The sequence below is a fragment of the Megascapheus bottae genome, unplaced genomic scaffold (genome assembly GCF_031878675.1).
Source record: "Megascapheus bottae isolate mThoBot1 unplaced genomic scaffold, mThoBot2.hap1 HAP1_SCAFFOLD_322, whole genome shotgun sequence".
In the NCBI taxonomy this organism is placed as follows: domain Eukaryota; kingdom Metazoa; phylum Chordata; class Mammalia; order Rodentia; family Geomyidae; genus Megascapheus; species Megascapheus bottae.
In genome coordinates this window covers 1-107,321 of record NW_028327358.1, presented here as the reverse complement: position 1 = coordinate 107,321, position 107,321 = coordinate 1, and the positions used below count along the sequence as shown (strand labels likewise).

The following is a 107,321-nucleotide window of genomic DNA, read 5'->3' as shown; positions in this document are numbered from 1 at the left end:
TCACTATTGCTTGGCAGCTCATAGAGGCTCTGGTACTAAGGTTGTTCCCAACTGTCTCTTCTTAGGAGCACATTACCACTTTCCTGAATCCTGAAGCCATTCACTGGACCACAGCTAGCAAAGCCAGCTGGTTCTGAGAGGGCAGGTGTACCTCACCTGTCCTTGTCATCTGTTGCAATCTACTGCTTTTCCCATCAAAAGAATACACTCTCATTATGCTCTCCCAGAATATTCTGGAATTTGAGTTCAATAAGATGGTGCTGATAACATGGTTCTGAATGAATTGCCTGGATACCCTGACATTCATTCAAGTATGGTTGAGCATCTACTTAAGTCGACACTGTGCTGAGCACATATTGGGGATTGGTGGAACATAGACTGGGAAGTATCTCCATCGGGGAAATGAGAGATGCAGCCATGCCAGCGGAGAAGCACAGAGCTGTGTGTCAGATATATTGCAGCATGGAAGAATACTTGATCTCAGCCGAGGTAGCAAGACAGAAACTGGCCATGATGGGGAAAGGAATGAGGTTTGGAGACAGTCTAACAAACGCCTGAGTTCCTGCCCTGGAAACAAATAAACATGAGGCAATGAACATTTCCAAAGCTATTTCTTTCCTTTTCTAGAAACAAAATGAAAACTGCTAAGATAGACTTCATAAGGCTTATTTTGATTAGGGGAGAAAAAAAATCTGACCCATTTATAAGTATTGGATCTGTTTTTACTGTCCCTTCGGAAGTACTTTCCAGTCTACTCAGAGTTGCTTTCTTTTCTTTTTTTTGTTGTTTATGGGCACAGATGAAGAATGGAGCTCATAGGAAGTACAAGGGAATGAATTTGGCCTTGAGCTTTTAGGTCAAGTCATGGAGGATCTTCAGTACAAAGTCAAGGATATCTACACGGAATGACAGAGAAAGAGAGTTTTGCTCAGCCATCAGCCACTAGCACATTTTGAAGGAGTTGTGTGAGCAGGCTGGTGAGGGAAGCTATGGTCTCCTGGACTGAGTGTTGAATGACAGTACCATCCCCACGAGAATCTCAAGCAGATGTAACACAGAGGCCCAGGAAGTCTACCTTTTGATTGAGTATGATCTGAAAGGAAAAGACTGAAGAGTGATAGACAAAGACTATTGGTTATTTCTTTCCTTGCTAATTTTGACACTCTTCCCCACTCCATGAACATTTGCTTTATTTTATTCATCCATTTTGTTAAGAGCTGGAGGACAGACTGGAGCATCAGAGAGAGAACAGCTGGGTGGTGTAGGCCTGTCTAAATCCTGTGGGGGCCAAGGTTATGGTGTTTGCAGTGAAGCCTAGGTGCTCCATCTGGGAGCTGAAAACACCCTCTCTAATTACCCAGGTTGAGTAGGCCCCACCACAGACACACCCTATCCTATCACCATCTCACCTCACTCATCTTTACAGTTAAGAGAACTGCCTCCATGACAGAGCCTAGGGACTGTTAATGATGCCACAGCCACTCTTCCGGGTGGCTTTCCATATTTAAGTTATGTCACTGGAACTTTTTATTTCGTTGTAACTTCTAGGGTGGTGTTATTTTTTTTTCTGTAAAGATTCTTGTTCCATCCACTTGTAAGGGCCTATGAATAATGAATTTTTCCACAAAGAGTTCAGGAGCTTCCCTTTTGAGGACCTTTGCTTTTTCTGTCTGGAAGACCCTTCTTTTTTGCCTCTCTAGTCCCTTAAGATTCATTCAATTGCTTTATAAATGGCTTTCCAAGATCTTCTGAGGTTGAATTGAGAAGCAGCTAAAAACATCCATATACCTGTTGGTCTAGAAGAAGCTTGATTGCTAAACTCAGAGCCTTCAAAATCTCCTGCAAAGAAACACACTTGATGGAAGACAAAAGGGATTCCAGTTGAAGATACTATGTCTTGTCCGCCCAAAAGTCGCAGATAAAACTTTGAGTAGGAATCACAATTCGGGTGTTAAAGAAAAGGGGGGTATATAATTATGGATGACACGGAGAGCCTGAGAAAGCTTGGGTGACCTGATGTTCTTGTAAGCCAGTATGAGCACATGGTTAGAGCAGAGGAGTCAGACTTCATCTCAGAATGGGGGGGGAAGGATTTTGGAACAATGTCTCTTACCACTTCTGAATAATCACTGACATGTTGCTTACAATGGGGGAGGATTTCCTGTCCCTAGACATGCTTGGATAAACAAGAGTAGAAAGAATACAAAACTAAATAACAAATTAAGTTACCAGTGTTCTTTCAGATCCTTCTTTCATCCTATAGCAGGGATAGATTATCTACAGTAATGCTTATTAACTAGCAGTGTAGGATTTGGCTGAATGTAGCTTTCTCCTTTATCCAGTGAGAAAGAAATTTAGTTGCATACAATTTGGTATAATTTCAATTTCATGGAATATAAACCAGAGTTGAAGTAGGGAAGATTTAGTGTAATTGAAACTTTCATGGCGAGAGGAAAGGGAGAGAAAACCAGAACTTTCAAGGGTGCTGAAAACAGGGCTGACTTAGAGAAGGGTATGCGGGGAGATTCGGATACTGCTGTTATTGTTTCGGAATGGGGTAGAGATCTGATCAAGACTCTAGACTGAGAGAGAGGGTCCAGAGTCGAGACAAAGTGTGGCTGATGATTGAGGCAAAGATAGGCAGCTAGAGAAAATATAAAGGTTGGGTCACAGGTGGAGAAGGAAAACAGACAATAAATACAGAGACTGAAGCTATTTGAGGTGATGAGATCTCTCCACAGGCCACCAACTGCAGGAACCAAGAACAGACCCTCCTTCCAGGAATGGGATTTTCTAGAAGTCTACTTTGTTCAGATTAAAATGTTTGTACCTGCTCAGATAAATAGGGCAAAAGAATCTGAAGCCTGGAGCTCTAATTCTCTGTGAATGTATCTGGAGGTGGGAGAGAAATGACTACCTTCTGCCTTTTCCTTTAGGACATTAATAAAGAAGAACATCCCTTCAACACTGTCCCCATTTGAGTTTCATCTTGGAGCTTCTTGGCTAGCAGCAGGATGGTCATTTTTTTCTTTGTAATCAGTAGGACTGTGAGCTTTTTCTCCTATGGAGACATCAAGAGGCTTATGATGATTTGACTATAATTATAAATCATAATCAATTATATATTAAGATGATTATGATGTAATATATCATCTATAATGTAACAATTATTATTATTATTGGCCAGTCTTGGGGCTTGAACTCAGGGCCTGGGCGCTGTCCTTGGGCTTTTTCAAGGCTAGTACTCTGCCACCTGAGCCACAGCACCAATTATGGCTTTATTTGTGTATGTGGTAGCCAGGAATTAAATCCAGGGCTTCATGCCTATTAGGCAAGCACTCTACCACTAGGCCTTGCTCCTGGACCCAACAATTATGAATTATATGTAAGTATTATAATCCAAAGGCTTATTGTAATCAGTTCTTTCAAGGAGCCCACTCCAGGACTTGCCTCAGTTCTGGCCAAGGTGGAGTTTGCATTTGGCTAGGATAGGAATCACCAGTAGTAGAATACTAGGACTCTTGGCCTTTGAGTGCAACATGACAAACGAATGGAAAACAGCATCCATTCTGTGCTTGGCTGAGTTAAGTCTTCTGTAGACTGCTTTCTTGGCATCTGGGAAGGCTCAGCACTAGCATTGTTTGCTGCCTCTTGTTTGTTTCCATCTTAGGGTATAACTCTATCAAATTATTTCTCACACATCTCACCATGAAGTGGATCCTGTTCTTCTTTCTCCCATCATTGTTTATGCCATCCCTACCCCTTCTGCCATCCATTTCTCCCCAACCTTCTAGTCTCCATTTGTATCTCTAGGATACCATCTGTCTAGAGAAATGGATCCATTTCTTTCTCCCAGTAAAGAATTAAAAGGCAGGAAAAGGTTTCCAGTAAACTGTTTACAGTAAACAAAATTAATGTATCAAAGGAAAGCCATGAAAATATCTGGAGAAGAGCCCAAAGAGGAGTCTAATGGAGTCCTCTTGGAGTGTGGTTGTTATAGTCTGAAGTTTCTGGCCTATCTCCTGCCTGGGTTTTACACTGATCACTTGATGGCTTGTGCACAACTTGCCCCAGAATTTTCCATCAATTGACCCAGGACATTATGGGAAGTGGGAACTCACTACAGCATTAGGGGAAGAAGAAACCCTTGAGTAGGAGCCTAAGGTATTATGAGAACAAGTAATGCCATGATGGAGCACATGTTATGAGCCACATGTTATATCTTCCACTTTTTACCCTTCTCTACCTAACTATTCCACTGTTTTTGTCTCAGCTCCGCTCCTGCTGACAATACCTCCTCTAGGAGGCTCAGGGCCAGCCCCCAGACTATGCTTTCCAGGGCAGCAAAGATCACAGGCCTATCTTAAGTACCAGCTCATGGCGAGGAAGCCAGCCAGTTGGCTCTCATCCAACTGAGATCCGTTAAAGGGTTGAGAATAAAACTTTGATGAAGTAAGCAAAATGATATCTCCTATTAATCATGCCAATTTCTTCACAGAGCCATAAAAGTTAGAAAATATCAAAAGATACCACCATGTGGTTACAATCTGCATATGATTTGTCCTTGGTTAAAATTATTGCCCCTCCCTGATTTCCTTCTCATTCATTCACAACTTTTGATCTCCATCCCTCATGACTTGAATCAGAAGTATCAGTTGTATCAGCCTCTCTTCATATTGCTATGTGGCCACTTTATCCTGGGCATCCTGCCCATGTGGGCACTCTGAGTCTACTTATAGGCTTCACCCTTAGGCCCTGACCTTTATTAAGACTGACCTACGATGATCTAATTTGTTTTAGATGCAGTTATCAGGCTTAGCATTCAGGAATCCTAGCTGACTTGGGGAGCAGGTTGCCCAAGCTTGTATGTATCCATGGAGATCTGTCACTCAGCCCAACACGATCAAAATGGCTACAGCTTAGAACATGCAACTCAGATACCAGAGATGATGAATTCATTCTGCAATTAGCACCCAGAATAAGACTTTATTTATTTTATTCCTTCTCCAAATAGGAAAGTGATTGTTTGCATAATTCTGCCTTGCCATTAACGAATGACAAATGCAGTATCTAATTGTGCTTGCATTTGGTGAACAAGTGAAATTAATTGTCCTTGCAAAGACTGTCTCCTGAGGAGTTGGAGAAGAGCAGGAATGCGTGCATGCCTAGGTAAACCCCCTGACAATGTAGAACTCTATACTCACATCGCCCCCAAGCTTGAATGGGTGATTATGACATGTTTAGTCAACCTAGAATTGGGAGAGATTCATTGGAAGCCACATTTCTATTGGCCTTTGCCGCCAGAGCTCTAGACCTTTTGTCTGGAGATAGGATCCCTATAGGCATGGCCTGAGTCAAGGGCTTTTGCACAAATGGTTTATTGAACAGATGGGGAAATTTCTAGAGAAGCAGAATGAGGAAAATAGGTGACAGGGGAAAAGTATCAAGCAAGAAGGTGATCTCAGTCTGAAACTAGCTCTAGGCCAATCCCAGGAGAGTTTGCAGTGAAATCAGCCCCGCCTCCTGCTAATCCTGTGCTTAGGTGGGACCCAGCCCTCAGCACTCCATTGAGCTTCAATTGCCTACTAGACCACTGGTTACTTTTTGTGGAAGAGATGCAGGTGACATTTCTAAGGGTAATCGCTCCCCTCTTCTCTACCTTAGCAGCCAATATTCTGAAAAGGAGGAGGAATAAACAGTCCCACCTCTGGCTTTTTTTTTATTTTTTTGGTGATTAATTGGAGCTACGAGTCTTACAAGCTTTCTCGCCTGGGCTGGCTTTGAACTGTAACAGGATTATAGGTGTGAGCCACCAGTACCTGACTTATGAAACATATTTTAATTTTCTTGCTTGGCTATTTTCTTAGATATCTCCCATCACCACTAGGAGCAAGGAGTTCTCCAGAGTGACACAGACAATGAGTGTCATTGTTGCCAGTGTCCTTCTGTAACAACCTTCCTGCATCCAGCCCTTCCTGCAAAGGGCTGTCTCAGGTTGAAGTTGTCATTGCTCATGATTTTGGAAAAACAAGTGAGAACATGGGGAGGGTGGAAAGAAGAAAATAACATGTAGATATTAAATACAGGGTCAATTGAAAGCCCTAATGCATTTTATCACTGGCTTGTAGCCACAGCTCTCATGTGTGTCTTGCCCAGGGGTAAATACCAGCATTAGCTCTCCCAAATTCATAAAACTTTTACTGGGAGTACATTTCTTCCCTCTCCCCTCTCCCTGTCTTCTGAGCAATTTCCTAATATGCAGTAATGCAAACCAGCAGCATTGAGGCTGATGGGCGCTCTCTTATCTCTTGTGAAACAGCTGTAAAGCCATTGATAGTGCAATGAACACGAACCTAGAAACGAGCTCTAAAAAATAATTTTCAATAAACGCCGATGGAATATATTAGCATGTTAGGCAGAATGAGTCTCTGAATGTCTATGTCTCATGCCCAGGGTTTGTCCTACATTTATCTCCTCCTGGGAAAAAGGATCTAGTGTGTCTTTGATTACAATTTTCATTAATAATGAATGAACCTCCCAGTGCCATACAATGGGTGTGTAACAGGCAAGTAATCCATTTGTCTCTGCTATGGATGCACTTATGTAGCACTTTAAAAAAAAGTCGACAGTATTCACTCTTGACTTGCCTTTCAGTGTATGGGACAGATTATATGACTCCACAAAATGTTGCTTCTGTGATCTGGAATAATCCTTAACTCCTGAGAGCCCTTTTTCTCATCTTTAAAATGAGGCTAATGAATTACAACTGATTTTGTAAAATGTCTTCTTGGTCAATCTGTGAAATCTGTGTAATGGTTTCTGGAATATTCTCAGGTGTCCCATGAGATACAACCTATAATCTCTTATAATCCATCACTCTCTATAATAGGACCTCATCATTTGTCTTTCTTCCACTTATAAGCCGTATTTCTCATTGTTTGATCTCTAACATACATTTCCTGAGTACCTAGTTGGAGGTTGGGTTTCTAGTTAAGAAAGATGCAGTCTGCATCCTGGATACAGGGAAGAACAAACTAACTTATGAATCAGGAAAGAGATACAGGGAGATCATCACATTCACATGTCCTACAGGAAATATGATAGAATAAACATGAAGGATGTGGCAACTGAACTGAGAAAAGTAAGATTAGAATGAGAAGAAAGTCAATGGTGGAAAGAGAAAAAAATACGTTTTAATATAAATGACATTTTACAAATGGATTTATCAACTAGGATAAGAGTGATCAGGATCAAATTTGTAGTGCTAAAAATTTCTAATTATCTCTGTTGGACGAAAGTATGGATTGAAATATTGGCGGCCAAGATGGAATAGTCAAAGGATAGGTAAAGAAGCTGAACTACAGGGTGAAATTCAAAATGAAGAATGAAGAAATAGAAGCAGAATTCTGTTGAATAAATGTTACAGAGGCAGAGGAAGAAGGGGTTAGGAACAATTTTAGTGCTTTATGTTTAGAAATGTGAGAAGATACTATTGTCTTCCCAGGATATGGGAAGAAGAGGGCTTGCTGTTGGCAATCTAAGTATAAACAATCTGCCTGTTGGCATCTTGAAGGTTCTTTGCTGTAAGCCTGTGAGAGAAAGAAGGCCTGATGGTGATGAGGCAGCTCCATCTCATCTCTAAGTGGATGAAATGAGATACAGGAGATGGAGAAGATTACAGAATTTGTAAGTAGGGATCAAAGATTAAAGGTAAATAAAACAGAATAGTATCAAACGGGCATCCGTGGGCAAAGCATTTTCCAGGAGATGGTGGTCTGAGGATTGGAGGTATCTAGCAAGATGGTAGACCATATTGACTCCTCACTGGCTAAGTTTTATTGAGAGGAGGGGCCAGCTAACTGTGAGCAGAAGAGCTTCAAAGAATTTGTGTGCCTCTCAGATTTCCCCAGATTGATGTTTCTAGACCCAAGAGACTATGTCCTAATGTTCTTTTGTACATCCCCCCCCATTTTAAATTTCTGATACTACAGTTTCTGGCTCTTCTTCTGAAGTATCTCCCTTTTTGAGGAGCAGTATTCTTTTAGTAAATTATTCCAGATGGAAATATAATAGGCTTAAAAAAGGAGGGGCTTGGTAATATCTTCAGCAATAGGGGCAAAATCATCATTGCTTTGTTTCTAATGAAAGTCTCTCTCACACACACACTCTTTTTCTTTTTCTTATTTGGCATCTGAGGCTCATTTTGTTGCCTTCTAGTCCTTGACTTGTCTGTATTCCATTTCCTCACAGTACCCTTGTATCTCTGAAATGGTAAAGATGGGATAAACCAAGTTAAAAAGTTTTCAGAGACTTTTTTAATATTGTTATTCATCCTAAGTTTCTAAGATGGGGCTATAGAGTTCATTCTTTCCTAAATATATTTTAAAATCTCAAAGTACTTACTAAAAAAAAGATGAGAGGGGCATTGAGAGTGGCCTAGTGGTAGAGTGCCTGCCTAGCATGCATGAAATCTTGGGGTTCCATTCTTCAGTACCACATACACAAAGCCAGAAGTGGTATGTGACTTAAGTGGTAGAGGGTTAGCCTTGAGAAGGCCCAGGAACAGTGCTCAGGCCCTGAGTTCAAACCCCAGGACCGACAAAGAAAAAAAGATTAGAAAACCAATTTAATAAAGTAATTTGAAAAATCTTATTTTCCTTACACTTTTAAGGGAAACAAAGTCTCTATTCCTTATGATACAACTTTGACAGTATTCCTCACTGTAAGCCAAAACAGTAGATTGTATTGTTTGCATGAAAAACAAAAAGCCAAAATGTTCCTGTGTGTGTGTGTATGTGTGTGTGTGAGTGTGTTAGTGTGAGAATGTGAGTGTGTGAATGTGAGTGTGAGAGTGTGTGAATGTGAGTGTGTGAATGTGAGTGTGTATATGTGTGTGAGTGCGTTTGAGTGTGTGTATGTGTGTGAGAGTGTGAATGTGTGTGAGTGTGTATGTGTGTGAGTGTGAGTGTGTATGTGTGTGAGTGAGTGTGTGTATGTGTGTGAGTGTGTGTGTGTGTGAGTGTGAGTTTGTGTGTGTATGTGTGAGTGTGAGTATGTGTGTGAGTGTGTCTGTGTGTGTGAGTGTGTGTATGTGTGTGTGAATGTGAGTGTGTGTGTGAGTTTGAGTGTGTGTGTGTGCTGGTGCTAGGCTTGAACTCAAGGACTCAGGACCTTGTTCTCTTGTTTGTCTTTTTTACTCAAATGTGAAACTCTTTCATTTCTTTGGTCTCAGCTTTTGAGTCATTTATTGGAGGTAAGAGACTCTCTGCTTTGTCTGCCTGGGCTAACTTCAAACCGGGATCCTCAGATGCCAGCCTCCTAAGTAGCTAGGATTACAGGCATGAGCTAATATCTTTGAAGGCTTCAGGAGTAAACTAGGATAAGAGATCTTCTCTTTTAGCAGTCTGTTACTACATGAAGCAGATGTATTTTGTCTGGTGTGGGATACAGAACATGCCCCAGAGTCTCATCAGATCAGTGTGGGAGATAGGAACCAAAGCCCTCGTCCTTGACAGTCTAACCCAGTCATTGACACAGCTAAAATCCTACGTCCTCTGACTCCACACAGGACTCCAATGCCACAGGGTAGGGTCCTGAATCAAAATGAAGTTTCAGGAGGCCTCTATGAATGTGAGTCAGGGCTGTGGTGGGGAGGGCAGAGGGGATGAGTGTGGAGGATGAGGGCAGGGACTTAAGAAAGTGTGGACATTGCTTCTTTGGATACGTTTGTGTCTTACCTTATCTAGTCTGCTCATCCATTTCAGGAACCATTTGTCTTTTGGGCCTGTCCCTGTGACCCCAGAGGGGTTCTTTGAGCCTGTCCAGATTCCAGGTTTCTCCTCACACATGTGCCCTGGGCTTTGTGATGGCTAGTGACTAAGCAAAGCAATGCTGTCTGTAAAAACATCTGCATGGGGCTTGACACCCAGGAATCTTTAAACACACAAAAAAGCATCTGTATTTCACTATGCATCTTCTCAATTGCTACTGGACATGTTCAGCTTGGTGAGGGCCACGTGCTTGCTTGATGCTGGGGCAGAGGAGTCTTGTAAACAACCATGTTTCACCTCCTGGTGATGCCAACAGATTCTAATTTGCTCCTGGTGATGCCAACAGATTCTAACTTGAGCCATGTTTTCCAGACACTCAACTCAGCTAGTGCAAGTCCACCATTACTCACTGTTGACTCTTCTGTGTGCTGAGATCTAGATCTTTCAGATCACAGTCCCTTATCACAACTTAGATTCTGGACTTACTGCAATGTTCACGAACTAGTGAGGGCTATCAATGCCACTTTTGCTTGTCATCATGTAGAGTCTGAAAATTAGTGTCATTCTCAAAGAAGGATGAATGGCTTGACTATCCTGGCTGAAGTTTCGAATGCCATCTGCCCAGAAGCAGTGGCAAGTTTTGTAGCCATCCCTGAGGCCTTTGTCAACATTTGCAGACTTGGCTGTGCGTCTTTGGGGATTGACTATCCTTTCCGGGCTTCCTTGTCATGATTTCTGAAATCAGAGGATTTTATAGCATTTCCAGTCTTATTTTTAAGTCTAACATCTTGTGAACTTACATGAGCAACCTGGCTGTAACATTGGGCCTACCTAGTACTTTGTGTAACACATCTCAGAAATGATCTCTTGACTCAGCCAACCAAGAAAAGAAGTCTTTGGTACTGGAAAATTAAAATAAAATACATGCCCATAGAGCCTCACTCAGGGGTAGAAACCACACACACGCAGACACACACACACACACACACACACACACACACACACACACACACACACACACACACACACATGGCCTCCTCCTATTGCTTACATGCAGATAGAGTCTGCCTTTTTTTTGTGGATCAATTGTTAGCTTGGTCTCCACTTCAGGCCAGGAAGTGCTCCGCTGAAGCTGCTTTGCCCACCTTGGGATCCAACGGTGAGCCTGACAGGCTGTGGGATGTGTGAACTTGATGCCCTCACACGGCTGGTGCAGGTTAGCAGGCATGTTTCCCTTGGAGATGGGGCGGACTCAGCTGGTACAGCAATGTGTGGGCTCTGCATGGTTGTTTTTGCCTGGGACTTAGGAAAGTGTGGAAGGATGCTCGCTCACCTGCTGAGAGTCCAGGATCCGAGTGTCATAGAAAAGTAGTGGGATGGTGAGGTGCATTTCCTAGAGAACAGAGACAGGAACAGAACTTACCTGAACCATTCCTCAGAGTCACATCTATAGCCATGCCGTTCAGACAGGCTGAACTCATCAGTTTATCCACTCACAATATCTTTTGTGGATCAAATACTCTAGACCAAGAATTGGATGGTTCTTCAGAAGCAGGGAGACCTATTGAGTGTCTTGAGTCTCCAATGCTAAAACACTGTGAACAGTGCATGCTGGGAGTCATTTTGCCTGAGCTCGCATCCTAAGATCCAAAACTGAATCGTTATGTGACTTTGGGCAAATTAATTAGTCTTCTAGCTCTAGATTGCTTTTCTGTAGATTAAAAATAATAGGCCCTACTTATAACCTTTGTTGTGTGAGTACTTAGAGCAATGCTCTATTAGAAAAAAAGCAAGCCAAAGAAGTGTGTGTGTGTGTGTGTGTGTGTGTGTGTGTGTGTGTGACTCTGGTAAAAGAAATACATGTTATATGTTAGATGATATCACTGACTTACTTATCAGCCATGGGAAAATGCTGGGGAAGAAGTCCAGAAGTACAGCCCATAAAATATAGTCAGGCTTCCCAGTGCCAAGTGTGGGTACTGATTTACATCTGAGACCTTTGAAGTGATAGGAGTAGGACATGAAAATCAAGTCTACTTTTCTGCTACTGAAGACACTCTACTCCTCACTGTTTTGGTCTTTTTGTCTGTTCATTTCTCTTTAGAGCCTTTTCTGCATTTTCCCAAGGTAAACCAGTAATATTGACATTGGTGGAGTTGGGATACCTGAGAAATACTGTGTGATCATTGCTGTTTGGATATGAAATGTTGAAATAAGAGTCAGAAGAGCCATGTCCTAGTGGCTTACTTTTGTAATCCTAACTATTCAGGAGGTTGAGACCTGAAGATCACAGTTCAAAGCCATCCCAGGCAGGAAAGCCCATGAGACTCTTAATTAACCATCAAAAAAACCAAAGTGGAGCTGTGGATCAAGTGGTAGACTGCCAGCCTTGTGCAAAAAAGCTCAGGGATAAGGCCCAGGCCCCGAGTTCAAGCCCCAGGACCAGCACATACTCAACACACACACACACACACACACACACACACACACACACACACACACACACACACACACACACAAGAAAAGTCTAATCCTTGGTTCTAGGCTGTAGCAGAATATTGATGCCCACATCCAAGGTAAAATTTACAGAAAAGGAGCCAGCTTTGATAGGCAAAATAAAATCCCATGGGACCAAGTAGTGTTGGATGCCATTAGGTATCTAGGTAAATTCCTAACATGTTAAGGTGCTTAGGTGAATGTGGTCAGAGTAACCTGAGGCCATACCCATTTGTACTATTTGAAATCAGGACACATTCTTGGAACAGCAAAGGATGGACTCTTGAATCATGGATCTTGAATACTGGATCTGGGTTTCTTCACCTATAAAATAATATATGTCTTTCTTGGCATGTAGATATTCCTTGATATATGATAGAATCATATCATACTCACTCATCATAGGATTAAAAATATTCTGAGTTTTAATATGTAAACATATTGCTGGGAGCTGGTGTCTCATGCTTATAATCCTAGAATGTCAGGAGACTAAGATCTGAGGATGGTGATTTGAAGTCTGCTTGGACAAGAAAGTCCATAATACTTATTTCTAACTGACCACCAGAAAGTTGGATGTGAGGTTATACTTTAAATGTTAGAGTGCTAGCCTTGAATGAAAAAGCTAACAGTCATTGCCTGAGGACCCGAGTTCAAGCCCTAGTATCAGCAAATACACACACATACCCAACACACACACACACACACAAACACATACACTCACTCACTCACATACATCCTTAGCCTGGATTAAGAACAAAATTTAAATTTCAATGGACTACATATCTTCCCCCATCATTGTAAAGTCAACAGATTGCAAGTTGAACTATAGTAAGTCAGGGACCATCTGTATTCTGAAATTTTACTGCAGAATAAATACCTATTAAATATTAGCTACTCCCCAGGCTGTATCATGGGAATATTTAGAAGAGTGATGTTCTAATTATTTACAAAATAAGTAGGTTATCAGGCAATTTGTTTATGTAATTTCTGTACTGAGGATTGGAAGGTCTTTGCCAAGATCAGAGCTCTGACCTCCAAGGGTGAGCTGAGCTCTCTCTCAGAGCCCACCACCAGCAGAGATTCTGATTTTGCCTGACAATGCCCCTCCCTTCCTGAGATAGCATGGAGATACATGTTTATGTATTTCCAGCCATTACCCCCAGAGCTCAGATTTTCCTGTCCTTGGTGTCACTTTAATTAATACACTCCTGTGTGCTGGGTGACAAAATTAGGTTGCAGGGGTGGCAGGCATTTATATCATGAAGGAAGAGAAAAAGGTGTTTTGCACCATTTTCCTTTTTGAGCTCTGCTATTAATCTTTGAAATCAATACTCCTTTATTTTTGGCTCAAGAAGATGGAGTTGGGGTGGAATCAGACTGTCAAGCAATCTGAGGCCACATCTGCATAAGTAATAGAGATGGTTGGTTCTGTTCACTCTAGGTGAAAATAGGCGTCCCTGGCCAGATGTGGTAGGACCGGCCTTTGTGATTCTCATGCCAACTTTCTGATATGTTTGATTTAGGTAAAGTGCCTGGAACCTGCTGGGACTAAGTTGTTATTCAATACCATCTGCACTTTCACTATAATTAATATCACAAGAATTAAGATCCCGTGCTTTCATTGCTGTGTTAACCCCTTAGGAGCCTGGGGGAAAGTAGAAGTGTAGACCAGGCTTCTTAGAGGACTTTGACTTTCTCCGCTGATGTCCTTTCTGGAATCTCTCCACGGTTGGCACCTGTCCACACGTACCCCTGGGGCTGTTGGACAGGAAACTGGACATTGTTGACCCCAAAGATAATTTGCTAAAATATCAGTCACTTCCACTTTCCTGATTCTTTAAACTGCCTCAAAACCCCCAATAACAGCACAAATAATAGCTGTGATGATGTTGATAATAGTGGTAAGTGTTGTTGGTTGAGAGATTACTACTCTTGTATTATATTGTACAATATCATGTGTCATGTATGTGTGTGTGTGTATGTGTATATGTGTTTATATCATCTGTCAGTATTTGTAAGGAAGTAGATCCAAGACTCTTGTCTTCAGTGAGTGTGAAAATCTAAAGATGCACATAACCTACCTTCATCCCCAGTACATTTTAAATCATCTCCACATGACTTATAACACCTAATGCACATGTCAGTACCATGTAGTTATTGTCTTATATTGTTTAGCAAATACTGACAGGAAAACTAAAGTAAGTACCATGCATGATCATTATAGCTACAGAGGATTTTTCCCTCAAATCTTTCTAACCTACAGTCGGTTGAACTCTTAGATGTGAAACTCATGGATTTGGAGTATCAACAATGTATGAGTATGAAAACATACACACTACCCTGTGTGCTGTGAGTGCTTTGCCTCTCATCTCTTCTCACTTCACATTCACAACAGCAAGAAGGAATAATTGTATGCAATTTTAATTAAATGACACTATAAAATGTTCTTATAGTTCACATAATGCTTTTGGTATTGTTGATCTTTAAAAATTAAATGGTCTTTTGTAATGGAAAAAAATGAGAATGCACAAACCATAATAAATAAACCACATCAGATAATTTTTATTCACTGAGCCATTGTTAATGATGAGGACTCTGAGGCAGAGAATCAGTTCCCATGGTTGGCATGTGGCTGGGCGCTGACTCAAATGTATGCGTGCTGGAGCAAAGTCATTGGCTTTTATTGACATATATCACTACATAACATAATTAGGTAGAAGTAGAAAGTCTTCAAGCAGATGAAAGACCTGTTGTGGCCTCCTGAGTTTCATTCCTTTGTAGAAAAATGAAATCTCAGATTCTACAATCATAGCCCCTGACATCTTTTTTTTTTTCTTTTAATCAGTTGTGGGGATTGAACTTTGTGCCTGGGCTCTATCCCTGAGTGCTTCAGCTCAAGGTTTAGTGCTCTACCATTGACACACAGTGCCACTTCCAGTTTTCTGCTGGTTAATTGGAGATAAGAGTCTTTAGTTCCCAGACTGGCTTTGAACCAAGATCCACAGAAGTCAGTGTCCCAGGTAGCTAGGATTACAGGAATGAGCCACTGCACTTGGCTCCTCTATGGTTCTTATGGCTGTGGTTTAGCTAAATCCTCAGTCAAGTTGGAGCTCTAACTTGGGCTCCCCTGCCCAGCTTAAGCTGGCTGGGACTGTGAAAATGATATATCACACAAGACATGAACATATTCAGATACCACAAAAGGTTATAAAAAGAACCAGAAACGTCAACTGTGAAGTCTGAATGGCAAGATTAGTGTTAAAGCTATATTCTATTTTTGAGGGAAGAGCTCTTAGGCAGACCTTGTTGTCTAGTCTCTGGTCTGGCTGTCATAAGCTATGAACAGGTCACTTCTTCCATATGACTACATTTGCTTCTCTTGGAGTGCATGGGACTCTTGACACACAGTAGCATGCTTTTCAATAGCATGCCTCCCTCAGCTGGAGGGCCTGAAGCGTGGAAACCAAGCCATCTCCTAAGGGGTAGTAGCCATGCGATTCTCAGGAGGTCCCTTTTGTCCTCCACTCTGCCTGCTGATGTGGCAGCATGTAAGGACTGAGCTGCTATTCTTTACCCCAAATTAACTGTTGAGGAGCGAGGAAGAAGTGAACCTGAGTTGGAGGAGAGTTTCTCCCTATTAGTCATAGGAGTGTCTCTTGACAATAAATTGGCTCACGTGTGCACTTATTTACTGGACACATTGGTTATTGGTATGGGTTAGTCATTGGGTATTTGAGTAACAATGCCCTAGGAGTGACATGATAACTATACTGGGAGTCATTCCACTCATTTATTTCATCATTCACACAGCTCTACATCATTAGAGATCATTGTCTCCTGTGCATTTGGCATTGTGTTAGATCTTGGAAATTGAAAGATGAACCAGGACCCATGGCCTTTACCTTCACAGATTAGCAGTTTGAAATTCAGAGCAGTATGAGAGTCAGTTTGTACTGTTCAGAAAGATAGTGGGTGCTGTGACTGAGAACTGAAGGACATAGGATGGCTGGAACAGTAGAAATGGATTTTCCCATAGCTCTAGATGCTGAAAGTCTGACATCAAAGATATTGTCTGGTTCCTTCTGAAGGCTGTTTGGGAAAATCTGTCCTCTGCTTCTCCTTGTCCATGTTTGGCATTTCTTGCCTTATACATTTATTACCCTGAGCTGGCCCTTCAACTTCACATTATGCTCATATAGCATTCTAAGTATCTGCATCCCAATTGTATTGTTTTCATTTAAAACAAGTACATCAGTTGTATTGAAATCAGGGCCACCCTGATGAATGTGGACTTTTGAAGACCCTGTCTGCAAAATAACATCACAGTCTTCACAGGTGCCAGGGATTAGAACTCCAGCCTATGGATTTTGTGGAAGAAGTAGTTCAATCCCCAAATGAGGATGGGTGTGCATTTAGTGGCAGCTTGCACATAGTGATCTGTAGCCAGTCTCTCAAGTATAAGGAGTGACGGTATCATTCATATGTGTTTCCCTGTGGCAGATGGGAGGGGCCAGCCATGAGGGCCATGGCCTTGGGAAAGCCTTTGTTTGGCCAGAGTATTAAGTAGAGGGGAGATGCCAGAAGAGTAAGGTAAAGGTCTTGTATGGCCCAGGGAGCTGTGTTTGGAGTGGTCACATTCTCCTGTTGGGAGTAGACAGCCGTGGAAAGTTTATTCAAAAGCAGCGTAGTCAGAATTCCTCAGCACCTCCCATAGAGCCCTGGTCACACTGGTGTTGCAGGCCACAGTGACACATCCCATGTGGAGAGAGTCTGTACTTCTCTTGAAAAGAAACTTCCACTCCACCACAAGTTCACTGCCAGCTCTCCCTGCTCAAAGCCTTTGAACCTTGGGCTCACTCTGGGTTTGCGGTTTTTATATGTTCATTATTTCTCATCCAAGCACTGTAGGGCAATGTTATGTCACTATGAGGAGGCACTGTATTATGTCCCTGTCACAGTCACCTGAAATGATGCCTCTGGAGATGGTGGATATTTTTTCTCTTTTCTCCTTTCCTTTGTTTCCCTTTCCATTTCCCTTCCCTTTCCTCTTGCGCCTTTTCCTTTTCCTTTCCTTTCTATCTCTTCCCTTCTCTTTTAGTGCCACTACTGGTGTGCTTGAATTCAGGGTCTGGGCACTGTCCCTTAGCTTTTTCACTCAAGGCTTGTGCTCTACTATTTAAGCAACAGCTCTACTTGTAACTTCTTGTGGTGAATGGAAAAGAAAAGTCTCACAGGCTTTCTGCTTTGCTTGGCTTTGAACCTTGGACCTCAGTTTTCTGAGTAGCTAAGATTACAGGCAGGAAACACCCCTGGCCAGCATAGAGATAGTGAATTTTCTTCACTCGTGTGTGTGTGTGTGTGTGTGTGTGTGTGTGTTGTGTGTGTGGCTGTGACCTTGGTGTGACTTGGAGATGAGCTTCCAAGCTCCTCAGTTGTGAGGAAGCAGCTGGCAGTGCTCTAACAGGGCAACGTTCTTGGTGTCTGGATAAACTGTTTATTGTTTAATTATCCGAAGGCTGGATGTTTTGGTTTTTGTTGTTGTTGCTGTTTGAGATCCTCCCCCTGGTAACTGATTCCCAATAGGCTACAAAATGAGATTTCAGTTTTCAGAGAAAAAAAGCTCATGATGTTTCTTGTTAGAAGACAGAATCCTAAACAAGATCCTGCCAGCTCAGACCACAGAACACTGAAATATCACAGCAGGAAAGAGATGATGGATCGTCAGATCCAGGGTTTGCCATTGCACATGGTGGCAGAGCCAGACAGGGAATCTATGGCTCCATGGTAGTGTGGTCTCATTCTCTCATTCTGTCATTGGGAAACCTGCAGATTAGCACCATAGTTATCACTCACAATATGTTTCTTACTGGCACAATTCGCCGTGCCTTGTCTAAACTCATGAATGATCCCTGAATCCTCCAATAACCCCTGTGGCACATATGAGGACACTAATACATTGGGAGGTAGCTTCCACAAGGCTGCAGAGCTAGCAAGTGCCAGACTGAGGTCCCAAACCACAGAAGGACTTCTATGCGAAAGTCTGTACCTCTGTGACACTCCCCCAAATATCTGGGGCTCTTTCAGGCTAGCTGCATGGAGCGACGTCTGTCAGGATGGGGCCATATTAGTCCCTACTTTCCTTCTGTTTCTCAACAAGCTCAAAGAGAAAACCAGGTTTCATAGCCAACAAGACTGGTTTCTTTTCTCTTTCTTCCCCTTCCTTCCTTCCTTCCTTCCTTCCTTCCTTCCTTCCTTCCTATCTTCTTTCTTTTGCTGTAATTGGAGATAAGTGCCTCACAGACTTCCCTATCCAAGCCAGCTTCAAACTGCAATTTTCAGATCTCAGCCTCTTGAGTGACTAGTATAATAGGCTTGAGCCAGTGGCACCCTGCAAGCTAGTTTCTTTTTAAATTTAAATTTAAGACTTACTGGTACCTTTAAGTAGTTGTACAAAGGAGTGTCCTTAAACAAGCCAGTTTCTGAGTACAATGCATCTTTATCAATGTCACCCCTTCCTACCCTTAAACTCTGTGGTTCTATTTATACATATGTATATCGAATATAATGGCTTCCTTCCTTCATTTGTTCCTCCTTCTCTTTAGCCTCTCTGCCCCTCAACAAAGCTTTACAGCTTCTTGGTATGTATTTTGTTAAACTGATTTTTAGTTGTTAATCTTTATACTGTTGGAATCCTTCCGCATGTATATTATGCTTTGTAGTCTCAGGTACTCAAACTTTCAAGTTGAACAGATTCTTGGTGACTTGACTTAAGCTTTTATATCATGAGGAAAGTTGGGTCCTGGGACTGAAGACAGATAACCACCTGTGGGGTAGCTGCGGGAATGCGGAAAAGTGGAGCTATTCCCAGCTCTGGGTAGGATTGATGATGCCTAAATATCAGGGCTTCCCAGTGTATGTTGTCAATAATCTTTCCATGGTGGTTTATCTAGGTCCAGAGATGGGTAGGATTTGTTTTTCTAGTATTGGGACTTGAAATCAGGGTCTGTGCACTGTCCCTTGGCTTTTTCCCACCAAGACTGATGCTCTACCACTTGAGCCACAGCTCTACTTTCATCTTTTTGGTGGCTGTCTGGAGATAAGGATCTCACAGACTTGATCCTTAGAGCTTGGCCTTCTGAGTAGCTAGGATTACTAGTGTCTTATTTTCCTGGGTGTTCTATTTCTACTGGACACTGGCAGAGTTATCCTCAGTGGCTTTCCTAAACCCTAAGAAGTTAATGGGATGAATAATTATCCCAGAAAATGAGAAACAGGCCCATGCTCCATCCTGCCAGTATATGGCTGCAGCTGTAGACTGTGCTGTTCTAACAGGCGCTGGCAGATGCCAGTGAGGCCTGCCTAAGATATTCAGACAGCCCATGGTATTGGCTGGATACAGTGCCAGGAGAGGGCTGACTGGCTTGTAGGGCTCCTGATGGTGGTCTGGTTGGCACCTGGCATTGCTCATGTTGCCCAAAGACATTTTGTCTGAGAGAAAATGGGCTGAAAGTCCCATAAAATGGACATCATCCCTCTTTGGAGCTGGTTTGAGATAATCTTTGACATAGCTCAGAGATACAGGTCTGAAAATGCTGGGTATTATATGAATAAGCCATGTCAACCTTTTTTTTTTCTCCTATGGGCCAGTTCCCAAATCTCCAAACTTCATGATCTATAAGGTAGAAATATTATCTTACCAGAGATCCCATCTATGGTGTAGCACTTTGCCCAAAGTTGGATTCCTTCTATCCTCTGGTTTCAAATGACACCTGTCAACAATAAACATACCTTCTTTTCCCAACTTTCTTTCCTAACCTTTCTATCATAGTTTTTGTTCTTGCTAAAGAGATTCAGAATGGCTAGCAATGCAGAGTTTCATATGTAATTAGCTAGTTGCTCATTGTTCAATAATAGGTTCTTGTATGCTAGAATCCCCTTCTCGCTGGCTTTGCCACAAGGGAAGGGACTCTGTGTGTTTTCTTGCACAGACAGTTTTATCAACCCAGAGTTGTGTAAAAACCTGAGCAGTTGGTTGTCTCTCAAGCTGTGAACCCTATTCCAGCTGCCTTGGCTTGTTTATCTGTCATAGGAATCGGCCTATACTTGGTTTCCCATCTCACACTAGGGAATCCCAAGCTGCTCCTGTATTCTAGAGTTTGTCATAGTGAATGACATCACTTAGTCTGGGTATCTGGACACTCCCCAGGCCATCAGGGCACACGCAGACATGCATATACCCAGGCTTAAACCTGTGCATGTGCACATAGCTAGATATGAATTTGTGCATGTGCATGTGTATACACACATATGCACTAAAGTATATGTTGGTTGGGTGCTGGTGGCTCACACCTATAATCCTAGCTACTCAGGAGGCTGAGATCTGAGGATTGTTATTTGAAGCCAGCCTGGGTGGTAAAGTCTGTGAGACTTGTTTTTGTTTTTGTTTTTTATGTGACAGTCCATAAGTCAGATAATGAATACATTTCTTGTTGAACAGTGTTAACCTCTCTCTCAATTTCTCCCAGTTGTTTTCCATCCCTCCCCATCCCTAAGTCAGATAAACTTACAAGACAGACTCTTATCTCACCCAAATAACTGGAAATGGAGTATGTGTGATTCAAGTGGTATAGCATCAACCATAAATAAAAAGGCTAATGGACGGCATCCAGGCCTTGAGCTCCAACAGACAGACAGGCAGACAGACAGACAAAAAACCCCATATGATTTGTTTTTTGTAGTGATCTCCCCACTTTCCAATGTGTAGGACAAGCCACTTGATCACCTCTAAGTTTTCTGACCCCTGATGGTTTAGAGAACACTGATGGTTTATCATAGTTTCAACATCACTGTGCTTTCATAGTTCCAGTATGACTATCCTCTAAGTGGTTATGGATAATTGTTTTATCGTGGTCTTATCCATTATTCTTATTTGCCTATCCTAACAAACCAACAGTAGTCCCAGAAGGTCTCACTGCCTCCCTCATGCACCTGTCTTTTGAAAATACTGTTACTCTGGTCCAGAATGTCTTTACTTTTTCTGCTATATGCATTCATTTTTGTACTGCATCCTCAGCTTTGACCTCATTTTTCTTATGTACCTTCTCTTTTCTCCTTTTGAGTCTACCCATAATGTATGTCCAAGCTGGGAAGTGTTCTATATCATGACCCTATGTCACTGTTTATAATTGTAGCAATGCCTTTTGTTGTGTGTACCAGCACTGGAGCTTGAGCTCAAGGCCTCGGCTCTGTCCCTTAGTTTTTTTCCACTCAAGGATAGCTCTCTACCATTTAAGTCACTGATCCACTCTTAGTTCTTTTCTGAGTAATTGGAAATAAGAATATCAGGGTTATCTTGCCCGGGATGGCTACCATCCTGAGTCTTGTATTTCAGGCTCCTGAGTGGTTAAGATTATAGGCATGAGCCTATAGGTGTCTGGGTTCATACAGCACATTTTGCATGATTTTTTAATTATCTATGTACTTATTAATCCTTCCCATATAACTTAGCTTCTTCCTGTAACTCTGGGATGAGCTAACATGTCTAACATGTCTATGTTTTTGTTTCAATCCTTCCTGGGCATGAAGACATCTTCTTAACTTGAGTCTCCTGTAACTGTCTATTTCTTAATCTCTCCAAGCCTCTGATCTGTGAAATGGGATGGGGAAGGTAATAATTTTTTGAAAGGCTTATTGCCAAGGTTAAATGAAGCAATGCAAATGAAGTGTAAGCATAGTCTGAGAGTTAGTAGTATTGTATCATTTTTTTTTCTGACATGTTAAATGACTGACAGGGAAGCAGACATAGTAGAGGGGCCCAGAAGGAAAATAGAGAAGGGACCTAATGGGGAGAAAAGAGCCTTGGACTCCTGGTGTTGCTCTGGAGTATGAAGGGAAGCAGGCTATGCCTAGGTGGAAAGAAGGCACCTTCACAGCCTCCAAGAGGGTAGCCACTCTGATTTGCATTTCAGCCACATTTATGACACTATCATAATGGATTAAGAGCCCCAGCACTGATATATTAAAGGTTAATGGTGCATCCTGCTTTTGTATTGATTTGTAGCAGCAAATATTTGTGGGTGTAGAGAGCTGAGAGCCAGCATGTTCTTGGCATGGAGGAACTGGTGGCTGGCAGGGCTGCTTGTGGAACACTCTCACTGAATGTCAGGGATGCAAGAGCCAAGGAAGCCAACAGCAGCTGCATCCTGGTGGGATGCTGTCAGCCAGTGGAGGCACATTTCCAAAAGTAAGCTGGATCTTGAAACTTCATCCCCCTGAAGGTGGATCCCATAAAGAAGCAGGCTAGATTCCCAGACTCCTTAGAGATCTCTTGTGTTCTCAGCTGTGACCTACAGCACTGTGTTCCTCCTCCTGGCCCAGAACCACAACTCTTGTATTCAAGCATTGCTATGACTGCGTGTCTCAGATTCTCTATCCATCCATGGTCCTGAAAGGAGACTGGACATCCCTAGAGGTATGCTTTTCCCAGTAGAATCCAAGCTTAGATGCTGAAAGGCAAGAAAAGGTTAATTTATTTACATTGAATGTTTGATGCATAGCACCCATGTTTATGACAATGTCATGTAGGGAACAAAATGTTTTGGTTTGGCTGGAACACTCCTATAGTGCCCCCAGATCCCTCATTCCTGATGAGAGTTGGGCAAAGTTGCAGACACTGGTGCTGTAACTACAAGAGGAGAAGTTACAGAGCACAGTCATGTGTCAGATTGGTTTATATTTATTTGATCAGCTACTTCAAAGAGAGTAGGAGGGGTTTATATCATAACAAAGGCCTCCCAGAGACTGTGACATTGGATCAGTCAAGATACAAGAGAGGGAGGCAATTGGAGATCTGAAGGAAGGGTAGACCAAGTAGACCAGAAGATGCCGCTATGAATATCTCAAATGAGGAAGATGTGGAGATGGGTGTGTGAGAGTAGAGGCACTAACACACTAGCATTCAGACCATTGAGACTTTCAAGGCCATGTAGGGAATTTTTTTATATTCCTTTGAGAGAGAAATTGTCTTGGGAGTATTTTAAACAGTGAGGTGGCCGAGTCAGGGGTTACATTCTAAAAGGATTGTTTGCTTGTTCCCCAGAGAATAGATTATATAAGAATTAAAAGTGGGGGCCGGGAGTTTGGCCTAGTGGTTAAAGTGCTTGCCTCGCATGCATGAAGACCCGGGTTCGATTCCTCGGTACCACATACCTTGAAAAAAGCCGGAAGTGGTGCTGAAGCTCAAGTGGTAGAGCTCTAGCCTTGAGAAAGTCCAAGGACAGTGCTCAGGCCCTGAGCTCAAGCCCAGGACTGGCAAAAAAAAAGAATTAAAAGTGGAAGCAAACTGTGTGCCTACAATCCTAATTACTAGGGAGGCTGCAATCTGAGAATCACAGTTCAAGGCCAACCTGGGTAGAAAGTCCATGAGACTCCAAACTAACCACGAAAAATAGTTGGAATTGGAGCGGTGGCTTAAAATGGTAGAGACCCACCCCTGTTCCTCCTCTAATTCTCCCAACTCAGTCAAACACTATTCTGTTCTTTGAGTTTCTGTGGCCAAAAACTTTAGAACTTCTGCCAATTCCCCTCTTTTTGCATGTCTCACAAAATTTTCATTGTATCTGATCTGTTGTACATCAGTCAAGAACCTAAGGGCTTCCTCTCTCCTTTACTGCTAATCATTCAGTTTCTCTCTGGATATTGAGAACACTTTCTCTAAAGATCTTCCTCTTTCCATTTCCTTTTGTCTTTGTACCAGGCTTGAGGCTTGAACTCAGGGCCAGGTGATATTTTTGAGCATTTTTGGTTAGCACCAGCACCTTTTATTTTTAAGGCAGAAGATGTATATGTTTTCAATCTGATGGAAATGATCTATAAAGAGAAGTCATTTCATTATATAGGAAATAGAAGTGACAACTAGAAGAGAAGTGTACTTTGCAAGAAATAGAGTTAGACATAAATAGGACCAGCAGCAGAACCTGTAGTTTAAAAGAAGGCTGGGTAGCTGGGTGCTTTTGGCTCATGCCTGTAATCCTAGCTACTCAAGAAGCTGAGGTCTGAGGATCACAGTTAGATGCCTGCTAGGGCAGGAAAGTCTGTGAGACTCTTATCTTCAATTGCCCACCAAAAAGCCAGTAGTGGTTCAATGGCTCAAGTGATAAAGTGCTAATTTTGAGTAAAAAGAAGCTCAGGGACAGTGCCCATGCTAAGAGTTCAAGTCTCAGGACAGGCAAATAAAATAACAAATAAAAATGAAGGCCAGGGCAGGTATACAATGGTTTTAGAATAACAAATTTACTTAAAAGGTACAGTTCTTTACTGATGACTTCTCCCTACTTGGGAAACAATAAGCAGAGTTAGAAGTTCATGAATTGCACAGTGAAATTTAGATTTCTAGTCAGTATCAAGAGTCCACTTGAAGCCAGTGAAGTTAGTGAGTCTAATATTAGAGCCATCAACAGCCTGACTCCATTTCCTGTCTCAGCCATATTCAGCTAGTCAGCTACAAAGACAGTGTTCATGTAAACCAGAGTTGATTGTGACAGAAAACATGAACTGAGCACCTGCTGCCTATCTGTCACACCATTTATAGGCGTACTGATCTGTTATGCCCTGAGGAGGTTATGTCTAAGTTGGGAATCTTGCTCTCTCTCCTCCCTTTCCTTGGCTCCCTCTTTCCCCTTTTCTTTTTCCTCTCTCTCTCTCTCTCTCTCTCTCTCTCTCTCTCTCTCTCTCTCTCTCTCTCCTCCTTTAGTATTTTTCTTCCTTTCTCTCTTATTCCTCTTTCACTTCTTTCTGTCTTCCTTTCCTTCCTGGGCATGGATCTAGTGGGCATAAATTCATTTCATCTCTAAGACCTTAGTGCTGAGCTGAGTCCTTGTAATGGGAAGATACTGAGCCTGAATGGAGATGGGAGGTAGGGGTTGTTGACAAAACAGGAGATCCTCAGGCTGGTAGTACCCCATGAGCAGAGCAGGCTATGAAAATGCAGGAGAAGGCAATAGGAGAGAACAGAAGTAATCATGTAGAGCCTCCTTTATAAGGGTAGTAGAGTCACCCGCATTGGACACCATTAATAGTGTAGATGTTGAGCTTCTGCTATATTCCAGGACCTTCACTGTGTACTTGGGCCACAGCTACCACACTTCCTTTAAGTGCTCTTCACAATATCCCTTACTAAGCTGTTCTCACTTCCAAGATGCAAGTGGAGTCCTCTCACAAAAAGAAAACACAGGAATCAGTTGCCCACTATGTAATGACTCATCTACCCTAGTCTGTCTTGAGGGCAATATACCAGGCTTGGTTGAATCCAGGAGGAAGAATCAGAAGCCAGGGAGCATTTGGTCTGCCCAGTGTAATAATTCCCAGAACGGATTTCTGGATGCTGGGGATGGTCTTGTAGCCTTTTGAGTCAGTCTGGGTGTGTCAGTCTGGTCACTGAAGATACAATTATCCCAGGTCCTGGCTTGCTCATTATATTTCCAGCTGGCAGGGCAGGTGGTTGAAGGTGCAAGGAAGGCAGGGGTCTTATTTTCCAGACAGATCTCAGCACACTGAATGACTGACCCAGATGCAGGTGAACACAGGGGAGAGAAGAGAACATGCTAAGTTCTCCAGACTCAGAATTGATACTTGGATGTCAAAGGAATTGTTAAAAATCACTCTGGGACCGGGAGTTTGGCCTGGTGATAGAGTGCTTGCCTAGCATGCACAAAGATCTGGGTTCGATTTCTTGGTACAACATACGTAGAAAAGCTGGATGTGGTGCTTTGTCTCAAGTGGTAGAGCTCTAGCCTTGAGGAAAGCCCAAGGACAGTGCTCAGGCCCTGAGTTCAAGGCCCAGGACTGGCAAAAAAAAATCATTCCACTCATTTGTGTTTACAGTAGCATAAAATGCAAATTGGGGAGCAACACATTTCTGAGAAGTAGGAGATTTGTAACTGTTGCCTGCTTCTTTGCCCTATTTTTTGCTTTTATATTTTATTTATATTATCCAGGGCTGTTTCTTGTAAAAATGGAAATAGATATGTACAAATGCTTTTAGATCTTTTCTTTTTTAAATTTCCATTTGCATTTTATTTAGGACATATTTTCATCTTGATAATACAATAGTACTCTCTAACATGAGAAAGAAAGCTTCTAAAACTCAGTGTATGCCTGAAATCCATATTTATCAAATGCTATATACCACTTTCCCGATGTATACCTACCTACATGTGATAAAGCCTCACTCATCAATTAGTCACAGTAAGAGATTTAAAATGATAATAGATACCAGGAGCCAGTGACTCACACTTATAATCCTTGGACAGGGTTCCCGAGGTGGTTTGTCCCTAAGTACAATTCAGGTCTGCAGTCACTCTGCTGACTTCAAGAATTCCCACCGACTCAGCTGTGGATACCAGGAGCTTAGTGCTTCAACTTCCTCCAGGCATTCTGGGAGGTTCTGAGGAAAGATTCTAGGACAGAAGCTGACAAGCAACTCCCCAGTAGCTTCCCACTGCCTTTTCTCCTGGGCTATTCTCAGGATTGTCCCTTAGGAGCTGAGCCTCTCATCTCCTTTTTGCCTAGAGGAAGAAAATGCACTGGAGCCAGAGGCCCTAGATGTGACTTTTAATGCCTGAAGCATTCATCTTAGCTGTAAAACAAAATCTCTTCCTCCATTTTCAATAATTCTTATCCTGCTCTGTTAATCTCCCTAGCATTTTCCTCACTTTATACGTGACATCCGAGGTTAGCAAGCCGTGTCCTCACAGGCCACTTACAACCGACCACCTGTTTTCCTGAAAGCTAAGACTGCATGCACCTCTTTGAACATTTTTTGCAGTGCTGAAAATCAGAAACAAAAATGAAAGACATATGACTGAGTGGCCGGTGGCCATCAGAGCCCACCTAAGCCCTGGGAAGTTCCTTTCCAGAAGGGTTGCTAACCCTCACATAACATATTATTGCTTTGCTGTGGGTGATGCTACCAGTCTCTCTCTCCACCTCTACTAAGTGAATGCTACATATGGTTCCTGCTCTCCTTCCCCTAGACCCAGAGCAGGGCTCAATACAAGCAGACATTCTAGAAATGATGGGTGTCCAACGATGAATGGATGAAAGGTAGAAGATACTAAGGAAGGCTTGTACTGCCTGGGAAAAGGTTCGGAGGTGGTATATATGGGAGAGCCATGGGGATGATGCCCAGAAGGGGTGGGACAGCGGGCAAGGAAGGAGTATATCCTGGTACTGAAGATTCTGGGCATCAGTAGAATCCTGGTCAGGCATCCTTGCTCAGCACCATCTCTCACTGATTCAAATGTGAGCCAGAATAGCAATACATTTGGAATGATAGCAGATACATCTGTGCATTGTCACAGATGGGGACAGTGTCCCCATATTTCCGGGTCTATGGGCTACTCCACTCATTTCCTTTCTTCTTCGAGGAGAATAACAGGACTTCGGGATTTAGATTTATCAGGCAGGGTATGACATCCTCACTGTGGTTGAAATCTGCTTTGCATATCCTGTATATTGATTCTTCTCTTGTTGCAAGTGTATTTATCTCCATTGCCAATGTAAATATTTCTGTTAACATGCAAAGATGGATTTATAAGGTCTGTATTCTTGATTTTTCTCATGCCACAAACACATTTATCTCTTTGTTAATGAAAATGAATCTAAGAAGTAGTGAGATTGATTTGGGGGGTAAAGGTGTGGGGAGGAAGGGGGTGAAGCCACACTGGGGTGATTGCCCTTGGTTAAGTCTGAAGGACACATTGTGAGACTCTGAACGGGGTGTGTGTGTGTGTGTGTGTGTGTGTGTGTGTGTGTGTGTGTGTGTGCGTGTGTTTGTATGTAGGGAGGAAACTGCTCTCAAGACTGTACAAAGTCCTTGTTCTTTTGTTTGCCAATCCTGGGTGTTGAACTCAAGGCCTGAGCACTGGCTTTGGGCTTTCTCAAGGCTAGAGCTCTAACAGTTGAGCCACAGTACCATTTCTGGCTTTTTTCTATGTATGTGGTACAGAGGAATCGAACCAGGGTCTTTCATGCATGCTAGGCCAACACTCTCTCATTAGGCTGAACTCCCGGCCCACAAAGTCCTTTTTCAAGACAGTGTTTTAGGCTCATAGAAAACCATGGAAGAAGAGATTGTGAAAGCTAGAGAAGGTCCTACCTGAGGTAGGAGACACAGGAAAGTAGTTCTCACTGTTCTAATCTCTGGATCAGCCAAGCACAGATGAATGGAAGAGAGGGATTCAACAAAAAGCTTGGAGGGGAGCATGGCCTTTGATATGGAAAGAGCTCCAAACAGAACACAATGCAGAAGTAATGTAAGAAGATACATAGTGAACTGAAATGGCAGAAAGCCACAAGGCACCCATGCTTACGCTAACACATGTTCCTGGCCAGTTCAAAACAGGTAGGCAGCCTAGGAATGATGCTGTGTGTGTGTGTGTGTGTGTGTGTGTGTGTGTGTGTGTGTGTGTGTGTGTGTGTTTGTACATGCACACTGGTCTTGGGGCTTTAATTCAGGGCCCAAGCACTGTCCCTGAGTTGTTTTTTTTTTTTTTTTGCTCAGGGCTAATGTTCTACCATGTTAGGTACAGCTCCACTTCTCTTTTGTTGTTGTTGTTTTGTTTGGGTGCTTAATTGGAGATAAGAGTCTTGTGAACTTTCCTGCCTAACCTGACTCCAAACTGTGGTCCTTGATTTTCAGCTTCCTGAGTCACTGGGATTACAGACATAAGCTGCTGATACCTGGCTAGAGAATTGTTTCTGCTGCCTCTTGGAGGCAGTTTCTTGGGTGTTTGGGTGTCTGTATGCTCACCCTTGGTCATTACATTAGATACCAGTGCTGTTGGTAAGACCATAGACAAGTTGTTGGTAAGAAACATTTGCCCAGATCCAGCCAGGGAGACAGATTGGTTCTGATCATACAATCCTGGAAGCTGAAACACAATATTTACCCACATCTTTCTCCACTCAGGTTTTTACCACCCCAGTGTCTAGCCTTTAATACCTTCTTGTGGACTCATTCAACCTCCTTCACATGCTGATTGGAAGTCTAATAGGAGAGCTGGCTCTCCTTAAAATCTGACTGTGGGCTAGGTATATATATTTGATCTCAATCTTCCCCAGTTCTATGAGAACAATGAATTATAAGGCCTTGGAGATGATCAAGACTGCAGCTCCAAGGGCCATTGTGAGAGATACTGGGCTACTCAAGCAAGTTAAAGCATTCAAAGGAAGGAGCCACGTCTAGGGCTCCCATGTCTTTTTAACAGGTAACCATAGCCCTGCACGGGCATCCCAGAGGATCATATCTCACATAGCAGGACCTTCTCAGGTAAACAGTGCTCTCCCTGAATACCCTACCTCTTGGTTCTCTAAATACCTGCTTTCACCCATCCTACAGATTTGATATATTCATGGCTTTCTTATTCAGAAGACTTTCATCAGCCCTCGCCCATGTGATTCTGGGCTCCCTCATATGGACCTGTCTTTCTATCCCATTCACATTGTTTGGTCACTGTGGGTTTACTTCTCCACTCACCTATTCCCTGTTGCAAACCCCTGGAGGATGCTCACGATTCATCTTGTGCTCTGTGTGACACGAGCCTTATATACTAGACATTCAGGAGTTGTAAGGGAAAGGAACCGTTCCTGTGTCTATGGAGGTGCATGGTGCATGGTAGTTTGACAGAGACCCTGTCTTTGAAGGGTGGGCCTACCTTTTCTTCTCTGTTGTTGTCAATGCCTGAACAACTGTATGTAGTTATTGCTGGAGAAAATGGCTTCAGAAGAATACTACATTTCCTGTGCTGCCAGGACAATTCATTCCTGGACAAGCTTTCTTGACTTTTCTCAGATGAACACCTTATCTGGCTTCAACATCTGTTGTCCACTGACTGCCAATGTTGGCTTGGCAGCCTGGCTGGCTAGCTGTCCTTGCTCTCCTTTCTCTTTCCCTGAGTGACTCTTCCAGAATGGTGTGCTTTACCAGGAGGTGGCTTTGGGGTGCCACTATTTAGGCTCTTTGGGTCAGGCCCTCTTAAGTTTGAATTACCTTGGGAAAATGGCAGTGGTGACTACAATGTGCCTAGCCTTGTAGTGAGGCTGAAAATCTTTGTTGGAAGAGGCAGTGCATATCCTTCTGCGACAGGGAAATCTCCATGTTGATTCATGGTTAGGGGGGAGGCTGGGTCAAGCCGTGGCATGTAATGTTGAAGGTGATGTTCTGAAGACAAGACAAGTAGCTATGCTGGAACAGAAAGGGAAACAGAATCATAAACATCTGGGCTGCCTGCTTGTCATCAGAGATGTTCCCTGATCCTTTGACTGTGGGTATGGTTGTGAATAAATACCAGGACCAGAGAGGGTAATCTCCATTTCAAATGTGGGGAAGAAACAGGAGAGCCACACTCCCTGGCTTTTATGCATTCATTCTGCACTCAAGGAAACAGCAGTAATTTAGAGTAGTTCAGTATTTAGACTCAACTGTGTAATTCATCCTGATGTTTCCCATTCATCAAAGCCTTGTGTTTGTTTGTAGTACCATGAGAAAAATAAAAAAATGTGGAAAAAAATTCCTCTTTCCTTTCATTACAGGCAAATTATGACAAAGTTACAACCCTTGGGGCCCTTCAAGCAAAGGAACATCTTGCTTCAATTAGATATAAATAATGAACAATAATTAGGAAGATTTCTTCATCGAATTTGTTATTTCATGTTTCCTTTCATCTGCAGTGTACTGAAATCAATCCTGAACTCTGTTTGTGGGCTATGTAGCAGAAGCCAGAGGAATGCTGGGAGGTTTGTCTTTCTAGCTAGAAAGGAGACAGATACTGCTGGACCTCCGTGAGGACATTGCTAGCCCTGAGTACAGAGTCACCCTGTGATGATCCAGCTTCCCCTACACCAGGCCCCCAACACTTTACAGTCTGTGGAGAAAAGATCTATTACAGCAGCTCACTGCCTCCAGTTCCTGAGCATGGACCATATCAGATGCCGCTATATGATCTGAGCATACCCAGCTTCTTCCTCTTGTCAACTCTCTGCTACAGGCTCTGCTGTAGCCCTGGGTTTAAAGATTTGGAAACTGCTGGAGCCTGTGGTTCATGACTATAAGCCTAACTATTCAAGAGGCTAAGATCTAGAAGACTGTGGTTTTAAAGAGCCAGCCTAGGCAGAAAAAAAACATCTGCCAGACTCGATTTTCAGAGTCAACTAGTAAAATGCAAAGGGTAAAACCTTGGCTGAGCAAGCAAAGTGAACAAGGGTAAAGCCGTGAATTCAAACTCCAGTATTTATAGGCTGCAGTCTGAGTGATGGTAAGCCCTGGAAACAAGGTGGAGTTCCTGTTTGTCCTTGCTCTGGCATGCATACTGTTGAAGTGCAAGCCTGCTGCCAGGGAAGCCTGCAAAATGTGGAGATGTCACGGAGAGGCAAGGAATGGAGTGGCTTCTCACAAGGAAAGACAACAGGTGGATTTTAAAGTGGCTTGTGAAAGTGTACAGGTGTGTAGTTGAGAAGGAGGGATTCCAGGAAAAGGCAGTAACATGGCCTGGTGCCATAGATGAATTTTGGTGGCATTTTTCATTTTAAGATTGGCGATTGTGAAGTGTGGGAGTGGAGACAACTGACAGACATTGGAAGAAGGAGGCACTGTAAATTAAGATGGGAAGATTGGCTTTTACTGTGGGAATAGTGACTCAGAAAAAGGTATGGGTAGGGAAGTGGGTGGATAAAAATGAGACACGGAGATTTCTAGGAGAGAAATAAATAGTCATCAGATTACAGCCTGGCTAGATAGATTGGATGGCCACCATGATTTTTGCTTTTATAAATAAGAACTGTAACATTCTCTCAACAGGCTAAGCCATGCTCCCAGTATGAGTTTATTTTATTTTATTTTATTTTTGTCTTATTTTATTTTTGCTCTAATTACTTTTAAGACCACCTTCTTGTAGGAGGATCCTGCATAGCTGGAATTACAGTCTTGTACCACCACATATAGCTTATTGGTTGCCTCACCTGGCCTTGAAACATGATCCTTCCATGTTAGTGACCCTCTTAGTAGCTATATTATATTTCCAAATTCAGCCTGCCTGCCTGCCTTGCCTGCCTGCCTGCCTGCCTTCCTGCCTTGGCTCCTTCAGGCTCTTTTCCTTTCTTTTGTTTTCTGATAGTATGCTAGCACAAAACATTCAGTAGAAACTTCCATTCCTCTTGTATAATGCTCCTCAGTCAGTCATGTGATCGTGAGAGAGAATAGCCCTCATTCTTCAGTGTGTGGTGCTATCAATTTTGTAAAATTTAATTTTATTGTCAGGGAGATATACAGAGGAGTTATAGTTACATACATAATAAGGTAGACAGTACATTTCTTGTGGGATATTGTTACCCCCTCCCATGTTTTTCTCCCACTTTCCCTCCTCCAGCCCCCAAGTTGTAGAGTTCATTTCCAACATATTCTCTTATGTGTATTGCCATTACATTGGTTCACCCTTTCTTCTTTGTCTTACCATTTCATTGATCCCTTTCCTTTCCCTAATTCAAATAAATCAGTTACAGTGACAACAGGGAATAAAACATAGGGGGAAAAAAGAAAAAAAAGAAATAACTTCACATAGTACATTAACAACACTCACAAAGAAAAACCCTTGTTTCCATATCCCGGAGTTTGTTTCGCTTAGCATCATCATATACGGTCATATGTACATAGCTATTGAGCAATATACTAATTATTACAAATGAGGGAATCCATGGAGTCTGTGTTTCTTTGGTTCTGGCTGACTGCACTTATTATGATTTAATACAAGTAATCAATAAGTTGCACAATATATTTAACCCTTTGTTAAAAAGAAGGCTTCAGGGAGGATTTCATCCAATCACAGGTTAGTGTCTGCATATATTGGGTAGATTAATGCTAAGGTATGATGTTCGTATTCTCCAGTTCATGATAGTTTCAATAAAAGATGGGTATGCTGGGACATAAGTACATCATAAGTCAAGGAGCATCTGCATGTCTCCTTCTGAAAAGAAGGTTCTCCAGCTCCGATGTCTGTCCTCAGGCTGCTGATAGTCCTTCCGGAGGCACTCTACCCAACATGCACCTGGCTGGGAGCTACCTGAGCCTCCTCCTTATACAAGCCAGTGCTTTCAAAAGTGCTTTATTTTCCTTTCCCTATCCTTTAAATATCCATCAAAATTTGGACAGATGAATGGAGAGAGGAAAGGCAGAAAATCAGTCATTATATTCAATATACATGTATAAAACTGAAGCTACCGTGACATGAAGGTATGGGTGAGATTATGAAAGATGGGGGAGAATGAGGGAAAGGGATGATATTGGCGATGCATTGTACTCAAAAACTGACTTGTTGAACGGAAAACCCTTTGTACAATTATTTAAGTTTTTTAAAAAATCTTAAGGATCATGAAATTTCAAATAAAACTCCAGGTTTCTTAGTTTATAATTAAAGAAAAATAAGCCCTGTCCAAGTAACTCATGTCTGTAATCCTTGCTACTCACATAGCTGAGATCTGAAGATAATAGTTCAAAGCTGGCCATGGCAGGGAAGTCTGTGAGACTCTTTTCTCCAAGTAAACACCCAAAAAGTTAGAAGGAGAGCTAGAGTGCTAGCCTTGAGCACAAAAACTCAGAGGTAATATCCAGGCCCCGAGTTCAAGGTCTAGTATGGGTATATGCACACAAGAAAAATAAAAATAAGTTGCTTGATGGTTGGTACTCAAAAGCAGTAACTGACTGGAGCTCTAAAACATCTGAAATCTTTTCAGGAATGCCATTCCATTGATCTAGCCTCCTAGTGTGAGTTTATCTTGTACTGGTGCCACATGTCAGTGGCCCGTATCTGCCATTTATCATTGTCATCATCATCATTAATCTCGCCAACATGACTATTTCCTTCTCCATTCTCTTTGAATGTTCAGGTCAGAAACATTCAATAATTAATATTATATTCTCAGTATTTATCTAGATAAAACAGGAATCCTGTCTACTTTTTCCTTATATACCTCAAGCTCAGTGGAAAGACTGGTTCTTTAAGTTCAGCATCTTTGAGGGAACCTAGCTACAGTAGAAGGCAGAGGCATGACAAAACCCTTCTCTGGGCTGAGCTACTTATGCTGTTAGGCAATGGTTGTGAGTGGGTCTGGGTGGGCCTTGGATCTTAGGAAGAAATCACAGACCATTCCCATCTTTGCAGTGTATGATATGCAGTATATACTCATGCTTTGTTGCTTGTTTTCCTTTTTCTTTTTCTGGCATTTCAGGACATTCCAGGATTTGTCCAAGCAAGTAGAGATGCCTTACGGCACTGTGCGAGACTCTGTTGTCTATGAATACTTCCGAGCTAAAGGCACCAACCCCCTGGAGCAGGACAGTACATTTGCTGAGCTCTGGAGGGCTATCAGCAAGAATGGAGGGGCTGACAATTGTGTGTCCAACCCTTCAGAGGGCATCAGAAAGGTAGGGAGGAATTGGTGCTTGAGCACATGTGCTGAGCCAAGGCTGTGAATGGGCTAATCCTTAAGGTGTGAGACACACTCCCAAGTCTTTGAAATAGGTCTGTACCTGCAAGGTAACCTCTTCTCATATCTTTTTCCATTTTACTTTCTTTGTATTGTAAAGTTGATATGCAGAGGGTTACAGTTACATAAGTAAGGGAATGAGCACATTTCTTCTTGAGCAGTGTTATCCCTCCCTCATTTTCTATCACTTCTCCCATCTCTTGGCACAAATTGTAAAGTTCATTTCCAACATAGTGTCTAGTGAGTATTTCTGTTGCATTATTTTGTCCTTTGTCCCACCATTTCTGTGATTGCCCTTCTCTTTCCCAAGTCAGATAAATTTATATACAAGGCAAAGAATACCAAAATTAAAAACAGTGACAACAGGGGATAAGCCAAAGGGAATGGGGATGAAGGAAAAAAGAAATAACTGCAAATAGAATGCACACACACGCACACACACACACACACACACACACACACACACCCTCTTGTTTCCATATCTTGGAGTTCATTTTAATTCATATGATCATATATGCATAGCTACTTAGTTATTTTGTTCTGCTAGGATAATCCTAGACATATACTCATTGTTAGAAATGAGGGAAACCATGGAGCCTATGTTCTTTTGGGTCTGGCTTATTTCACTTAATATGATTTTTTTTCAGTCTTTCCATTTCCTAATCAATGAAGTGATGACATTCTTCTGATGGAAGCATAGAATTACATTGTGTAAGCTAGGCATGGTGGCTTGTGCCTGAAATCCTAGCTATTCAGGAGACCAAGATCTGAGGATTGTGGTTCAAAGCCAGCCTGGGCACTAAAGTCCCTGAGACACTTATCTCCAATTAACCACCAGAAAACCAGAACTGGGGCTGTGGCTCCAGGGGTAGAGTGGTAGCCTTGAACTGAAGAGATCAGGGACAGCATCCAGGCCCTGAGTTTAAGCACCATGGCCAGCAAAAAGAAAGAAAGAAAGAAAGAAAGAAAGAAAGAAAGAAAGAAAGAAAGAAAGAAAGAAAGGGAGAAAGAAAGAAAGGGAGAAGAGAAAGGGAGAAGAGAAAGAGAGAAGAGAAAGGGAGAAGAGAAAGAGAGAGAGAGAGAGAAAGAAAGAAAGAAAGAAAGAAAGAAAGAAAGAAAGAATTCCATTGTGTATATATACTACATTTTTTGATTCTTTCATCCACTGAGGGACGTCTGGGTTGGTTACATAACTTAGCTATAGTAAAGTGAATATGCTGCAGTGAATATGATTCATTTGGATAAATGGCCAGGAGTGGGATTTCTGGGGAGCTCTGTATTTATTCTTTTGAGGAACCTACATATTTCTTTCCAGAGTGGTTGAACATGTTTAAATTGGCACCAACAGTGTAGCATTCTCTCTTGGCTACATTCACACCAGGATCTGTTAAATTTTTTTTCCTAATAATGGCCATTTTTAACTGGGGTGAAGTGGAATCTCAACGTCGTTTTGATTTGCATTTCTTTTATTGCCAAAGATGTTTAACATTTCTTCATGTGCCATTCTTATTTCTTCTTCAGAGAAGTCTCTAAGTGTTTAGCCCACTTATTAATGGTGTGGTTGCTTCTTTGAGGATTTTTTTACCAGTCCCAGGGCTTGAATTCAGTGACTAAACACTGTCCTTGGGCTTTCTCAAGGGTAGCACTCTACCACTTGAGCCACAGCATCATTTTTAGCTTTTTCTATATATGTGTAGCAAGGAATCAGACCCAGGTCTTCGTGCAAGCTAGGGAAGCACTTTACCACTAGGCCACACTCCTGGTCCCTCGGGATTTGTTTTGTGGGGAGGTTAATCTCTCCCAAGTTACTCGAGCTAATCTTAAACTTTGGCAAAGTAGCAGGGTATAAAATTAATCCACAAAAACCAACAGCTTTTCTGTAGGCCAACAATGAGAAAAACAAGGGTGAAATCAAGAAAGTAACTCCTTTTGTAATAGTCTCAAAAAATACCTAGGAATTAACTTAACCAAAGATGTGAAGGACTTATATAATGAAAAATTTTAAAATCTGAGAAAGGAAGTTAAAACAGAATTTAAAACCTGAGAGAGGAAACTTAAAAAAAAAGCCAAGAAAGGAAATTAAAACAGGAAAAACCTCTCATGCTCGCAAATTGGTACGATTAACATCATGAAATGACAATATTACCAAAAGCTATATACGAATTCAATGCAATACCTACCAACATCTCAACAACATTCTTCAATACAATAAAAGAGCAATCTAAAAATTTATATGGAATAATGAAAGACCCTGAAGAGCAAAAATATCCTTAGTAGGAAGAACAGTGCTGGAGGAATATCAATAGCAAACTTCAAACTCTATTATGAAGACAGTTATTAAAAAAAGAAAACAGCTTGATATTGGCACATGAACAGACCTGAGGACCAATGAAATAGAATTGGAGACCCAGAAATGAGCTCACATATCTATGGCTACCTAATGTTTGATAAGGGAGCCAAAAAATGCTAGATGGAAGAAAGACAGCCTCTTCAACAAATGGTGTTTGCAGAATTGGCTATACACATGTAGAAAACTACAGTTAGATCATTATAACTCACGCTGCACCGAATCAATACCAAATGGACCACAGACCTCCATATAAGATCAGATACCTTGAAAATATTACAAGAAGGGATAGAGGATACACTAGGGCTCCTTGGCACAGGCTGACACTGAGTAAAGAGCCAGAATCACAACAAATCAAAGAAAGGCTGGATAAATGGAATTACATTAAACTGCAGAGCTTCTGCATGGCAAAGAAAATAGCTAGCAAAGTAAATAGAAAGACCACAGGTTGGGAAAAGAGCTTCACTAGATATAAAACAGACGATAGCCTATCCTCATATCTTTTTATTTTTCTTTTCTGTTTTTTTCCAGTTCTGGATCTTGAACACAGGGCCTTAGCACTGTCTTTGGACTTTCCTTCAGGCTAGAGCTCTATCACTTGAGTGGCAGCCTGACTTCCAGCTTTTTCTGTTATGTGGTATGGAAGAATTGAAACTGGTTTTTCATGCATGCTAGGCAAGCACTCTACCACTAGGCCAATCTCCCGGCCCTATCCTCATATCTTTAGTCTCCAGTTTGTTAATTCAGAAACAGAGAGGTTAGGTACCTTGTGACTTTCAAAGGGATGCTATCCAGGGAAGAGCAGGCAGATTAAGCTAAAGCCTTGGCTCTCTGTCTTTATGGGCTTATATAACCGTTGCCTGGGGGTCTGCCTGGTGAAGGTGAAAACATTTGGCAAAAGCAGAAGCAGAGTTATCAGACTTCCAGGGAGTCTGGAAGAAGCTTTAGGAGATTGTGTATGTGGTATGTTAACCAGGAGACTGAGATGGGGAAGACTGTAAACAGGACATGGGGCTACCTAGATAGGCTGTATTGTGAAGAGGCATGCTTTAATGATGACAGGAAAGGTGACAAACCTGAGATAGAGAATATACAGGAGGTCATGAGAGGAAGCCATAGCCAAAACAAAACAAAACAAAACAAAAACAAAAACAAACAAATAAAGGGTCAGGCACACACCAGCACCCTCTTCAGTAGCTATTAGACTTTGCTTGTTTGTTTTCACTTGATTTCTCACAATGAGCACTGAGGATTGCTATCTCATTTTAGAGATGATTACCAGAGACAGCTTCACACTCTGACTCCTGACTGAGGTTTTGCTGCGTCAGAGCCATGAAAATCCATATGGCGAAATCCACTGAGTTAGATGCAGCTTCCAGGATGCTTCAGCTGGTGGGCACCATTCTGCCTGAGGTGTGGGAATACTACAGGTGCTGCCAACTGTCCCCCAGCTCATTTATGAGTGGTTTGTGAAAGATAAACTGGCCTTGGGGCCAGGACTATGCCTTACTTCACCCAGGGTTCTCTCTCATCCTTCCCCTTTCACATTGTCCCACCAGCCTTGCAGAACTGTTCTCTCTCTCTGTCTCTCTGTCTCTCTCTCTGTCTCTCTCTCTGTCTCTCTCTTTCACACACACACACACACACACACACACACACACACACACACACACCAGAATAAACTAAAGCAAACCCAAACCAAAACACACCCTCTGTATGTTCCCTTCTCTCTCTGACTGGTCAGGGTGTCTCGCTGTTCTTCACAGAGCAATGGATGTCCTGGTGGCACGATGAAAGTCGTGGGGCACCAGTGCTCACTGCTCTGCAGAAGGAGAGGGTCCCCCAAACCTACAAGCTTCTCCATCCCCTGAAGATTCACTACTATCCAGGAAGAGAACCCTGAGTTTGTCCACGCCTGGAAAGCCAATCACAGCTTCAGCCCTGTGGGTCCTAGTTACTATGTGAGAACACATAGTTATGTGCTGGTGAGACATTTTGTTGTCATCTAGCTCAATAGCAGGAGGTGTCTCTCTCTGGAGCCTGACATGAGTCAGTATGAATTCCCATTCTGCATGAATGGGTCACTCTCTCTGGAACCTCAGAGCTGAGAGAGACCTAGATCAGTTCTTATGGTAGAATTTCCTTAAAGACTTACGATACCTAAAAACACATAAAGTAGATTTTGACCACTGACATTTAACTAAAGTAGTTCCATTCTTACAAGATTTATTAGACCTCCTTAATGCCTAGTGCACTCCACTCCAGCCTTGAGCTTAAGGACCTCCTTTCATCCCCAGAGAGTGAATCTTTGTGGTTGAGAGTCACCTCATTTGGAGATAATGAAGTCAAAGCTGAGCTAGGGCCTTTTATGAGTGCAAGGCAGGGGTGGTGTGGCCTTCGAGTTCCCTCTCCCAGATTTCTTTTTCTCACACAGTAAACAAATGCTCTATCTACAATAGATTTTTATGAAAATCCACTGTAACAATTATCCACAAATCATTTCTTATGAACAAAAGACCCCATAAAGAATGGATAGTTACAGCACATACAAACACTATCCAATTAATATCAAGAAGATACCATGAGCATTTACAAATCAGTAAGAAAAGCTCAAACAATTTAATAGGGAAAAATGGGCAAAAGGCTCACACAGATTTTATAGAAGAAGCAACACATGTGGCCAATAATCATAGGAAGAGATGCTCAAAATCATTAGTGATCTGTGAAATGCAAATCAAGACCATAAAGATATATCATTTTCCACCAATTAGACTGGCATCGTGAGAGGTGGTAGAGAGGATTTGACAGAACAGGTGTTTAATTGCTGCTGGGAGTGTACTCAGTACAACCACTTTGGAAAAGAGTTTGTCATTCTCTTATAAAATGGGACATTGCATAGCTAGATTCTACCAATTCCACTCCTGAGCATATACCTCAAGTACATGTCTCTCAGCACTCCTGGAGATAAGAAAAGCCACAGTAATATTGCCTGTAGAGTCAAAACTCTGGAAACAATCCCCATGACCATTAACAGAGTACAAAAAAACAAAGGTATCTGCAAGGAAATGCATGAACTGTCTTGAATAGTGTATATGAATCTTAGCAGAATGGTATTGAGCAAAATAGAAGTATTAAAGGCAACTAATCGAAGATAATGTGCAGTATCATATCCTTTAAAAAACATAAAATATCCTCATATTCACATCCAAAGTCAGGATAAAATGCAAAAATCATCAGTATTTGCTGCAGATGGGAGGCATGGAGCCACAGGAAGAAGGGAAGCATATTGTTGGATGAAAATCAGAGTCAATGCTAAGGTTTAGATAAGCCATTTCATTGTTTATTTCTAATGATAGCACCTAGTAAGTGGTTTGATTATAAATGAGAGTTATACCCAAATAAATGACCTAAAGCAAGGGTTGCAACTGTTATATCCCTCCCTCCCTCCTTTCTCCCTTCCTTCCTCCCTTTCTTCTTTCCTTTTGATTATCTTTAAGTAGATCCACAAAGGAGTTGTCATTTAACAAAGCAGTTTATGAGTACCATATATCTTGATTGATAGTGCTCACTTTGACATTCTCACCCATCCCTCTCCCACATACCCCTTCCCTCACTCATCTTAGTTTTGTAGAATGTGGTCTACATGCCTGCTCTGATATGCCTCAAGATAACTAAAACTTTCCTCTAGAGAGTTGTGGCTTGGCCATTGTGAAGATGTCTTCTCACTCTGGATGCAACACATTGGCAGCCCATCAGAAAGTGTTTATTGGATGTATTGATACTTTTGAGTAAGAGCAAAATCATAAGTAAAACCATCAATGAAAAGTTCAAATAAAGCATTCCTTATCAAATCATACAACTTCTCTGGAACAGAATCTAACCTTTTTATAGTATACAAGATTTGTTACTTTCCTGAAATGATTAATGTATAAACTCCCGAGCCACTTTTGGGTAGAGAGGATCGCACATTTACCTTTTACATTTGAATCTGCAATAAAAATGGAGGGCAGTGCTAGAAAAGTGTGGAAAGGTTTTATAATAGTGTCATAAACACAAGTTTACATTTTTTGGAAAGAGAAAAGCTCAGATTCACCTTCCAATTTTCCTTCTTGTATCTGTTTGAGTGGTTAAGAGATGGAAATAGAACCCCCCATCTCTCTTTCTGGATTTATTCCTCCCCACATCCCCCCAGCACAGATTTGGTAATGTGGAGTCCAGGATGCGCAGGTTATATATTCTCATTTCTCAAGTGAAGACCATGCCTTAAATCTGGAACGCGTAAGGGAAAAAATGAGCAAGTAGGGAAATAGGCATTGATGCTACAGTCAAATGAGGGTAACTGCTTCCATTCTCAAATACAACCTGCTTCTTTGCAGTTCAGACAGTCTGGCAAAGATAAGAATGCCCAGTATGTGACTCGTAGGGACAATTACACTTGTAATTTCCAGTTGCTCTTTGATGATACCAGTTCCATTTCCAGAAAGTGCATGGTAGTGGAACAATGGTTAATTGCTATTAAAGTCAAGGAGTTGGGTATCTGCATAACCTTGGAAAGCTGCTATTATTTTTAATTCACCAGTACTGTGGTTTTTAATGACTTGAAACCAATTTAAGTGGGATATGGCTTAGGGAGTGGCAATCACTTTTGTACAGTAGCAGAGGAGGAAAAAAGGTTGTATCATGCTTGTTCAGACTCCATTGGTTCCTGGCAGCATTGCTGAAACAGGGAGGAAGGTAGAGCTTTGGTCCTGATGATGAAACATTTCAAGATGGGACCTGGGAGGAGAGAGAGTTTTTATATCCTAAGAGACTGCAACAAATACTTTTTAATGCAACTGTCTATCTCCAGGGGAGAAAACCCTTCTACTCCTAAGTGACCTGTGGACAGGTCTCCATTCTACACAGCCATATGGACCTAACTGACACACGAAAGAGGAACCAAGAATGTGGCCAACTAGATCCATGACTCAAATTTGATTTTGTAAAATATGCATGTATTTATTTATTTATCTGTCCACTATATAGAATTTTTATTTCTGCTTTCCCACAGCAGAGTTGTGGGACAGCAACCATATGGTCACATTTTTGTCATCTATACTTTTAGAGAAAAAAATTTAAAGAAAGTGTGTCTAACGCAGAGTTCTGCCCCACCTAATAGCCCACAGACATCTCCAGCAGCTCATCTTCCAGTTCTGCACAGCTGGTAACCTTTAAGTACCTGTAGTAACTCGTTCTCTTGTTCTGCACCCTCACTGGTTCCTTCAATAGTTCATCCTCCAGCTTGGTACAGTCTAGTGGTCTGTAAGCCTCACTAGTCACTTGTTTCCCTGCTCTGTGCCATCTAGTATTGCATGTATCTCTGTAATCAGTGGTCTTCTGGTTTTGTATTATTTGGTTGAAAGGTACCTCTAATGATATGTTTTGTTGTTATGGATCATCTAGTAGCCCTACTAGCTCATCTTCTAGTTCTGCACCATCTAGTAGCCCATAAACCACTACAATCATTTGTCTTCTTTCTTCATAGCATCTAATAGCCCAAAGGTATTTGTAGAAGCTCATCCTTTAGCTCTGTGCTACTTAGTGACTCATGTTCCTGCAGTAACTCCTGAATTGGTACTAACTAATAATCCATAGGCATTTCCAATCACTTGTCATCTTGCTCTGGACCATGTCCTAGCTCCAAGGCACCTCTGGTAGCCTTTCTTTTAGCCATGCATCATTTAATGCCTTGTATTGTCCTTTCTAGGTTTGATGCTGGCCACCTAGGACTATACTGGGATAGCTTTTGTCCTGGCCTGGTCTAGTTTTCCCTTTGGGTCCAAGGCACTGTGCCAAACTACTTACATGCATTACTGCTTTCTTCATAAACAAATTTCTCCATGATTATATCTCCATAATGTAGAAAATGAACTTGAGCCTCAGAGAGTCTGACTTGCTCAAGGTCATAGAGACCAGTGGTCTAGCCATCCAAACCTCACACCTTCATTGCCTCTGGTGGAAGCTAATGTTGCCATTTCTTTCTTTTTTTTGCAGATAATGATAAATTCTTATTTATTGAAAGACATTCAGTTGAGAAGTAGAGAAATAATTGTTAGGTAAGCTTAAATGGCACATGATTATGATTAAGTTCCACTAATTTTGTATTTCTGAATTTGCTTTCTATGCAGAGCATTATATTCATATAGCAGTAGCAGGAAGAACTGTGTTTTTTCTTTGTCCATCTTCTTGATAAAGTAACATTGCCATTTCTGTTCTTCAATTCCTTTCTACCTGTGTGCATACTTTTTACTTCTGTTTTTCATTAATCTAATACTTTCACACCCACATTGTAAAATGTATGCCTGACCTCAGTTATTAAAAGACTTTTCCCATCTTCCATGTGTCATAGCAAAGATTATTTAGGTATGTGATTTTTATTTATTTTTTATTTCCATATTATTAAAATTATCAATTGGAGAAAACTTTGAGACATAGAGCTACAGAGCTGAGCTGGAAAGTGGTTCAAATTTATATGATAATAACTATGTGGGATTATTTTTTCTTTTCTTAAGCTGATGAACTCCACCAAGGAACAGCTCACATAAGCCAATTTCTGTGCAGTGCCACGACTGACCTGGACTGCAAAATGATTAAACCTTTCCATAAATCAGACCTAATATTTAATAACATTGTCAACTAGAATATAGTGTTAATAGTTAAGTGTCAATCTTTACAGCTTGTTGAGCTCTTTGAACAAATAGATGAGTAACTTGTCTCAGACCTTGTGGCTAGAAATAGTATTTTTTTTCCCTAGAGGGAGGTAGCTTCAGAGGCCAATAGTCTTCCCAGAAGTTGTTTTATTTTTCCACTCCGTGAATTTCACTGGGATTATAAAATGTGGATGCAAATGCAGAAATAAACTAGGCCTACAAATCTTATTTATTTCCATCATTGATCCAATGCTTTGGCCTCTTCTCTCAGCACCTGCGTTTGTACCTCCCCTCTTCCTTTCTGCTCTGGGTTGAGGGCTGCTGGAGTCAGAGACTAGTCTGTGACACATAAGATGATATTCGATGGAAGGACTGTGGACAGATGAGGAACTTTTCTAGTATCTTTCTTTGGAATGATTAATGTAAGGAGGCGTTATACATGAGGCACCACTTTAGCTCTACAAAATGCTAAGGAGGTGAAGTTGCAGATGGCATGAGTTGGTAATTTTGAGGTGCTGGATTAAAATGCCAGAAGGCCTCAAGTGCCAGTGGTTAAGGCCTCTAATCCTCGCTACTCAGGAGGCTGAGATCTCATGATCACAGTTCAAAGTCAGCTCGGGCAGGAAAGTCCACGAGACTCTTATCTTCAATTTTTAAAAGAAAAGTCAGAAGTAGAGCAGTAGTTCAAGTGGTAGAACATTCGCCTTGAGCCAAAAAGATCAAGGACAGTGCGCAAGCCCCAAGTTCAAGCCCCAAGATAGGCACAGAAACAACAACAAAATAACACCCAAATCACTACCACCACCAAAAACTCAGAAGGCTCTGACCCTGATAATGGGAAAGATAAAGTTCTGATTTCCATCAGAAAATGAGCAGGAAGGAAGTAGGAAACTCCCTATGGAGGAACAAAATGGGTTTGTTGGAATGCATTTAGATAACCACTTCATTTCTACACTTTTTGTATCTGCTTAATAGCACTCTATCTATTTACAGGTTGGATGCTCTCCTCTCTTGATTCATTCATTTATTCACTTACTCATCCATTCAAGAAATGCAGTTCAAGCCATTTCTGCTTAGGAGTTAGGAAATATGTGTTTAAATTCCATTTTAGCCTAATTTAATCCATGGTTTTGAGCTAGTGAAGTCACCTTTCTGAACTATCTGAGAAACTTCAGAAAAGTTTGGCATGATTAGATGTGAGCTTACCAATGTGTCGAATCTAAAGCATCCAATGTGGATTGTAGCCCAAAGCACACACTCTGGTGGATGCCAGCACACTGTTGTAGTATCTTCTATATGTTAGGAAGAAAGATGCCAGAATATGAACACAAACACCATTGGTATGCATAAAATAAAATGGCATACATAAAAATTGACATTCATAAAATAAAATGCTTATATATTGTGTTCATTTCCTGAGCTTAACTTATAGTTGTACAGTCAGCACCCAACCCAAGATACAGAACACTGACAACACCCACAAGAGTTTTTCTGGATACTTCTCCCCATCATCAAAGACAGACACAATTTGTTTCTTGCATGACAAATTAAATTTACTTTTAATTTGGTTTGTATAAGCAGATTCTAAACACTATAAAATTCTGTATGTGCCCTATTTGACCCCCCAAAAGCCTCAGATTTATCCATGATGAAATGGACATCAGTATTCTGTTTTCCTTTTTTTTCCCTTTCTTTGAATTTTTGAATGGAATTCCTTTGTAATTAAAAATTTCACCCTTGCTTATCCATTTGTGGTGGTTCATATTTCCACTGTAACAACTGAGGACTCCTGAGCATGATATGAGTATTCCTAAATAAGTCCAGTCAAGGGAAGCTTCCATTTTATATGAAAATAATAGGAGGACATAATCAAAGGTCATGGTATACATCTGTGTTTACTGCTGTATGAAAGTGAGAAATCAATCCCAATATGGCTCCACCATTTCACACTCCCAGTAGTAATACAACCCTTGATAACTATAATGCTAGACATGCCAATCAATGCTAGCATTGTCACCCCCTGTGACTGCCTTACTTGTAGCCAATTATTTTTTCTTTTAGATTAACTTAGAGTCACTGCAGTGGATGTGAGTAGATATCTCATTGTTTCAGTGTAATGGCTTTGGATATTGAACTCGTTTTCATGTCCTTCTTGGTCACCTATATATTTTCTTTTGGGAGTGTGGGCTCAAGCCTTTTGTTAATTTTTATTGGGCTCTTCATCTTTTCATTGTTAATTTATATGGGCTTTTAATATATCCCCTGATTTAAGTCCTTGATAAAATGCATGTGCTACGAATATAATTCCCAATCTGTAAGTCATCCATTCATTTTCTTAATGGTGTCTTTTGAGAAGTAGAAAATTTTAATTTTGATAAAATATCATATGTCAATTTCTTTCTTTTCCTCTATAGTTAATGCTTTTGGGTTCTGCCTGCAAATTTTACCTACTCCAAAGCGGCATAGATTTCTTTTAGATTTTTTGATGTTCTACGCTGCACCTAAAAGTAATTTTCCTGTGTGGAATGAGAAAGTGATGAGTTCATTTGTTTTGTATATTTGTACGTAATTGATCTCGTCTCATCTCTTAAAATATCCTATATTTACTCAAGAACAGGTGAGAGACCTTGATTGAAAAGCAACAGGACAATATGTGTTGGTCAATGTCTACATTCTCTACTCATTTCATTGATCTACCTTTCTATTCTTATGTGGATACAAAAATGATCACAGTAGTTTATAGTAATTCAGAGTTAGATGGTTTAAGTCTTCTAATTTTGTTATTCTTATATAAGCTTGATCCAACAATTCTGGATCATTTATCTTTACTTAAATTATAGAACCATCTGTTAACTTCTTCAAAAAAGCATGATAAGATTTTGATAGACATTGAGTCTTCTGATCCATGAATGTGAGATTTTTTTTTCATTAAGAAATGTTAAATTTGACTTGTAATTTTCAGTTTTTTTGTTTTATCTAGTTCAACTTTTTGCAGCAATGTTTTCTCTTTTACTTTGATTATTTTCTCTTTTACCTTCTAGTAACTTAATACTAAGCGTTAAACCATTAATTTTAGACTTGTTTCCTTTCCTAATATAAACATAAGAGCTATACATTTCCTTCTAAGTTCTGTTTTAGCTCTATCGTTGAATTTTTTACATAGTATGTTTTCATCCTCATTCAGTTCAAAATATAAATTCTCTATAAATAACGATGTTCTATTGTACATTAAAAATAGAAGAAATGATTTAGCAAGCCCTCATTGTAGAAAAAGTGAATGTTTGAGGAGATAGATGTATTTAAACTAATTTAAACATTTACTTAAGTTATACAGGAATCAAACATTACCTAGTAACTTCATTTAACATGTATGGGTTTATATACCAGTTAGAAACATAAAAGAAGCTGGGCTCTGGTGGCTCATGCCTGTAATACTACTAATCTCCAGTTAACCATTCAAAAACTGGAAGTGTTTCTGTGGCTCAAGTGGCAGAGCTCTGGGCTTGGTGAAAGAGCTCAGGACCGTGCCCAGGCCCTGAGTTGAAGCCCCATTACTGACAAAACAAACAAACAAACAAACAAAAAACCTGCAAAAAGAGTCAAAACAACAAAAGAAAGTCTCACAGTTAATCTTTTCAACAGTATCTCAATGGAGTTCTGGTGGACAGAAAAAGACTGATTTAATATAGAAAAAAACCTTTGGGATACAGAGCAGAAATTTACTTGCTTATTGAGGCTGGAGGCTTCCTCTGATAGTTCATTGTTCCACATAATTTATAATTCATGTGTCTTGGTGCCTTTTCTGTTTTGAAGATAATAGTATCAGAATGCAAGAGGGAAATATCAGGCAGGAAATGAAATATATTTAAAAATGGAAATGCAAGAAGAAAAAATACTTGGTGAACTCCATGTGAACAAAACCAACTTGCAAAAACAACTTGTTTACTAAATGAATAGTTTTTTTTTTTTGTGGGATCGTAAACTTAACAGTTGCTGTCATCATAACTCCTCCTCTAGATCTTCAGTTTCAGGTGAGTTTTAGATACCTTGGCAAGGAAATGTACCTGCTCATTCTTCTCATGCATTACTCTGTTCCAAATCGGCTACACATGTAATCCATATCACCTGTTAAAGCTATTAGCAGTTTTGAGTGGGAAAATCTGTTTCTAACTTGAATACCTTATGTAACCATTAAGAAAACTTTATAGCTTCTCAGGTGGCTGAGATCTGAGGATCATGGTTCAAAACCAACCCAAGAAAGAAAGTCCTTAAGACTCTTACCTCCAATGAAACTAGAAACTCAGAAAACACCAGAAATGGTGCTGTGGGCTTGAGTGGGGGAAATGCTAGCCTTGAGCACAAAGAGGCTCAGGAATGGTGCCCAAGCCCAGAGTTCAAGTCCCAGGACTGACAAAAAAAAGAAAGAAAAACAAAATTTTGAAATAACTTAAAATAAAAATTACTAAAATATATGTAAAGAGGAAAAGTCCAATTCAAAAATTTTCACCAACTAACTGATTCTAGGAAATCTCTGGCATTTTTCTATCTAGACAGTTTTGAATTATAACCAGTTTTATGTAATTATAATGTGAGATAAATAGATTTTATGTTTATTTTTGTTCTGGTTTTGTTTTGAGATAGAGTCTTAATATGTAATCCAAGTGGATTTGAACTCTCAGTCTTCCTAGTTTAGCCCTTTTGGTGAGTAAAGGATAGGTGTATGTTATGTTATTATAACTGGATATCCTGCATTTTTATAACATTGTTGTAAAACTTAATTAGCGACTAAAATGCCTTTGATTGTCATAAATCAATTTATCTAAACATTCCCTTCTTGATAGTCATTTTTCCTTTCCAATGTGTCACAAATATAAATAGCAACTCAATGAACATCTTCCTGCCTAATGTTTCTTTTTATCCAATTTCTACATTTATTTCTGTAAGTGTAATTCTCAAAAATAGAATTATGGTGTCAAAAAGATGCCAATGTTTAAAGCTCTTGACAAAATATTACTGCATTTTGTCAAAAGCAAGACTGAATGGATTATAGTCTTATTTGTGGAATCCAAAAATATTCAACTTTCACTGCCCCCCACTATGTCTTAATCATTTCTCTTTAGGTGGAGTAATTGTTTTATAAATTGATGTTTTCCAATTTTTCTTATATCCTCTCTTGTACTTCTGTCTTCCTCTTTGCCCATATATAAATGTTCTTTTTATCTGCAAAATTTGCTTTATTTCCCTTTATTAGACTGGGGAATTATTATTTTATCTTCAGTCCTTCTTTCCTTTGGTCTCTAACAAGGCACTGGAATCATAAATTGTAACATATCAATTGTGAGTCCAGAGAAGTTGAATGAGACCGTGACTAAAGGTCACAGTCCTTCATAGATGAGAAGTGATACACATACAAACCCACCCTCAAATATGTGTTTCTATGGTGATTTATGACATGGTTATTTTTCCATTTATGAATTCATTGATTTATCAACACATTTTCTAAGACTGAGCTCAATATGTAAAAGTACACCTGACATTTTTAGTCCCAAACAGCATTAGAAGTGGTGTGATCACTGTCAAAGAGAGCACACAGGCTCACTTATGTCATGCATTCTCATTTCCTTCCATTAATTTTACTGTCTTCTTTCCTTTCCTTGGGTCCTTTGTCTGTGTGTAGACTATCCGGCCATCCATTTAATCTTACAGATTTTCATGAGAGACACTGAGGATGCATCTGAGGTGGCCAGAGTTTCTCATGTCCAGTTGTACTTCATCAGCGCTGTTTGTGGGTGAGGAAACTTATGTCCAAGGGAGACAAGTTACTTCCTGAGAATCAGGCTCGAGTCAGAATTAGGTCCAGCATTTGATCTCAGGACTCCAGGGGAATGCTTAGAATGATGCCTCAGCTTCTATCTGCCAATTGCATGAGCCTTGGTCACTAGAGCCTGTATGGTCTCCTCCTTCGGCTCACCTTTGTGCACTGTGGTGTATGTTGCTTGAAGCATGGTCCTAATTTTGTCATCCAAACTGGCTGAGGGCTGTTCCCTTCAATCTGGATGGAAGGATATACTCCTCCAAGCCTTCCTGGGACCTAAATGTTTAAAGAGTAGGAAGTGCAAAAGTAGTTGGAAGTGCCATCCTGTCTGTCCTCAGTATGAATGAACAGAACTGCTAGAAATGCATGCCAAGAACTGCAAGGGGGATAAGGAGACAGTAGAGAGGGGAAATGATGTCCTAGTAGGGGCTTCCTTAGTCTCTCTGAAGCTCCTTACCTTACAATCAACTGACTTGGTCCCTGAATAACTCCTTGCTGCTTAATTCTGTTGGACGGTGATTGGTTTGGGATAATAGAGTCCAAAGATCAAAGAAAGCCCCCCTGAGCCTCCCTTATTAAAGTATTTGGCTTTGGATTTTGAGCATTGCCAAGCAAATCTCATTCGGAATTCTTCAATTACTTTCATTTGTGATTTTTATAATTTGGTAGGGTAAGCTCTGGAATCAAACCAATATCCATGCCATCATGCTAACTTTGATTATTTGAGACTCATCACTGGAGGGAGTGGGAGGATGTTGATTTTCTTAAATCTGATTTTATATTTCGGATTTCTTCTGCCCTGTAATTTGGCTTTGTACCCAGGCCTGAAATACTTTACCTTAGCACTGGCTGTAATAAGGGCAGATTCCATTCTATTTGTTCCATTGAATATTATTGGCTTGAATTTTATGATTTAAGATTTTACATTTTGAAGGGAATTGTTTTGTTATTTGATTACACTAACATCAAGAAGTGAGGGCTGATGAAAACAATTTTAATTTATTGCATATTCCAATTTGTTGGCCACATTTGCTTAGCTTATTGTTCTTTCCATTTTGTTGGCAAAATGTTGTTTATCCAAAACCCAGAAGATTTTAAGGGAGAAATCACAATAACATTCTTAAAGAAATAGGTATGTATGACATTATGAGAATGCACTCAATCTCCACACAGAGGATGCTCTATGATATTTTCACTTTGCAAATAAGGAATGTGAAACTCAAAATAATTGAGCCCCTTGCCCACAGATTACTTAACTCTACCCTCCTGGTGTCTGATTGCCAACATCATCATGCCACCATTAAGACTAGAAAATGTAACTAAGTAGGTGTAGATTTTTCCAATTCCAGGGGGATACTATTGAAATAGTATTTAGAGTTAATCTGAACCCTGTAATTTAAATTTAAGAGTGATGTGTGTGTGTGTGTGTGTGTGTGTGTGTGTGTGTGTTAGAGAAAGAGAGAGAGAGAGCAGAGAGAGAGAGGAGAAGTCAATAAAGTTAAAAAAAAAAGGCAAACGGTAGGATCAGTAAGAGCTCTGAAAAGCTCTCCTTATGAAGGTCTCCTCCCCAAAAAGAGCAGAAAAGGTTGTCCTGGTAACAGACATCTTTAGAAGTAGACTTTTGTTGTTTCTAATATCTGAAGGGTTTCCACGTGGACCAGGACTTGAACTTCAGCCATACTGCCCATGAATCCAACCTCAGTTCATCACAAGGGAATATGGTAAGATTTTCTAGAAGGGGAAGAGATGTGGAATCCGTAAGCTGTGCAGTGGGGTCTTCATTAGGGTGGCACCAGATTTGAATTGGTGACCCATCAAGATCCTCTAAGGATTCCACCACTTGACAAAGCTGTAAGTCAGGCAGAGCCCGAGCTTGTTCATCCGTACAAGATGGGAGTTTTTTCTTTAATCTTCTAGGTCAGGATGATGAGACCTCTTTTGCAGCTCATCAATGTGCCTGCCCTAAGGCACAACCTTTGCCTCTCAAGGTTGATGCTTCAGGAATGATATAAAGGAATATGAATGCACAAGTAAAATGAGAGAATGCCACTCTTCAACCTAAACTCCCAGGGTGGCCTCCCAGTCTATTAAGGCATAGTTTATGATAGCAGTTGTGATCGCATGACATCGACCGCTTCTCTTTCCTTCCGGAATCAAGGGCTGCCTGGAGTTAGCTAAAGAAATATGAAGAGTAGGTTGTGTGAGAGTCCATTGCATATATCTTGAATTGTAAAATTCCATAGTGTGTACCACATTCTGGATCCAGTTATCTGTTGTTGAGCATCTGGCTATTCCCCATAAGTTGGCTGTTATGAGCAATGCAGCAATAAACATGGGTGTGTAGGTACTTTGGTTGTAGCCTATCATGCATATTTTAGGTAAATGTTCAAGAGTTCAAGTGTTGAGTGGTTTTGTTTTGTTTGTTTTTAAGTAATGTCCATACTGATTTCCACAATACTTGCACTAAGTTCCTTTCCCAAGAATAACGTACAGGGTTCTTTTGCTCCTACATCTTTGTCAGCATTTGTTGCTAGTCATATTTTTAATTATGGCCATTCTAACTGAAGTGAAGTAGAATCAGCATGAAAGTTCCTGGATCAAACCTTTCAAAAAATAAACATTTTAATGGAATGAAAATCAGGGAACTGAAATAAGTCTGAGTATGGGAGTCAGAGGGACACAGGCGAATGATTGAAAAAATTGAAGTGTATAAATATAGTCAGAATACTCAGTGTATCTCTGTGTTCAAGGAAGAGGCAGGTGAGACAGAGAGAATGATGGAAATAGGCATTCTGACCAAAAAACACTAGACATAGATATGGGTGTGTTAAATGGCAAATCTCTTCTATGAGCATTTGATGTTTAGAAATTTTAAAAGTCTTAAATTTGCTTCACAGGGCAAAACCACTGTGGCAGCTGGATATAATTTCATATGTTTTTCTTGACCCTTGACTTGACAAAGTCAAGTGCTTAGTTTAAAGTCTGCAGTGTGGCCAAATAAGTTACGGGATTTGAGTCACTGAGAACTGGATTAGTTTCTCTATCTTGCTTTTGCCAGCTACAAAATCATAGGCAGGTTAATTAATTCTTGAAAAAAGAAGAATAATATGATTGGTTCTTCCAGAACAATGAAGACTGGCAGTGATAGGAAGGGTTTGGCAGAGAGTACATTTTAGCCAGTCTTCAAAATGTGGGGCCTGCAGTCCCTGGGTGCTTGTGAGATACGCATATTCTTGGGTTCTAATTCAGGACTATCAGATCAGAAGCTGGAATGGGGAAAGTTAGCAATCTATGTTTGAATGAGTCCCCACCCCTTTCTTCCATTTGCTAGGATCTGTTTGATCTGACGGCACTGACACTTAGAATGGTTGCTGCATTTGTATTTGATTTTACTTTTGAAGTTTAGAAAGTGACTCTGAGCTAGTGGTCAGCCCAGCCTCTTCTATTTTCTGTGTGGATCAGCCTCTAGGTGGGATACAGAGAAGAGAAGGATGGCAGGTGAGCTGGAGGGAAGAGAAGGTCCCTGTCTTCGCTGACCTAGGTTACTCATTTTTCTAGCTCCAACAGTATGTTAAACAGCAGACTGGATTATTATACAGGATGCGCAGAGGAGGAGCTTAGATTCTTCTCTATGTATATGTATATGCTTGAGGCACAATATCCACATGGCCTTATGATGTGTTTGACTACAAGAAAGCCCATTCGCTATACTTGCTGATTTTTTTTTTTGCCAGTCCTGGGCTTGAGCTCAGGGCCTGAGCACTGTCCTTTGACTTTCTCAAGGCTAGAGCTCTACCACTTGAGCCTCAGCACCACTTCTGGCTTTTTTTTTCTATGTATGTGGTACCGAGGAATCGAACCTGGGTCTTCATGCATGCTAGGCAAGCACTTTAACCACTAGGCCAAACTCCCGGCCTACTTGCTGATTTTTGTATTCATTTCCCTTCGTGGTTCCATTTATATCTAGGCAAACTCATTTACTGTTTCTCTTCAATCATTCTTAATTTTTCCCATAAAATACTCAGATGGGATTGTTGTCCATCATTGTCTCTGGATAATTAAAAATTTTTGACAAATCCTTGAAAAATCAATGTGCCCCTTTGCTCTGTTGAGAAGCTTGTAGATGGCTCCAATTTTGCTGATGGTGTACAATTTCACATTTAGAGAAAGTAGTCATTGTTTCTCCGAAGTTTTCCTTTCCTTTCCTTTCCTTTCCTTTCCTTTCCTTTCCTACCCTTTTCTGTTCTTTTCCCCCTCCTTTGTACCACATCAATTCCCTGTCCAGTGGAGTTAAGATGAAACTTTTCCAGTAGGAAAATTCTTGGTTTACTAAATAAGGCTACTTCTCTCCAGAGAACCAAAGGCTCCAAACAGAACAAGGCTATAGTGCCTTCATGGGTGAAATGTTAAAGACAGACATCATTAGTACAAACTTGGGACAAACATTATCAGAGCATAACCAATGGCTTAGGGGTTCTAGGTGGCTCTTGAGGGCTACTGAAGTAGAATTTTTCACATGATAGTGGAAAATACCACTCACTTAAGGACAGCTGGTGAAATTTAAGCTCTGCCAATGACTAAATTTTCTGGCTAAGGAAAGCATTATTTTTTATTACTTTTTTCAGTGGTAGTCCCGGGCCTTGAATTCAAGGCCTGGTCACAGTTCCTTAGCTTTTTGTTAGTTTGTTTGCTCAAGGCTGGTGCTCTACCACTTGAGCCACTGTTCCAGTTGTAGCTTTTTGTTGGATACTTGGAAATAAGAGTCTCACAGACTTTCCTGCCTAGGCTGACTTCAAACCACCATCCTCAGCTCTCAGCCTTCTGATCAAGAATTACAGCAGGCATCAGCACCTGGTGACCACAGTTATTTCTAAATCTCAACTTCCTTTGTATGGGAAATGGACAGTGTGGAACATGAAAGTTTACCCGGGAAACTTAGAAGATACCCATTGAGACAGCATGGAGGTACAGTAACTTGATCAAGGAAAATATCTGGTGTGACTTCCCTTGAAAGTGTGTGTTCGGCACTCTTGCTATGCTCCATAATTTTCCCTCAGAGCCAATGCTCCGTGTACAAATCCATAATACTCTCTGCACTTGACCTCGCTTTTATGCAATGGGCCTGGTATGCAGCCTGAAAACCGACACTTCTTCCACATCGATGCTGCTGCTGCTGCCTCTCCAAGGGACACACTTTGGGACCCATGAGTCTTTCCCACAGACGTGGAGGAGGTTAAATCTGGAGAAGATCCTTAAGGACCATCTGGGCTTCTCTTACATTTTTTTTTTATAAATTGATAACAAGTCAGTAATTAAGCCAAGAGTGTAACCCAATCTAACCATCTTTCTAATCTGCCAGGCTGATGATGGAGGACAATTTCAAGTGTCATTTATCTCAAGGCAATTGCGTTTTAATCAGGATCCCAACTTTATGCCATGCTGCTGGTGATTTGATTACCGCAATGCTGAAGCCATGTGCTAACACTCGTTTGAGTTCTTGTAATGCGGCAGGCACTTTTGATGCCGTCTCTTTCTCTTGGAGGAGTAGGAGGGCGGGAGTGTATTTGTTCCCTCTAGGAACTCAACTCTGAGGGCTCATGAGGACTGCTCGTACTCCTTTGGGACTAGAGTCAATGACTCTAGAAAGTGAAAGGGGAGAAAAGAGATCAACACATGCGCAGTAGAAGGCCAAAAGTTAAGATACAAAATTACTCACCATTCTTTACCATCTTGTGCCCCTCCTGATAGATTATATAACCCCAGGACATTGGAGTGTCAGGATGGGGCAGGCTATCATTGGCAGAATTCTTAGAACTTAGGGCCATTTTCCTACTATAAACTTAGTAGAAAGTACCTTCCTTCTACAAGGACCTCCCTGGTGGAACCAGGGCCAACCTGTGATCCAGCCTCATGCCTACAGTATGACTGAGCCCACTAAGGACGTCCTCTGGCTTAGCCTATCTTCAGTTATGACACCACACTGTCCAGCTTCACCTTGTTCACTGTGGCTTGAAAGTCAGAGCCCAGTGGACTTGGCACCCCATAGAGGCTTCAGAAGAGTAGCTTGTATGGTGATGGTGGCGAGTCCAGCTTTGATATCCCTCCCTCTCACTGTGCCTGTTCTATTCTGCCTCCTTTGGCTGCTCCAGGGCCTACTCCAAATGGAAAGTCATCTTGAAGGTATCCTTCAGTCCCCAGATGCCTTTCATCGTCCTGGCATTTTGGATAATGTCTTCTCATTGGAGATAGCTCCAAATATCCAGTGGAACCTTCCTGAACCTTGTGTTGATACCTTAGGGTTCCTTTCCCAGGGAGTGTTATGCTCTTGATATGTGGCATGTAGGCCCTACACATATGCCCATAAGCATACACATATCCACACCTATGAATACACAATTGACATCCATACACATAATCATTTGGCTCATATACACATGTGCACTCACGCAACTATACACACTCAAGTGGTTCACACACATAGATACCCACACACAGTCATGCATGCATGCATGCACACCTACACACAGATGTCAACCTGCATGTTCACTTAGACATGTATCAACATGTATACATTACCCCACACTCACAATTCTTACAATAGACATTGATACACATGCTGCCACATATTCTCACATGCACACACACAGGTATACACTTATCCTCACAGATGTCCACTTCTGTTCACACACACACACTCCCCGCATTGACACACCTGCATTCCACCATTTCCATGTGCTCCCCTAGAGTTCTGCACACCCATGCACATGGCGTATGAAAGTGGAGGAATGACTGGCAGTCAGGTCAAGGGGGTGGAAAGGCATCACAGTGGATAGGTTGATCTGCATCCAGCTGGAGACTTCTGCAGCTGGAGGCACAGCAGGGGTTGAACCCCCCACCGTGTGGGGTTCTGGCACGGAGCTGTGCACTGGAATTTCACATTATGGTATTTCTTGCAGGAAGCTATTCTCATTGCCTGAGAATGCAGATCTGCTGGAGAGCTGGGTGTGGTCATGTGGCCTTCCTGCTGCCCACCTCTCTTCTCATTATACAGTGCTCAAGGGAGAAGGCTGATTCTCTACAATTTCCCTCTTAGACATCTGCAAGCATAGAAGAAAGGCATGCTGTACTGCAGAAGCATTGGGCACCACAGAGGTTGTAAAAAGCCAACCAAACTCATCCATTTCACTCACCAAAGTTGATCATTTGCTACTTGATTTTTGATTCTTGTGTTTATTTTCTAATGAACATGGTCCTTTGACACAAAATTGAAAAAAGAGCTAGTATTACCAAATATCACAGGCTTTTTCTCATTAAATGGTGTAAGTATTAGCATTCATTTCACAAAACCTTCAGTATGTCAAATGTATGTAATGTATATGTGATCTTCAGCTGAACTCTGCCCATTTGCTATCCAGTGGAACACAGGCCTGTATGTGTTAAATCACTCACACTGTTGACAAACAATGCAGCTGAGATTTGGATCCATATAGTTAGACTCCAGCAACTTAGACTGACTTATGCCCAGAGCTGTCTTCCATTTATCAGAGACATTTTCCTCAGCAACAAATATGCTGAAAACACCATTTTAGTGAAAAGAAAATAGTCCCTCATTTAAGGCTACCATTTACCTACTCAATTCTCACTAGTTGGACATTGAGATTATTTCCAATTTCCTACTAGTTTAGCAAGTGCTGTTCTGGGAAAAAAAATCTTCACACACATATCTTTTTAGAAATGGAACAATTCTATAAGATAAATCCCACAGGGGTAGAGTTGCTATATAGGTCGATTTTTTAAAAAGAAGCATTTGATTCTCCTCACCAAACTGCCATTCCAGCAATATGCCAACCAACTGTCTTACTAGCAAGCTGTAAAATTGGCCTTTTCTCTGCAGAAGGTCTGGGGTTTTACTGCTGCATTCTGGGATTTGGCATAGTGCACAATACAGGTATCAGTGTAGCCAGGGTTCAGGCTGTGTCTGGCAACATGTTGCCATTGTATGAAGGTGATTATAGGAGTTAAGACTTGAGAGCATGAAAGGCTGAGCTCTGTTTTGTTGGAGTGAATGAAAGGTATAAAGGAAGACAATAAATGTGCCACCTAGATGGTTAATGCATCAGGTGTGTAAAGAATCCTTGGAGAAGGTACACAACCATATCCCCTCTTCTCCCACACTGTCATCTTAATGGATGACACTGGTGGGAAAATAAGCATTGCCATTCAGTGTGGTGTAGCAGAATCTCCTGGGAAACTGTCCAAGAACAAAGATACCCCAGAAACCCCTTTTTTCTTAGTACCCTCCTCACATCCCAGCAGAATGGAGAGTAAGTACAGGCCTCTTTGCCATCAGATGAAGCCCTGAGGATGACCTAGAAATCCTGCTCAAAAGCTGAGCTTGTTTATAATGAATCACTCCCATTCTCCCAGTCTCAGTTTCTTCATCTATTAAAGAGGATAACTGTACTTGAGAAAAAGATGTCTCGTTTCTGGAGACTCTGCCACCAGGGGATGCTTCACACCCACTCAGGACCTGGCATTATACATGCCTAGCTAACATGCACACTTTGTGATAGCAGCATTGGCACTGGGGTTGGCTGCATTACATTTCTCATCTGGGGAGACCAAACAGTTAGGATGGATTAGAAATGAGTGTGTCAGGGTTCGTTGTTTTAAAGGGTATTATCTCTGGAAGTGTGTGTTCCAAACCAGCTCTGGGAAGGATGGAAGCAGTGGGAGAAATGAAAGACTGTGCAATCTCTTTTTATAACCAGAGAGAAGCACTGGAGAGCCAATGAGTCCATCCAGTGTCATAGGTCACCTGTGGCTGTGGCGTCCAACCTTCCTGCAGCAATGTAGTCCACTCATAACCTGCCAAGCATGGGGCCTCTTGTGGTGTCTATGTGTTTCAGTTTGCAGGCATCCGCTGTGCAGGTGGACATCATAGGTTTGGATTCCATTTGCTGCAATGTTTGCTGGGAGATCAGCCAGGGGTAGTCCATCTCCCTGCTGCTATCCTGGCACCCAGGCGATGAAAACCCAGATGCCCTTGACTGTCTCTAATGCCAGAGATATTCTTTCATTCTCCCTTACCTTCTCACATCTACTTTTTAAAAAAAATTCTTGTACCAACTGTTTTTGGTTTGCTGATTCATTATTTTTATTTTTGGGAAATGGGTTGGGAGAGGAAAGAAGCTAACTATTTAGAAGCAGGCCAAAGAATATTAGGGAGATTTTCTCAAGTGTTTTAGGGTCAAGGATAGAATTTCCTTTATTTATTTATTCATGTACTTATAGTTCAATATTTATTTGTAGTTTATTTATATATTTATTGCCAGTACTAGGACTTTAACTCAGAGTCTGGACACTATATCTACTCTACCACTTGAGCCACATCTCCATTTTAACCTCTTTGATAGTTAATTGGAGATAAAAGTCTCATTGACTTTTCTGCTCTGGCTGAGTTAGAACCATGATCTGTAAAGCTCAGCCTACTGAGTAGTTAGAATTACAGGCGTGAACTCCTATAATTACAGGCTTATTCATATAGTTTTAATGCAGTCTTTATAATGAGACTATGTTGCACAAGATCTCATTCTACTCTTTAAATTTTTTTATCCCATTCTACTCTTGATCATAATTTCATAGATTATTTCCTGAACATTGACCATTTAAACGATTCCCCCTTTACTTTAGAGTCAACACTAGATTTGTAATATTTCGAATATTTGCTGTCTTTTAGATACTTTGTGTTATTTTTTTAAGTTAAGTTTCAATTTGCCAGTGTAAAAACTATAGTAACTTCCTGGGTTCACATTATGTTTTGCTTCATTAATTTTTTCACAGGATTGTATGTGATGGTCATTACCTCTAAGAATAATCTCATTTATTTTCTTACAAATTTTCCCTCACTAGATATTAATTAGAATACACTATAGGGCAGGGTGTTTGGCTTAGTGGTAGAGTGCTTACCCAGCATGCACTAAGACCCACCCCCCCACCCTGCCGAATTTGATTCCGCAGTACCACATACATAGAAAAAAAAGCCGGAAGTGGTGCTGAGGCTCAAGTGGTAGAGCTCAAGCCTTGAGAAAGCCCAAGGACAGTGCTCAGGCCCTGAGCTTAAGCCCAGAACTGGCAAAAAAAATAATACACTATAAGCAGGGCACTGGTAGCTCATGTCTGTAATCCTAGCTATCCAGGAGGCTGAGATCTGAAAACTGTGGTTTTAAACAAGATAGGCAGAAAAGTCTATGAGACTCTTATCCCCAATGAAACCACAGAAACCTGAAAGTAAAGCTGTGGGCCTAGTGAGAAGAGAAGTAGGCATGAGCAAAAAACTCAGAAACTGAGTTCAAGCCCTAAGACTGGCTGAAAATAAATGAGAGGACAAGTTTGTGATAGGTAGGACAGGAAATATGGTAATTCTTGGCTCTCAAGGCAGAGCCTTGGTACTTCAGTTGTCTTAAGACCAACCAGCAAAATAATAAGATTTCAGAATTGTTAACATCCATAAAAAATTGATTCAGATTCTCCAGTTATCAAATTTGTCATAGTGTTTTTTTTTAAATGTAGAAAGGTCTGAAGCTCATTCTACAAGGAAACATGGAATGAATCCATATACAGACAATACACCTGTGGTGGGTATAGGTGTTTGACTTGGAAAAGCTGGATCTGAGATGTTTCTGATGACACAGCCTGAGCTAGCAAGGCTTTTGTCTCACACAGAAAGACCAGGAGATATTTGCAAGGTCCAGAATATTCTTCTGGAAATTGATCTTTGTGAACTCCCCTGAAAAAAAAATTTGAGTGTTACACACTGCTAATTGCAGGACTGAGAGGTGGAGTTATTCTAGAGATTTTGAGGCTGTTGAGGAAATTAAGAAGGGATATTTGCAATCCTAATTCCTCAAAGCCAGCCCAAGCAGGAAAATTCATAAGACCTTTATTTCCAATTAACTTTCAGTTGTTCGAAGTAAAGCTTTTGTTCAAGTTGTAGAGTGTTAACCTTGAGGAAAAAAGTAAAAACAAAAGTAGCTCAAAGATAGTGCCCAGGCCCTGAGTTCAAGCCCCAGGACAGGAAAAAGAGAAAAGAGAAATAAAAAAAAATGTTAGTGATAAAGATGGAGCTATAATCTGCTTCATTTTACTGCTGTTGGTGCCTTTTTCATTGTTGATTTGGCCCTATGACAAAACATGGCAAATATCTCTAAGTCATCCTATTTTGGCACTGTTGAGTAGATCAGAAACTTAGCCACAAGAAAACACAAGAAAGACCCCCATTTGTGTGCCAGTGGCTCCTGCCTATAGTCCTAGCTACACAAGAGGCTGAGAGCTGAGGATCATAGTTTGAAGCCAGTCTGGGCAGGAAAGTCCATGAGACTCTTATCTCCAGTTAATCACCGGAAAACTGGAAGTAGTGCTGTGACTTAAAGTGGTAGAACACTAGCATTGAGTGAAAAACTTAGGGACAGCATCTAGGCTTTGAGTTCAAGCCCCAGGCCAGGCAAAAACAGAACCCAAACCAAAACAGCAAAATGAGACTCCTACTTTCTCCTCTCTTTCGGAACTGCCTCCCGGTTGAGCAGGGAGTAAAAGTTGGTACATAGTATAGCTTTTCAATATTTCACAGCTGTGTCCATAAATATAGAAGTAGTGGTCTTCCTAAACTGTGTTCACTGTCTGAGCCCTTTCAGTAACCACACATGAATGTAGAATGCAGTTGTCCCATTATAGTGACACTGGTACGCTTTGCTCTGAATCTGCTTCCACTTGACTTAACCCAGCTTATTTCTTTTCCTTCTTGGAACCTCACTTGAAAGGTAAAGTGAAGCTGATCTTAATTCTTCCCTCAACATGACATGCCCTTTTGAAATCGTACAAATAACAGTGTCTGATTGTCATGTTGAATTGGGGGTATGAAAGTAAAATGTTCCCAGGTCTGGCTGAAGCCAAATATTAGGTCATAAGTCAACAGTTTTGCTGAGAAACTTGGTTACTAAGAAGTTGAAAATGTATATCTTTTCATGAGAAAACTTGTTTGCCAGTAGGAAAGAAAGTCCAAAGACTGTTATCTTCCTACATGGAGGAAGAGAGATGTGTATAATTTGGCAACCTAGGTTAAAGTCCTTTTGGATGTTTGAAATTGGCTTGGTTGAGGAATGAGGGTTTGGTGTGATATTTGAAGTGTTCCCTGATGTGAAAGTTAGTGGGTGACATGGGTGTGTGTTGTTTCCGACAAGGTAGTAGGCAAAATTGTGAGAAACACTAGGAGCAGGTCATTGCCTCTGTAGATCATATTCTGTCCACAAATCCTTCTGATGGATGGAATCTGACAAGAAAAGGAGACATCTTGGATTATATGCATTTATGGTACTAAAAGAAATAAACTCTCACGGAGTGTAATTGCACATACCTGTAATCCCAGCACTCAGGAAGCTGAGGAAGGAGGAGTTGAGAATTATATGGAACCCTGAGCTTTCATATAATTAACTTTAATAAGAGAGAGAGTGAGAGTGAGAGCAGGTGAGAGAGAGAGAGAGAGAGAGAGAGAGAGAGAGAGAGAGAGAGAGAGAGAGAGAGTAGTAGAATGTGGTAGTCAGGTGTGGCTGAGTACCCAAAACAGTGCACTGGATGGGAATATTGATACATGAGTCTGTGTGTCCCCCAACGTCATTCCATGTGTACTGTACATATGCATCAACACATATCCCTTGTGTGTGTGTGTGTGTGTGTGTGTGTGTATGTGTGTGTGTGTGTGTGTGTGTGTGTGTGTGCATGCTCATCCTCACAAATGAGCAGTGAAAGGCAGAGCCTGACCTGCTGGCAGCTAAACAATTAGGGCCTTGTTCCCAGTGGATTCATCTCCAACTTCTGGACAACTACATGTACTTGACATTTAGTCGTGGCTACTTACTGCGCTGAACACAAAGCCATCATCTCCTGTGCTCACAGCCATCTCCTAGTGCTTTCCACTGTCTCCATTGCTCACAAGTAGCAGCATTTAAATTCCAAGTAGAAATATAAAGAGAATAGTATTTACCTCTGCCACTAAGGCCTATGTTTTTCAGGGTGGGTCTTTCCCATCATTGGCAAGTTATCACATTCCCTGTACATCTCTGACCTGAAGAATCTTAATTTACTTTCTAGATTCTTATCTGAGAGGCCAAAAATAGTGGGAGAGTTTTCTGGTGAGCAAGAGAACCTTATAGAGAAATTCCACACGTCCACCATTGAGGTGTCTCACTAGGTAAGACATCACGGTTGATGGCCCACAATCTGACTTAGTGGTGATTTGTGTCTTCCAGGCAAAGAAAGGCAACTATGCCTTTTTGTGGGACGTGGCCGTGGTGGAATATGCAGCCCTGACGGATGACGACTGCTCGGTAACCGTCATCAGCAACAGCATCAGCAGCAAGGGCTATGGCATCGCCCTGCAGCCTGGCAGCCCCTACAGGGACCTCTTCTCCCAGAGGTAGGCTCTCCTGGCCAGCCATCCCGGCAACATCAGGACTTAGGCAGCTTTCTACCAATACAACTTCCACCCCAGCTCCATCTTGGCTCTCTCTGTCAGTGCTGCGATGAAAATTGTAAGGGCATGGTCTCTGCTCATGACAGTTCCTGGTACATGTAGCATGGCACTGTGAGTCATGAGTGCCAGCCTAGGGCATGAGCAAACTGGCAATAATATTCTCCAGAGACTAGAGGAAGTAGTAGAAGGGGAAGAGAGGACACTTGGCTAGATCCAGGAGGACTTCCCAGAGGTGGTGACACCAAGCCCTGTAGGAGTTAGGCTGACAAATAAATAATGAATATCAAATAATGGCTGGGAAGGCCCTAATGATAAGACTTAATGATAAATGTATTGTCAAAGCCAGATGCCAGTGGCTTGCATCTGTAATTCTACCTACTCAGGAGGCTAAGATTTGAGGATCAAGGTTAGATGCCAGGCTGGGCAGAATCTCCAATTAACCACAAAAATGTCAGAAATGGAAGCATAGTCCAAGTGTTAGAGACTCAACCTAGAATGAAAAAGGTTAAGGGACCATGCCTACACATGAGTTAAAGCCCCAGTACTGCCACCAAAAAAATGTATATCAGTAAGCATTCATGTACACTAGAGTCAAATGCAATGAGTCCAGCTTGTGCTTGACCATGTAAGACTCTCCTATGATTGGTTGGTGTGAATCCATTCCTTGAAGCCTCACCAGCTCTGGACTCTCAGACAAGATCAAGTTTCACAGTTCTTGATGCAGGCATTTAGATTACTTCCTTGAGAAAACAGTCTCTCTGTAACCCACTCCTTTACTCTACTGTAGCAGCTTATCTTGACCTTGGACTAGCTGGCCTGGCCTCAGTCTAGGAACATGGGTAATGTCAGGGGCCTCTTCCTAGCAGCTAGCCTCTCAGCAGTGGTTCTTGTTCCCAAGGAGTGCTACGCTGTAGACCCTCCACTTGCATAGAACTGTGAGGTAGCATTGTGCTGAAGGAAGGACAGGAATGACAAAGCCAGCGAGAAGGCCCCAACTCAGACTTTGTCTGTATCTATCAAAATTCAAGCTGTGGCAGGAATATCTGAAAGGCAGCAAAAGTCTAGGCTTAGAAGCAATCCTCAGTTGCTTAAATGCAATCCTCAGTTGCATGAATTTCAGTACTAAAAGGTCTGTGACCTTTTTATGTGTCAGTCATGAGACTTGAACTCAGGACCTGGGAACTATCCATGAACTGATTTTGCTCAATACTAGTGCTCTACCACTTTGAGCTATAGTAGCACTTCCTGTGTGTGTGTATGTGTGTGTTTAATTGCAGATCAGAGTTGCATGGGGACTTCCCTGCCTAGGCTGGCTTTGAACTGTGATCCTTAGATCTTAACCTCCTGAGTTTCTAGGCTTATAATTGTGAGCCACTGGCACCTAGCTGGTGTAAGATTTTTTTAAAATGTATGTTGCAGTTTGGTGCCAGTGACTCATGCCTGTAATCCCAGCTATTCGGAGGCTGAGATCACTGTTTGATGCAAGCAGAAAAATCATCTGAAACTCATCTCCAATTAACAAGCAAAAAGCCAGAAGTAGAGTGGTAGCTCAAGTGTTAAGAGTACCAGCCCTGAGCAAAAACAAAAAAAGCTGAGAGATATCACCTAAGTCCTGAGTTCAAGCCCCATGAGACACATGCACATGTACATACACAGATAGATGTATTGTACATTCTACAGTGGAGAGGATAACGCTGCCATCCAGAACTGCTCAGCTGGTTTCCGGCAGAACAAGGAATAGGACTGCTGTTCAAACTCTACTTCCTCTCTTCCCCTACTTCCTGAGTGTTCAGATTGGTCCCTGCTTCTCATGACCATTGGCGCCTCAGCCTCATAAGGAAAATGGTTGAGGACACTGAACTTGCAAGCAATCCAGTGTCTTGTTTGCAAAACTGGGAAAGGGTTTAGGACTAATTCAGGTAAATGAGGCTTCCGTTCAGGTTGATTTTCAGAATTTCATCCATTTTTCATTTTGCTCCTTACTCTACTCCCTGGGCAACAGAGGATGATTGGTCAGGCTGAAGGCATGAAATAAAGATGGCTTTTCTCTAGGATTTAGGTTTATATGGGTTTGTTTGTCTAGGTGGGAGGCTCAAGAGAGTTGCCACAGACCTGCCACCTATGAGTATTTCGATGGAGCTGATGGGACTGATACAGGAACAACATCCTGACAGCCAATATGCCCCCCAAGAAAGCATTCACAGTAGCACAGAGACCCAGTGAGAGGAGGTTGGAGTCCCCTGTATTTGCAATGCTTATTAATCTCCTGAAACTAGACAGAAGTGAGCAGATATTGACCAAGAAGCTTAGGACTTTGCTGGATTGTTCAAAGGAGTAAAAGCTAGATCACAGGAGACCAGAATGGCATTCAACTTGTAGACAGAAGAGATGGGTAAGGAAAAGTTACTCCTTTTCTTCCTTCTACTATGACCCCTATATCCTCCATAAACAAAGGCAGATAGTCTATGTTCCTTGCCTTTCTTGAAAGAGGTCACTTTTTCCTTCTTTGCTTTTCCTCAGAAGGTTGTGTACTCTGTGATGCCCAGTAAAGGTCCCCACTGGGCTCTCTGGGCTTCTGAAAGCACAGTCAACTGCCTCCACAGGGCAGACTCACCTGGACAGCAGTATCTCTTCTCTGACACACGGTGTCTGCTTTGAGAGGAATACTCAAGACTTTGGAATGCTAACTTCTTGCTAATAGTTGTAGAAAAAGTTTTCTTCCATGGCACATAAAGATTGGTGTGCTGCTTGTTTTCAGCTTGAGTATGCCAGAGAGGAGAGAAGGAAACTGATCTAAAGGTGATGCACCATGCAATGACAGAAAATAAAGGTAACCCCTTGCACAGCTTTATCTGCAATGGCTGTAGCCATCTTTCCCTACACCCTGGAAGCTGAGTTCTTTCCTTGCTTTGACAGAGCCCAGGATGTAGGGGTGTGTGTGTGTGTGTGTGTGTGTGTGTGTGTGTGTGTGTGTGTATTCGTGCATGCGCTCACACTTGTGCATATGCGATAGGATTTATGGTCTATAATACGTTTGCAAACCCCAGCATGCAGAGTGGTCATTCAATAACTGTTTAGTGAACTTAATAGCCATTTATTGAGCACCTACTGTGTAACAGGCTCCACAACTATTGAATAAAGGAAAGCACCTGCAATTATATCTGTCTGGGAAATAGAACAACTGGCATCAGGAAGTGGCTATTATCGCTCTGGCTTCCTCATAAGACTATAGATTATTACAGTGTGCATTAGTTGAACCCCATTCTAGAAGACATTTTATGCCTGTGACTTTTCTTTCCTATTGCTACTGTATTTAAAGTTCCTTTGTTTGTTTATTTTTTCTGTTCTTTATTTTCCTATAAATTGCCTTATGCTCTTTCTGGACTAAGACTGAGTATAAAAGATGTAGAGAATTATAGGGAGCCAGAAGAAAAGGTCAACAAAACTATGTAGCCAGGCTATGTTTCACAGAAGCTGCTTGCTGAGTGGAAGAGAAGGGATCTGACCAGTGTTTCACTATTTCCTATGCTACAACTTATCCTTAAAGAATAGCTTGCTCTCCCAAAAAGAATATAGTCTCTCTGATCCAGATCTCAACACAGGCTTGTCACTTTTCAATTGTAATCTGGGACAAGTGTTTTAGATCCTCAGTCTCCAGTCTTCAAGAAGTGAAACAGACTTGGTAAGAACTATTCTTTAAGCCAAGCTACTCAGAGGACTGTGATCTGAGGATCCAAGTTCAAAGCAATCCTGGACAGAAAAGTCCATGAGACTCTTATCCCCAGCTAACCAGCAAAAAGCCAAAACCGGAGATGTGGTTTCAGTGGTAGAATGTGGCCTTAAGCAAAATAGCCAAAAGAGAATGTAAGGCCTTGAGCTCAAGCCTCAATCTCAGTACACACACACACACACACACACACACACACACACACACACACACTCACAGAACAAAAGCAATGAATGAAATTGGGATTACTCAGCAGGTTTTTGTGAGGATTGAAATAGTATGAAATGATTTTCCCCTATTATTTTCTCAGTAAACACAGCTTATACCTAACTAGCCTGGTAAGTGTGTTGGTCAATTTGACCATCTGATTGTTCAACTACTAAGTGAAGATAAAACATGTAACAGACTTTCCTGCCCAGGTTAACTTCTAACTGTGATCCTCAGATCTCAGCCTCCTGAGTAGATAGGATTAGAGGCATGAGCCGCTAGTACCAGGCTCTGTTACCTTTTATGGAGATTTTGTTGCTCATCAGGATGCGAGCTAATGGTCTGTGAGGTAGGTACATTTATTGTCTCAGATTTTTAGAAGGCTAGGGTTTCAAAGTCTGGATTCCAACCATTTGCATTAGCACAGTCTCCGTAAGCACACAACTCCAATTCTCTCCATGCTGAGTCAATAGTTCAACCATTAGCCTTCTCTAAGGTCGTGACATCTTTTATATCTGACACTGGAGTTCCCATAACTTTACAGGATGTTCAACCTATTCAACCCTGCCAACCAAGACACTTATATAAGGCCAGTGGATCGTTAGACATATAACTTCCCTTACCTGACACGAGTCATGGGAGATACTGAATGAGACACTATGGCTACCCAGTTAATTCTGCAGTGTGCTATTGGAGAGAAAGCTATGATTTTCAGGAGCATGGCTCCTGACACCCAAATGCATGTTGAATCATGCATTTATCTCAATGTCCAAGACCTTCCATGCATAGCCATATTCTGAGTCATTTGGGCTCATCAGTGCCTTGAACATTTGATGGACTCATGTCATGATTTAACCATGGCCATTTTGGTTTAGGTTAGTTTGCATTATTTGACAAATACACATCTTTATTGGCAGAGCACATGCTTGCAACCTTAGGCCTTAGCTGTGAGAGCAAGTAGATTTATATATTTTTTTAAAATCCATGCGAAAAGAACAGGCAGACCCATCCCAGAAGCCACTACCCTATTAATGTAGTAGGAATACAGTCTGTGCTAGAAAGATGAGGATGCTGCATTTTAGCAGGAACCAAGCCTATGTCCAGGTATACAAGGCTGAGATTTGGCAACTCCAAAGCCTGCTCTTTTCACTCAGCTTGATTGATCCCAGCCAATGAAGGGGCTATGTCATTCTGGATCCATGCTTCTAACAGGTCAGTGGATCCTCTTGAGGAGTCACCATTTGTAACTATTGGATACAATGAAGCATATCTGAGCACTGCTTTAGACCTGTGGTCACAGCCAGCCTGTGACATAAGTCCAAGACAGATACTGCTCAGTTATTTAGGTGAATGTCTTCCCAGTGTGATCAATTGCTGCTTGTTAACGGTGCATAACCAAGAAGATAAAGGAGATCACATCAGATGTTGTTAACTGAAAAACCTCATGGACCAGATTCAATGAGCATGACGTCAAAAACAGGCTTAGTTGACTATTTGGAGTTGGTGTGTGTGTGTGTGTGTGTGTGTGTGTGTGTGTGTGTATGTGTATGTGTGTATGTGTGTGTGTGTGTGGCACATGTGGGAAGGATGTACCAGGCTGCCACTGGTTCACTTTTTAGGCTCCTGGATTTCAGGGGGAAGCTACAAAATACAAGTTAGAAAAGCCTCACCAGAGGGCAGCAAGGAGCAGTAGGAGTTGCCCTTCTAAGGTAGAATAAATCCAATCCAGATGCCTGGGCTCGGCTTGTTGTGTACTTACTCACACCGTCCTTCTCCTAACTCACCATTCCACAGACTCACTGGCCTTGTTACAGTGGCTTGCACACAACAAATCCCTGCACCAGCCAAGACAGTTATATGTAATTCTAGTCCCAGGAAGGGGCTTCCTTTGCCTCGTTGCACGCCAATGCTGCCAACCTCAAAGTAAGTTTGGGAAGGTATTTCATCTCTCTGCGTTTTGATTTCTTTCTCTGTAAAAATGGGAATACAGAAATAACCTTCACAAAGGATTGACACAAAAATTCATCATTATCTACAAAACATTTAACACAGATATTTCCTGGCACACTGAATATTCTAGACCAGTATAAGCTATGATAAATCATGCTTCAGGTGTAATTTAACCATTACTTCCTTCACAAGATCCTCCTTAGCCTTCCTGGCTGAGCTGGCCTCAAAATGTGCCATTTCCTGGCACCTGTACTTTCATTTCAATTCCTGGCACCTGTACTTTCATTTCATTGTATTTATCACAGCTTCTGTCTTTACATTGCTGGCTGTTTGTCTTAAGGCTAGTTTCTTATGCCTTGAAAGTATAAGCTCAGCAGGATTAGGCATTACTTTCCACATCAAATGAATAAATGAAGAATCATGTGGGTCCTAGAGGGAGAGACTTGGGTAGACATGTGAAGTATTCCTTGTCAAAAATGCTCTGGAGAGGCCAGGAGTTTGGTCTAGTGGTAGAGTGCTTGCCTAGCATGTATGAAGACCCAGGTCTGATTCCTCGGTACCACATACATAGAAAAAAAGCTGAAAGTGGTGCTGAGGCTCAAGTGGTAGAGCTCTAGCCTTGAGAAAGTCCAAGGACAGTGCTCAGGCCCTGAGCAAAAGCCCAGGACTGGCCAAAGAAAAATAAAAATTAAAAAAATGCTCTGGATAAGAAATGTTTTAGAGGTTTCTTTATTTCTTAAATGCATATGTATAATGCATTAAATAAATATATATCATTATATAATATATAATTACATATCACTATTTCATTATATGATGCATCATATATCTCATTATATATATTTATATCATTACATATATATCTCATTATATATAATTATATATATACCATTATGTACCTCATTATGCATATATGTATATATGTATATATGCATAATGAGTTTTCTTAGGGATTACACCTAGGTGAAATTGTATATACCATTTTAAATAATTTTGCATATGAAATTCTATCCATCAAGTCATCAGAAGATATATGTAGAATTTTCTAATCGGAATACCATGTTATTCCTCAGAATTTTTCAGATTGGGGAGCATTTTGAATTTCAGATTTTTGTTTTTTGGATAGATATGCTCAACCTGTGGAAGTAAGAAATTTCTAAGGTATTTTTATTATGGTTAAAAAGCTGTACCAACGAGTTGGTGTTCAGCAAGGCAGTTTATGAGTACTATGCAATTTGATCACTATCATTCCTTTCAACATTCTTACCTACCCATCCCATCCCAACCAACCCTTCAAATAATTTTTTTTCATATATTTTTATTGTAATTAATAGAAAGGTTACATGATATTTGCCAGATAGATGGTGCATTCGAATAATTTTTGTAACCATGAATGTCTTAAGCCCACTGTGTGTGTGTTTACTTGATTTGTTTCCATATTTACCTATTGATTCCTTATTCATTCTCCTGTTTTGTTACTGGATTTGGTCCATGGACCACAGAGGAAAGGAGATTGGCTGCTGAGGAGAAAAGAGATAAAACCTGATTAATGTTTTGGGGAAATCACTGTGTCTGCTTGTATGGGTTGTAGTGGAATTTGAGGCAAAGAGTTGCCTCCAAGACTACACATAATAGAACCATCATGGTGGCAGAGACCAGGACTGAGCGGACGAGATCTGTGACTATGGATCACCTGAGTTTTGTCTTGCAGGATCCTGGAGCTTCAGGACACAGGTGACCTAGATGTACTCAAGCAGAAGTGGTGGCCGCACACAGGTCGCTGTGACCTCACCAGCCACGCCAGTGCCCAGGCTGATGGCAAATCCCTGAAGCTGCACAACTTTGCTGGTGTCTTCTGCATCTTGGCAATTGGTCTTCTCCTTGCCTGCCTGGTAGCTGCCTTGGAGTTATGGTGGAACAGTAACCGGTGCCACCAGGAGACCCCCAAAGAGGTCTGTACCTGGGGTCCTACCTCTGTCTGCCACAACCAAGGAGGGAGGGCGGGAGGGAGGGAGGGATCCCATCGGGCAATTGTTTTCTTCCAGTTAGTGTTTACATGAGGCCTCTTATGGAGAGATATCAGCAATGTATATCGGGAGGGATTCTGGTTTTATTATATATTTTAAAATAAATTTTCATCTATTTTGATTGTTATTATAAAGGGGATGAATGAACAGAGGGTTTGTAGTATCATAAGTCAGGTAAAGAATACATTTCTTTGTGGACAGTACCCCTCTTTCCTTTGCCTGGTTTTGGTTTGTTTTGTTCTTAAAACAAGAGAGGGAAAAATGCAGGGGACAGTTTCATAGTTTGAAGAAAGCACCACGTGCCAGCCATGGCCACTAAAGTCCTGTATTTATCTATAGAACAAGTACAGCGTGGGCAGCGCCAGAGAGCCTTTCCCCACCCTGCCCTGCCCATGTGCCTCCACCCTGACCTGGAGAGATCACCTGTAGGGTAAGAGAGGACCCCATATTCCTTTCTGGTTCTCTTTGCTTACCCAGCCACAGAGGGTGTCCCCATCTCTCCTGTTACCCCTCCTCCCTCTCTCCTTCCTTCTTGTAGGGTTTACATCCTGCTTGAGACACCCCACTTTCAGGGTATTATTGTAGCTCTGTCCCAGTGGATGCTAATCACAGTTAAATCTGTGCTTTGATACTTCTCCTGGGGGGGGGATTCTTTAAGCTCATCTTGGGAATTGTTTGAAATGAAGTCATCACAAGGGCCCCTAGGAGACAGTTCTAAATGATGGCAGCAGGGTGTGCCATTTGATGACAATGTTCTTAGCACAAGCCCAGTCACTGCATTCATTGGCTCTCACATCTCAGCATGTACCCCTCAACGACAGACAGCTGGAATCACAGCCCTGCTTACAGATTCTGTTGGGGTGAGGATGGAAATCTCAAACAAGGGAACTGAGAGGCAACTGACTTGTTATGATTTGTTCATTTTTGTTGTTGTTTGTATTCTCCGGTGACTCTAGTGACACAAGTTCACAAAAATGATTTTTAGAGGAAAGAGTCAAACTCAACTGGGGAAGGGGCAGGGGCAGACATAAAAACTAGGCAGGAGCAGTGTGAGCGGCCTGGAATCTTCTCAGTCTAATGTGGGGCTGGGAATCTGTGCCTCTGGACAGTAAGAACCTCAGTCATCGTCTCTGTGGTCTGCAGTGGTTGCCTGGCTGTGATGTCATTCACCAGTCTGTAAGGAATTTCTAGCTGAGGACTATGGGGTCTGCTTGCTTCCATCTTTCTTAACAATTCATCCCAGTGAGCAGTGTCATCTGATTTTCCTTTCCTTGGAAGGAGGGCACTGCTGAGAGAGCTCTGAAATATTCCAGGGGCATCTTCCTTTCCTTCCGTATATATTGCCATGTCAAAAAATACAAGGAATGGTTCCAATGCCACCTCCATAGCTCCTCTGTCACTCCCAGACCCCAGGAAGGCAGGAAGGATTACCTTTGCAGGGAATTCATGGAATGGTGATTAATTGGAGATAAGAATCTCATGAACTTTCTATCCAGACTGGCTTTGAACCTCAATCCTCAAATCTTAGCCTTCTGAGTAGCCAGAATGAATACATGCATGAGCCACCAGAATGGAGCTACAACTGGAAACTTGTAAATGAAGCCAGTGGGAAGGACTGGGAATTACCCTTTTAAGTGTTTTCATGAAGAACCTCACTTAACTCTGCAGCTGGGGCATCATGTCTGACCCCTCCACATCCTGGTCATGGCCCTCTCACCACTGCCACAATCATGGCCCATGTGCACAGCACAGGCAGCCAGAGAGGGTTATCCCCAGAGATACCCGGAGCAGGAACAGGGAAGATAGAGTGGATGAAAGAGACACTGGCTGACTCATATAAAACCCCTCTTGGACTGTTTATACTGTCCACCACCTCTGCTAATGTCACCTGGGCTGGGTGCTAGTGGTTCACATTTGTAAGCCTAGCTACTCAGGAGGCTGAGATGTGAGGATTGTGGTTCAGAACCAGCTGGGGCAAGAAAGACCTGGAGATTGCATGTATATGGAAGTGGCCTTGTGGCCCAAGTAGTAGTGTGTTAGCCTTGAGCAAAAGAAGGTCAGAGACAGCACCCGGGCCCTATGTTCAAACCAAGGACTGGCAAAAAAAGGAAGAAAGGAAGGAAGGAAGGAAGGAAGAGAGGAGAAAGAAAGAAAGAGGAGAAAGAAAATGCACCTTGGATCAGGGAGCAGAGGTGAGCAGTGCTGGCCTGGCTGATGTGGGCAAGGTGGGGTGCAAGACATAAGCTCGAGTTCAAACTCTTAATACATCTCCTAGGAGCCTCTGGAAGGCATTGTCTATTTTTAGTCTTGTCCCTTTGCAACTATTTTCAGTTTTATCTCTTTATAACCCCCAGTGTCATGACAGCTCCAGAATTAATCATCAGTTTGTATGTATACAGAAGTGTGTGTGTGTGTGTGTGTGTGTGTGTGTGTGTGTGTGTGTGTGTAAGAGAGAGAGAAGGGGAGAAACACAGAATTTTATTTTCTGGAGAGACATAGGTAGGAATGTGAGAAGGTAGAGGCAAAAAGAAGAGTGCACGCTGTCTGTGCCCTTCTTGCTTTTCTCCTGGTGTCTAAGTCCAACATCTCAGCTATGAGGAGATGAATGTTCATATCTTACTACTAAAATGCAGCTCTCCTGCCCTGGCTGCCGACATGCTTCTAGGAAGAGGAGGGTCCATGGAGAGGCATGCAGAGAAGCAGAGCAGCTGCAGTTAATCCTGACATCATTATGATGTTGTATGGAAACATATACTACAGAGAGAGAGAGGGAGAGGGAGAGGGAGAGGGAGAGGGAGAGGGAGAGGGAGAGGGAGAGGAGAGAGAGAGAGAGAGAGAGAGAGAGAGAGAGAGAGAGAGAGAGAGAGAGAGAGAGAGAGAGGGGGGAGAAGGGGAGGAAGAGAGAAAGAAAGAAAGAGAGAGAGAGTGCATAGAATGCATCCTGGGACTTGAACTCAGAGCGTAGGTGCTATTCCTGAGCTTTCTTGCTCAAAGATAGTACTCTACCACCACTTGTGCCTCAGCTCCACTTCTGGCTTTTTGATGGTTAATTGGAGATAAGAGTCTCATGGACTTTACTTCCCAGGCTCACTTTGAACCACCAACCTCAGCTCTTAACCTCCTGAGTAGATGGAGTTACAGATGTGAACCATTGGCTTTTTTTGAATTGAAGATGAAGTTTCTTCCATTTCTCTCCCTTCTTTCTTTAATAAGATCACTGATGGGAGCACAGCCCCTATTTTCAGATAATTTACCACCTTACTGGCAGGTACCACACAGATATTTCCAGGCAGATCTCCTTTCCATGGATCTCAGCTCTTCTGAAACGAGCAGCAAGTACCAGCCAAGGCCCTAGTCCAGCTAACTCTTTACGGGGCCATAGTGGGTAGTGGTGAGTGACCAAGATTTATTGGGGCTTGAGTTGTTCTGACATGAGTGATAAGAATGAGAAGAAACCCTACATCTGGCGATGAGATGGGATAGTGAATGGCAAATGAATGGTTAACAGGGAAGGAGGGCAGGAGGAAGATGCTGGTAAGGGAAGGCTGGATGTGTTCCTCAGGACTTTTATGTCTGGCTGAGGAGTATAGATTCCTCATCTAAACAGAGCATGGGAACCAGGGAAAGGGCTAACATGACTGTATTTAAGAAGTGAATCTTTCAAACCATGGAGAAATAATGATGGTGTTTAATTTAGATCTACTGTGGCTTGTGTTTTATGGAGCAACATTTGAAATTAGGTGAGAGTGTCTACTTACTCCTAAAGCATTTCATTTGGGGCCACCAGCCATATTTCTTAAGAGCAAGGAACCTGTCTTTGGGTGGAGCCCAAGCTGTGTTTAATGGCTTATTCTGAGATTGCCTTCAGAGTTTAGACACCTATTTGGGTAAGAGTAGTAATGTGCGTTCAAGCCCTTAATATTCATGTGCATTTGAGCTCATATATTTTTTTTTCCTGGGGAATCAGACAATTACGTAGTTACCCAATGCAGGTGAGTGCATCAAGCTCAGAGGATGCAGTAAAGAGCCACCCGCTAGATTTATGGGGTATGTGGAGTCATTGCTCTGAGAATAAAATATTCATGAAATAAAGATGAGAACTGCACAAATGGGAGCTGACATGAGGATTGAGAGATGAATCATCCATCCGTAGTGGAAGCTTAGAATCCTTGCTGCTTCCTGCCTTTGCCCACCCTCCCTCACCCCATGCTTCTGTAGCAGGCAGGAGGTGGCTGGCAAGGGTAGTTGAGTGGCAGGAGACTGAGTGATGGCTGGCCTCTTTGTCTGGCCAGCATCTGTCTGGGCCCTTCTTGGGAGGTCAGATCTCCAACTCCACACTATTCTTTAACAAAGCCTCTCTTCCTTTAATCACTGTTTATTCTGTGTGGAGACTTTCTCTCCTGCACAAATTCCCTTTTCATCTGTTGTAACACTTTCAATCAAGAAAGATATGCAAAGGGTCTTCAGGCTACTCTCATCCCAGAGACATTCTTGATTCATGGGGACCAAGGGTCTGTTGCCTCTTACGGATGGAGGAATGGATGGTGTGGAGTATGGAAGAGGCACATTACACCTTAGGGTAACTGGCCTGTGCTGGGCAAATTGCAGCTTATCTACTTAACATTTGAAAAAGGCATTCTTACCCTTGGAAGGCCACAGGGAACTGCAAGAGCCCAGATGCATCTGCTGCCCTCTAGAGGCAGGCTTGTCAAAGAGCCATATACTGGCTTTCTGGCTGGTGTGTGCTGGATTCTGAGTTCCTAACTAGGAATTCCTACTTAAAATCCAGATATTAGCATTTTTCCCCCAGAGAATTCAGGAAATGAAGGATGTAACACAGTTCTTCCATGGATCAGGGCTCTCATGAGACAGCTACTTCTTTTAATCCCCAGTTCTCACTCGTCAGCTGAAACTTGAGTCTAACCTGATAGCTACTTTACTGAGATTGAACAGTTTGGCACATTCTAGTTCTTAGCCCAGGGCCTTTTAGTTGGAGGGCACTGAACACTTTTTGGGTGGGTGTGCTGATCTGACACCTTGTACTTGGGGCCTAGATGCTATCCTTGAGCATTCTTGCTCATGGCTAGCCCTCTATCACTTGAGCCATGGAGGCTCCATTTCTAGGTTTTTCCAAAGTTCACTGGAGCTAAGGGTCTCACAGACATCTCCTGGTTAAGCTGGCTTCGAAGTGTGATTCTCAGACATCAGCCTCCTAAGTAGTTAATATCCCACGTGTGTACCCAGCAGCAGCACTGAGCACTTTATTATATATCACTGCAAATCTCCAAACCAGCCTACTGGCAAAGCTTCCCCTGAATGTGGACAGTGTTAGATACAATTCCATCCTGTAGTGATTGTTTACCTACTTGTCTCTGCTGCAATTCTGCCAGCAACTCCTCACCTCTGAATTCTCATCATTTTTGCCTTCTTTCTGAGACACCGAGGCCTTACTAAGGCATGATGAATATAACTGAAGTTTTGAGCATCTTCCATGTGCCAAGAACCAAAGATGAATGCTTTCTGTAGAACACGAGTTCATCTGGTGGTAGGAGCTCAGAAGTATTTATTCATTCATTCGAATGAACTAACCTGGACTCCTATAAAGAAAATCTTATTCATGTTAAATTGTTAGATAATCACTGCAGTGAGTGAGATCAATGGCATTCGGGTATGGCTGTGCATCCAAGATAATTAATTCTTGAGCCATTTGAAATATAGATGCTTGAACCTCATTTCATAAAGGGTCATTGTAAGGAGCCACGGACAACTGTAATTGATAAACTACATCTACTCCTGATATTCTGCTAGGGATTAAAATCTCCCATCAACCTTCTGCTAAGTTGTGGATAAATCTTCATAGTGAGATTTGGTAAATATCTAATATCTACTTTGGTATGGTGGGGGAAAAACTTCCAGGTTTTGGAGACAGGTGGATGAGAGTGCTGATACTGATGCTTCACTCGCCATAGAACTGTGTCATTTCGAGCCAATCACTTCACTCCCAGCCTCAGTTTATTCTCATGTTTGCCATTGCTTGTGGGGGCCCTGTCGATTAAGTTACTCAAAACTCTGCCATGGTGCTTTGAAAAATCTGCCTGTGAGACCTCTCTTGAGATCACTTCCTGGAGGTGAGGGTCAACCACTGATTTTATCCAACATGACTCTGACTCCCCTAGCCTTTTCCAAGACATCGGTGTCACACTTTAAGGGGATCATCTTGGTGGCATTTCTCCCAGTCATTACGTCTCATTTACCACCTGGCTCGTTGCAGTGGTTAGTGAGAGAGAGCTGGCAACGATCGCTGTAGTCAGACGAGAAGTCCCTCACTCCTAGTTCTGATCTTGCCTGACTTAAAGTAGGAGCTGTTGGATTCCAAACAAAGTCAGTTCTAACGAGTCCCGCGTGTAACAGACTGTTACATAGATGATAGTTTAGTTAATTACCGTTTTTCAATATACTGTATTATTTCCACATTGGTGAACAGCAGCTTAATTACAGAACTTTATCTCTCTGCAAGACAATGCCTGAGAGAGATTCCCTGGTAACCTCTGTTGGTGCATCTGTTCATCATGTTTAATTTGGGGTAAGAAATACAGAGCTGGAATGCAGCTGAATCATGGGTAAATGCAGCCAGTGGGGTTTTATGTCATATTCTTCTGGGGTGTTTGACTAGGTCAGCTGCCTATGCTAGATTAATGAAGGCCACAGAAAGTTTCCAGGTCTCTTTCCTCAACTGTCATTACCTGGCTGAATGCAGAAACCTTAGGATAATGAGGATGTAAACTGATGTAGTTCACATTAAAAAACCCATTATTGGAATTTGCATAACATTATAGAATGCACCATTTTGTCTCAAAGATGAATAATTATTCAAATTACTCTTGCCTCTTTCCTTGAGTAAGCTGATTACTCTTGCTGCTTCTTCCCTTGGCCAGACACAAGAAGGTACAACGAAACATGACCTTGCATGTGTTAATACTGTGACCCCCGGTAATCTAAGAAGACAAGATTTCCAAGCCTTAAATCAGATATGTTCTTTGCTGTTCAGTTCTGGGTGCATACAGAACAATTGGAACAAGCAGGATCAAGAAAAACTGTGAGACCGACCCTCAGATAGGTTGCATTTCTGTTTTGCAGAGGAGTCATGAAATTTTCTCTTCTTATTCTACTCATTTTCTTTTTTTCCCAGTCTTGGGGCTTGAATTCAGGGCCTGGGCACTGTCCTTGGACTTTTTGCTCAAGGCTAATGCCCTGTCACTTGAGCCACAGCACCACTTCTGGCTTTTTTTGAGTATGTGGTACTGAAGAATTGAACCAAGGGCTTCGTGCATGCTAAGCAAGCACTCTATTGCTAGACTATGCTCCAGATCCTCCATGCTTTGTCTTATCTGGTCACACAACCAGTGGTCGCTGGCTCTTAATGGTCCCCTTCTTTCCCAAGGGTTGTCTTAGCATTGGCTCTACTGGATTAATGGAATTTGAATAGAAAAATGTCCCAGTGGCGCAAGGAAGTTGGATGTTTGACAGCCATTTGAAATGGGACACTCTCTCTAGAAAATTTCTGCAATTGGTGTGGACATTTTCCATGTGTCCTGGTGTAGAGAGGTTAAAGGCTAATTAATAGCCACATGACATGTCCTCGCAGCCGGGGAATGGATTCATCCATCCTTAAATTGAAGCAAGAAGAGAATAAATGGGCTTAAGAAAGAATTTATTCAGAAGTGGAGGTATGGCTCAAATCACAGAGTGCCAACCATGAGCAAATAAACTAAGAAAGAATATGAGGTCAGTCTGAAGAATTTGAGCCCCAGTATTGGTAAATACACACAGACATAGAGACACATAGATACACACACACACAGACACACACACACACACACACACACACACACACACACACACACACACACACACACACAGAAAGTATTCAAGACTTTTTATTCAGAAATGCTTATCTTTTTCTTTCTGTTTTTAAATTGATGGTTTTGGGGATTGAATTTAGGAGCACATGCTTGCTAAGCAGTGTCTTTTTTTCCATTGGGTTATTGTTGAGGTAGAGTCTCACTGTGTTCTCTGTGTGTCTTGGTCTACGATTCACTCCTCATGCTTCCCCTTGTATCTGGGGGTGACGAATACGAGCCCAGCTATTGTGCTTCCCAAGGAACTGGAGCAATAGGTATAGGCCATAATGACCAGCCAATGGTGAAGATGGAGTCTCTTAAACTCTCGAATTGTTCCCTGATTTTTATAACCCAAGTAACTATTATTGCAGGTTGGAACCACAACACACAACTTACAAACATGGTCTTAAGTTAAATGGCCAGGTTTACATTAACTTTCTGGATTGGTCTGTTTTCTAAATGCTTTAATGGTACCTGATCATCTCCCCATACATCACTGTATTTAACATGTTAGGCTGGATTCTGTGCCCTTTCACTTTTTTAACATACCAGGCCTTCTGCATTCTCTCCTTGGTATCTCGGTGGTGAAAGCATCTATATCAAGAGGGGAGGGGGAAAGGAGGGAGAAAAAGAGAGCTTTCTTGTGTTTTTCTCTTCAGAGGATTTTGATTGGTCTGTCTTTTCCTCAAAGCTCACAGTGTTTGTTTGCCTGGTAGAAGATAGGGGAAGGTTTTTTTCTCTGTGCCCTCTGCTCTCAATTTTCCAACTCCTTGTGATCTTCTTGGACAAGAAGTTATCTTTTTTTCTCTCTCTCTCAAAACCTTGAAAAAAGTAGGAATCACCTTCTGGACACCTAACATTAAAATGACTCTCAGAACAAGAACTAGGTTGTCCCTGCCACCTGCCAGAATCTAGCATGAACACAAGCCACATACTTGCTTCCTGCTGCAAAGAATTCCACTCTTCCAACTTCATTTCCTTCCATTCCCACAGAAGACCTACCTTTGGAGCTCAACCATAGGCATAAGAGTTTACCTTTATCACAACCATGGCATAAGGGAAACTCTGAGGACCTTACAGTCCTGAAGAGAACATAGAAAGGAAGAAAGTCAGGGTTGCACAACAAACTAGTTCTTCTAGTAATCCACAAAACCTCCTGGTAATCAGTTTTCTTCCATGGATGGGTAAACCTTTATAGCTGGGCGATATTCTCAGCCATCCTTCCCTGGGTTTTGTTGCAGGCAGAGGAGGGAAAATTGAATTTTTTTTGCCAGTTTTGGGGCTTGAATTCAGGGCCTAAGCACTATCCTTTGGCTTTCCTCAAGGCTAGCACTCTACCACTTGAGCCACAGCACCACTTCCAGATTTTCTGTGTATATGGTATCGAGGAATTGAACCTGGGTCTTCGTGCATGCTAGGCAAGCACTCTCCCACTACGCCAAACTCCTGGCCCTGAAACTTGAATTCTTAAACCTTCAAAGTATCTGATATTTGCTTCAAAGTATCTGATATTCTTCTGTTACCAGTCTTCTTCTCTTTGGACATTTAGAAAGTAGCTTGTGACTTTGGCTAATGCAGCAGGTGACGGAATCGCATCCATTATCAGAAGCATCACAGGGGATCCTGGTAGCCAGGAGAAGCTGGGGGAATAGGCTTGGTGGTGGGCAGAGCCAAGGCTTGTCCAGAGGCCCCAAAATCAAGGGGCAGAAAGCTGGATAAGGTACCTCTGCCCTCCTGACCAAATACCAACCATTTTCTCTTTGTTTGTCTCTCCAAATAAACTTCAGACTCATTCCTCTTGTTCTTGCTTAGGTTCAGATTGTATCTCTTGGCTAGGTGAACAGGTCACTTGACAAGCTGCTGTCCAGGGTAGACAATCATTTATTTCCTCAAAGCAAATAAACTGTGAGCATATTTAAGAAGAGATTAGTGCCTCTGAGTGATTTGCACACACTAATGTTTCCAAGTAACAGGCATAAAAGACTACTTCAACAATTTTATATGCAAAAATTCAAATGAATAAATAGAAAGACAGGAAGCTGCCACAACTGGCTCAATTGTGTTATACTTAAGCAATGAACTTGAATTTGAACTCACTGACTATAGTAAGCAACGAACTTGAATTTGTTTTGTGATTTAGGGGTTGCCCCTGATTCATGGTTCAACCCATGAACTTTTTTAATGTTGACTATGCTACTACACAAGCAATGTGCCAGCTGGGCACCTGTGGCTTAAGTCTGTAATCTTAGATACTCAAGAGGCTGAGATCAGGTAAAGCCAGCCTGGGCAGGAACGCCCATGGGACTCTTATCTCTAATTAACCTCCCAAAAGTTGGAGGAAGTGCTATAATGCTAACCTTGAGCAAAAGTGCACAGGGACACCATCCACTGAATCACAAGTGAAAGCAAGCTCTACCTGCCTTGCTAAGCTAGGATGTTTGGTAGGTGAGGTGTATTAAATGCATTTTAATTTACTGAATGATATTTTTGACGTATGCTGAGATCCTCGGGATTAATCTCAACAATTGAAGAACATCTATAGTTTATAAACTTCTGAAAGATTCAATGAAACTTTCCTGAATGGTGTTTTCTTCTCTCATGTAGAAACCTGGTGTCACTTGTGACTTTTGCCTCTCAGACATGGCCTCAACTCAAAGCTGGTCTCCTAGCCCCAACTTGCTGAACTGTATTTCTTCTGGCTCTCCTTAAGGGGCTTGTCAATTATGTCCAACTGCCATCTGACATGGATCTGAGTTCACTTTCAAACCAATGTGCTCTCTGACCATCATATCTCTTAGTCTGAAGCCATTTCTCCGTTGTTGTAGGAAACTGTCAGTTTTCTCACTCTGGGAGACTTTGTGAGAATGACAACAGGTTCACCACCCAAAGTCAAGCACTCTGTGTGTCAACTCTAAACTCATGGGGGCATAGAGAACTGATGGGCACCTTTTTCCATGGCAGGGAGCATTTGGAAGGAAGTGGCTTTCAGGGCATTTCACCTTATCTGCTAGCAAATGAACATTTGAGTCTTCCTGGGGTTAGCCCTCTGCATCTAAGTACAGGCCAGATGTTCTTGGTGGCCTCCTGGAGGAAATTCCTGTGTACCCAGCCCCATAGAAGCTCAAAACAACCTCTGGAGCAGTCATTAATTATTTTGCAGGGTTCCTTCTTTTTCTTTCTGAAAGTGTATCAAGACTTTTGAATTTCTCAAGCTTTCTATCATCCCTCCCCAAATGCGGAAGGTCCGAGTTTCTCTGTCCCATATGATGTCAGCATTGAACCACCCACGAGATTTTCCTTGGAGAGGATTTGGATCCAGTGTTTCTCTTGGAGTGTGGCATCAGGTAGGGGTGGCAGTATATGCTACACCCCATCTGCCTTTATTGGCAAGGTATGCAGCCCACAAATAGGTCTGCAACTTCTAATCCCATCTGGGAAGCTTTTCCCTGGGAGAAGAAGCAGGCCACACTCTACTGGCTTCACAGGGAAACAGCTGAAGAAGCAGTTTAAACTTACAAGCTGTATGACCACTTAGATCTTGATGCCTTCTGACATGGAAGGCAAAGCATAAGCTCCTTTAAAAAGAGTGATTTGCCCTTCTATTAATTACAATAAAAATATAAGCAAAAAAGAGTGATTTGGGCCTGTTTTAGATTTTTCTTTTTTTGAGCAAATAAACAAGCCAAAGTATCTTCTGTGGTGCCACCAACCACAGTGAGACCATCATGGAGAGAGACAATATCTTTCCAGGCAGTCTCAAAGCCTTTGTGACACAAGGAGAGTCACTTACCCCATGAGAAGTGCCTTTCCTCACTTCCCCGGTCCATACCTAGAAACCTTGTTAGCCTTTCACATAGGGATTTGTACCACTCGTGGCATCCCTGAATGTATAGATCGCTCAGTGAGAGAGCAGGAAGCCCTCTCCTGCTCCACATTTCCCAGATACCTTGATTGGAGACTCGGGTCTCTGATGAAGTCATTGAGCTTCTCTGTACTGAGCCTCCTTTTGCGTAAGGTCAAGGTGATGGTATCAAGCCTCTGTGAACTCAAATGGTTAAGGCATAGAGCATACCAGAGGAAGAAAGACCAATCTTCTATTCCCATTGGGCTTTAGTCTCCACCAGGCCTTGAAAGGGCTTTGTCCCGGTGGATGCTTCTGGGCATGACAATGGTTCTGATGAGTACAGCAGGCATGCTGGAAGGATTGTTGGTACACAGTGCAAGTGTCCTTCCTATGGATTCCCCAGACAACAGAGGGTTGACTACCTACTTGAGGGAGGTGGGAGCAATAGGGAAAATACTCTGTCCAGCAAGCTAAACAGGCCAGTACTTTCAGGTATGCAGATGCTGCCACAAGCCAGACTTAGTGTACTGCTAAGGCTTTCTCCTGATCTTCCTGCGTTTTCTCCCCAGGACAAAGAGGTGAACCTGGAGCAGGTGCATAGGCGCATAAACAGCCTCATGGATGAAGACATTGCTCACAAGCAGATTTCCCCTGCATCGATTGAGCTCTCAGCCCTGGAGATGGGAAGCCTGGCTCCCAGCCAAGCTCTGGAGCCTACGAGGGAATACCAGAACACGCAGCTCTCAGTCAGCACCTTTCTGCCTGAGCAAAGCAGCCATGGCACCAGCCGGACACTGTCATCAGGGCCCAGCAGCAATCTGCCACTACCCCTGAGCAGCTCGGCCACTATGCCCTCCATTCAGTGCAAACACAGATCGCCCAATGGGGGGCTGTTTTGACAGAGTCTGGTGAAGACCCCCATCCCTATGTCCTTTCAGCCCGTGCCTGGAGGAGTCCTTCCAGAGGCCCTGGATATGTCCCATGGCACTTCCATCTGACCACGCCGCCTACCCTCCCACCTGCCCAGCCCACCCACCCAACCAGCAGAGCTTTTTAATACGAGAAAATGACCACACACACGCACACACACACACACACACACACACACACACACTCAACATACACACATAGACACACGCCAGACACACACAGACACACAGAGAGACTCATTTTTCTGGTACATATCTGTAAATAATGACAGAATGGAGTGGGGTAAAAGTGTATTTTGAATATTCCCAATTTTTGAAGTCAGTAAAAAAAATACAAAAACTGTATGAATGACTTTGTAAATTTTGTTCTATATGAATAAAAAGGCAAATTACTTGTGATCATTCTGAAGTGCCAAAGGAACTTCCCCCATTGCTGGGCCTTTCTGACAGCAGGAAGGGTGACAGGACAAGCAGCTCCTTTCTGCTGGGGAAAAGAAAGAGGAACAACCCTGAATGCTGCGGGCTGCCAGGCCCCCATGGCTTCCCACCTTCACCCTTTCATCTCTCATTTCCTTCTTCAGTCCATTGTAGTCAAAGGAGAGCAAGTCTGGAACCTGATAGCACCGGGTCACGTGTTATAGGGCTAGCCTTGTTTCCTGGTAGCCTGGCACTGAGCAAAGTACCTTGGAAACAAGACAGTCCTGGTCTATCCATATCAAGGGCTCAAGGTGGTATCCCTACTGTGTGACCCCACAGTGTGCAGTAGGAATCTGACCCCTAAACCTCAGAGAAGATACCCACACTGAAGTGACAATCTCTGAAGGCTTTGATGCCAATATCTTCTAATATCATTCTGCTGGTCTTTTTCCTTTCAACTTTCTTTACCTACTCAGAAAAATCAGGTCATTAGATAGATGATGGAGGAAGTAAGGTGATTCCCAGTACTACCTCAGGGAGTTTGCAGAGTTGGGATTGGCCTGGTGGAAAGCTCTGAAGGACTGACAGACCTGAGGCTGGTCATGCAAATCATACGAAGTGATGAAATGAGAAGCCAGGTAGAGAAAAACTCTTCAGCTGAGCCCTGGTGGCTCCCGCCTATAATCCTAGCTACTCAGGAGGCTGAGGTCTGAGGATAGAATGAAGCTCAGAGCTGCCCAAATTCAAGAGTCCATGTTAACTCTTATTTCCCGCTAACCAGCAAAAAAAAAAGCTCTAAGTGGAGGTGTGGCTCCAGTGGTAAACACCAGGCTGAGAGGAGAAGACAAGTGAGAAGTGAGGCCATGAGTTCAAGTCTCAGTATTAGCCCCAGTTTATGGCCCCAGGAGAGAGAGGTAAATGGGATCATAAATACTAGCAGTAGAGAGAAGCATTGTGATTTTAGGTAAAAGTATCTGTTGGAAGGGGTGGAGAAGGTGCTCTAGATGACAGTGAAGCAGTGGGATAGAAAAAAGAGACCAAGTTAGGAAGAGATTTGACCCTTGGGAATGAAGCCCAGCTTTGTAATATGAGGACTCATTCCTATCTTCTTAAAGGAATTGTTCACAGCCTCACAAATTAAGTTTTACCTCTAGGTGTTTAGAAGGCAGCTAGGAGAGTGAAATCCCAGCAGTCGCCTTCTATGCACGCTTTACCTCCTTTTCTAGGCCAGGAGGAGTCCTCAAGCAATGACTCCACTCCAGAGCAGGTGCTCTAAGAGCAATTGAAAGTCTCTAGGGCTATGCTGGAGCTGTTGAACTTGCTGGAAACCCTATATCATAAGAGTAGACCAACCTTAAAAACTCTCTCCATTACCCATTTTAGAGCAACAGAAGTTACAGAGCCAGAGGAAAAAAGGAGTGGAGAAAGAGGAATCTGGATTGCATCACTTCTGATTCTTCCTCTTGGAAGATCAAGGTGATTCTGATCGATCAAGGAATCAGGATACAACTCACCTCTGGTGCCTGCTAGGGCTCCTTACTGGATGCAGAAAACAGGGTATTAACAACCGGTGTCTGTGGTCTTGGGGAAATACCAAGTCCTACTGATTACTTCTTCTATACCTTTGTGCAGTCATGAGACAGATGTGTTTATGAGGCTGATAACCAGCCCAGGATTGATTGCTTTCCTAAAGTCCCTAGTGATGTGATTGAGCTGTAGGAACTGCTGTACCACACAGTCAGTTAAAAGCACCCTGGGGAAGAGAGTGCTTATAATTATGTTATTTATCTTTGGATGCTGAGAATTGCCTGGTATTAGTGCTACTGGAGTGATCCATTGACATCTCTGCAGAGTGTATAGCTCTCCGAGCTGGGTGTATGTGGCATAGCATAGGTAAGGCTGCTATCAACCTGAAAAAGGAGCCTGCTTCTCTTCTTTCCATCAGCATTTTGGGACACCTTTCCAGGGTGGTCAGTTTATTTCCCCTCTATGTATAATTTCTCTATTTGAAAAATCAAACTTTGGTCTCACTGCCTTATACCCATATGTATTTCATTTTCTTTCCTGGAGATGATCTGTTTTATTTGTTCTAGCATGAATGAGGATGTTTTCTTGGGTGGTGTGGGAAAGAGATGGTGCATGTGTGTGTGTGTGTGTGTGTGTGTGTGTGTGTGTGTGTGTGTGTGTGTATGTGCATGTGTGAATGTGTGTATGTATGTGTAGGATGGGGGAGTGGAAAGAGAAAAAGAAATTGAGAGAGAGAGAGAGAGAGAGAGAGAGAGAGAGAGAGAGAGAGAGAGAGAGAGAGAGAGAGAGAGGAGGTTAAGGGAAAACATTCTGCTTAAAAAACCCTGGTGTTAATTCTTCACCATTCTTATATTATTTTTTGGAATTTCTTACTCTTGGCATGAGGGGAAATGATTGAGATTCAAACAAATTCTCTAGGGGGAAACAACAACAAAAATCAGAATCTTCTCAGCTCAGATTTCTATGTCAGCTCAGAATGTATCTTTTTTTCATGCTTTGCTTTTTGAATTTATAACTCTGTTTAGACTATTCCATACATTTTAGGTATATTTTGTGCCTTCAGACACTACAAATAATAATCAGCATTTGGATTAAAGTTGTTTAATAATAAAACTTGTCTGTTCCCTATGCTCTTATTCTCTGCGATAAAGAAATGAGGTCTGATTGTTTCTGGATGTGCTGTGGCCATGAACTGAATTCTGTCCTGTTGGCATGTGTGATCCTGAAGAAAGTTTCTCTCCTCAGGTGGGCCTCAGTTCTATCTGTGGGCTAAGTAGCATGACCTTCTCTTTCAGAGTTACCCAGGATCTCTTGTTATTAGCCAGGGTCATGTTTGGTACCAACTCTAAGCTTTGGTTTCCTTTCAAATATTGAGTTCCTAGCTGGGCATTGGTGTCCTGTGCCTCTGTACTGCTCAGCCTGAGATTTGCAGTTTAAAGTCAGAGGAGAAAAGTCTTCTTATCTCCAATTTACCAGCACAATGCTAGAAGTGGAGATGTGGCTCACGTGGTAGAGTACCATCCTTTAGTGGAAAAAGCCAAGGAAGATCACGAGGCCCTTAGTTCAAGCCCCAGTACAGGCACAAAAGGTTAGCTGAGTTCTTGGATACTTAGGGGAAAGTGGGCCATAAACAGTGAGTACACATTTAATGCCTGTTGACTTGCTTGTTTCTCTCATTCCTTTATGAACTTTGACAATACATCAGTCCTGTGTCTATAACAGTTAGGTCTCAGAGCCTAAGGGAAGATTTCCAATTTGGCTACTTATTATTTGGCTTTGTCTAAGGTCCTTGTAAGTCTTTCTCTTATGGATTTAGCCTTTTCCATGGTCCTGGAATCCTCCTTTCCCACTCCCAAGTGGCTGTGCTTTCTAGACCCTAATGTTCTCACTGACTTTTGGATATTCATGAAGAGAACGAGCCTAGTAAAGGCTGCATGTTAAATCAGGTTAATGTAAGGGGGTTGACAACATAATGAGATCTCTCTGCTTACAGGAACTAGAGGGAAAACAGCTGGAACTTCTCCTACTTCTTTAGCACTTACATTAGGGACAATGTCCAATGTTTGGGGCAAGCTTTTCAGAATAGAGATGAGGAACAAAGTAAAGTCTTTTCCAAATCTTCTGTATAAGCAGATGTGGCTAGTCAGGAACCCATTCCCCGAAGGGCTCTATTTTCTTAATGAAGGAGCTCAGGTCTTAAATTCTAGGTCCCACAAATCATACTAGTAAGGAAAAAGTCATTCTGTGTTATTATTATTTTTTTTGTCTTTTCAAGCTCTGAAAGAGAGCAGTGACACAAAGAGAAGAATAATAACCTCACTAGGTTATAGGCCTCACTAGGTGTAAAGGCCGTGATGATGAGATGAATAGAGTGTTTGTGTCCTGTGATCCCTGCTTTTCCATTTGAAAGTCTTTAATAGTGCCTAATAGAAATATTATTAAATGTAATAGTTATATTTCAGATACACTTATATATTTTATTTCATAATAAAGATAAACAATTTCTAATGGATAGTGTGGGGTTTTTGTCTGACCTTTGGCTTCCAGAGCTGAGGGGTTAGTTAATCATATGCTTATACCTTCTTTTTCAGTCCACTTCCTTTCCCATAAGGAATTAGCATGGATGCCTTTAAAGCCTTGTATTTTGCTCCTAGGTCTAGCAACACAAGATTAGATAAAAGCCCCAAAATGTAACTGACCTTTTCTTTGCTTTAGCCATGGTAACTGAGTCAGTGTGTCTGTTCCTAATACAACATTTTTAAAATACCTAAAACATTTCTTTTATTTTATGCCATTAGTTGTTTCTAATAAGTGAAATTATATCTGATTCTATTCCTCATCCTTCGTACCAAGAATCTCTAGATAATAACCCTTTCCTTCTTTAATCATTATCTTATTTTTCCCTCTCAGAGGCATTTCAGTCAGAACAGATTATTTATGAGAGAAGTGTGTATATTTTAGATACATTACCTGAGCAAGTAGTCACCACCTACAAAAGAGGAGATAATTGTCAGTAATCTCTAATCACCTCCAGCCCCTGTAGCCTTCATTCTCTCATATCTGAGCTTGACCTTGGCTACTGAGCTCCAGAGATAGTACTCTATGTCTTTCCTCTTTGCAGCAAGGAAATATATAAAACAAAACAAAAAAGTGAAACAAAAGTATTCTATCGATGTAAATTTGCAATAGCAAAGTGGACAGGATCTGGAAGACGAAGCAGCAGAGAGGTCATGATTGCTTAAGATGAACAACCAAATATCATTCAAGGAGGGCTCAGTTGTTGGAAGCATCTAGCATACAGTTGCCAGGGTAACCAGGCATTGAAGCTCAAAGGCAAACAAAACATTCCCCAACACATAGACATTTACTGACATTCAGAGTAAGTAGATCCAGCCATAAACATACAATTGCATTCACAAACACTGAGGTCTATGCAGACGTGTATTCATCCTATCTTGCTACACACATGTAGAGTTTCAAAGCACATCATTACAGAACAATCCTGTTTATCAGAGCGGGGAAATAAAGTCCAGGAGAGGAGAGTCATTTTCAGAGCTTCCTTACTCCAACCCCAGCCCCAATGCAACTGTCACCCAAGCAGCATTCTGCAATTAGCGGCTGAGGAAGGAAGCATACCTTCTCCAAAGCCCTCTCTCCTGACAGGCATCCTTGGCATTCAAGCCTCCTGTACCTCATTCGTTCTTCTGAATTTCTGACTATAACCCAGAGCCCCTGGGCCTCATGTCTTCAAGGCATCCTAGTTGTCTCCAAACAAGAAGATCCGTGATCATATTTGTATCTGTGAATGTTTATTGATCAGGTTTGTGTTCTAGAGAATGTACTATAAACACATAGACATGTGTTTCAGCCATGAAAGGCAGAAATTACTATGTTCTTGTGTATGTCTGTCTGTTTTTTTCCTGGGGCTTGAACTGTAGGCCTGGATGCTTTCCCCTAGTCTTGTTGTTCAAGGCTAGTGCTCTATCACTAGTGGAGCCACAGCTCAACTTTGTGACTTTCTGCTGGTTAATTGGAGATAGGACTCTCCTGAACTTTCCTGCCTGCACTGGCCTTGACCCACAGTTCTCGGATCTCAGCTTTCTGAGAAGTCAGGATTCCAGCATCTGGAAGAAATTACTATTTTAAAGTTAAAGGAAACTCAAAGAGGCCTGGCCCTAGATTCATTGAGAGATAATGCTTTCATTCCCATCCTGTCCTCTACTGGACTCTGTAACTCCTTTATTCCCGTGGCCTCAGGGCATATCGGTGAGTGTGATTATTAATCATTAATATTTTGTTTCAGTACTGAGTCTTGAACTCAGAACCTTGTGATCTTGCTTAATTTTTTCTTTAAAGGCTGACACCTATTTTTTGTGCCACATGTATACACCCTGCTTTTTGCTGATCAACTGGAGATGAGTCACACAGATTTATCTTTCAGGGTGGGCCTTGAACTATGATCCTTGGTTTTTAGCCTCCTGAGTAGCTAGGATTACAGGCATGATACTAAGCTGGTTGTTCCTCTTTATTGGCCACATATTTTGACTGAAAATCTCCGGGAGATTAGTAAAGCATGCTGTTGGGTGTGTCTCTGAAAGAATTTCTAAGGAGGATTAATTAACAAGAGTGGGGAGGGGAGGTAGAAATTGCCCTGGATATGGGTAGTACCAATCTTACCAGCTGGGAACCTGGTTGGAATACAGGAGGAAAAAATTTTTAAAAAAATCAGGCATTTCCTCTCTGCTTCCTGTTTCATTCTACCAGCTCTCTCTAACATGATGGAATGAAACCTCTGAAGGTATGGGTGAAAATAAGCCCTTCTTCCTTTTCTTCTGTCAGCTATTTTGTCACAGAGATGAAAAGTCTAACAAAGAGAATTAATACCAGAGAAATCTGGATCATGGCTTTGCTTACCTGACCAGGTAGCTCACAAGCCTTAGAAACTACTTAGTGAGAAGACTTTGGAAACGTTGGCTGATGAGGGATGGAGAGGCCCTGCAATGCTATAAGCAGCACTTGCAGGAGGTGGGGGGGATGGGAGGAGCTCAGACCAGAATGCCAATAGTCACGAAGAAGGTAAAGTCTGCTCAGGAGGCTTCAGATGGAAATGAGGGCCCTGCTTCAAATCAGACTACAAGCCATTCATGCTATTTGCTGGCAAGAAAGTTGTGCGTTTATCCTTGTGAGACTGTGGAGGACTAAACTTAAAAAATAGTGATGAACCAGTGAATCTGTTGAAAGAATTCAGTTAGCTCAACATTTCAGCTTTTGCATAGATGTTTTTAGGCTCCTTTAGGCAGGTTTATAATGAGAATTCTGAGCAGAAAGCAATGCAGGAGGGTTTTCTAAGCTTTCAGTTTATCCAGAAATGACATGTGAGTAGCCAGGTGTGGGTAAGCTGCTTGTAATCCCAGCTGCTCAGGAGGATGAGATCAGAAGACTGTGGTTCAAAGCCAGTCTAGGTAGAAAACTCCACAAGACTCTTCTTTACCACCAAAAAGCTGACAGTGGAACTGTGGTTCAAGAAGTCAAGCACTTGCCTTGAGCACAAAAATCTCAGAGACAGTAGCCAGATGGTGAATTCAAGCCTCAGGACCTGGATGCAAAAGAAATAGGTGTGCTGAGATGATTTTGCACTTGCTCTGTGCTGGTATTTCAGCTTCTGCCTTTACTTGAGGCACGAAACCCACCACAGTGGTTGAATTCTTTCTCATTCAGCAACTTGTCACCTAGACTGGGCTGAGTTATCTCATGTAGATGGCGCTTGTCACATTTAGGAGAAAATGACAGAGTGGGATGCTATGTACTGATATAAGGATCCTGCATGCTAAGAAAGAGACAGCACATTAACACTGATGGAGTGACAGAGGGAGACTATTCAGAAAGATAAATAAGGAGAAATCAGTCAGAAAGCAGAGAAGCGTAGGGCTAGAAACAGCAGTGTGTCCTAGCTACCGAAGATGGAGGTGGGGCAGTAGGTAGAAACAAGGTTTCTAACTGCGGGAAAAGCTGTTGGATGGAGGCTAAATCATGCTCTGGAAATGAACCATCTAATGAAGACCCACCAACATTGTTGTTAGTGGAAAATATACTCTGACTGACTAGACCAGTCTACCACCCTTCTCCTCTAACCTCTGCCAAGCTCAGGAGCAGAGGACCATGGGGAAGCATACTGAGATATCTCCTGTAACTATCTCCCCAGTAACAAAGTAGGGAAGGATGGACAATAGGTATGAAGAAAGAGAGAGAGAGAGAGAGAGAGAGAGAGAGAGAGAGAGAGAGAGAGAGAGAGAGTGTGTGTGTGTGTGTGTGTGTGTGTGTGTGTGTGTGTGTGTGTGTTAGGGGCAAAGGAAGGGAATTAGACATTCATTATAGCAGAGGAGAAGGAAAGAATACAAATCACATGAATTCTATGGCTATCATTTCCTAAGAGAATTAACTCATTCTTTTTTTTTTATGTTTTTATTATTGCATTTAATGGAGAAGGAAAGTAATCAATTGCAATTCAGACAGATTGTCAAACTTTAACCAGAATTGATAGAAATAAAATTACTGTTTTTTAAATTGTAATTAATAAAAGGGCTACGTGATATTTGCCAGATAGATGGTGCATTAATTCCCATACATTGATACCCTTTCACATGTCTTGGTCCCCAATTCCCTCCCCCCCACCTCCACCCCTCATCTTGTTTTCCCCCATTCCCTATCCAATTACAAATAACCAAATACAAATATATCCGATATATCAGGTAACAAAGTGAGATACTGTAACAATATGAGATAATCAAGGGACAGCAAAAGAGATGAGAGATAACATAGTACATTAAGAACAACAATCATTCATTATGTGGCTTATGTTTCTATATCCTAGAGATCATTTCATTTAGCGTCCTACTACACGGCCGTTTGTATCAAGGTTTTGCTATATTGCAAATCTCTGCTAGTAGAGCCCAAGGTTTCTACTGATTATGACAAATGAGGGAAACCATTGAGCCTATTTTCCTTTGAGTCTGGCTTACTTCACTTAATATGATTTTTTGTAAGTCTTTCCATTTCCTAACAAATGGGGCGATGTTGTTCTTTCTGGCAGCAACATAGAATTCAATTGTGTACAAATACCACATCTTGTTGATCCATTCATCAACTGAGGGACATCTAGGTTGGCTCCGTATCTTTGCTATGGTAAATAGTGCTGCAATGAACATTGTTGTACTGGTGGATTTAGTATGTCCTTGTTTCTGGATGATTGGGTAAATGCCAAGTATTGGAATTGCTGGGTCATAGGGGAGCTCTATGTTTCGTCTTTTGAGGAACTGCCATACTGCTTTCCATAGTAGTTGAATGAGTTTGCACTCCCACCAACAGTGTAGTAGGCATCCCTCCTGGCCACATCCCCTCCAGCATCTGTTTTTATTAGTTTTCTTGATCCTGGCCATTCTAACTGGAGTGAGGTGGAATCTTAGAGTTGTTTTGATTTGCATTTCTTTTATGACCAGAGATCTTTCCCCAGAACATAATTACTATTGTTAACAAATGCAGGCAATGAAATTTAGGTCCATTAAGTTGTTATCTCCAAATCATTTAAATAGCCCATCAGTGTAAAGAACACTCATGATATTTCCACCCTAGGTACCTACCTTGTGTTCAGAAGATGCAGACACAAGGCAGCCAGGCAGAGGGTTATCTTCCACACGTAGGGAGCTCTGAGCCTGCGACACTGAGGCTACAGGCTTGATGGAGAGGGTGAGCACAAAGGACAGTGTGACATTCATGAGGAAACATTGGGCTGCTGTTTTACAGTTGAGATAGTATGATGCTCCTCAACAGAGCACTAATCTGTGAAATGCCGTGCTTTTTAAGAAATGTATTTTTCCCCGTGAATCTCAAAAGGTTGTTCCCATTTTAATATGATGATCTAATTGTCCAGTATTTCCTGATTCATCACCACTTGTTTCATTCTCCCCATATACTGGTTTTCCCCTCCCTGGAACACATTTCGTATATCTGACATCACATATGTCTGCATGTGGTCCCATGTGTCCTTTTCCATTCATCTACTCCTTTCCACTACCTTCCTCTTACATTCCCATTTCAGCTTCTGAAATCCATTTTGTTAAACTATCTGTTCATTGCTTGTTTTGCCAAGGAAATTGACTTCTACATAAACTCTACTTTTCTCAACTAAATGGTGTATATAAACATATGTCTCTTTGTGTGATTATATGGGTGGTTGTATTTTGGGTCTATGAAGGGCCATTCTCATACATGAAATCCTCAGGAATCTGAAAGTGTGGAGCTACCGAGGGCCTAGTGATTGATTTAGACTCAGAAAGATGTTTGAAAGATTCTTCTATTTTTCTAGTTGTATTACCATATGTTAAATCATTTTACTTTTATGACCATCCACTTTTGCAGCTACAAAGTCTACACAATGAGAGTTGCACTTGTATCTTTAAGGATGAATTAAGAAAGTGAAGACAGCTGGGTGTTGGTGACTCACACCTGAAATCCTAGCTACTCAGGAGTCTGAGATCTAAGGATTGAAGTTCAAAGCCAGCCCTGACAGAAAAGTTGTTGAAATTCTTATCCAATTAACCCTCGATAAGGCAAAGAAAGTGAAGAAAGGTGTACTTCAAGAGGACTTGAGGGACAGTGCTCAGGCCCCTGGTTTAAGAGCACAACAATAAAAGTTGGAATATAGTTACAAATACATGTTTGAAATAAAGCACCCATTGTTTCCATTAGGTTACTAGACCCACAGTAAAAGTGTCATTGCTAGTAAAGGAAATATTGTCACATAGGCTTCAACTACAAGACTTGTATAGTAACATAATACATATTATATTATACTGTTATTATGAGTCTGTACCATATTATAGTGTTATACTATATTATATTGTCATACTATATTATTACAGTATATTGTATTAATTATACTATATATTAAGCAATCCTAAAATGCATGCAGACAGATACAGAGACTCTAAATATACAGTTCAGTTCATTTTCCACAAAGTGAATGCTCAAGTGTAGCCCTTAGTCAAAAAGAAACACAGGACCAGACTTCCTGCCACTTTTTGCCACTGCCGAATGGATTCCTCTAGATTTCAAAAGGTACTACTAAGATTTCAAACTACATGTGAATATCATTCCTGCATATGTCCTCAATGATAATGTTTTGTTTGCTTTTCAAACAAATTTTATTGTCAGGGTGATGTATAGAGGGGTTCCAGTTGCATAAGGTCATAAGGCAGTGAGTCCATTATTTTTTGAACATTGTTACCTCTTCTCATGTTTTTCTCCCACTTTCCCTCCCCTCACCCTCTCCCAAGTGGCAAAGTTCATTTCCAACATATTGTCTTCTGAATATTGCTTCACCCATTTTTAACTTGCCATTGACTTTAAAGATTTATCTATATTTAAGTGTGAAACTCCTTTTCATTGCTGTGAAGGATCTCACTGTATAAATATGCCAACATTTCCGCATTCTATTTTTGGTAGATTTCCAAGTTGTTCTCAGCCCAAATGATTTCAAACAGTGTCCCCAGAGGAGATTTTTGCATACGAGTTGGGTAGATTTGTGTATCCCTCTCTGTTGAATTTCTGAATCATCAATATGCTTATGTTTGGCTTTATGTAGATGCTGCTAAAAAGTTTTCAGAAAGAGTTGTGCTGATTTATGCATTTTACCTGTAATGCTGGGGAGTTGAAGTTGTTCTGCTTCGGAACTAACAATGGCTATATTCTGTAGTTTTAGTATTGTTTTTTTAAAATTCTAGTAAGAATGTAGCATGCCTAATGGTGATTTCAGTTTGCATTTGCAAAGTGTTAATAGCATGGGTCCGTTTTTGTGGGCTTAGTTGAATACTCTTTTTGCTACCACACCAGGACTTGCTTTTTCAATGTACTATTTCTGATATAATCTGATGAACAGATGTTATTAATAGAACTGAAAGCTCAGGATCAAGATTGTCCTATTTCTTTCTTTTTTCCTTTTTGTGGGTTATGGGGCTTGAACTCTGGGCCTGGGTGCTGTTCCTGAGCTCTTCAGCTTAAGGCTACTTCCCTACCCCTTGAGCCATAGCCCCACGTCCCATTTTCTAGCGATTAATTGGAGATAGAGAGTCTCAGGTTCTTTAGTACTGGGGCTGGCTTTGAACCTTTATCCTCAAATCTCAGCCTTCTGAGTAGCTTGGTACCAAGGAATCAAACCAGGGTCTTCGTGCATGCTAGGCAAGCACTGTACCACTAGGCCAAATTCCCAGCCCCTTTCTCTCTTTTTTTTTTTTTGCCAGTCCTGGGCTTGAGCTCAGGGCCTGAGTACTTGGACTTTCTCAAGGCTAGAGCTCTACCACTTGAGCCTCAGCACCACTTCCGGCTTTTTTTTCTACGTATGTGGTACGGAGGAATCGAACCCGGGTCTTCATGCATGCTAGGCAAGCACTTTAACCACTAGGCCAAACTCCCGGACCCCTTTCTCTTTTTTAAGTGAGTATATTCCACAAATGTTAGGGGCGGTCTTTGACACTGTATGAAAATTGGAAGTGCATGTTTTGAGATTTTTTGAATTGATTTGATATGTCTTCAATATTTCTGCATATGATCTTAATGTAGACATGAATGGTACTGCATTTTGTTAATATTTATTAATTGCTCAAAGTAAGAAGCTTCATTATGATATTTTTAGGGATGCACATGAATTAATTTGGCCCTATTGTCAAGGTACATTGTATGAGTTAGCATTTATCAATGTAGGTAATAGTTTAGCTAATGTCTCTTTTCTCTTCTGTGCCTTGGCTTTTCATTTAAACATTTTTCACTAAAACCTGGAATTTCTGCCATTATAGTTTTCCATTTCTCATATAAAAAACCTCTTTAACGTAGTTATTTTTCCACATTAAGTATGGCTTTTTTTCTTTGATCAATCCTACTTACACTTAGGGCTGTCTTCATTATTTTTAAGTAATGGTTGTTTCAGAATTGTGTGTTTGTGTTTGTGTGTGCATGAGTGCATATGTGTGCACAAACATGTTTATGTGCCAGTTTTGAGGCTTGAACTTGGGGCCTGGGGCTGTCCCTGAGCTTTGGTTGAAGGCTAGCACTCTACCACTTGAGCTACAGCTCCACTTATGGCTTTTTTGCTGGTTAATTGGAGATCCAAACTCTTTTCAAAATGCATTCCTCAGTTATCAACCTCCTTAGTAGTTACGCTTAAGAAAGTGAGCCACCATAGCTCAGCTTTTTATTTAAGTGTTTAAGATTTCCATGTTTCATATACTATTCTGATAATAGTAGTTACAGGAGCACATTTAGGTACAAGTGGATGGAAATTATAGAGACTTCTGTCATAAGTTCCCTTAAAAATACAGAGCTTCATAAGTAGCACCACGTACCAGAATGGTATGGTTGTAACATTAACTCTGCTCATGAGAGGAGAAATTCTCATGATCCAATGATCTCTTAAAAGGTCCTGCCTAAAGAACCAAGCACCAGTGCCTCATGCCTATAACCCCAGATACACAGGAAGCAGAGATCTAAGGACTGTGATTCAAAGTCAGCCTGGGAAGGAAAGCCTATGAGACTCCCACGTTCAATTAGCCACAAAAAAGCCGTAAGTGGAGCTATAGCTCAAGTCCTAGAGTGCTATCCTTGAGTACAAACGCTCAGTGATAGCAGCCAGACCCTAAGTTTAAGTCCCAAGGCTGGCGCACATGCATGCTTGCACACACACACACACACACACACACACACACACACACACACACATCCTACCTGTAAAACCCTTAACCTAGGACATGAACTTTTAACACATGAAGTTTGGAGAAGACACACAGGCATGCTCAAACCACAGATATGGGGACTCATATCCGTGATGCCTGCCAGGATATTTTCATTGCCTAAAAATTTTCATGATCTGACTCTTCGCTCTGTTCCCAGCTGCGGCAAACTTGATTTTTCTTCAAGTCACTTAGTTCTTACCTTTTACCAAAATGTCACCTAGATAGACTCTAGTCTGGCTTCTTTCACTTAGCAATATATATCGAATACTCCTCTACATCTTTCCGTGGCTTGAGAGTGCAAATCATTTTAGTACTGAATAATATCCCATGGACTGGGTGTGTCACAATTTACTATTTACCTTCTAAGGATCATTGTCATTCTTCCCAGACTTAACAGGTGTGTATAAAGCTGCTATCAACATGCACAGAGAGTTTTCTGGAGGCATCCTGTTTCCAATACATGTGAGTAAATGAATGGAACACTGAGGAGCTTGATTGCTGTGTTCTGTGATGAGAAAGCTTATCTTTGTCAGAAATGGTCATATTGTCTTCTAAAGTGGTTGTATCACCTTAATAATTCTTCAGCCAATGAGAGCTGCTATTGTTTCACATGTCGTAGTGTCAGTGTGATCGATTTTGGATTACTTGTTTACTTGTTTATTTACTTGTTCACTTACTTTCACAGTGTTGGCGTTTGAACTCAGGGGCTTGGACTATGTGGGCAGGTGCTCCACCACTGAATAATAACTCTAACTAGGGGGTAGCCATTTAGAAAAGGATTTGTTCTTATCTGCTTGTTGCTTTCACTGCAATGGACTAATGATATATGAGGCAGAGCTTTTCTTTACATGCTTCTTTGCAACCTCCATCATGTCTTTCCTGAGATCTCTTTTGGGAACTTTTAACTATTTTTCATCATTTTTAAATTATTTTTTGTTGAGATTAAGACTTTATGTATCTCCAATAACAGTCTTTCATCAGAAATGTCAAGTGATGGAGGAGATGAATCTTAAAAATGGATATTGTTCACCTATATGGTCATGTCAAAACAAAATCTCTTTGTACAACTAATTAATGCTAGTAGGAATATAAAAGGAAGGGGAGTAAGAAAAAAGAAAAAGAAAAAATATTTCTCCATATTTGTGGGTTGTCTTTCCTTTCTGAATGCCCAAATAGAGTAACACACCATCTGTAAAGGAAAACAATTTTCTAATTCCTTTTTCTAAGGTATCCTCTGATTTCTTTGCTTTGCTAGTCTGGTTGCATTTGTGTGTGTGTGTGTGTGTGTGTGTGTGTGTGTGTGTGTGTGTGTGTGTGTGTGTAACAATACCGGGACTTGAACTCAGGGTCTGCGCTTGGTTCCTTCGCTTTTTGCTCAAGACTAGTGCTCTACCACTTCATCTACACTTGCACTTCATTCCCTTGTTCTCATTCTCTGGACTAGCTAGGGTAATAGGCATTAACTATAGATTCATAGCCGGATTTTTTACTTTTTTTGTGTGCATTTAGGCAGCTGACTCTTTTCAGAACTTGTGTACTGCACTTATCAAATTTATAGGCAGACTGCATTTATAGTATTTTTGCCATTTTTTAAGGTCTATGAAATTGTTCCTTTTCCCCAATTATATTACTATTTTTGTCTACTTTAACTCTGAAAATGACCAAAGGCTTATCAATTACATTTATAATTTCAAAGGATTAGCTTTTGGCTTTGTTGATTTTTCTTTACTCAGTTCTTACTTCAATTTCATTAACTTTTGCTTTAAATTTTATTATTTTTCCTACTTACATTGAATTTAATTTATTATTTTTCTATTTTCCTAAGGCAGAAGCATAGATTATTCATTGTTTTTCTTTGTACTAAAGTGTGCATTAAATGTGATAAGTCTCACTGAAAGAAATACTTTGGCTGCATCCTGAAATTTTTGATAAGTTGTACTTTGATTTTAATATAGTTCAAAATATTTATAAATTTCTCTTGAGATTTCTTTATCGAACCAAATGTTATTTAAAAATGTGTTCTGCAGTCTTCAAATATTTGGGACTTTTCAGCTATTCTTTTGTTATTGATTTCTGGTTTAATTCTATTGTGGCCTATGTTCAAATATTCTGAGATATCTGGTTTTTACATTTTTCTTGGTTTTTAATGATCTAGAATGTGGTTTATCTTAATGTATCTATGTAAGAGCTAGACCAGAATCTGTATTTTGCTTTGTTTTAACATCAAGTAATTCATTGGTGTGTAACATGTAAAGTTGATTGATGTGGTATTGATTGTAACTCTGGCCTTGCTGATCTGTTGTCTGCTGAATTTGCCTATTTCTGATAAAGTAGTGTTCAATTCTTCAACTCTACCAGTTGGTTAATCTATATAGCCTTAGATTTTCCTTCATATATCTTCACCTTCTATCTGCAAGTATACACACAGTAAGGATTGTTTTGTCATCTTGAAACTCTCCTTTATTATTATGTAGAGTCTCTCTTGATTTTTGATATATTTCCTGATCTGGTCTGTTATTTAATTAATATAGCTTCTATTTTATAATCAGTATGATATATCTTGCTGCCTTCCTTTAATTCTAATATTTATGTATTTAATATTTAAGGTTTGTTTCTTCTACGCAGCAGATAATTGGGTCTTGTTTCCTTATTTATTCTGGCAATCTCATTTGATTAATATTTGCAGTAATTATTAACCTACTTGGTAAATATTTACCATATTTCTTACCACTTTTATTTGTTGCCTTTGTTTATGTTTGACTTCCATTTGTTTCTGTGTTTTATGTTTTTATTTTGATATTAGAGTTTTGAATTCAAGCACTTATACTTGGTAGGCATGTGCTCTACCCCTTGTGTCATTCCTCTTGAGTCAAGATGAACTTATTACTTACTCTTTTCATCCATGTCAGACTTGACCATGTTTCCTCTATTTCTGATTCCCATGCTGTGGCTGAAATGATAAACACATTCAACTTTTTCTGTTAAGATGACGGGCTCATGAAAATTTGCCTGGAATATCCTGGAACGACAGTCATCCTGATCTCAGTCTTCCATATAGTTGTTATGACAAATGTGAGCCATTATTCTAAGGTATTGGTCAAGAAGTTTTCTCAGTCATGCTCCAGTTGGCCCTTAAATGCAATTCTCTACATCTCTGTCTCAAAAGTAACTAGGATTATAGGTGTAAACTACTTGCACCTGAATCTTACCTGGTTTCATTGGGAGTTTTTTCTTATTACTGTTTTAACTTTCCTTGGTGTTTGGGGTCATTCATTCACATCAATATAAACTCAGTTTCAAATGCCACCCCCATGTTAGGGCCAATAACTTCTGATAGCAAGACTTTCAATTCATTCTCATTCTTTGTATCATTGCCAAAATTTATTTCACCTATAAATAAGGTATTAGCATTGGAAATGTTGCTGCTATTATTATTTTGCACAAATTGTCAGATTTAAGAAGACAAAGAAGATTTTTACTTTACTCATGCTTATTTATTTCATTTTCTTCCTTTGTTTATTAGATTTGAGATTCTGATTTTATCATTTTCCTTCACCCTGAAAAACTTCTCTTAACATTTCCTGCAAGACAGGTCTACTGGCAATAAATTTCTTAAAGTTTTGTTTGAGAAACTTTTTATTTCTCCTTCACTTTTAAGGTAATTTGTTGTATACAACAACAATACAATACAATTTGTTGTATACCTTGTAAGTCATCCCACACTCAATATTCTTTGACTTCAAATGCCAGAAACCTTGTATGTTCTATCTGTACTTTTGTTTCCAATAGTACACTAACCATTTTCTCTTTGCATTTCTTTCCACTTGAGTCCACATCGACTTTGGAGATTTTCTGCAGCATCAGGTACTCCTTGATGTTGCTTCTGTGTCCTTGCAGTAAAATCAGTATTACTTTACCCATGAACACCAGTCTTCCTGTGAGCCTTAAATCAGAAGCCCATTTCTGCACAGTTCTGATGTATTTAGTCTTTGCTCTCATAGGATCTAGATGCAAAAGAGCCAGCCACAATCCATCATCCATGGTCGGGCTGACTGCAAAAGCATCCTGGCTGCTGCCCTTTCTGGGTTCTGGCTGGTTGAGGATATGCCGGAGATTCTGCTGATGCCAGAGGACCAGCTCATGACCCATAGGTTCTGACAGGAGGGTCTCTGCTTGCTCGAGTAGCATGTCTTTCCCAGTCTCACACTGGGCCCTGGTCAGGAGTTCAGAGTTAATTGAGATTCTGGGCAGGCACAAGGGGTAGGTGGCAGGTAACTGGAATACCGACTCTCAGGGTATATCCACATCTCCAAGTCCTTCAGCCTTTGTGTGGATTCTGAACACAGTCCCATCTGTTTCAAGGCCTCAGGGAAGGGGCCCAGGTCTCGGACGCCAGGGCCAGGGGGGGAGGAGCACGGGGCGGGCCCCCCGGCCAGGCCGCGGGGAGAACAGTGGAGGCTGACAGCCTCGGGGTCTTCACCTGAGCGGCTCAACACCTCCCACTCATGGAGCCCGCAGAAAATCGCCGCCAAAGCCTCCAGCTCCTCGCACACCAGCGCCACCATGTCCTCTTCCGGCGGCTGCCGTCACCAGGCCGGGAGCAGCTCGGCCTCACGGCCACTCATATATCCTAATTTTTGCTGGCTATTTCATTAATGTTTGAACTCAGGGCCTCATGCTCACTTGACATGCTTGCTTTGCTGACACTCTAATTCTTGAGCCATATATCCTAATTTTTGCTGGCTATTTTGGAGACAAACTCACAGAACTTTCTGCCTGACCTTGAATCTCTCATCCTCCATATCCCAGCCTCCTGCTTAGTAGATTATCACATGAACCACAGCATGTGACTTCCTAATTCCACTATTTGATGGGGAATGGCAAGTTACTAGTAGAGTGAGAAAAATCGTAGAAAATACTGTGGACTCCACTTAAATTTTATTGAGTCAGTACAGCATTCTGTGATGTTTTCCCAATGTTTTATGCCCAAATCAGAAATTAATTCACTTTTGAAAAATACATACTAAATTCTTGATATGAGCTGTACATTTCACTAAGTCATGGATATGTAAAGATTAATAGGACAATATTCAATTCCCCAAAATCCTCAGTGCCTCCTATGAGAACAAATATGAAGTTGCATGGCTTAGGAATAATTGGGCTGAGCAGGATTTACAGCAACTATGAGACTTAGAGTCTGGGTTTAAGTTGCCTGGGTGCAAATCCCTGCTTTGTTACTCACTTCTGCCTAGTACTTGGTAAGTTCTTGAAACTTTTCTTTCCATTATTGTGTGATACATGGCACTTGTAATAGATTTACCTCATTGGCTGTTGTAAGCTATAGCATATTACGTGACTGGTTAAATACTGCCTGATCCATAGAGAGGAAACACTTGACAAATATTAGCCGTTAATAGGGTTATTAATACTATCATATGCATTGAGTGCTTATGGCATCATGATGGGTGAAAGAAGACAGAAAATAAGCCATACTATATCAACACAATGAAGTACAGAAAAACATCACAAGTGAAATATTCTACTGGAAAAAATCCATCAATGATAAATGAAACATTGGATTAGAAAATCCTATAACATCTTTTCTTTCTATTCAAAAACCAAGATTTCCCCATAAAAATGATTGGTGTGGACTATTAGTAGAGTACTTGCCTAGCATGCACGAAGGCCCCAGTTTTGATTCCTTGTACCACCTACACAGACAGTCATAATAGCCCAGCACAGTGGCTCACAGCTGTAATACCATCCACTCAGGAGGCTGAGATCTAAGGACTGCAGATAAAAGCAAGCCCAGGCAGTAAAGTCCATGAGACTCTTATCTCCAGTTAACAACTAGAAAATCAGAAATGGTGCTGAGGCTCAAGCGGTAGGGCGATAGCCTGGAGCTGAAAAAGAGCTCAGGGGCAATGCCCAGGCCCAGACTTCAAGTCTAATGACACACCACAAAAGAAGGAAATAAGGAAAGAAAAAAAGAAAGAAATAAAGAGAGAGAGAGAGAGAGAGAGAGAGAGAGAGAGAGACAGAGAGACAGAGAGAGACAGAGAAGAAAAAGAAAATCTCTAAGTGGTGTTGTGGTTCAAGTGGTAGAGCTCTAGCCTTAAGAAAACCCAAGGACAGTACACAGGCCCTGAGTTCAAGATCCAGCCTCCTGAGTAGCTAGGATTGGAGCAGCAGCCACCAGCACCTGGCTATATATGTGTTTTTAAAAACTAGAAACTCGGCTGGGTGTTTGGCTTAGTGGTAGAGTGCTTGCCTAACATGCATGAAGACCCGGATTCGATTCCTCTTGTACCACATACATAAGAAAAAGCCAGAAGTGGTGCTGTGGCTCAAGTGTTTGAATGCTAGACTTGAGGAAAAAGCCCAAGGGCAGTGCTCAGGCCCTGAGTTCAAGACCTAGGACTGGCAAAAAAAAAAACTAGAAAATCTTAGCTGCTACCACACATTTCCTGCTAAAAGAAAAATCAAATGTTAAAGATATATAGTTTCTGGACTTCCAATTCCCTGTAAGCCAATCATTATTGATCTGCATTCTCCTCTGCTCTTTTTAATGCCATGGACCTACTGTTATAGTCGAACAAGAGGGAAGAGAGAAACAGTATGAAACTTAAGGGCATGTCATCGTCAGAATTACTAATGCACAGTTGTTAATCACTGGGGACCCTTTTAACATCACAGGTAACCTTCTATACAGTTCCATTTATCACTCGGGTTCTAATGTATTTGCCAAACACATGAATATTTAAACATCTAAAACTATGGCATCAACAGAAAATGTGACAGATTTACAGTCAGAGTTTTTCCTTTGGGTTTCTCATCACTGTGTACCTGGGTTACACAATACAAAGAAAATCTCACTTCACCTGGAGAGTCAGCTGTCTGTTACAAAATAATTGAGACAATCCACTGAAAAGAAGAAAAGGGTTTACATTGCCTCATCCAAACATATCTCTTGGCTATATTATTTTGAGCAATGTATATCAACAGGAACATGTGATAGAAGAGGAGGCCTGTGTAACTCAGTGGCTGGGGGGTGGAGGGAGAGAGGGAGAGAGGGCACACAGAGACTCTCATCCCCAATATGCCATTTAAGGGCATGCTCACAGTGACCTAATTTCCTCCCTTCCTCCTAAAATACCCCAGTACTGAGGATTGGTAGAGGAACATGCCCAAGGTCCTGAGTTCAGTACCTGGAAGGTGAAGAAAGCAAAGGAATAACTTAGTTGCAAGTGTGATTGTACAGGTCTGTTATACCAGCACTTGGGAGGCAGAGCATACAAGTTCTAGGACCTAGCTACATGTTTAGAATGTTTGATTTCATCTCATCTCTCAGATCATCTCTATAATGTATGAGATATTATTAGCTTCGTTTCATAGAGGAAACTTGAGGTTTGCAAATAATTAAATGTCTTCTCTGAGTCCCAGGGCAAGGATCATGGATCTGGCCTTTCAGGAAGATCAAACCTATGCTGTGAGCTCCAGGAGTTGTGGTCAGAGACAGATGAGCAGTGTACTTGGAGATCAAATGGTGCTTTCTGAGAGGGCTAAGCAGGTGATCCCAGCACGGAGAAGGCAAGATGGCATCATGGGATACCAGTCATCTCCAGTGCTTCATTCCCAGAGAAAGCTGACCAGAATGTCTACAGGCCTCTCACAGAGGAGTCCACCACACCAGACCTTTCCTTCTTCCCTCTTTTGTTTGCGTGAGTGTGTGTGTGTGTGTGTGTGAGAGAGAGAGAGAGAGAGAGAGAGAGAGAGAGAGAGAGAGAGAGAGAGAGAGAGAGAGAGAGAGAGAGAGAGACAGGGAGGGAGGGAGGGAGGGAGGGAGGGAGAGAGAGAGAGAGAAAGAGAGAGAGAGAGAGTTCTGTGCTCATAGCAGGTACTCTCCCACTTAAGTTATGACTCCAGTCCAGCATTTTGCTGATGAATTGGAGATGGACCCTCAAACTTTCCTGTCTAAATTGACATTCAGGTTCCATTCACACCATCATCAGTGGCTAGGGTTATGAGTGATTCCTTTTAATAGGAGAGCAATATCATACCTCGGTGGGATTGGGGTTTGGGAAACTACAGAAATTAGTGCTCAAGCAGATGACCCAACACCATTCAGTGCAATGATGAAGAACAGCACAGGACACCTCTAGGCCAGCTTGCCACACCGTCAATCTCAGCCACAGTAACCCAACCTAAGAGATGAACTGACCTTTCTCACATGGTCCAAGTGAGCTCACAGGAAGGCAGAGAAAGCACAAAGTGGAATGGGAGGTGAGGAGGGCTGGTGAAAGTACATACCACTGTCAGGCCCTCATACTGGTATCAACAATTGCTGGAGGCTTACACGGGAAATCCTAGCTACTGAGGAGGCTGATACCTCAGGATCATGGCTCAAGACAGCCCAGGCAGGAAAGTCTAAATGTAACCACCAACAAGTCGGAAGTAGAGACACAACTCAAGTGAGAAGGGCCAACTCTGAGATAAGTAAGAGCCAGTAGCTGTGAGTTCAAGCCCAAGTACTGACAGCAAAAGAGTAAGGGAGGAGTCAGAGAGTAAGAGCGAGAAAAAGAGGGGAGGGAGAGAAGAGAGAGGGAGGGAGGGAAGTAGGGAAGAAGGAAGGAAGGAAGGAAGGAAGGAAGGAAGGAAGGAAGGAAGGAAGGAAGGAAGGAAGGACGGAGGGAGGGAGGGGGGAATGGAGAGAGCGACAGGAACTATTTTGTAAGTTTTAAAAAGTGGAAAAAATTAATATTTAAAAGCCAAAACTGGATGGCAGGGAATTCATTCCATTTCCTCCTATGAGGAGCAGTTTGGGATTCGGAATGGTCCCTGAGAAATCAACAACATGTCTTTCCAACAACGTAATGTTGGAGCTTCCCAAATGAGAGAGGTATGGTGCACCTGTTCAAATTTCCTACCTAATTAGTGAAACATGTCACAGACAGTATAAATTCAGTATTGTTGAGAACTGGACACTCATGTTTACTGTGGCACTATTATAACAGTAAAGATTTATGTGGCCACTCAAGTTTCTGTCAACAGATGAACGGAGGGAGGAAAAAATACACACACACACACACACACACACACACACACACACACACACACACACAATGGAGTCTTGTTCAGTCATCTATGAGAATAAAAGTGTGTTAGTTCCAAAAAAATGAGAGGAAGTGGACATCAGAAAAGCCAAGGAGAATATGTCAGACTTGTGACCACCACATGTTTTCTCTTACATTTGGGGTCTAGACCCATATGTACAAGTAATCAAACATCTAAATAAAAAAGGCCTAAGCAGAGGGAAGGATAGGAAGGTGTATAGGAACCAGGATGAGAATGTGAATAAGAACACAGTTCTCTTGTGCACGGGTGGAAATATCATAATAAAATCCATTATTTGGTGAGTTAGAATTGTGGCCTAGTGGTGGAGTGCTTGCCTAGCATACACGAAGACCCAGGAGTAGAGCTAGAGAGTGGTAGAGCTCTAGCCTGGGTGCCTCCTTGGACACATTTTGCTCAAGGCTAGTGATCTGCCACTTGAGCCACAGGGGCACTTCACACATGGACATCTCTCTCCCTACTCCATCACAGAGCCAAGACATATAGAGTTCCCATTCTCTCTTGGATGCTGCCTAATTTACATTCCTTTTTTTTGCCAGTCCTGGGCTTGAACTCAGGGCCTGGGCACTATCCTTGGGCTTTCTCAAGGCTTACCCTTGAGCCACAATACCACTTCCAGCTTTTTCTGTGTATGTGGTGCTAAGGAATAGAACACATGAGTTTGTGCATGGGAGGCAAGCACTCTACCATTAGGCCATG

At 41.6% G+C, this 107,321-nt stretch overlaps 1 protein-coding gene and 1 pseudogene across 1 annotated transcript; one reads left to right on the top strand and one right to left on the bottom strand.

Annotated features, from left to right (window-relative positions):
• Positions 1–22,107: 22,107 nt before the first annotated feature.
• Positions 22,108–84,197, top strand: LOC150040015 (glutamate receptor ionotropic, delta-1-like). Its single transcript, XM_090327449.1, is given in 6 exon segments — positions 22,108–22,209; positions 22,349–22,509; positions 34,545–34,740; positions 62,958–63,124; positions 70,777–71,017; positions 83,407–84,197. Coding segments are annotated over 6 exon segments (1,296 nt in total). The 3' UTR covers positions 83,836–84,197.
• Positions 84,156–102,055, bottom strand: LOC150040014 (RWD domain-containing protein 3-like; annotated as a pseudogene).
• Between the last annotated feature and the right edge of the window lie 5,266 nt (positions 102,056–107,321).